General features: G+C 55.1%; 5 protein-coding genes across 10 annotated transcripts; 1 reads left to right on the top strand and 4 right to left on the bottom strand.

The window, feature by feature from the left end:
- Nucleotides 1-442: 442 nt before the first annotated feature.
- Nucleotides 443-25,780, bottom strand: DSTYK (dual serine/threonine and tyrosine protein kinase). Of its 4 annotated transcripts, none has more exons than XR_013958332.1 (14): nt 25,436-25,780; nt 17,570-17,955; nt 11,317-11,980; nt 9,021-9,295; nt 8,585-8,668; nt 7,344-7,520; nt 6,934-7,063; nt 6,534-6,690; nt 5,700-5,832; nt 5,431-5,544; nt 4,846-4,960; nt 3,696-3,830; nt 2,202-2,486; nt 443-677 (listed from the first exon to the last, which is right to left on the bottom strand). XR_013958332.1 is itself a non-coding variant. In XM_080632759.1 (13 exons), the coding sequence occupies exons 1-13, from the start codon at nt 25,659-25,661 to the stop codon at nt 2,299-2,301; spliced, it is 2,784 nt and encodes a 927-aa protein (XP_080488885.1). In that variant the 5' UTR covers nt 25,662-25,718; the 3' UTR covers nt 443-2,298. The 4 variants fall into 4 exon arrangements, 2 of the variants coding, with proteins under 2 accessions (XP_080488885.1, XP_080488884.1); XR_013958333.1 differs by having other exon boundaries at nt 443-1,102; XM_080632759.1 differs by having other exon boundaries at nt 443-2,486; nt 25,436-25,718.
- An 8,135-nt stretch (nt 25,781-33,915) lies between these two features.
- TMCC2 (transmembrane and coiled-coil domain family 2) lies at nt 33,916-47,715 on the top strand. 3 transcript variants are annotated; one of them, XM_080632867.1, is made up of 4 exons: nt 33,916-34,410; nt 45,710-46,644; nt 47,023-47,158; nt 47,281-47,715. In XM_080632867.1, exons 1-4 carry the CDS (start codon nt 33,931-33,933, stop codon nt 47,590-47,592), a joined length of 1,863 nt encoding a protein of 620 aa, XP_080488993.1. In that variant the 5' UTR covers nt 33,916-33,930; the 3' UTR covers nt 47,593-47,715. The 3 variants fall into 3 exon arrangements, with proteins under 3 accessions (XP_080488993.1, XP_080488994.1, XP_080488995.1); XM_080632868.1 differs by lacking the exon at nt 33,916-34,410 and adding an exon at nt 39,504-39,612; XM_080632869.1 differs by lacking the exon at nt 33,916-34,410 and adding an exon at nt 42,702-42,982.
- Nucleotides 47,716-57,131: 9,416 nt separating this feature from the next.
- On the bottom strand, nt 57,132-66,140 carry NUAK2 (NUAK family kinase 2; the record flags this gene model as incomplete). Its single annotated transcript, XM_080632943.1, has 7 exons — nt 57,132-58,264; nt 58,343-58,475; nt 58,684-58,803; nt 59,650-59,715; nt 60,057-60,208; nt 61,447-61,567; nt 65,952-66,140. 7 exons carry the CDS (start codon nt 66,138-66,140, stop codon nt 57,132-57,134), a joined length of 1,914 nt encoding a protein of 637 aa, XP_080489069.1.
- A 7,752-nt stretch (nt 66,141-73,892) lies between these two features.
- On the bottom strand, nt 73,893-78,312 carry KLHDC8A (kelch domain containing 8A; the record flags this gene model as incomplete). The annotated part of the gene is made up of 5 exons (XM_080632957.1): nt 73,893-74,086; nt 74,283-74,384; nt 74,722-74,937; nt 76,479-76,643; nt 77,937-78,312. 5 exons carry the CDS (start codon nt 78,310-78,312, stop codon nt 73,893-73,895), a joined length of 1,053 nt encoding a protein of 350 aa, XP_080489083.1.
- Nucleotides 78,313-99,597: 21,285 nt separating this feature from the next.
- On the bottom strand, nt 99,598-99,699 carry BLACAT1 (BLACAT1 overlapping LEMD1 locus; the record flags this gene model as incomplete). The annotated part of the gene is made up of 1 exon (XM_080632987.1): nt 99,598-99,699. One exon carries the CDS (start codon nt 99,697-99,699, stop codon nt 99,598-99,600), a length of 102 nt encoding a protein of 33 aa, XP_080489113.1.
- Between the last annotated feature and the right edge of the window lie 38,322 nt (nt 99,700-138,021).

Raw genomic sequence — 138,021 nt, forward strand, 5'->3', positions numbered from 1 at the left:
CACCCCATTACATGTAATGTGAATAAAAGGCTTAAAACTGGGCACAGCAAGTCAGTGGCAGTGATTGACCCAGCCTCTCCTCTACCAGACCCAATGAATCTGTTCCCAGCATCGTTTTAGGTTGATCTCTGCTGCCAGGAAGGGAGAGGGAGGTCACCCCTCACTGCTGACAGCCATCAGCCTCTGGGACTTAGCTCATGTGGAAGAGCAGCACTCTCCATATTGGGACAGCTGGCACTGGGTTGGGTCTGTGTACAGGTCAGTCCACCCCTGGTTACATGTGCAATGTGCAGATTAGGTGCTCTTTTACAACGTACTGTAACAAACCTCTTCAGTAGAGTGAATGGCAACAAGGCAGCTACAGCCAAGGATAAAAAGGCATCAGGTGAATGCCTGGAGATGCCACACAGGAAAAGCTCCACACAACAGTTCTGGGATTGCACATACAGAGACTGAGATTTTATTCATACATTTATTATTTACACAAGCTACCTCTAATAACTGCAAGAGACTGACCTTGACTCTCCTAGGTTTAAATAAGGTTACGGACCAGCACACATGGTTGGACAGGGTTAATGCTGTTAGTGGCACTGGTGGCACCAAGGCAGCGGGATGCTGAAGGGTTCATCCTGCGTGTGTGGCTCCGGGTGGCTGCGCTGGGAGCAACTCCTGAGTGTCTGGACAGAACCACACCATTAATGCCACCACAGACCAGAATAATGCCCACACGTGCAGGTAAGTAAAAAAAGTCTTTATATATATATACATAAAAAAGCATTAATTCTGTTTATTGCACAAAGGAAGATTTAAACTAAACTAATACTGCAGGGTTATGTATCCCTTTCCTTTGTTCGAGCTGTTCACCAGGCAGACTATCGGTTGTCATTTTGCTGTATCCTAGCCAATAAATTCCAGCCACAAGGTGCAGTAATTCCACATCCCTCCCCTACTTCGGATGCAGCGCGTCAGCTTTCCTGGGAAACAAAGCCATTGCGTGCTCATCCTCTGCAACTGGAAGGAACAGGAAGCCCAGGGAGAACTTGCCAACTCACTATTTCCTCAGGTCATAAACAAGGTGCCATGTTCTATTTCAGCCTCCACCCTGTAAGTAGGTTACATTAAGATCCATCTTGCCCCAGAAATGCGTAAGGGGCAAGGAGATTATTTGCAGAAGCAGCTCCCCCTGCCCATACCCTTGTTGCAAAGGATCCCTCCCCCCCTTTTTTATTCAATACAGCCAAATTCAGGATCCCGGAGTGCAATGGTCAGATGAATAGACACAGCCACTGAAGAAGAATGAATGACCTGTTTCCCCTCGAGTATGCTCTCACCAAGCATGTGACTTGAAATAAAAAGCTGAAGAAACCCTCCTTAAAACTTATGGCTGTCACAGCACAAGTTAAAACTGCTTCTCCAAACCCCAAATGTCATTAAAAGGAATTGGCATTTCCCCCATGGACAGTCATTAGTTGTAACAACTTGGTTTCGGTATTCCACTGTGTTACCTCTGAGCAGCCTTCCCTTGCACTGGAAGACTGGAAAAGGCCGCTCAGGTTTCTTCAGACATTCAAATAACTCTTATGAAGCAGAATTACCAGAAAGACAGAGCTTGTCTGCAGAAGGAAGAGGTGAAGGGTACAGAAAGGATAAATAGCTTATAACCTGGGGCATTTGCACTGCAGTGGAACAGTAGGTAAACCCCCTTGGTAAAACATGGAAGCTTTGCTCCTGTCAATGTAAACATGTTGAGTGTTTCAAGAAGCTCCTCCAGAGATGCTCTCTTAGCTTCTGAACGCTTCCCAGCCTATAGCCTCTGCTTTCTACTTCCTCTCCAACCACGCTGTAATTGGTGCCAATCGGGAAGTGATTGGGATGTAGTTATGTGTGGACCAAAGGCCACCCAGGACCAGCAGTTAATGGGAAAAGTCTTTACTTTCCCAAGTAAAGACTGTTGTGATCAACTCCTGGCAATGTAGATGCTACCTGCAGCACAAGAGATGTTTCTTTGATTGGTGTTTGTGTGGGATTGGCAAAAATCCCTTTTAGTTCAAGGGCATGGATTTTCTACCTTAGTTGCACAATTCCATAGTAAAAGCTGCAGTGGGATAACTGGCATCAGTGGGGTGTGCTGGGGGAGATATCTCAGGCTGCTATTCAAGATGGAACATCCCCGAGGTCTCACCTCTTCTGGTTGCTATTACCTGTCCCACTCGTGTTAGCCACAAAGAGCTACACCTCAAGAAGCCCTCTGCAGAGCCAGGGCTTCCGAATTCTCCCAGATTCTTCTGTGCTTCCTTTTCAAGTCGAGTCATCCAACCCTTTATTTGGGTGCTCAGAGCTTGACTTGCACAGCCTGTCCATGATCCCCTGCAGCATAGGTTGAACAATGCCCAAGAGAGGGCGCTGGGAGGAGTCTCCGTCCCAGCAGGCTTCCATCAGCTGCCAGCATTCCTCATCAAACACCGGGAGACGCTCCGGGCGAACTCCTGGAAAATGGAGAGTGACCTGGTTACCATCAGCACAGCTCAAACCAGAGAAGACACTGCCTGATGCTCACTGCTCCAGTGCAGGCTGAAGTGACCCAAGCAGACTGGCTGGGGTCTAATGCTCCTGATAAAGGCTTACACTTAGCATTGGTGCTGACATCCTTGGGAGCATTGCTGGGTTTGCTCAGGAGATCATGCACACTTCCAGGGGATGGCCAACTCAGTGATTCTCCTAAAATCCCAGACTCGTTTGGGTTGGAAGGGACCTTAAAGCTCATCCAGTCCCACGGGCAGGGACACTTTCCACTAGAGCAGCTTGCTCCGAGCCCCTGTGTCCAACCTGGCCTTGAACACTGCCAGGGATGGGGCAGCCACAGCTTCTCTGGGCACCCTGGGCCAGCGCCTCAGCACCCTCACAGGGAAGAGCTTCTGCTTAAGAGCTCATCTCAGTCTCCCTTTGGGCAGGTTAAAGCCGTTTTCATTGGAGCTTCCTCTTTGCAACTGTTTGGGAGCAAACTCAGGTCCCCTCCAACTCATAGCGGTGGCTGTGGGAGCCAGTTCAACAGAACAAGCACTGAGTGCAGCCTCCTGACCAAATAAATACAGGACTCACTCATCTGAGTTAAACCTTTTTCACATGAGAAGGGGAGAGTTTATATGGACAGGAACTAAAGAGACAAAGAAGTGAAACATTCCAACCCTATGAGGCAAGCACAAAGGATTAAGCTACCATAAAACACACACTGCACCTACACAAGCATGAGAGTAAGTTCATGTTTTGGGGAAGAACTCTGTGTTTTACTTGACATTCAGCTTCCTCACCATGATGCACACTACAATGTACAGATCACCACAGCATCCAGAAACTGCAGGGGATTAAACATTCCTTAGGGGATCAGGCCTGGCTGGTTCTGGGGCCTGGTTTACTTCCTAAGTGTTGTACTATTCACATGGCTCAAGCAGTGTGCTGGCAGAGTTCTACAACACTATGGCAAAGAGGTGGTTAATTGAAAGCCTGTTTTATCCCTGCTGGTTTTAGTTAGACTTAGAGAGTATCTCCAAGTTTAACTCTTTAGACTGCCAGTAAAGCAACAGAACTTGTATTTCTACCTTTTGGTTACAAGGGCTAAGAATGAATTTCCTCCTCTCCTCCCGTTATACTCAAGCAGCAAAGTACCAACCAAGGGAGTTCAAATAAGCCATTTATACCTCTTCTGACATTGTTCCAAAGGTGATCTTTGCTTGCACATCTCTCGAAAGCCTCTGGTAACTTCACGTGCCCCGAACAGATGTACCAGAACAGAATGCCAAATGCATAAACATCCACTGAGTTATCGTACTTCCCTGTGACAAAACCACATGTGATCAGCAGGACAAACAGCACCTTCATCACTGCAAACCCAGCAGTCTGAAAGCTAATGCCAGTGTTGCACTGCCTCAACTTAAAGCCACAACTTCAACACCTGAAGGCAAGGCTTGTGTGAAGCCAAGGAACCCAGCAGGAGTCATTGCCAAAGGTGGAGGGATAAGAGTTAACACCTTCTGGCTCTCAGAGGATTCATGCACTTAACCTGGACCAGCAGTTCCCAGGCTGAGGCTCACAGATCACTGCAGGTGCTTGGATTTCAGCACCACCATCTGTAAGGCTCAGTTCTGCTGCTGCTGGGGGTCTGTCAGAGCCAACATCAGCCTCAACCCAGAAGCTGGGCAATTTCACCCACTGAATTAGAACAGACTGAGCACACTAAGAGCCAATGCTCACCCCTGTAAGGCCAAGTCTAAGCTGTAGGCATGAGTATTTCACTGTTAAGAACCACCTGAATGATACTGTCTAAACCAAATTGAAGCAACCCTATTTGTGTAATTGTAATCTTGTCCAAGCAGGGCAGCATCTCAGACCAAAAGGATTCTGTATGGACCCGGGCGCTACCCTAAGATGCTTGCTCAGGAGAAATGTTTAGAGAGTGCTTGCTAGAAGCACAACTCGCAGCGAATTTGAACACACTCCACATGTTACTAACAGCCTGGAAATCCCTTCCAGGGGACCCTTTCTGCAGTATTTGCCTATGAAAGCCAAATATTTCCAGCTTCCTAAGAACTAAGAATTTAACTTCCCAATTGCCAAGAGGATTAACAACTTCAGCAAAGCTTATGAATCCCAGAGTTCTCTTTCAAGTAAGCAAAAATGTAAGACTGATTTAAAATACAGGAAAACACAGAGAGCACGCGTTGTAAGCAGGTTTGCTGCTGGGGTTTGGGTTTGGTTTATTACTAAGCAAGTTGGGATCCTAATTCAAAGGAATGGCCCTCAAACCTCAAGGCAGAGCAGGACAGCAGCGGATTCAGTCAATGAGCATACCTGTAAAGAGCTCAGGAGCCATATGAATGGGTGTGCCTACAATACTGCCAGACATCATGGCTTCTGGTTTGCAGAACCCCAAGTCAGTGATTTTGGCTCGATTCTTTTTGTCAAGCTGTAGAAGAATTCATACACAGGCAGCTGATGACCACACTTATCAGGTTCAGGATTGCTTTTCAACCGTTTAACACTGAGGGGTTGGGCCTCTGTCCCTAAATCAGCTTCTCTGATTCCTTGTCTGCTCTTGAACATTTACCTTGCTCAGCTCAGCAACAAGACATGCCTTCACTTGTCTTCTCCATAGGGGGTGTGGTTGGGATTTAACAGAATCGGAACTGGAAGTCCTACTTGTAGCTCAAGCTCTGCACCTTCAAGAGAAGTCACTCTACTGCTCCCTTGCCCCTAGACGTTCTGCCTGAGAAATGAGCTAGGGAACCCTCATTGCAAGGCAAGTTGTGGCTGAGACCACAAGTTAAAAGATCCTGTATGAAGGAAGCTATTATTTCATTTCCATTATGCTTCTCCCTCCCACTAAAAGGACCTTGTAAGATTTCAGGATTAGCCACATACAAAAGTTTTCCTTACCAAGACATTTTTGAGTTTGATATCCCGGTGCACAAGTCCCTGACTGTGAAGATAACGGATTCCTTCCACTACATCCAAGGCGATCTGTAATCGTGTTTCTAATTCTAGCCCAGCCTGAAGAACAAACACAGATTTCATTCCTACAAATGTGCCAAAAAAACACTGAAAACTAAGCAATTCTACCTCTGGTTTACACATTAACAGGTATTTAGATGTGGACTGGTTTAATGTAGGGATATAACACATATATACACAGAGATTGTGGTTACCTTTAGTCCTGTATAGAGGTCTCTGTGCAACCGTTCCATTATCAGGAGGACGGCAATGCTGGAGCCTCCTCCATAGCCATAGTCAATCACAGAGCCATGGAGATGCACAAGCCTCTCGTGTGTCTGCAGAGACCTAGAAGCAGTTCAGCACAGACCCGGTCAATTTTATACCTTCCTCCCCAGGCTAAGCCTCACCTTGTGAAAGACAAATGTGCAGTAGCTGCAGCTTTAGCACAACAGTACAATACACTTACACCATGCAGTAACAGTTCACAGCACCCCACAGCTCTGAGGACCATAGCGATATACATCTGCCCAATCCAATAAAACTCAAGAAAGCCCGTTAGAGGTTATAGCAGCAAAGAAACACTGCAGGATTTCAGCTGTCTGCACTGCAGTACCTGCCTGCAGCTCTTGACTGAAAACAAGCTGGTTTCTGCAGTACAGACCCATCACTTTCCTTTGTGAATTCAGACAGGACAAAGGCAGATTGAATCATCCCTCCTTTCCCAACACCAAAAAGCAGGTGAGAAGAACCATTTGCTGTCATACTCAACTCTAATTTACTTTGCATTTGAACAGCACACACACCAGAGAATCAGATGAAGACAGGAAGGAGCATGCCTGCCTACCATGCTGTGCCTGGTGCATTTCTGCAGTGGCACTGGCAAGCTGTCCTGCCTCTGCTAGAAGGGGCAGCTTCATGAGGTCAAAGTCACTGGTTGCAGCACAGAATTATAATAAGCAAGGTTGTGCCTATGCAAACAGCATCTGTTTGCAGCATTAAAGTTAAGGAGATCCATGTGCAATGAGACAAGTGCTCATGATACACACCTCATATAGTGAAACTCGAGTGCAAGGTCATTCCAGTGCTTCTCATCCGGAGGAACAACAGACTTAAGTGCACATGGGAAATGCCCTCCCCAGCTGTCACACAGATAGACCACACCATACTGTCCCCGGCCCAGCTCACGGCCCAGCTTTGGTTTCCCTGGAAGGCACAACATCCATTTAGTCAGACTTCAAACCATGTTTATTGCTTCCTGTAGACCATCAGGCTGGCAGCCCAGAGCCTGGCACAGGCCAGCAGCTGCACCATCCAACTACGTGTCAGATGGAGGCTCACAGAAGCACTTGAGTGAAAAGCAAAACAGCCCCCCCCCCCCATTACACCCACTGGCTGCTTCAGGAGGGAGCAGGAGATAATCCAGAGAACATCAAGCACAACGTTCACCGTGTAACAGCACATCCTGAAGGGATCTGCTCTCCAGCGAGAGCCGTGCCAGCCGAGGAGCGTGGTCCTTCCGCACCTTCAGCCACAGGTCTTCTGTTCTCTCCAGCCTGCCAGAATGGCCATCTTCTAACTGCAAGAGATAGCCCACATACACTGCAATCCTGCCTGCTTTGAAGCCTCCTGTAAAGAGGTCAATGGTCCTTGTACAACTGAGTAAAGATCCTACTTAAAGCATGCCTAAAAGCAGGACCTTGTATTAGGGCCCTCGAATCAGCTCTGCCACGACTGCCTACAGAATGGCAGCATTAACTGCATGAGCTGCAATTTTAGCTCTCTCTGCAATTAAAAACCCTCTTTCCAGACGTGGCAGGGTACAAAACAAAGCCTCCTCAACAGCTCCACACACTTACCTGACGCAGAGAAGCTGCAAAAGCCTCATGGGAACTGTTTAGCCTAGTCCGGAACTGGCTGCAAATGCTCTTGGCTAACTTGGATGCACTAAGGCTCTCAATAGCATCGTGAGCAACTTTCCTCTTCCAGTCACTGGTGATGGCAGGAGGGCTGACCCATGTAATCCTCTGGATTATCTACTCAAACAGGAGAGAGAATTAAGGTACTAGCACAAAAACCCCACAAAGGGTCAGTCCACTTACTCACACTGCTTAGGTACCTGTGATAATGCTGTCATCTGCACATAGAATTGCAATAAACTACTAACAATTTAGAGTTAACATGTTGTTGTCGTCGTTGTTGTACACACACACTAAGAGATCCGATTCTTCCTCAATACCTGCTCAGTTCATTTCTACATGCCAACCATCCTTTCATGTCTGGCCAAGAACACACTTGGCTGGACAACCACCATTTGGAAAAGCACAGTTGTGGTGCAGCTTCTCAGCTAAGAACAGGCACAGCATGAGCAGTAACCCAGAGAACTGGTCCCAAACTGATGAAAGCATCAGGGAAGCAGCTTTTTGGGGGACAGACGCTGTCAAGGTGTGGAAATCCTTGCTGTGGGCATACACCACATCCCTGAAATTGCTGGCTGATGAAGATGCCCTGCTCCACCCTTTATTAGAAGCCACAGAAATCCAGCTCTGCACAGCCAGGCTGGATCCTTCCCCCAGGCTGAAGGAAGAATCGGAAGGTTTGGTACCACTCCATCTGCACTGCACCTATTCGGGGGAAAAAAGTCATATTCCTTCCAACCACACAAGGAATCTCAAGGGGAGGAAGCAGTAAAGGTCATCAACAGCTCAGAGAAAGAACTTCAGAAAGGTGAATGCTTTAACAGGCAGGAATTTAAAGCAAAGACCTGAGGAAATCTGGGCTGCTCTGGAGAGAGGAGGGTGAACTGACACTGCAAAACAAGCAAAGCACCCACAAGAAACCCCAAAACCCCCACCAGTTACCCAAAACAAACAGCAAGTTCAAAATGCTGACCATCACAACAAAAAGGAAACACCAAAGAGATACTTCCTTCACATCATGTATTAGTATCCCCAGTAGAAAACTATACACACAGCTTTAACGGGAAAGCAACAGCTTTCCAATGCATGGGCCCAGAGCCAAAAGTTAGAGGGCACCTGCTCCAAAAGCACTTCACTGCACAGTGACAGGTACCAGAAATCAATGCTAAAGATGCCCATACCTGTTTGATCTGTTCCCACAACATCCTGGTTACTGTTGAGCCAGAGTGGAAAGTGACTTCAACATGATAGGCTGCATTTAGGATCTGGAAAGCAGGGGAAAGATGAAAGATGGGAACTGGGCAAGCTTTAATCACTATAAAATGTGCCAGACCCTGCAAAAATGAGATGGGATACTCCTTGATTCACTTGGTTCAACTTATTTCCTGTATTAAGCTCATAGGTGTTTCTATCTGGATCCTATATGCAGATACTGGAAAGGTAAGTACTGGGCCTTTACGTGAGTATTCTCCGGTTTTAGAACCTCCCTTGATGCCACCAGACCCACCCAGAGCTCTGTTCCTCTCATTTCAGTGAGCATTTCTCCTCCCACCCCTGCTGGATCAGGATACAGACAATTACTAAGGATACTCTAGAGAGCCATTTAAGCCACCAGACCTGTTTGAGATAATTGCTTGTGATGTGTACAGAAACATCCTTGGACTTCTCCCAGCTTCTTGCAGGATGTACTGAAACCTCCCAGGACTCCTCCAGGCTCTTCAGGCACCTCTCCAGAGTCCCTACAAAGCTCTCTCGCAGGTAGTCCACGGAACTGATCAACTTGTTGGCAACTGCTTGGTTTAACCGAGAAATAATCAGCTCCTGGATTTGCTTAATACAACACTTGATGTCCTTGGAACTCACAGGTTCCCCGTTCTCAGGAATGATGATATCTGCATCAAAGAAAAGAAAGAGGCATCTTCTGTATTCAACACAGCATCAGCGCACCAATGGCTGAGAGCTGCTTGGAGTGGTTTGTAGAGGAGCTCCAGCACAGCCCCAGCTGGTGTCTGAATTCACAGGATACTCACCACCAGCACTCTGTAGCTACTACAGGTTTAAAGCGATGACAAGACAACTATCACCTCAATAATCACACGGCAGAAGCATACAGCTGTATTTCTATCTAAAGAAGTACAGGCCAGGAGATGCTTCCAGGCCATCCATAAGCACTGCTGGATGTTGAATGTTCTGAAGGAAGTGACAGAACAGCCACCCTGCTTCCAGGACACCTTTTTGCTGGTCCCTGGAAAGGTTCATTACCACCTTGGTATTTTTAAACAAACACTGAGCAATCACTGCTCCCACACTGAGTACTACTACGTTACTACCAGGAGATGAAGACCTTGTCTCTGGAGTTTGGCCAACATCAGTCTAGTGCACTTAACACAAACCCAGTGATCGGCAGATGGCATTAGCTCCTTCAAATAACACCTTCCTTCTTTTAGGGTACTACTGCAAATACTGGTATCCAACAAGATGCTACACTCTAAGTGATGCCTGCTGTGCAAATAAATACATACACATATTTACTGCAGGTGGTTTATCTTGTGCTGCCCCTAAATATACTCCTAGATGTAAAGGAACCTGAACTCAGGTACTACAGTGCTCCAGCTCTGGGAAGAGTGAGAGACAGAACACAGGAATTACCTGTCTTGCTAATGGAGCAGTAGCAGCCTACACAGGTAGAATTAACACACTACTGTTAGTGTATACTAGCTCATTGGTGTACTTTATGGCATGCAAATAGGCTAAATTGCAGTTAAAACAAGCTCTTTATGAGGACTACATTTTTGTGGGGGCATTACAAAGCAACCATTTCAAGGAACAGGAAAGATCTCATCCAGCTCCCACCTGCAGAAGCCAAGCCATCAGATCCTAACCTGCAGTATTAAACATAAACCAGTACTCATTATATGCTCCATCTCTGGCAGTGTTCAAGGCCAGGCTGGACAGAGCCTTGGGTGACATTGCCTAGTGTGAAATGTCCCTGCCTATGGCAGGAGACTGGAACTGGATGATCTTAAGGTCCTTTCCAACCCAAACCATTCCATGATTCTATGAAACCTCTACTTGGAAGCAGAGGAGAAAAAGGAGAGCTGTGAAATATCCAACCTACAACTTTACACTGTGATGTTTATGACAGACCCCATATCCCTGCAGACAAACTCTGGGCAGCCTCTCACCCTCTGCAGTTCACACATCCTTGTGTGCACTTCCAGCTCCTGTGCTCCTGGAAGTTGTGCTACAAGAAGATGAAGTGAGAATCCTTCCATTTGCCAGACCCACACACTGAATGCCAAGCAGAGGCCTCAGGAGCACAGTATGTTTTGTAGATTTGGGGGGGGGGGGGGTTTAAAAGGAGAACTTTACCTACCCAGAAGGATTTTATTTTAGGAGGTTTTAAGACCCAAAAGTCTTACGCAAGCCTCTCAAAGGAATCACACAAAGTACAAATCAAACCTTCGCTGCTACATCTCAAAGAGCTGTTTTTTCTTAGGACAGATTTATTCCCAAGTCTCGGCACACCCCCTGGGGCAGAGTAGGGAGAGTTCTTTTCTTCTTCAGCAGAATAAGAAATGAAAGCAGCAAAGTCACATACCCTGAGAACTGTGCAGCAAGCTCTGGGGGGAAAGGCCTGATTTGTAGGAAACTAAGACTGTGTTTAGGGGCAGCACAAGATAAAACACCTGCAGTAAGTATGTGCATGTATTTCTTTGCACACAAGGCTCAGGCCTCATTTAAGGACAGTGCTTTTTACTCACAAGATGCTGTAGGTAAGTTCTCTGTGTTTTACTTCTGAGTTTTCTTGCCTAGGCTGTCATTAACCTTCCCTTAGCAGACAGCAAGGGAAGCCACTCTTCTTCAAAGCCCTCAACCTCTGCATTCCCATTACTCTCCCAGTAGTAGTTACCTTTGAATTCCATATTAGCAGCATCCTCCAAGAGCTCCTCCTTCATATTGCTGAGAGTCTCTACGATCATGTCCTTCATCTCCTCTTGCTTGCGGTTGGCGATGTTCATCAGTGACTCGTAGAGCTCATTCTCCTTCTTGCGGGTGTACTCCAGCCTCTTGGGGGTGATCTGCAGGTCCCGCTGCATGTCAAAGGCCTGGTTGATGAAGATGTTGAGGCAGCGGCAGTGCACCTCATTTAAACTGGTGGCTGCTTCCACCAGGTGCTTCTGAAGGACCTGCCTGGAAAAGGTGCTCAGGAGCCGGAGCTTCTCGAGCTGCTCCACCAGCATGCTTTGAGCATCAGCGTCAGCACCAGGCACCCCGCAGCTGCAGTGGTTGCTACTCAGGTACTCCAAGTCCATCAGTTGGCAGTAAAGGGAGGACTTTTCCTGTTCAGTTTTTTTGGGAGAGATCAGGTCAGCCCCCACCTCGGGCACTTTGAAGAAGAAAATGGGCAAAGAGAATTTCTCTTTGATTTGGCGCAGTTCGTTCTCATCTGATGAGGAAAGTTCTGCCTCGCTGATGGCAAAAACGACCACAGGCAAGACCTGGTTCACGTACTCCCCAAGGGTGGCTTCAGCAGACTGGAATCCACGACATGGTGCTACCACAACGTCCACTTCCTAGCAAGGGAGGAAGTTAAAAACACAGGGTTTTGTACAGAGCCTTTTGGAAACGGATATATCCAAAAATGCACCACAATTCCTTCATGAAGAGCAAAAGGAGAAACGCCCAAACCCTTTCGAGCAGTTATGGAGTCTCACATACAACATCATGCTCTTATCTTGTACTAAGTTATTAGTATTATTGTACTAAGTTATTAGTTATTACTCTGATTTCGAACTAAGCCTTTGAGTTCCAGCTTAGTTCAGATCAAAACTTAGAACAAGATTCCCAAAGTGCTCCATGTCATTCCTCAGCCTACAGCTGCCCCATTTTGCAACCTCTCCCACTGATGTTTACCAAAGCTGCAGCTCTTTGAGGAGATACCCACACCACCAGTTTTCAGGGCAGCTTCCAACAGCAGAAAGCACCACACCAGGCACTACTGCCAAGACAAAGGCAGCACAACAACCGATTCCAAAGAGTAGGCAGCCAAAGGACAGACGGGGGAACAGATGGTTGTAACCAAGCTTTAGTTCTGACTTTCTTCAGATCCAAATGAAAACCAAGAGATGGATTTTATTTACTAGCTTTCTTACCACACATCGTTTCACTGCTTTGGTCATGCACTTGCTGGGATGACATCTTGGTAACCCTACTAAAAAGGGCCGGTTTTGAACCTGCTTCCTTCTCTTCCAAGGGAGGAGATGAGACTCACTTCTGGATGTGCAGGAAGTGTTCAAATTGCATGTATGACCCCAGTAAAACAGAATTCCAGCCTAGTCTGGGTTAGAAGGGACCTTAAAGCTCCTCCAGCTCCAACCCCTGCCACGGGCAGGGACCCCTTCCACTGGAGCAGCTTGCTCCAAGCCCCTGTGTCCAACCTGGCCTTGAACACTGCCAGGGATGGGGCAGCCACAGCTTCTCTGGGCACCCTGGGCCAGCGCCTCAGCACCCTCCCAGGGAAGAGCTTCTGCCTAAGAGCTCATCTCAGTCTCCCCTCTGGCAGGTTCAAGCCATTCCCCTTGGCCTGTCCCTACAGACCCTTGCCCAAAGCCCCTCTCCAGGTTTCCTGCAGCCCCCTAAGGAAAGGAAGTGTCAAAGGCTTTGAACTGAAGCCCGAATCTCTGACCTGTAACAGGGGTGATAACTGAGCAGTCTTCAATCAAGTTTTCTCCTCCAGAAAAATGGGGAGACTTGATGAAAATGTGAACAAAATGAGGAGGCCTGACCCCATCTCCCACTTGCTCTCAGAGCCAGCAGGGAAACCTTATGGCCACGGGCCTCTGCAGTGCTGAACTCAAACCTGAGTGATGCACCGGAGGCTGGAGCAGGATGTGGAGTGCTGCAATGTTCACCAGAAGGGCTGAGTCACCCCAGGCACTGTAAACACAGGAGGAAGCCAGTGCTGTCTCTAGGAGACAGGGAGGAAACCAACACAGCAGCAACTGGGTCTCCTCCTTCCATAGAGGCCACTCAGCCTTTTCCAGAGAGCATCAGTAACATTCCTTGCTCCCCTTCTTTTAAATGGCCTACGGAATTTAAGCACAGGCCGTGCAGCTTCATACGATTAGGGATCAAGTCTTCTATGGGAATACCTCTGACTCACACCGGATTCCTGGAATTTTTAAGGTGGTTCTCACGAGGTCACACTGCTAGAAACACGCTTGGAACACTTCTGACAGAGCTGGAAGCATGAAATTGCTCTTAAGTAACTTCACTCCTCTTTTCCTTAACTAAAAGGCCCTTTTTCAAACATGAAAGCCTCCCACTTAGCAACCCGGACATCAGGAATGCAAAGATCAGTCAGAGCTCTTCCACTTGTGATGCAGAGGTGCCTGTCAACACCAGTACAAAAGGGTCTAAAGAGAAGACCATGCAGACACCATGTACTCATCCCTGGATTCAGAGTTGCGATGCTAGGATGACCGCTGCATCCCATCATCCTAGAATAAAAATTAAGGATCAAGTAGGTCTTGACCTACAGTAAGACAAGTGGAGTCTCCCTGAATGCACTCAGGGACCACTCAAGTGCTGCTTTCCTCAGTCAACATCAGTTAGAAAGCATTTATCTGCTGCATCCCAAGAGGACCTGCTCCTGTTTTGCCAGGCTGGGGGCAGTTCAATCACTGCTTGCTCTGTGAGCTGAGGTGCTGAGAAGCTAAACCCAATTTAGTCCCATTTTTACCCAAACTCCTCCCAAGCAGATCAGGATGGAAGGCCCAGCTCAGGCTTTTGCTAAACCAATTTGAATACTCTGCCTTCCAAGAATAGTCTGTGAATCACTCAAGTCTGACAGTTACTGCATTTATGACATATGGGAGCTAATTCCACTGCCTCCCTATTAATCTGTGGTGTATATTTACCCCCAGATCCTACTTGGGATTTTTGTGTTTGTTTTTATACACACTCCCCCCCAAGTTGGTCGGAAATCTTCCCATTTTATTCTGCTTCCATGAGGATCCAAAGCTGAAGTTCAGGAGCTCTCATCTAGAGAGACTCTAAGAAAGCTGAACACCTCTGGTCTCCAGCAAACACTGCTGATCAGATCAGGGCACATTCTGCCAAGTTTTCCAAACCTGGAAGATTCATTAAAATAATACATTAAAATAATGACCCAATAGGTACTTAACTACATCCTTTGCTGCTTGTAATAACTCCTGATTCATACAACGTGAATCACAGCTGTAGGACCTGAAGAGATGTAACAATAAACCCAAACTACTTCAGTTCTCCTGCCAGAGCTCACAGAACCATCTTGTCTTTCTTCAGCCACCTTCCAGCTTTACCAGAGCAGCTGAAAATGCTTCTTTCCCTACAAGTCCTGGCTAAAACTCTTCAGACTGAGACCCAGAGTCCCATGAGGCACAAAGCAAGACAAATGCACGAAGCAGCAGCTTTCAGCCCTGAGACCCTCCTCCCATTCAGCTGCACCCTCCAGAGGAAAACCAGTCCTTCAGAGAAGTCCCTTTCAGCTTCCAGGCACAACTGATAAGATTTAGGAAAAGAGCCAACTGTTGCCTCCCAGTATAAATCTAACAATCTGTCCATTTAGCTGGATTACTCCCCATGACCTAGATGCATTCCTGTGCAGTGATCCCCAAGGAACAGAGCAGCTTTGCCAACATTTTTCCTTCCCTGAGATTTTAAGTTTAAAAATAACCAAGTTCACCAACCTATTAGCACAAAATGGTGCTCCCATAGCAGCCAAGCCACGCTAATGGAACTTTTTGGCTACCTCTTCACCCCCTTTTCTGTGTAAGACATCCTCTGAGGAAGCACGATCCCACCCTGGATGTCAGACTCAACTGCTCCACTGGCAGTTCAGTACTCAAAAGTGGTGTATTCTGCACTTGCACTGAATTTATCTCCAAGTGACAGAAAGCAGTTTAGTTAATATTTGGATACTGTTAACTTACTAATAACTCAGCCATTCCTTCCTCGGAGCAACGGCTAACCAGCTTTAGCACACAAGTATGTGCACCAAGGAGCCTGACTCAGCAATAGGTGCCTGCACAGGCCAGCAGCGTGTCATGTAGGTGCTCCAGCCAGCTCCAGTTCAGGTTAAATATAAGAAGTTGTTTCCTGTGAGGGTGCTGGCCCAGGGTGCCCAGAGAAGCTGTGGCTGCCCCATCCCTGGCAGTGGTCAAGGCCAGGTTGGACAGAGCCTTGGGTGACATGGTCCAGTGTGAGGTGTCCCTGTCCATAGCAGGGGGTTGGAACTGGATGATCTTAAGGCCCTTTCCAACTCCACCTATTCCATGAGTCTATGAACAGGGGGTTCTAGGTACATGGTGTGGTAAAACTCAGGTTGATTTCCTCCCCCTCTGCCCAAAAGGTGCTGAGCTCCTCGAAATTCTTTGGTCCCTTAAGCTCTGTACTGAATATCATGTTAGCAGCAAGCACGCAACTGTTATTGGGCTCCTGGTTCTGTTTCACAAGTTAAGAAGGTCCTTCGGAGCAGTTCTGCAGACATGACACTTTGGATAGCATCCAAAAACCCTCATCCATTATTGCTCCAGATCCATATTCCACTTATTACAGGAATAGTGCCCACGAGCAGCAGACATTCACTTTAAGAACTGTCATCCTGGGGTGTGTGGGCAGAGCTGGAGAACTCACATTAGCTGGAAGGGTGGAAAAACCCACATGCCTCTCAACAGGAGCTCAGACTCCTGTGATGTAGCAGGAGGTTATCCCTAACCCTGTTACCTGCTAAAACACACTACGTTCTCCCATCAGCTTTAAAACTGTGTTCATCCTTTAGCCCCTTGAATTCATGGAAGGAGACCTTCGCCTCCATGTGAAGCTAGCTGTGATTGACCCTCCCTTCTTCTATTGGAAGAGCTTTATATTTCACCAACCCTTTTCATATCCATCTGAGTAGCTGTTTTCATCTAAGTGGCCTAAATATAACCAAAGGCAGACAGAGGCATCTTTGTCACTCACATGAGAAATCTGAAAGAGGGTTGTAAACTGCCCAAATAAATGCAAAGCTAAATCCTCTTCTCTCATAGCAAGGCAGAAGATCCAGAACAGACATTTGCTTTGCAGCACCAGGAGCTGGGCTGGCGCTCTCTGCGGAAGCACTGGATGCCTCACAGAGTTTATACAAACATGGCTCTTCTGTCCTCTCTCTGTGGATACTGGAAGTCACAGAAGCACCACAACAGAGCATTGATGTGGCTGATCTCATTAGGATAGGCTTAAACGTAGCTACAGACTGGCTTTGTCAACCATATTTCAAACTGATGCATACTGGGTCTTCATTTGCTGCCTATTTCCAATCGCATGTCCAGAAAAAACTTACCTTGCTATTTTATTGTTCAGCTCTGACATTCAGGCTCTCATTCATGTGACAAGAGATCCTATTCACGCAATTTCTATTTAAGAATTCTCTATTCCAGATATTCCCCTTTTTTGCCAAGCACAACGCTCCACAAGTATTCTACTGCAATAGCAAAGGCTCAGTGTAAGATACGAAACGCAATGGATGCTTATGGAAGCTATAAAAAGCTATGAAATACAGCCCCCACCTTTAAAGCTCTTTGCTAAACACCAAACTGCAACATTCAGGACAGGAACGTGTTATACAGACAAGTCAAAGTCACAAAGCAAGATGCAATGTTAGGAACAGCTCTGAGACCAGACTCCCACCTTCTAGTTCTTAACATCCTCAGCTTCCATTGGCACCACAGGGATGTAAAGAGCCATCCTCTCAAAGGAAGTCAGGTCATTTTATCAGATGTTGGATTAAGAAGCTTTTTTCCTTGTATGACAGCTTGTAGCTACTATCAGACAGCAAAGCTAACTCTGAATGACCTGGAAACTGGAGTAAAACTTGAGAAGGCACTTGGAGTTCCATGTGAGTAAGCTTGGCTTCCGAGATGGATGCAAACATTACAGAAGAATGCTAATGCTCAGAGTTGACATGGAAACAGAGCACACAAACAGATGGTGATGTCCAGTTAAAATCCTAACACCAAACTTCCAGCTCCCCTATTAAAATGAATTCCTGTGTTGGAGAGTTTTCACCATTTGCTTTATTATGGCCTATAACTGTTATATCTGAAGTTCATTATGACAATGGTACATGGACACCAAGTTACCTTTAGCAGTGAGTAGGGCAGCATGACCTCCAACTCCGCTATCTGGTGAGCAGGATCTTCACTGTCCCCGTGGATCTCTAGGTCCTCCTCTGGTATGGTGTCCCAGTGCCCACGGTGGGCTGCCATCATCTGGACCAGTTCATACTGCCCAGGCAGGGCCAGGCTAATCCGGGTTTGTGTCCCATGGGTGAAACGGATCCGGCGCCTCTTGCAGTTCTCCTCGTTGGTGATTTTGGTGGTGGGGAGCAGCTTCTCCCCCAGCAGGATGTTGAGTAACTGGCATTTGGCACTGCAGTTCTGGCCAAGGATCAGCAGGCAAGGGTGCCAGCTCACGGTTCGCTGCAGCTGCTCTTCTTCATGGCAAGGGAAGGCGATGAAACTCTGCCCTAGAGTTGAGGACAGGCTGCATTAGGGCAGGTTGGCTGAACAAGAAGTCTCCTATCTCCAAGCCAGATGTTCACACATCACTGTCCCACAGCCTCCTAAGAAATCCACATAGCACCAAGACTTTGCTTATGTCCCTGAAACAAGCGTCAGCAACTCAGCATGTCTACCAACCCAACACAAAGATCCACAGCAGGTTGAGCCTGCAAAGCCATCAAGACAACTTGCTACCTATTCCAGGCAGAATAGGTTCTCCCCACCTATTCCACCCAAAAGCATTTACACAGAGCTCTCTTCAGCAGGTTAATGGGAGGCTCTAAGAGTCAAGAGGCAACTGTTGTCAAGGCTGAAACAACCAAAGGACTAATTTTGCCTTGGGTTGGAACAGTGTTTTGCCTTGCTCCGGAGTTCAAGGAGGCCCAGTGGGTCACCAAGGCTAATTCTTGCCCAGTTTTGATGCCTTGGCTGCACAGAACGTTCCTATTGCATACCAGAAATAAACTCAACTATGAATAGGTGATAGTTCCACCCACACACTTCAAAATGCCAAATACTTTGCATTGACCAAATCCCACGAGTATTACTGCACAAGCTGGTTGACCAAAGGCTAAGATCATTGATATTAAAGCAGCAAAAGCTCCTTTCTAGCCTCAGGAGAAGATTCTTGCTAAATTACTTTTCTCAGGAGGTAGATTACAAGACCCAGTTTGCTGAGACAGGGCAGCAGAACCAACAGCCTCTGTCAGCAAGCACAGTCCCAGCTCATGCATTCACCAGGATAGAGATGAGCCCAAGTCAAACACTCTGCCAGCAGCCAGAAGGTTCCTAGTGCAGCCTAAACACAAGGGAGCTTTGCTCCCTTGAGCACAGCAACAGGACATTCCTCTCCTAACCTACAGAGTTGAAACAGGCACAGTTTGCCAGATATTCTTATGGATTTTAAGAAGATTAAAGCTGTAAAAGGAAACAACGTCTGTATCTTCTTCAGAGTAGCAGGACTCACCTTACCCATCCTCCATCTGCAGCACCACTTGTACCATCCCACTAACCAGGTCCTTTGAATTCTTAGTCCAGGGTGCCACAACTCCTTGCATTTGCCTTACCACACTGATTCAGTCTCAGCCCTGAACTTAGCTTCTGTACTCTTTTACAAGTCCTAAATACAGCTTTTCCCACGCTCAGCCATCGAAGCTGAAGTCTAAGCAGCTTTGTGTTACCTTATGCATAGCAACAGAATAATTCTGGTAGTACAAAGAAAACGGGATACAAATTCCCCATCTGCTGCACTTGAGCACAGTCCCTGCAGCACAGAGCAGCCAGTGTTCCACCACAGGCAGAGAGCTGGCCTGTATTCCCAGGGCTGAAGGCAGATGGAACCCAAGAACAAAATGGCAAATGGTGACAGCAGTCCCAAAAGAGCTGCCAAATCTCACAGCTATAACCCAGTACGACTGCCCTGGTATCACGCAAAGCATCAGGATGCCAGTTTAAAGAAGCACCAGCAGGGACTCTCTAGGGGAAGGTCCTGCTTCCTCAGGGCTATTAAAATTCTTTTAATGAATCATGTTCTGGCATCCAAAATCGTTTCAGCATCTCAAGGCCCAAGATGGATCCTTCCATCCCATACAACACTAAGGGAAACCCCTCTCTGTCTCTCAGCAAGCCCCTCTTCTGGACCTCTGCCCCACACAGCCTCAGATGCTGGACCCATAAACCAACAGCTTGGAAAAAGCTTATGGGGGACATCACTTGAAGTGGGGCTGCTCAGAACCATAAGAAGCCTTTCAAGACCCAGAGCTATAGCAGAGTGGCCACATGAACTGAAGGGCAGAATCTGGGCAGCAGCTCAGAAAGAGAAAATTCAGCAAAAAGCCACAAACAGGACATTGAAGCCTTCATCTACAAGATAAAGAATTTCTTTGATCTGATTCCATCTATTGAAGCTTCAACTGGAATTCAGGCTCGCTCTTCGGCTGTACACACATCGAACCACCTCTGCACAGGCTTTAGAGAAGAAAAGAAGAGGCTGGTTGCACCCTCTCCTCATTCTGGGTGGCCTCTGCTCTTACAGGTATTTACTGTCAGTAGAGAATGACTGAAATACAGCAGCTCCACTCAATTATTGAAGCACAGGATGGATATAGAAATCCTGCATCTTTCACTTTCCATCTTTCCATGCACACAACCTCCCTGTGATGGGTCAACAAGTTTACTACAAGTGGTTATCAGTAACAAAGCCATTACACTTAACATTGTCACAGTGAAATACTCCGAGTGCAAACCTGGAACCAGCACCAGAAGCCAGATTCAGTTGTCTCATAGAATCGTAGAATGGTTTGGGTTAGAAAGGACATTAAGATCATCCAGTTCTAACTCCCTGCCACGGGCAGGGACACCTCACCCTAGACCATGCCACCTAAGGCTTTGCCCAACCTGGTCTTGAACACTGCCAGAGACGAGCATTCACCACTTCACAACTAATCCAGTGCACCATCAAGGCACCCAAATCATGGCAGTGGTTTAACGCTGCACAAATCCATCACTGGGCATCTTACAGCAACCTCAAGCTCTCAAACCCAAAGCAAGGGCACGGTGATGGAGCTATTGCTCACATTCTGCATTGCAGAAAGTGTATCACTATTTCTGCACATCTGAATAAGATACAAGGTGAAAACCCTCATAAAGGGTGATGCCACCACTCGGAACATAAAAGAATTTAAGCACAGAGGAATATGAGCCCCCCGATTACCTAACAAAAACCAGATTTAGATCTTGCTTCCTGAAGAGATGCAGGGATACTCCCATATCTATGGGAACAGCTCCTGTTTGTGACAGAAGTTTTGCCAAAGGTCTTAGTGGCTGGTACGTACCGTGTCAATGTACTGTACCACTGGGAGACATGTGATAAAGACATCAAAACAAATGGCTGCAGGGGGAGTCCTCAAGTGCATGCATCCTGTTAAGCCTCTTTTGATGAAAGGAGGCCTGTCCATAAACAAGGACGCCTCTCACCAAGACTCATTTCATAATTCACTCAAACACTTGACAGATGAATCCTAGGTTGAGTTTATGGAATTTTAGGTTGAGAAGCCATGAGCATTTACTCACTCCCTCTTCAAGAAGGCCAACTACACTCCTGGTCTCACTTGTCTTCCTATTCTATCTTCAATAGTACACACACACACAACAGTGCTTAACTAAGGCTGGACCTTCATACTTATTGCAAATACTGCTACCTTTCACAGGAATCTATCCATTCCTGATGGTTGCCAGAAAGCCAATTGCATCCTGGGCTGCATCAAAAGGAGCATGACCAGCAGGTCAAAGCAGGTGATCATGCCCCTCTCCCCTGCCCTCATGAAACCCCACTTGCAGCATTGTGTGCAGTTCTGGTGTCCCCCACATAAGAAGGACATGGAGCTGTTGGAGTAAGTCCAGAGGAGGCCAAGAGGATGAGCAGGGGCTGGAGCAGCTCCCGTATGAAGACAGGCTGAGAAAGTTGGGGCTGTTCAGACTGGAGAAGAGAAGCTGCGTGGAGACCTCAGAGCAGCTTCCAGTGTCTGAAGGGGGCTACAAGGATGCTGGAGAGGGACTCTTCATCAGGGACTGCAGTGACAGGACAAGGGGTGATGGGTTCCAACTGAAACAGGGGAAGTTCAGGTTGGAGATAAGGAAGAAATTCTTCCCTGGGAGGGTGGAGAGGCGCTGGACCAGAGAAGTGGTAAATGCCCCATCCCTGGCAGTGTTCAAGGCCAGGCTGGACAGAGCCTTGGGCGACACCATCTAGTGTTGGGGCGCCCCAGCCCATGGCAGGGGGTTGGAACTGGATGATCTTAAGGTCCTTTCCAACCCAAACCATTCTATGATTCACAGCATACTTTGACCACTACAAGACTTATTATTAACCCACCCAGTTCTATAAATTAAGCTTTGGTTCCACCACACACCTATCAGCACAGTGGTGTGAATTCCTGCTCAATACCCCAAAATACACAGCTGCTACACCATTAGTATCTCCCATGGGCTGCAGAACCCAGCTTCATCTTCTGCTTATCTTGAAGCTTGTTAGCAAGTGCCTCCTCCCATCTGTTTGAGGACTTCTTTCACAGGTACCCTCCCAGCCACCCCTCAACACATTATCTAGTCTTAAACCCCATCTTCTCATGTTGACACACCTCATAGCACAATAGCAGCCCCAACCTTTTGAGCATCACAGTGATACAGGCAGAGTAGTCACACTTTAACCAGGATATAGACCCTCTGTCAACACAGCAGCAGGATGAGAACTCTTCTAACCCCTCTGGTTAATACATTCACCCCCTATGAAAGGCATTTCTGTAGAGTCATTAGGCTACCAAGCCCATGGCTTTCCACATACACTCATTAAGATAACACCAGAGCTGCTGGCCAGAACTCTGGAGATGTTGTGCTCTGAGTACAAGAGGCTTACTTGTTACACAAGTAAACTCAGTTCACTTGTGACATAAGGCAAAAGAAATACCCAAAATCTCAGGCTCCTTGGCCAAGAGTTCAAATTATTTCAAGCACAGAATGAAGCAAACTACTGTTAGTAGAAAGGGTTGTGCTGGTTTGGGTTTCTTCTTAGTATCTTTACGTATTTGAGTAAAATCTGCTACTGAGTCCCTAAGAATATTGTTTTACAGGAAGGTAGTACACAACACACAGGAATAAAGAGCTGTCAGAGCCGCACAGGCTCAAGCTGCAGATTGTCAGGGTACCTCAACACATCATTCTTCAAAGCCTACTCATGACAAAGCAGACCTGGAGAACACACAACATTTCCTTGAATGCTTCAGAAACAGACAGCGCAAGTAACTCTTCCTCCTCCCCTCATAAACAGTAGCTGGAAGGCAGTTCTTTTTTCCCCTTGAATTTACTACGAAGAGTAACTCCTGGTGCCGAGGCCACAGAGGAGGCATTCGGCCAATGACAATCCTTCAGTGACAAACATTGCCCATCACGCTCCTAAGCAGAGGAGGGTGGGATATAAAAGCAAGCAGATATTTGCTCCTTCGAGTACCCAACCCTGGCTGACCCAGCTTACCTGAAAGGTCAGTGGCTACCACACAGCTTAGCAGATACTCAGGTCTGATTTTAGACACAGTAACTCAGGCTGTGCTTTAGGTTGCTTGAGTTGACTCCAGGGGCAGTTACCTATGTTATCTATGCTGGTACAGCAGCTTACAGGTGTCTCAAGAGCAAACCCCTTCACATTTGGTTTGTTTCCAAGCCATCTGAATTTACTCTCCCAGTTTATTTTTGCACTTCAAGCCCAGCAGTAAGTGTCCTGCCCATTTACCTTCCTGCTCTTTGTGTTGCACAAAAGATCAGCACTCACAGACTAATGCCCACTGCAGAAGGTCTGCAGGATTATTTGGTCACAACTCCTCTCCCTTTGACACCATCTGTAGAGCAGATTCAAGGCAAAAGTGGTTCTGTCAGTGAGAATTGTGCTCCTTAACCCCCTGAGAGTTCAAATGACCTCTCCATATCAGACAGGGGAAAGGAGCTTTATCCCCAGCCATGAACTGTCAGAGAGAAATGTCCAACACAACTAAAACTTTATGGAAACAAGAAGCTTTGTCCAAATACCAAGGCTCTGGGCTATGCATCTTCCCACATCTTACACAAATCCATCATCAATGGCTCCTCATACTCACTGCTTCACAGTTATCATGCAGCCTCCCTATTCCCCCAAGTGCTGCTCTTCATCCTCTCCTCTTCCCGCACTCCCCTCAAAACAACTTCCCACCTTCCAGCAGCTTTATTGGCTTGCGTGTGCCCTGCCTGGAACACGTCACCACTTCACCAGCTTCAAACCTACTGAGTTGAGGTCTCTTTTACAAGAAAGGTCAATGTTAGCCAACCTCTGCCGCCTGAAACCCCGAACCAAGAGGCCACACTGTTATTACTTTGCATGAACAAGCTCTGAAGCAGTCAGAGCCTCTCTTTGGGGCCCTAGCATTTAAGGGCCAGTTGGCAACAGACTGAGCAGAAGTCAAACTGGGTCAAGGGAGGTATTTAAACACAAAAGGTTCTAAGTGCTCTGTATCAGAAACACCAGGTTTGGTGATATCTGTGTCCTGCGTCAGGAATGCTGCATCCCCACCTACAGAGCTCTATGAGCAGACTTGCAAAGATGCCATCTGACCAGCAACAGTAAACCATACAAGAAGTCACCGAGCAGAAGAGGAACTCCAGGGAAGTGCTGCCATTCAAACAGCATTGAGACCCACGGAAAATGAGGGAAAGCAACTAGTTCCTGCTGCTCGGCAGTCAGAGAGATGTAAACAGAGATAGCACACTTGTACATTCCCTTCTGTTCTGACAGTTTCCATGCATGTGCTTGACCTTGGCTGGCCACCACATGCCCCCCAAGCTGCTCTATCACTGCCCTCCTCAGTAAGGGAGGGAGGAGAGAATAGAAGATGGAAAAGAAAGCCCTTGTGGGTCAAGATAAAGGCAGTTTAATAAAGCAAAAGCAAAGGCCCCATGGAGAAGCAAAGGCAAACAACAGATTTATTCTCTGCTTCCCATCAGCAGGCGATGTCCAGCCACTTCCCATGAAGCACAGGTGGCAGTGGCTCCAGAAGACAACTGCCATAAAAACAAATACCCCCTGCTCCTCCTTTCTCTCAGCCTGTGTCGCCAGGCCATGGGCACTATGGGACAGTCCTGGCTATATCCCCTCCCACTGCTCAGCACCAGCCCAGGCCCTGGTGGGTTAACAACACCATTCTAGCTCAATACACACAGCACTGTGGGGCTGCTAGGTGTTAAATTAAGCCCATCTCTGCCAGACCTGACACAGTGGGACAGCCCTGCTTTTACACAGGGTGACAGAAGAGCTCAGCAGCACTTCAGATGAAGGGTAAGCCAGGAATGGACAAGTATTGTGGACAAACAGCCAAGAGAGGTGACGCAGGAGCCATTCAGAAATGAATAAAGGCCTTTATAATGTCTTATGTCACAGTAAACTTCTCACAAGCCAGTCTTACGTACAGAGTCGTGCACACGGGAGGAAGACAGCCTGCAACTGCGACAGACAAGGATGAAGGTGATGAATGAAGCCCAGCACTATCCCTGCTATTATCCACAACCAACACACTGCGATGCACACCAGCCCCATGAGCTGCACACTGAGGCGCTGCATCTTCCTACCCCTCCCCCCGCAGCTCCCAGACCCCATAAGGATCAAGATGATGAGCAGAAGGACCCCCCAAAGCCTCTCACACCACCGAGACAGCTCTCCATAAGCACTCCCACCCCATCGAGCCCCCCATTCCAGACCCAGCAGCTCCCCACAGCCCACCCCCGGCCTTCCCAACCCTCTCAACACCCCTCGGCTCACCCCACAGCACCACGTTTACCCCTACAGCCGGCCTCCATTGCCCACACACACACCCTCGGCACAGGCCTCCCCGCCCGCCCCAGGCCCGGCCTTCCCCGTCCCCCTCTCACCGTCCTGCGGGGCCCCGTCCCCGGGCGCGGGGGGGAGGCCGTCGCCAAGCGACGCCGAGGGGAAGGGGTGCCCCTGGGAGTACTTGACGTCGCGGAAGAACTTCTTGGTCTCGCGGAGGTTGTGCTGCAGGCGCGCCAGGTGCCGGTTGTAGTGGCCGAAGGAGCGACACAGGTCTCGGATCACCCCGCCGGGACCCCGCCATAGAGAGACCCCTTCACACTCCATGTCGTCTAGGTCCGTTCCGCTATCCCCTCCCCACCGCGGGGGACACTCGGCCCCTGCCAGCCTGCCGCCCCAGACGCTCCGCCCGCCCCAAGGGAACGGCGAGGCCCCGGCGGCCGGGCCTTCCTCGCTTCCCCCCACCCACCCCTCCCGCCTCCCCTACCCCCGCCGCCGCCTTCCTCCGCAGGGGCAGCGCCTCGGCAAACCGCGCTGCGCGCTGCGCGGAACCTTTATCGGAGCGCCGCGGGGCAAAGGGGGAGGAGGCCGGGCGGACCCCGGCCAGCGGGGCATGCCGGGAGATGTAGTTCGGGGGAGCAAGGAGCCTGCGCGCCTCGCGGGGCACGCTGGGAGTTGTAGTCTTGCCGTGCTCCCCGGGGGCAGGGCTCACCTCGCCGCGCTCCGGGGAGCGCAGAAGAGATTTCATCATTAATTACAATTAGAACCAATTAATAAACAATTAATAGCAATTAACAACCGTATTGAAAGGGGGCACAAAGCCCGCGCCGCGCCCCAGCTGCTCGCCCCGTCCCCGCGCTGTCGGCCCGGCTCGGCGGGCGCGCCAGCACCGCGCGCCGCAACAGCTCCTCGCCGCCAATCACCGCCAATCACGGCCTCCGGCCCCGCCCCTCGCCCCTCGCCATTGGCCAGCGCAGCCGCCACTCAGGCCCCGGCGGCGGCGGCGGCGGCGGCGATGCCGATGCCGGTGCCGGCGGGCGCGGAGCCGCCGCGGCGCGGAGCCGCCGCCCGGCCCGGGCGCGGCGGGGGGGGCGCGGGCGCGGCGGGGGGGGCGCGCAGCCCGCGGGCCCCGCAGCGGCCGCCCGGGCGCCGCCCGCCGCCGCCGCCGCGGCCGTAAGGCTCCCCCGCCGCCCGGGGGCTCGGCGCGCCGCTATGAAGCGGTGCCGCTCGGACGAGCTGCGGCAGCCCGAGGAGGACCCCGGAGCCGCGGGGGAGCCGCCCGGCCCTGCTGCCATGGAGGCCAAGCCCGGGGAAGCGGCGGCGGCCCCCGAGGCGGGCGCTGTCCCCCCGCCCCGCACCAAGCCCCCCGACCTGAAGGTGAGCACCGGGCTCCTGTGGGCTGGCAGCGGCGCGAGCACCCCGGGGGGTCACCGGAGGGGTGGGGACTCCTTGGGATCAAGAGTCGAGCAAGCACCCCATGGCGTCACCAGTGGGGTTCCCGGTGGGATGGATGCCTTGACGGGGTGCCAGCATCCCCAGACCCTGGTCCGTGCTCTGCTACAGGTGTGACCTTGGAGGATGTGGGATGGGGATGCTCCGGGGATAGGGATGCTCCCAGGATGGGGATGGTCCTAGAATGAGAATGGTCCCAGGATGAGGATGCTCCTGAGATGGGGATGCTTCTGGGATGAAGTGGTCCCAGGATGAGGATGCTCCTGAGATGGGGATGCTTCTGGGATGAAGTGGTCCCACCTTGGGATGCTCCCAGGTGGGGGATGCTCCCAGGGGTGGGAATGCTCCTGGGGTGTGCAGAGCCCGGTGGAGAACAGCCAGAGTCACCCCGGTGCTGAGTACGGCGGAGATGCTCGGGAGCGATGGGATTAGTGCTGCGGCAGCCGGGAAGTGACACTGTGTAAATGGCCCCGAGGCTGCTCCTCCCGGTGCCTTCGGGCTGTGTCCGGTTCATGAGGAAAACAAGTTACGCCGCGGCACTGCAGCACTGTGGGAGGGAAGGGACCCGGTCCCGGCAGCAGGGATGCAGGGGGGCAGGACAGGGCCATCCCATGGGAAATCGGGCAGAAATATGCCATGGGTTGGGAAGCCGAGCAGCTCTGACCCTCGGCTGTTCAACAGGGTCCCACTGGTGTGGATGTGGTGGGGTTTGATGTTGCAGAGATGAATTCCCTGCTTGTAACTTTGGTGTTTCCAGGGGCTGCTCGTGGCAGCGCTGTCAAAGGCGGTGTGATGGTCGCACCGTGGTGGTAATGGAGGTGCTGGGTTTCAAAGAGACCTGGACAAAACTGAGCCTGGCATCCCGGATGGAGACCCTTGTTGTGGGGCACCCTAGCCTGCCGCTTGGCCTAGAAGGTCTCACCAGCATGGTCAAGGTCAGGGAAGCAGAGCTAGCGCTGCCAGGCTGCTGCCGTGCCTGCCTGCATCCCTTCCAGCAAGGCAGCCAGGAAGGAAAAGCTGTGTTCCCGCAGGAGAACTCAGTGCTTTAAGCACAAGAAACCCCATGGTTGGTTGCAGGACACGTGGTACCTTCCCCTCGATGTCCGAGCAGCAGCTCCTGCTCCTGAGGCTGTTTTGGCTTTGCTGACGTGATGTTACAGCTGCTGCTGCCCTAAAAACAGCCGGAGGGGAGAGCCTGGCGCCAGGGGAAGGCACATCCATGGGGATATGCTGCTCAGGGGGCTTGGTGGAGTGGGACACCCTTACCTCGAGGAGGCTCAGCTTGGCTTGACCGGGGTGATGCTTCTCATCCACATCACCCCCAGCCTCTCTCCATCCCATCTGGGCCCTTTTCACAGCAAGTCAGAATGGGGTGGGAGCATGGGGCAAAAGGAGCTGGAGCTTCCAAAGGGGATGGCCACAGAGCCAAGCGTTCCTTGGTTGCACATCCCGCTCGGAGCTGATGCTCAGCCTGGTCTGCAGCCCGGTCCAGCTCGCAGCGAGAGCAGTCCCAAACACCCATTGATTTTATTGATGCCCTAATGCAGGTTTGCTTTGTGCTGTTCACCTTTAACGCATTTGTAGCTCAGCAATTAATTGCCCTCATGGATGGAAGCCTCAGACTTGCCGTGCCAGGCAGGACACATGAAGAATTGCATCTCGGTGCTGCCCACAGGTGCCACAGCGGAGCCGGGCGCGCTGCCTGGCCCCACCACAGCCACCACTGAGTCAGCCTCTACCTCCTGTTGCTACAATTGGTGGCATTGTTAATAGCATCTTAAGGTTTTCCTGCCCCAAACCCCCTCTGGAGCTGCCCCAACATTCACCACCGTGGGGTGGGTTCAGACAAGTGGGGCCCTTTGCTGTCCTCTTGCTGGTGCCTGGTGTCACACACCAAGATCCATTTCCCCGTGGATGGGGAGCAAACACCAGATGTAAGCTGTTGTTTGCTGCCAGCTGAAGATGGATTTGAGCTGGCAACCTGGAGACAACAGCCTGCCTTGCGCTGTCTCCATCCCCTGACCCCGGCACATCCACAGCAGCTCCTGTTCCTCAGCTCTGGCTCCAGCTCCTTTGCCAAGAGTGAGGGTTCCATTAGGGAGGAGAGGAAGGAGCTCCAGCACGGAGCAGAGCGGATGCATGACACAGTCCTGCTCACAAACACATCAGGTGGCGGGGATGTCTGTGCTCGGCAGCACAGTGACTGGAGCCATACAAAGCACTGCGGAAGGAGACATCCAGCCTCTCGCAGCTGACGGGGTCTCCAGAGTGTCCCACCACCACGGTGTTCACCTCTTGGCCCCACTCCCACTTCCAGGCACCTCTGGATGTTTGCCCTGGCTCTCTTTCTGTTTTCCCAAAGGAGCCAAGTGTTGAAAGTTGAAGCCTGGCATCGTTTCCATCTCCAGTTTCACTGTCTTGGTCTTCATGGCTCCCACCTTTTCCTCCTTTGAACCTGAAAGCCAAGAACAGCAGGAGTCCGGAGGCACTGGCTTTTCCCAGGGCCTGATCCAAACCCTACTTCCATGGACATAAAGCTTCCCCTGGGCTTCCTGGAGCTGGGGAACCTCTCTTGGGGAGGAGCGGGATGAAAGACAAGGGAAGTCCCACCATGGGATGTTCAGTGCCCAGCACATATGGGGCTGGGATGGGGTGAAGCACTGACCTCCCATTGCCTCATAGCGGCTCAAACCCAGCTACTTTAATCCTTTCACTACAAGGGGATGGGTCTGGGGTTGGGGACCCCCTGACGCGGTTCACAGACCCCCCCCTTGGTGGTGCCTGTGCAGGCTGCAGGCAGGATGTGAGAACTCTTCCTCTCCATAAAGGTCGCCAGCCCCTGTTCTAAGCCCTCAGGTACATTTCGAGTTAATCCCACGCACATCCAGGCACATTTTGGTGTGGAAAGGACACGGCCAAGGTGAGCCGGCTCCCTGCGGTGAGCGGGATGGAGCTGCTGTTGTCAAGCAGCTCGAGCAGGAGCAGTGCTGTCCCTGGAGCAGACGCATCCATCATCTCCCGGGGCATCACTCATCCAAAGCACTCGGGCTGCTGGCAGGGACCCCAGCAGGCTCCCACTCTCTCAGTGTGGAGCTGCACACCAGGAGTCCCCTGGATCCCGTCCTCCTGTTGGGGTGCATCCAGAGGGACATGAGGTCCCCCGTGGGGTTGTGCCAGGCGCAGCAGAGGGCAAGAGATGAGGCCGGGATGTGCTGCCCTCCCGGGAGCTGTGTGCTGTGTCCCTGCAGGCACACACTCATGTTGGAGTGGGATGCTCCATGCTCACCTGCCCACAGTGCCATCCCCCCAGGGTCCCCATCCTTGCTTCCCACTGCCTTTCAGCACGCAGCATCCCAGCAATCAGTTCGGGAGATGCAGAGGTGACAGCGTGGGAGAAGCAGCCGTGGGCTGCCGCTCGCTGTTATTCCCCCCGGGAGCACATCTGGCTCCTCTGGAATCTGGTAGCAAAGATCTCACCCTGGAAATGCCACCCGAGGCAGGGAGCTCGCGGGGGTCTGCAGCATCCCCATGGCCAGAGCCACATCTGGGCAGTTGTTGCTGGCCCTGCAGATGTTGCTCTGGAGTGGCTGGGGAGCTGCGTGGCACTACGGCGTTTGGGTAGAGCATTCCACAACGTGACTAATGTTTGTCACATGGTTGTGCTCTCATCCTGGCCCCGGGAGGAGAAGCGTGTGTGGGGGAGTGCTCGGGTTTCCATTTTAGAGCATCCATACGTTTCCCTTGGCGTTTGTGGCAGCGGGAGGAGCGGGATGCGCTGTGAGGGGCTGCGGGACACCCGCGGGGACACCCCTGCCCCTGCCCAGGACCCGCAGGAGAAAGCAGCAGGAGGGCTTGTGATAGGATAGGATAGGATAGGATAGGATAGGATAGGATAGGATAGGATGGGGTGAGATGAGACAGGATAGGATGCAATGGGATGGGATGGGATGGGATGGGATGGGACGGGATGAGCTAGTCTTCCACTGCATCTGTGCGATGTCTTTAAAGGGCTGCAGAGCCTTGGCTGGAGCCTCTGGGTGGGCCATGGCTATGAATAATTAATCACACTGGTAATTAAGCAGGATTTGGCAGCGTGTGGCAGTGCCATAAGGTCGTGGCAACCAGATCCTCTCCATGTGCGTCTGAAAGCCGAGTAAGAGGTTTGGATGCCGGGGCAGAGCTGGAAGTTAGTGAGGAACTGGGAGGTTTCAGGCTGTGTGGCTGTTTGGCCCTGAAGATCCCGGGATGGCCCACGCGGGAAGGAGGGATGCGCATCCCTGCACAGTGGGCACAGGCAGCACCATGAGCATTTGGCAATGTCTCCTGTGGGACATTGCCAAAGAGCAGTGTTCCAGACCAAACAGCCACTGTTTGCCTGCAAGATATTGTTGGTTTGGGTTAAAACTGGTGCTTTTCAGCTCTTGGCCAGGCTTGGTTTGTCCCCACAGTGTCCCTAAAGGGCCAGGGCTCTGCTCTGGGTGCAGGCAGGGTAGGATGGGTACAAGGGGATCATGTCCTGTCAGTGATCACGTTCCATCAGTGGGTAAAGACAGAAGAAGGAGGCAGAGGGTGCACACCCCATGTGCCTTGGGCTTGACCCCACAGGCAAGAACTGCTCCACTTACCTGGGACATGAAGCAGGAGCTGCTCCTTTGAAGTCCATGGGAACAATCCCTGCTGCTGAGTGGGAGACCCTGGCTGCAGTAAAGGAAAAGACAACAGAAGTAAAGCTGTCTCCATACCAGTCTCAGTGGTTTACAGCTGTCTGTACTGAGAAATGAGTCTCTGTATCCCCTGCATCGGTTATTAAGCAATGGCTGTTCCAAAATAGCCCGTGCAGATGCTCTGCTCTGAGCCACGAGTGGTTTCGTGCCAGAAAAATGCCACTGCTTTGGAAGTGCAATAAGAACCCTGGAGTAATGTGGGAAAAGAGAGGTTTTCCATCAGCAAATGCTCTGCAATAACACTTGTTTGTGGTGACCATTCCCAACAACCTTTTACTGTAGGAAAGCCTTGAGCTTGACAAGGTGGGGTTCAAGCCCGGAGCAGCAATGCTGGGATTCCTCTTTCTGCTTCCCTCCCTTTTTCCCTGTGCAGATCCCTTCCCATCCCACTGGGAGTCTCACCTGCAGAGCCCATGAAAGGCTCTTTCATTAACACTTGGAAAGGACCCCAGGGGCTTCTTTTAAGAGGTGAATTTCTATGAGATGGGCCCAGAACCCATCTGAGGAGGGAGAGCTCCTCTCCTTTATTTCCTTTGTTATTGGCTTCACCTTCATTTTGGTTACACTCAAGGAAGGAAGTTGGTCATTTCTTTTCATGGAGACCTAACGGGCTAACTGTGCCATCCCCTTGATGGGAGAAATCTGTGGGTTTATAGTTATTACCTACCTAATGCTGCCTCCGTTTCCATAGAGACTCTATAAATAGAATAAAATTTAAATCACTATTTCCCAAAGTAGCACTTCAGCACCGTCGATTTAGTATATATTTCCTAGGAAAAACCAAAAGGTCAGGAATTTTCACTGGGAATGGGTAACAAGAGGATTAAAGTGTTTAGTGACACAGGATCTGATTGCTGATTCCTTGCCAATATTACAGGTGTGATGAGGATTAGGCCCTTATGGATTTGGAACTCCTGGCTTTAATTCTTTGCTATGAGGGTGCTGAGGCGCTGGCCCAGGGTGCCCAGAGAAGCTGTGGCTGCCCCATCCCTGGCAGTGTTCAAGGCCAGGTTGGACACAGGGGCTTGGAGCAAGCTGCTCCAGTGGAAGGGGTCCCTGCCCGTGGAACTGGATGAGCCTTAAAGGTCCCTTCCATTCTTTGATTCCATGATTCTATGCCCAGGATTTTGAGGAGGACTCCCTTATGGCCATGGTCTGCAGCTGCTGGAGGTCACGTCTCAAACGTCGCTGCTTTGCCAAGTAGCTCCCAGTCCTGTGCCCATTTCGCACTGGTTTTCAACCACCAGTAAATGCGGTGCTGCAGTTCCAGGAACCAGCATCCCTGGGGAGAGAGAGTCCCAGGAGCAGTAAATCAGTGCTGAGATGCCCCTGAACGTCAGCAGGGTCAGGACTGGCGTCCTCAAAGGCAGCGTGCTCGGCTTCCCTCCAAATCCCAGGCAGAGCAGCAGGGCAGACTTGTGCCTTGGGATGTGCTGGGTTCCCGGTAGCTGCGAGTGCTTTGAGAGGAGGAGAGGCTCTTTCATTGTCCCAAGATCACTGAATTGCTGCCTGCCAGCTGCCATAGACCTGGGATCCGGGATCCATCCTTTGCAGGTGCTGGAAGTTGCTGCCCGCAGCACAAGGGATTGCACCCAGCCAGGATCTCTTGGGGATGCAAATCTGGGCATTTCAGTGACTGCGAGGAAACCGCTCCGGAGTGGCCCGGCTGTAACGTGAGCAGGATCCATTCCACATCCATATTGCATGACCCGGCTGCGGCCACCCCGCTTCCCAGGAGCCGTCCCGAGGAAAGCTGTGTGGGAAAACGAGCCTGAGCACCCTGGGACAGGAACCCCCAGGGAGCAGCATGCCCCCGGACACCAGCGCTGCCCAGCAGGGACTGCATTTGGTGGCAGTGGGCCATGAGGTGCGGTTTCACCTCCGTAAGCGAGGCCAGCCCGGTCCATGCTGTGCTCAGGAGCCATGGAAAATCCCCCAGGGAAAAGCGCCTGATCCTTCCTGTTCCAGCGAGCGGCTGGCTCCTGGCACTGCGGCCAAGGCTCTGAGGCTGGGAGTAACCTCCATTGCTCTCAAGGGTCTTTCTGCTGCTCTTGCTGCGTTTCAGGGTAGCTGCTGCTCCAGCATGGGGAATGCCATTGGAGACTTCCCGAGCCACCACGCTCAGCCCTGTGTGCCATCAAATGCCCACTAACCCTTAACACTTCTCCACAGGTATCCAGTGAAGTGCTCGAGCAGCATTGTGTTCCCTTCCTCGGGTCCCTTTGGGCTGCTGTGGGGTCACCAGAGCCCCCCAGAAGCTCTTTGAGCCCATGAGCCTTGCGTTTCAGTTCGGTGCCAAGGCAGGCACCATCCACCCGAGCCATGGGTGCTGAGCAGGGCGATGCCGTCCCTTCCCGGCGGTAACCGGGGCTGTTTCCTCTCCTCTCCCACAGAAAATCCAGCAGCTCTCCGAAGGGTCTATGTTCGGCCACGGCCTGAAGCACCTTTTCCACAGCCGCCGGCGCTCGCGGGAGCGGGAGCAGCAGAGCTCGCAGGATGCGGTGCCGCCGCACTGCGCCGCGTCCGACCACGACTCCCCCGACGAGAAGGAGAGGTCCCCCGAGATGCACCGCGTGTCCTACGCCGTGTCCCTGCACGACCTCCCGGCGCGCCCCACCGCCTTCAACCGGGTGCTGCAGCAGATCCGCTCGCGCCCCTCCATCAAGCGCGGCACCAGCCTGCACAGCGGCAGCCGGCGCGCCAAGAGCGGCTCGTTGGAGCCGCAGAAGGGGAGCCCCCATCTCATCCGCAAGGCCCCCCAGGACAGCAGCCTCACGGCCATCCTGCATCAGCACCAGGGCCGCCCCAGGTCCTCCTCCACCACCGACACTGCCATCCTCCTGGCCGAGAGCGGGGCCGTCTACCTGCTCACCGAAGACACCGAGTGCCTGGCCGATAAGGTACCGTGGGGGCATGAGCACACACTGGGGGCTGTGGTGGCAGGACGGGGTGCAGAGCACCCCAAGATGCTGTCGGGAGGAGATTGTCCCTCGGGGCAGCGCTGGTGGCCCTGGGTGTGCACGACAACAGTGGCAGCCCCTGACTGAGAGTGAGTCAAGTCCTGAAGCTGCCGGAGCTGGTGCTCCTCTTGCAGAGAAGTGAAGGCAGGGACATGCCCAGCTCCGATTCCCAGAGTGGGATTTGGGGGAGAGAGGAAGGGATCTGTCAGGAGCTCTGGGCCCAGTGGGACCCCAGCACGGGGTTGGAGGGGAGCCCAGGCAGCCCAGAGCTGGGTGTCTGCAAGGGTTTGGCCAAGCGGCTGCAAATGGGTCGTGTCCAGAGTGGGTTTTTAAAGCAGCCTCGTGCAGAGCTGGCAGAGAGGGCGGTGCTTCCATCCAGCCCTTGTTTTCCTTTGGTTTTCTTCATTTACCTGAAAATACAGCAGTGACTTGGCAGAGCTGTAGGGCTCGGGGTGCGGAGATGGCCAGGCAGGCCCTGACACCCATCAGGGGGCTCTTGGCTCGGTGACTGGGTGGCTGTTACAGGAGTAGCTGTGCATTAGGGTGGCAGAGCTGCTCGGGCTGGGTAGCAGCAGGGCGATGAGGTCCCTGTGCTGCCCCCAAGCAGTGGGACCCAGCGGGTGCAGGGACTGTGAGTGATGCTTCCCACATGTTCCCCTTCCCCAGCCGCTTGTCTCTCCTTGACACCGAGGGGGAAATCTGACCTGGAGACTCCTGCTGCCCTCTGAGCTAATGGAAAGAGGATCAAACAGATCCTTTTCCTTTCTGTTTTCGCTCGGGGGGTTCAGTGCTGCAGCTGATGCTCAGAGCTCACAGATGGTGCCAATGCTGCTCCTCTGCCACAGCCACGTGGGGACGGGGCCACTGCCAGGATGTGGGAATCTGGTCCCGGAGGATAAACACATCATTGTCATCAGTAGCTTTGCTGCCCAGGTCCCTCTATTCCCCTTTATCATGTGCAGATCAGGACAGCCTGACCCTTCCCTGGCAGTCCCTGCTTCTCCCCACTGGCACACGGCACCCGGACCAGGCACTTGAGCAGGGCCGGGAGCCATCCGGGTTGGTAATTTGGGTACCAGCAGCCAAAATTCCATCCCTCTGGGCTGTGGCATTGGCCTCGCAAGGAGCTGGGTGCCTCTGAGCCCCTGGGGTTATGGCTGATGCTGAGAGCTAAAGCAGCTCGCACCGGGACAGAAGCTCCCTGGTCCGTGTCTGCTCCCAGAGCAGCACAAAGGGGATGAATAATTAACTGCATATGACACAAAGAGTAATAAGGAGAGAGGCGATACTGGGGCCTTTGTGAGGCAGTGGAAAAATAACCTATTTAGAGAAACAAGAGCTGGGTGATATTGTCAGGCTGTATTATTTTCCTGTAGCCCTCGGGAAACCCATCCTCCTGCCTTCTTCCTCGGGGCTGGATGGTGCTGCCAGGCTTGAGCACATGTTGCCCTGCTCTGTCAGCCCACCGCACCAAGTCTGCACCCAGTTTCCCCCCAGAAATGCCATGCTGTTTTCTCCACCTGTTGCATAAGGGCCTGAGCACACGCTGAGTTAATCCCTTGTGGGATCGCTCAGCCTCAGCAAGTGCTTTTTGAGCAGCTACTGATTCCTATTGCCTTTTAGTTTGTAATTGGCTTCTTGCAGTTTTCCCTTCCCTACCTTCACTGCTCTGTTCCTCACCGGCACGGGGCCACCTTCTGCCTTGTTGAGGCCAGGCACACACGGTTCGTCTCCCTTAAGCCCCCCCAGGAGGCAGCTTCTGGGGAGCAGATGGGGCAGCTGGAGGAGGCAGGTGGGAATATGGCCCGGACTGAGCCTTCTCCAGGGCCGCGGGTACCATGGGACTTCCAGCATCCACCCTCCTGTGTCCCATCGTGCATGGCTGGTTCTCAGCCAAAGCAGGGTGGCACATTTGAGGTGTACCCTGGTGCTGGTGCATCCAAGGGAGGGCATGGTGGTGGTGATGGTTCACATGAGGACGTGCTGGCTTGCGGACACGGCGGTGGCAGCGGCACGGCTGGGGCAGGGACCGCGCATGGTGATGGGAGCGCGCTCAGAGCTCTCTCCTTACCTCACTAATCTCCTCCTGGTGACCCGCCAGGCCTCGCTGGAGCCGCACGCAGGCGGTTGTGGGGCGTCCCCGCAGCCCCCGGCCCCTGCAGCGCTGGGGTCAGCCGAGCACCGGGGCTGGCGGGGCAAAGCCCCCCGGAGGGGACCCTCCCATCCCCGCTGGGGCGGCCGGAGCTGGATCGCGGCGGCCGCGGGGTCCTGTGCCTGGTGCTGCCCGGGAGCTGCACGGAGGCCTGCGGGGACTGCGGCATGGTCCACGCACAGGTGAGACCCGCGATGGGACGGCCTGGAGGGGGTCCCTCCGAGCCCCCCGCACCCAGCGCTGGGCAGCGCGGGGGGAGCCCGTGGGGCCGGGCTGGAGCGGGGCCGGCCGGCGGCCGTTAGAGGGCAGCGTTACCGCACCGGTGAGCGCTGCGCCCACCCCGTCCGGGCCGGCTTCCCCCCGGCTCCCCAGCGGGATCCGCTCACACGGGTCACGAGTGGGAGGTTCTCAGCCCCGCCGAGCAGCTCCCCAGGGATGCAAGGGACCGGACCTGGCCCCTGCCCCTCTGCTCTCGGTGTCCCTCACAAGTGACAGCACCAGCTGCAGCTGCACCCCCGGGTCCTCCCCGTGCCGCCTTGACCGGGATGCTTCTCTTGTGAGACACAGGGGAGGAAAGCGGGTTCTAAAGGGGGTTCATGCCACGTCTCCGCTTTGGGCTCACGGGCTGGTCTGGCTGCTGCAAGGCTGTGAGCTGAGCTCATGGCTTGAGTGCCCCATCTCCCTGCTCCCATCTCCTCCATCCACACCCCTGCCGCCTGCCCAGCCTGTGGGAGGTGGTCCAAGGGTCCTGGACCTGTTCTTATGGCCCCATCCCCACTGTCCTGCTGCCACAGGGCAGGACTCATCCTGCTAAATTTAGCTGCCCAGCGGGTCAGTGGCTATATCAGGGTGAGGTGGATTAGAGTTGGCAGCGAGAAACCCACAGTCCCTGAGCATCACCCCAGGTGGCTGTGGCCATCAGTGGCTAAGAGGCTGTGGGACAGCTCAGGGCCATCAGACAGAGCTCATCTGCCCTGCTCAGGCCTTTCCTTTCTGGCTACAGTGTGTCCAGCTCATCCTTGCTCCCTCTGGCTCCACCGGCATCCGATTGCCTTTGATTTCAGGGCAGGGAAGTGGTTTCTCATTTCCTACAGCTCTGGTTACCCAGAGCGGGTTGCAGGCAGCCTGCTTTCTGGAGGTGCTGAGCACCCCGAGGCTCTGGCCCAGTTAAAGGGACACGAGACCTTCAACTCTTACTGCTTTTGGCTGCGGTCTCCACATTAACCCATGCAGGAGGCTTGCAGCAGTGGTTTTCCCTCACTCCAGCTGGGAACCAGAGCCAGCACTTCCATGTGTTTGGGGAAGTCCCTTGCATCTCTTCAGGAGGATTTGCTGACAGAGGCAACGCGCATCCTCCCCTCCCACCCAAACTCCAGGCGAGTTCTGGTGTTAAAATTCCAGGGGAAGGAGCTAAAATAGGCCAGTGGTGGCTGCAATCGTGAATAGAGGGAATGGTGGTGGTAAAGCTGTGCTGCCTGCAGCCCTCTGACCCCACATCCCCTCAGCAGCATCCCAAGGGGATGAGTCGGGAGCATCCCTACCAGTGCCCCAAGGGTTTTGGGGGGTAAGAACTGACCTTGGCTGCGTCGCGGATCTGGAGGTGTGAGAGCATCGTGTCCAGGTCAGCTCCCACTTCTCCACCTCCCCACGTGTCACAGGGGAATGAGAGCGTGAGCGAAGGGTGGTGGTGGGAACTCATTCCCTCACTCCCGTTGGGATGATGTGTTGAGGAGCACTTTTGGAGAAGCAGATAATAGCTGTGAAGACAAAGATACCCGAGATTGCTGCTTAATTAATTCAGCTGAAGAAGAATATCAGGCTCTCGTACTGATTCACCCCCTAGCAAAAGACAGCGTGTTCCTCAGCCTTCGTTGACATATGGCTGTTGTTTCCAGCCCACCAGCAGCTCCCGCTCCATGGCAGGCAGGCACTGGGAATGCCGCCTGTCCCGGGTGATTTAGACGGAGCAGGCAGCAGGGGTTCAGCATGGATGGACAAGGTGGGTAGGGCAGGATTGAGGAGTGAGTGCCCGTGACTTTGCTGTGTTCCATTCTGCTCATCCCCTGCCACCCCAGGGTTATCACTGAGAGCAGGATTTGGCTCCTGAGTCAGGATGAGCAAAGCAGGGTCCTGCCTTGTGACTGCTCTCCTCTCCTCGCCTCGCTGCGCTCTGCCTCTCCCTGCTTCCCCCTCAAGCACACAAAACCTGCCAAAAAGCCTCCCAAACACCCTGATAGAGGTGCCAGAACCCGGACACAGCAGGGGCTGGGGGTGCTGCTGGTGGGTCCAATTCTGTCCCCCAGCAAGAGAAGGGGCAGTGCCATTACCTGTACAGCAGTGGGGGTTTGTCCAGATGCTCCAAGTGTTGGCAGGGCCCTGAACAGCCTCACCCGTGAGCAATGGTCCTTGAGCCCTCCCCGCAGAGGTGTCCCTCCTGGTGACCTGCAAGCACAAGGGACAGTCCCCAGCCTGGAGGATGCGGTGTTAGATGAGGGAACACTGGGTAGGGGTGGGCACAGCCAGGATGGGGCACTAAGCCCAAGGGATGGATCCCGGGATCTGCCCATCTGGATCCGCTCCCCTCCTGCTGCCCCGAGGGCCCCATGGGACGGTGGCACCGTCCCAGCTCAGCCCGGGCAGGCAGCGCTTGGCGGTGCTGTTGTTCTCCCAGCGCACTGTGGAGGAGCAGGACCGGCCCCTGTGGCACCCAGCCTGTTCCTGCTCCCCCGGGCTCCCTCCCCGCTCGCCAGCCTCTGCTGCTTGTTCTTGGCTGCCTCAGAGCCTCGGCTGCCTCCTCTGCAAGCACACCCCGGGCGATCCTCGGCCCCTTCACCGCAGCCATGGCAGAGGGAGAGGATGCGGCTGCCTCCCGGAGCAGCGGCCAGGCGCTTTGCAGGAGTGACCAGGGCATCCTCATGGCAGAGCTGCATCCTCCCGAGCCCTGCCCCGGCAAAAGGATATTGCTCCTAAATTCGCTGCTGGGTGTCTTTGTGAGTATTCCCCTCTGCTCTCCTTCCTGCTCCTTAGGCAAGGCAAGGACTCGGGGTGCCCAGGAATACGGGGTGAGGAGCTGCAGGCGATGGTCAGGCTGCTGCTGGGCTCTATGCAGCTGCCCACTTGCAAGGGTTGAGATCTTGGCCAAGAAGCCACTTGTTTTGGACACCAAATGCACTCAGGAACGTGAGGCTCAGGAGCAGTGGACTTTGCAGATCTTCACCTTGACCAGTGTCCTGGCTCCCAATAATCCATGTGCAGCTTTCCCAGCCCGGCTGAGAGCACTGTAGTGCAGCTCAGCCAGAATTCCTCCTTGCTTCTCCGTGCTAAGCCCATCCGCAGCTGCCACCCCATAAAGGCAAAGCCCAAGCCTACCATTTGCTGTGCATGTTGTGTGGCATCACCAGGTGACCCGTCTCGTGGCTGAGATGCTCGGACCAGGGCTTTGTAGGTGCTCAGGGCTGGATTCTGCACCACCCAGCACCAGCACACACTGAACGTGCTGTGATTTTGTGGCCATCCAGAGATTTTCTTTGCCATCCCAGCAGGGGTTTTGCATGTGAAAGGGAGGGAAGATGCTGCACTGCCGCTTTGCTGGGGCATCAACAGGCACTGTTCTTGCTTCTGCAGTTATTTGCTGCTCCTAAAGTCCTGCTTGTGCTGGGGAGCTGAGAACAGGCAGTTTCCCCTGGATGCAGCTGCCTAAGGAATAACAAAGTCTCATCCCCAGCATCCTGGCATTTATCAAGTCCGTTATCAGTAAGCAGGGCTGTGCCTGGCAGCCCCAAAAGGCTGTGAGGGAAGCAGATGGGCTTTGGGGCAGCCCCAAAAGGGGGAGCTGGGAAGCAGAAGGTGTTTTCCAGAGTGTCTTGTGCAGCTGGGGATTTTTCCCACCCTGCTGAGAGCGATGGGAAGTGACCTCTGGCTCCTGAGCTAAAACGAGAAGTGATGCTATGAGAGGCGTTAACCCAAAGATGATGTCCCTCAGTAACCTGCCCACAGGCATCCACGGCCCCGGGATCGGCCACGCTGCAAAACCCACCCTGGCTGCAGTGTCCCTGCGGCCCCAGGACGATCCCTGCTCTTTCTCACCCTTCTCTGTCGAGGCTGAGCACCACATGGTAGGCACGGCTGGTTCCTGCTGGGGGCTGTAACTTCCTTAGGGAATCTGCTCTTCTCTGTGCTTTGGGTACAGACGGTACCACAGCCGGTGCTGATGGGCGAGCGTACGGGAAAGGGGCTCAGCACTGACGTGCACAAAGGTTGCTCACACAGATGGGGAAAGGAGGCTTTTGTCTACAAGATCCTGTCCTCCTGGGAGGACAGACTGAGAAACACAGGGTGCTTGGTGCAGTCTGTCCCTTGCTCCCAAACACTCATCCAAACCCCTGCCAGGCATGGCTGGGGATACCCTGAGCAGGAAGCTGGGGCCACAGCATCCAGAGCTTGGGCTAAAGGCATCCAACGATTTTAGTTCCTGCTGTTGAACTGTGCTGTGGCAGCTTCACGTCACGGATGGTCCATGACAGCCTGCTCCAGCTCTGCCTCCTCCCTGCTCCTTGTATCCAGGGCTGCAAGCACAGGCTGGGAGGGCTAAAGGTGATCCAAGGAAATGCCTTCCCGGCTCCGAGCAGCCCCGGCGAGGCTGCTGCTGCTGTGCTGGTTTCCTCCTGTCACATCACTGAGGTTATCTGAGCAGCACAGGCAGCCCTGCTCCGGAGCTGTCAGAGCCCAGCAAGGGAAGCATTCCCGCAGGGAAGCTCTGCCAGCATTGCAAGGGTGTTTGGTGGCTGTGGTGAGGTTTAGGGAGGCTCCATTCGCAGGATAAGAAGGGACCAAAGGGATGGTGCTTTTGTGGAGCTGTGGAACCAAACCTTCCCAAGCCATCCCTGCCAGGGCAGGGTGATTTGTGTGGCAGGGCCAGCTCCAGCGCGGGCAGCGCTGAGCACCGTCACTCAGAGGTGCAGCATTGCACCCAGAGCCTCTCCAAGGCAGCAGGTTCCTCTCCCAGGGCATGGATGGATGTAGGGGCAGCCCGAGAGGTGATGGGAAGCAGGAGGCTGAGCAGTGCTGGGCTCGGCTCAGCGGTGGGAGCAGCACAGTCTTCCCCATTAAACATGCATCTAGGTCACGATCAGCTCATCGGTCCGGCCTGCACAATTCACTGTGTGCCTGGAAATGCTTCCTAAGCTGCTGTTGTCTCGACGTTTGGTTGGGGTTTTAATGAGAAACAGCTCAAACCAGAGCTGCAAATGACCCTTCCTCGTGTAGCCCCTGGTCTGGGGCTGCGCTGATGCTTTGATCTCTGGCTGTTCCAAACAGCCCCAGCATCGCTTTTGTGCGCTGAGGGCTTTGGTGTGGCACAGTGCAAGTCTGGGCTTGAATTCTGCTTCCCTCCGTCGCTCTTATCCAGGCTCGATCCTGCAGCAGTGGCCACATCACCCTGCTCTGTGTGACCCCATCAGTTTGGGCTCAGATCCACAGCTCTGTGTCTCCTTTCCCACCCAAGAATCTCACTTTAGCCCATCACCAGCTCCACTGGCCCCAGCAATAATGCAATGCCTGGAGGGTGACTCAAAACTGCCACCAGCTCCTGCAGACCCAGAGCTCGCTGCTTGCTTTTTGGCTGTCCCATTTAACATCTCCAGCACTTGGATCTGCTCAGCCGCCTGGATGTGTTCCCTGTGCATTGCCTGTTCTCCCATCGGCTCAGTGCAACCTTCCCCATCACTCTCCATGGTGGGAGTGGGCTGGATCCGGGTCCATTCCACCGCATGGCCAAGACACCACCAGGTCCTGGCACAAGTGGCTTTTAGCTCCTTCAGGCTTCCCAATCCCTGCTTGACGACTGCATTTGCCCTGTGTGTCGGTCCCAGCCGGGGCTGTGCTTTCTGCCTCTCCCGAGCTCCATGCCCTGGTACGTGACACAGCAGATGACAACAGCCCGTCCCGACCCCCTGCGTCAGGGCACAGGCAGCGTATGGGGCTGGAGGCGTGTGAATATCCCGCCACAGGGACGAGGGGGGGGTTGCGTTACAGCTCTGAGAGCTCCAGTCGCTGGGAGCTGTAAACAGCTCTGGCACGATTCCCGGCTCGGCAATCCCGCCGCAGCCATCGGCTCCATCCCGGCGCGCTCGGGAAGCGCTCGGGGACACGGGGCCAGCCCTGACGGGGGCTGCACCGGGGTTTTCCTCTTCCCCCGTCGCTGCTACCCCCAAACTTTGCTGCCGGAGCTGCCGCCGTGCCCCGGCCATGGCCGCCAGCGCTGCCCGTGCATCAGTGCCCGGCTCCGGGATGCAGCGGGGACACGGCCGAGCTGCCCACACCGAGTAGCCCTGGGGGACCCGAGCGCTGCCGGCAATGGAGGTAGGTGCTGGAGCCGCTTGGAGTGGGGAGGATGGTGATGGGCAGGGAGAGCCGCGGGGGCTTTACCTACCTCCGCTGCTGGCGCTCGGTGAATGAAACCCACCGGCACGGTCCGTGCCGGCGCAGGGGTGGGAGCTCCGCTGCGAGCTGAAACCCTTCACGTTGCTCCCTGTATTATGTAAGAAAAAGCATTCCCAAGCTGGTAAATGAGCAGAGGCAGCTGCTGGCCGGTTGTGTCCATGCAGGGCTGGCAGGGGAGCACACAGGGGACGCAGGGCTGCCTGCTCGGGTCCCTGCTGCAGGCTTGAGGAGGGTGGGAAGTGTGAATCAGGGCTCCTGCTTCTATTTTCAACCCCTGGGATGGGTAATGCGGTCGGGGGGGAATGAGAGCTCTGCTCCGGCTGTGTACGCACGTGGGGACACCCAGAGCCCCTGTCGCGTTGGCTTTGATTTGCAGTCATCAAGCCATGGGGTGGATACTGTCCCACATTGTGCCCATAAAGTGCTCTGGGGAAGAGGGGCCAGCTCAGAGCAGCAGCTCCGGGGTCTGCCCAGCATCACCTGGCAGCTCGGTGGGACTTGTGTTCTCCACGCTTGAAGGTGCTCACGGTGCTTGGTGCAGCTTCATCCCCACGTTGTACTTCAGCTTGGAACCACGGTCACACCTCACAGGGAAAGTCCTTGCTCGGGGTGGGTATGGAGCCGGAGCCACGGCATTAGCTCATCCACTGCGCTTCCCAGTAGGCTGAAGGGGATGGAAACTGGAATAGTTCAGGGCATGAGGGAGCGTCCTGGGAGTTTTGTGCTGAGCTCTGCAGTTATTGTGCAATTTCTTAGCAATGGGTTTCAACCCCTTCCAGGCCTGGGTGTGCAGGGACACCACAGCCCTGTGCTGGGGCCACGGCCACAACCCAGGCCCCAAGCTCCTCACCTACCACCAGGCTTTGTTCCATCAAAGAAACCAGCATTGCATAGTTGTGCCCAGCCGTGGCCCTCCAGGTCCTGTTTGCTCAGCTCCTTAGCTTGAGCCTTTCGCATATCTCAGCTTTCCTGGGTTGAATTCTGTTGATAAGAACGATTTCTCTCCCTGCGTCCTGCATTCCTCCCGCATCCCACATCAGCCCCTGCTCTCCTGCCTGGAAAACAAGCGCTAGGAAACAGCCCTTTCATTTCAATGTGCCGAAGCAGCAGGTTTTCTGCATGTAAGGAAAGTGTGCCTTCTATTAATCCCCCTGCTAAATCCACTGCACAGTCATTGAGGCTTGCTGGGATTTAGCAGGCAGTGGCTGGTAATGCTGCAGAGATCGGTATTGTCTCTTTTGGGGGGTTGCTTTCAAAGCAATAACCTGATGGGGCTTTCCCATGGTGTGTTTGAGGGCAAGCAGAGCTTTCAGTGGGGCTCAGGTGAAGGTTTTACCCCAGGCACATCAGCATGGGTCAGCAGCATTGGATCCATGCCATTCCCCACCCCTCCTACCCTCCCAAATATGCTCCAATGAATAAACCCCAGAGATCAGCTTTGCAGGGGCAAAGGTTTGGGTGATTCCCAAACCTTTCCTCTCTTTGGAAACAAAGCTTGAGGAACTTCTCCCCTTCAGTGCCTCTGTTGGGCTTTCCCCTTTCAGCACCTCCGGGGCTGCCTTTTCCTTCTGTCTGGTTTGTGCCTGTACAGAGAATTGCAGATCTGAGCAAAAAAGTCTGTTTTCTGCTTCTGATTTCTGCCCTTTGATAAGAAACCCAAGTGAAACCCTCTGTCTCCATGCTGAGACCTGGGCATGAAGCCCATGGGCTCCCAGCAGGAGAGCAGCACCAAGGAAGGAGCTGATGCAAGGAAACACTGGTGTTTGTTCTTCCTTTTCCCAGCCCCATGCAGGACCTGCTGCAGACCAGAGTGTTCATAAGCAGCATCTTGAGAACAGTCCTCCCTCCTGCACAAGGCATTTCCTGGTGATAACACACTCCTAAGTAATGGTCTCGCAGCATTATCCCTATTAAAGGGTCATTCGGGGAAAGCGTGATGGAAATTAGACATTATTCGGGTCTGCCAACAGTATTTAACTCTCAAGCAGCCCTTAATTAGATGCCAGGAGCCATTTATACAGCCGCTGAGATTTGCATGGGAACCCCAGGAACTGGGAAGATTCAGGGATTTACCGTTCTGAGCAGCGTGGCCAGGTCGGAGCGTGGGGGGCAGGACCTGGCTTTCAATCCAGGCTCTGCCGGTGTTTCCCAGCGTGGCCTCAGGCGAGGAGCTCTCCCAAAGCTCCACTTTTTCTATCTGTAAGATGGGAACGGGTTTGTGCCTGAGCTTCCAGGCGGCAGCTCGTGTTTGCAGGAGGAGTCTGGCCTTGCCGGGTGAGAAACCTCGGAAAAGCACGCAGAGGAGCCCCTGCTCCTGCAGCCTGCTGCTCCCTGGGGACAGGAGACACCCACAAACCAGGCTGGGGCAGTTCCTCTGCTGCTGCGTGCAGAGGCTAAAGGCAAAGCCTGAAAACGAGACTAAAACCCCTGCAGGTTGCTCAGTTCCTGCGCTCTCCACTGGTTTGGTGGAGATTTGACACTGGACTGCAGAGGGGGAGGATCCCCCCCATGACCTGCTGGTGATGCAGCCATCGCTCTGGTCTACTGCTCTCCTGCCCAGCTCCTGCCTCCCATTCCCCTCCTACCCTCTCCCCAGAGCGTTACCTCTCTCCCTTGAGCATCCTCCTCCTCTCTCTTTGCCCGTAGCTGGACAAGGGCGATGTGACCGCGCTGAGCCTGCCCTCCGCCACAGGCCACGGCGACACCGATGGCACCATCTGCCTGGACGTCCCCGAGGGCACCCCCGACCCGCACAGGACGAAAGCTGCCATCGAGCACCTGCACCAGAAGATCCTCAAGATCACGGAGCAGATCAAGATCGAGCAGGAGGCCCGGGATGACAACGTGGCCGAGTACCTGAAGCTGGCCAACAACGCGGACAAGCAGCAGGCGTCCCGCATCAAGCAGGTCTTTGAGAAGAAGAACCAGAAGTCGGCTCAGACCATCGCGCAGCTCCACAAGAAGCTGGAGCACTACCACAAGAAGCTGAAGGAGATCGAGCAGAACGGCCCTTCCCGGCAGCCCAAGGATGTTTTCCGGGACATGCACCAGGGTCTCAAGGACGTGGGTGCCAACGTTCGCTCCAGCATCAGCGGCTTCAGCGGCGGCGTGGTGGAAGGCGTCAAGGGGGGGCTCTCGGGTCTGTCGCAGGCCACGCACACCGCCGTGGTCTCCAAGCCGCGGGAGTTTGCCAGCCTCATCCGGAACAAGTTCGGTAGCGCGGACAACATCGCGCACCTGAAGGACACGTTGGACGATGGGCACCCCGAGGAGGCCTCGCGCGCGCTCAGCGGCAGCGCCACGTTGGTCTCCAGCCCCAAGTACGGCAGCGATGATGAGTGCTCCAGTGCCACCTCCGGCTCGGCTGGAGGCAGCAACTCCGGGGCAGGACCCGGAGGGCTGGGGAGCCCCAAGTCCAACACGCTGGACAGCCATCACAATAACTTCGACACCATCCTGGAGGAGCTCCGGGAGATCAAAGACAGCCAGTCGCATCTGGAGGACTCCATGGAGGACCTCAAGGCGCAGCTGCAACGGGATTACACCTACATGACGCAGTGCTTGCAGGAGGAGCGGTACAGGTAGGGATGGGGGGGTGCCAGGGTGGAAGCGCATCACCCAGGTTGGACACAGGGGCTTGGAGCAAGCTGCTCTAGTGGAAGGTGTCCCTGCCCGTGGCAGGGGGATGGAACTGGAGGAGCTTTAAGCTCCCTTCCAACCCGAACCATTCCAAGACTCTTTGGGAACCACAGGGCTTGTCTGGCTAAGCCAGGGACATGGGGAGCTGCCATCCCCACTGCCCTCCTTCCTGCCAGACCCATCCCTTTGGCCGTCATAACCAGCTACAACCAGGAGTTAGGTGAGTCTAGAGGGGCTCCCCAGTGCCAGAGGAAGGAGGGCAGGGGGGTGTCTATGGGGAGACCTGCCTGCCCCAGCACCCCTCCACCCCCTGTGTGCAGGTACGAGCGCCTGGAGGAGCAGCTCAACGACCTCACCGAGCTGCACCAGAACGAAATGACCAACCTGAAGCAGGAGCTGGCCAGCATGGAGGAGAAGGTGGCCTACCAGTCCTACGAGAGGGCACGGGACATCCAGGTAGGGGAGCGTGATGGTTTGGAGCCCTTTGCCCCCTCCATCCATGGGACGAGGGAGAGACCCTGGGTTGGGATAGCGGGTGGGCAGATGAGGTCCATCTGCTGACGTGCTGTCCCTTGCAGGAGGCGGTGGAGTCCTGCCTGACGCGGGTGACCAAGCTGGAACTGCAGCAGCAGCAGCAGCAAGTGGTGCAGCTGGAAGGGGTGGAGAACGCCAACGCCCGGGCGCTGCTCGGCAAGTTCATCAACGTCATCCTGGCCCTGATGGCCGTGCTGCTCGTCTTCGTCTCCACCATCGCCAACTTCATCACCCCGCTCATGAAGACCCGCATGCGCATCCTCAGCACCGCCCTGCTCGTCCTCTTCCTCTTCTTCCTCTGGAAGCACTGGGACTCCATCAGCTACTTCCTGGAGCACGTCCTGCTCCCGAGCTGATCCACAGCCAGGCTGCTGCAGCCCCGGGGGGCTTTCCATTTCCTGCAGAGGAGAGGGCTGGGGGGACCATGGTCCAAAGCCTTCAGGTTGCTTCTTCACACACTCAGTTCAGTTGCTTTCCCATTTCCATCCTCGCTGCAGCCAGCGATGAGCACTTGGAGCGTGTTGAAGCTGGGACCCATTGGTCCCCTGGGATGTTTAAGGAGGGTGGGATGGGGAATGAAGAGGAGTTTTGGGAGAAACTGGTTATTTATGGGGCACAGGGGTTTTCTAGGGTTTTGGGGGTGTTTTCTAAGTGTAATTGTGTTCTGAAGGTCTGTGGGGAGGTCTGCTGAGGTTTTCGGTGGTGGGAAGGGTTGAGCTGGACCAAACCCAGCTCCACGCAAACTCTGCAGAGAGAAGCACAGGGTTGGTTGGGGCTGGAGTTTCCCTTTCGTCCTTGACAACCAAGCCAGCAAAATCTCGGTCCTGGGATAGAGCAAGAGCGAAAGCAAAGCAGGTGCTGAAGGAGAACGCGGGTCCAAGGCGAACACAGCAAAACATGCGCATCCCACAGCCTCTCCCAACCCCAGCACAGCCCAGGCAGCACAGAGCAGGGCTGTGACACTGTCCCTGTGTGCCCACAGGGCCTGGGCAGACACAGGGGACCTGATGCTGGAGTGGGCTCCGGCGCAAGTGAGATCCCCTCCACTGCTTCCCCCTCTGTTATTTATTTCCCCTTCCCTTGGCTGCAGCTGATCCGATCTCTTCAGGGACCCCTGGACTTGCATCCCACCGCTGTTTGGCAGCCCCTGCACCGTGTCCTCTGTGTGTGTGTGTGTGTGTGTGTGTGTGTGAGCTCCCATTGAACCCAAGACTCTGTTCCCATTTGTGAACCGAAGCTGGGGGAGCAGGAGGAGGCGAGCAGCCGCCTTGCCAGCCCCTGCGGCCCTGCGCCAGAGCACAGCATGCTGGCTCCAATGGGTCCGAGATGATTTCATACATATATATTTATGTAATATATCTATACACACACATATATAAATATATATATATAAATATGCAGAGTCACAGCCTCCTCTGGGACAAATGGTGCCACTCCAGTGACTTTAGAACCAGTTTGCCTTAGCTGAGAATTTAGCCCTTCACCTCTTTGGTGGCACTTCACAGCCCGATGCGCAGGACATGGGGTGCTCTGAGGTCCCACAGGAGGGGCAGAGGCAGTTCCAGTGTGTGGAGGGAAGGTGCACATCTCCCACCTCCTCCGCGCTCCCAGGACCAAGCAGGGACAATACAGACCTTTGTGGATGCTCTGTGAAGCTGGGCACATCCTTTCTGTGAACTGCACTTGTTCGAGGTGGGTTTGCTCAGAGCTGCACTGGGTTTGGGGAACCTGCCCCATCCTCATGTTCCAGCCCAGCTCTCTCAGCCTGGCTCCAGAGCAGAGCTGCTCCAGCCCTCGCAGCATCTCCATGGCCTCCTCTGCCCTCGCTCCAGCAGCTCCACGTCCCTCTTGTGCTGCTGCCCCAGAGCTGGATCAGGGCTGCAGGGGGGGTCTCCCCAGAGCGCAGCAGAGGGGCAGGATCCCCTCCCTGAGCTGCTGCTCACGCTCTGGGGGTGCAGCCCAGCACACGAGGGGGTTCTGGGCTCAAGCCGAGTCATGGGGAGCTTCTCATTGACCCCCAAGTCCTCCCCTTCAGCACTGCTCCATCCAGTGTCCACCCAGCCTAAAGCTGTGCTTGGGATTGCCCGGCCCAAGTCTCTTTACACCATTAAGTACCTGTGGGAGCAAAGCCGTGAGCAAGCAATCAATCACATCTCCGAGGCTGAGCTCCCTAAACCCAGCTCCCTGCGTTCTGCCCGAGCCCAGACCCCGAAGGAAGGAAGAGGACGGGGAAAAGCCTCTTTGCTACCGGTCTTACCGAGCGAGCAGGGACCGGGGCGTTGCGCGCTCTCGGCCGCGGGGGGGCCCTCGGCCTCCACCAGGGACGGGAACGGACCGAGCAGCAACCCCGCAGCCGCTCGGGAGCATCCTCCCTAAGTGCCGCATGGGGCAGGGCGGGTGCCTCGCCTCAATTAACGCTTTAACCCTTCCCTGCCCGCAGCAGCCCCGTCCCCCTGCCCGGGGGTCTGCAGGGGGTGCCTGGGACCCGCAATCACTGCATCCCCTGCAAAGGGCAGGGTGGGAGCACAGGGCATGGGCCCCGACACCTCCCCTTGTCCCATCAGCAAAGGGACCTGTGGCACTTCGGGGCATTCACACCAAGTAATTCGTGTCCTGGTACCCACAGCCCCTGGGACCTCCTCGGCAGTGGTTGGAGGAGGCCCCGGTGCTGGAGCAGCTCCTGCAGCCTGCTGGGTCACTGCCATCCATCCCAGCGGGAATCTCGGGACCTCTGATACCTGCCTGCACCCCTGCCCGGCTGCCTGGACCCGTTCCCACTTCCACTCCATCCTGCCCTGGGCAGCAGTGCTTCCTATGGGCTGGGTTGTGCCATCCCGCCAGGATCAACATTCCCAATGCATCCAGCGTCCTCCTGCTCCCTGTGCAGCCGAGTGCCCATCTCCCGGGCCAGCGGCTGGCACACGGGGCCTGATGGCACCTTCCCATGCGCAGGGGGAGGCGGGAGCTGCCGGTGACAGGGACAATTCCCGCACGGGGCTCCCTGAGGACTCGCGTTCTCCCAGCGGGGGCTCATAACGTGCCCCTTTGTGCCGGTGGCGGGAGGAGAGGGGAGGCTTTGACGTCAGCCCAGGAGGAATTCCTTAATGCCATTGAGGCCTCCCTCGCCCTCGCTGCTAATTGCACTTTATGTAATAGCTGCAGCTGGGCTCTCTATTGAGAGCAGGCTAAGGCAGAGGGACAGCGCCAGCGGGGACCCAGGCAGCGCTGGTGGCTCTGGGGCACACGGCCCTGGTGCCATTGGCAGCTGGGACCCTCGTCACCCCATGGCTCAGCCACCCCTTCCCAGCGTGTATCCACCGTGAGCTGCATCCCACGGGTACACACAGAGCCTGGTGCCCCCTGAGTGCTAGGGGTCAGGCTGGGAGCTCAACTGGGGAAGTCAAAGACAGGTTGGAGGGTTCCTGCACCCTGGGGTGCTCGGGGTGAGGGGTGGCCCCCTTCCCCTGCCTTGCTTGCGTGACGGTCGGCCACCAGAGGGGCTTGGAAGCAGTAATAATGATGGATGGGGTTGGTGTCTAAGGGGTAATTGCACTTATTGGAGATGAGCGAGGCAGTGATTTATCCTAGATTCGGTATTTGTTCTCTGTTCTGCTGGTGGATCTCCCAAAACACCCTCGCAGCATCCTTGGTGCCCAAGGAGAGCAGCACCAAGAGCTGGCTGCTGCTCCCTCATGCAGGCACCCAGAGGTGCTCACCTCCTTTTTGGGGTGCTACTGGCAATGCCTCAGCCCTGGTTCACACCCCCTTCACCTCTCTGCAAACCCTGGCATGGAGACCCTCACCCAGGCACCCATCGGGACACCCGACCCAGGCACACTGTGGGGTGCAGTGAAGGGGGGGGGGGGTCCCAAGGAAGAGGAGGAGGAAGATGAGGAGGAAAGGGGGGATGTTGGCACTAATCAATGGGAAAGCCGGCCGGACCCCAGGCGTTCCCGCCCCCCCGCCCAAGCTTAGGCCCTCTAAAGAAAGAGCTGGTACGGGGATAAAATGCTTCGCATTCCTGCGCTGTCTCCGGGGGAATTTCGACTGCTCTGCATGAGAAATGCGCCTGCCCCCGGGGGCAGCGCGTCTGGAGGACAAAGATCCGAGCGGAAGAGCTTAAAGCGGAGCAGAGGCAGAGCCGGCGGCAGCTCCGGGGCGCTGGGGCTCACCTGGGTGCCGGCAGGGACTGCATCAGTGATGGGACAAGGGGTGATGCGCTCAGGCTGGAACAGGAGGAGTTCAGGCTGGAGACAAGGCAGAAGCTTTCCCTGTGACGGTGCGGACAGGCAGGGGCAGGCAGGCTGGCACGGGCAGACCAGAGCATCCCTCTGCAGCCGCCAAAGGCACTTGAGCAGCACTGTGGAGCAGCTTGTGATGACACCGGGCTTTAGGAAGGGCAGTGTCTGTGGGTGCTGTGCTAGGGCCATGCTTCCTCTGCTCCCTGCTCCTGCCAGCCTCTGAGCCCCATACACCCATGGGGCAGCCCCTCAAGCTCCTATGAACCCGTCAGCCCCCATCTCAGCTCCACAGGGAGGGGAAAGCCTCAAGGTTACCCCTGAACTCCATCTTGATCCCCGTGGATCCGGCTGCTCGTGGCCAATCTCATAACCTAATTGCACATTTGAAAACAAATACTTGTCTGGGGCTGGGGTAAAGGGAGGCTTTAAGGAGGAAAATGAAGAGGAATTTAATTAAGGGCAGTGCTGGGAATGTCTCTACCACAATAAAGATAAGGAGAATCAATTGCCTCTTTCCTAGGATCAAAGGGAAGGGCTGGAGGGGGAAGTGAGGCTGTCGGGCAGCTACAAAGCGCAGGGGAGGGAGGGGAAGGCGAGGGGAGAAAGGCACAAGAGAAACCAGGAGGAAGAGAGAGATGAGACAGAACCGATGGTGGTGTCCCCAGGGCTGCCGGGACCTGCGGGTCCAATGGAGAATGGCAGAGGTTGGGGGGCCCCCGCTGTGGCCAAGGCCACCAAGGAGGAGCAGGGGATGGGGCAGCATCGTCCCTCCCCTTCCAACGGCCTCATCTCACCCAGCCAGGCACCAGCTCCGGCCATGGCTCGGTTGTACCTGTACGAGGATGTGTACATCAGATGCAGCATTTGATGCCTCGCAGCAGGCTCCAAATGGCCAAAGGCATTGGCCAAAGGCTCAGAACCCTGCTGCTGCCCCAGCTCAGCACAGGGCCGCCGTTATCTTGTGGGGAGCAGAAGGCTCTAAAACACTTCTGCCAAGAGCCTTTTGTGCATCAGGAGGGAGGTTCTGTCCCGCAGCCCAACGCCATGGGGGAGCTCATCCCGTGTCTCACATGGGAACGGAGCACAGGACCGCTGGGAGCTGCAGGGGAGGGCGATTTCCCAGCAAATCTGGGTGCTGTGAATGCGAAGAAGCACCCAGACAGGTTTCCTGGGAGGGCTGGACCTGGCTGGTCCTGAACCCGGGAGGTGGTACCCAGCCAAGCGAGGCAGCCCTGATGAACCAGCGAGGCTGCGCTTTGCATCTCCGGGCACCCGAGTAACTGTGTGAGCTACTGATTCCAGTTCCTCCAGGTGAAATGGGAACACCAATACCCACAGGACCTGCCAGGGAGTTTGCCACGGGGCCTGCTTCTTGCTCTCGTGGTGTTTGCATAGGTGGGGACATCATTGCCATGCGGGGAGCAGGTTTGCATCCCCAGCTGGGAACCTCTGCCCCACGTGTGAGCCGCTGCCTGCAGAATGGGCTCGTCTCTTGCCTCACCTGCTTGTGCAAGGAGCCAAACCCACACCCGGAGGAAGCGGTTGAGCCGGCTCCGGTGGCAGCCTGGCACCGAGACAGCATCGGGGTGTGCCAGGGCCCCACTGCGCTCGCTGGGTGATGCACAGCGGGGCTGGTTCAGTGTCCCCATCAGTGCCTCCCGTGCCTGCTTTGCACATGGGGGAAGGCCTTGAGGAGCACACAGAGGGTTTATTGCTGGATGGAGCTCTGCAAGCCGTGCCCGGAGGATGGGGCTGTGCTGGGCAGGATGCTGAGGCAAAGGGTGAGAGCATTCGCGTGGCTTTCACATCCCACCAGCTCATGGAGGGGTGGAAGCCAGGGCAGGTTTGAGGGGAGACTGAGCTGAGCTCTTAGGCAGAAGCTCTTCCCTGTGAGGGTGCTGAGGTGCTGGCCCAGGGTGCCCAGAGAAGCTGTGGCTGCCCCATCCCTGGCAGTGTTCAAGGCCAGGTTGGACACAGGGGCTTGGAGCAAGCTGCTCCAGTGGAAGGTGTCCCTGCCCGTGGCAGGGGTTGGAGCTGGATGGGCTTTAAGTCCCTTCAACCCAAACCAGGCTGGGATTCTGCGATTCTATGACAGGAGATGGTCCCTTAGGTGAAATCCCTGCTCCATGCTCTGCCCCCTCCTGCTGCAGCCCCAGTGCTGCAGGCTCAGGTCTGGAGACATGGGCAGAGTCATCCTCCTTGGAGAAATCCTGGGAGCTGCCCCCTGAGCAGCACCACCGGGGTCCAGAGGGCCCCAGCACTCGGTTACCTTCACCCCGTGTGAGGTCCAGGATCCTGTGTGTAGGTCTCAGATGTGACGCAGCCATTCCTCATGCTCCAAGGAACAGGATCAAAAGTTCCCTGGTGCTGCTTTTTCCCCTTCCTTGGGCTGCTCCGGCCCGCAGCACAGTGCCATTGAAGATGGGAGCGCTTTCATGTGGGGATTTCTCTCCTTCAGATCTTCAAAGACCTGCAGCAATCAAACAGGTCCCTGTGCAGGCATCCTAAGACAGAAAAAAGCCTCACTTTGAAAGCATCACAGGCAAAAGCAGCAGCGGGACTTTGTTGTGTTAATTGTTCTGGCTCCACGTTAGGACAAAACGCCTTAGAACTGGTGCTGGCTCCGGGCCCACGGGCAGAAAAGTGCTCCAGAAGGAAAGCTGAGGGAAAGAAAACCACCAAGAGGAGATTCCCACCGGAAGGAATGGCCGGAGGTGGCTGCTGGGGAGATGACAGCCAGCGGGCAGCTGATAGCGAAACCCCAGAGTACCTGCGCGTCATTGAGCTGCTCCGTGCACTGTGCATCAGTAGGAGCTGGCTGCTATGAGAACGAACGTGGCTTTGCCACCACCTCCTTTCCAGCATGCCCATGGCAGGGGTTGGAACCACATGATCTTAGGGTCCTTTCCAACCCAACCCATTCTGCGCTTCTCTGAGAGGGGTTCTATGCACAGCTGTTAAAGAATCACAGACTGGGTGGAAATGACCCTCATCCAGTTCCACCCCTGCCGTGAGCAGGGGCAAGATGCAATGGAGAGCAGAGCCCCATGATGTGCTTTGGGTCACAGGACACGGCTCCCTTCCCAAGCCGCGTCCCCCCAGTCCTGCTCCGAGCCCCAAATATGGGCCCGGCACATCCGTGCTCCGGCACAAGCCCGGGCAGGAGCGGGCCCGCGGGGTGACTCAGCTCCCGGTGCGGGGAAACCAGCCCGGCCGGGCAGGACCTGCTGGGAGCGGTGCTGGAGCCGCTCCTGTTCCCCAGCCCTGACCCAAAGCACCCCTTTTGTCCCCCAGTTCCGGGCACTGGGGCTGCTCGGGGATGGTGTATGGGGACCCCCGGGTGACCAGCACCCATCACAGGGGAGCAAGGGACCCACCAAGCCAGCCCTGCAGGAGCACAGCTCCGCTCCCACACACAGAGGCAGCAAACACAGCGAGGCCAAATGCCCCAAAGATGGCATTTTCTCAGCAGAAATGCTGCTGAGGTCATTGTCACCCACTTCAAACCCCACCCCCCCAAGTGGGATGGATGGAGCTGAGCAGCCTCCGGGAGCTCGGGAAGCAGGGGGGAAGCAAAGAGCTTGTGAATCCTTGGGATGAAAGGGCTGGATAAAAGAGAGCCCTTAATAATAGTGGTGGTCTGAAAGGGGGGCTGAGCCCCCGGCTGGGGGGGGGGGGGGGCAGCTGCAATACGGGGGCAGCGGAAACCAGGGCTGGGATGAAAGGAGCGTTGCCAAGGGCTGGTGCGGGAATGCCGGGAACACGGGCACGGTGCGGAGGGGGAGTCTCAGGGGTGCCTTTGAGCTGAGGCTCCTTCACCCGCTCCTCCAGCCTGGAGGTTCCGTTTGCTCCTCACCCCTGCGCATCGCCCCAGCTCAGCACGAGGGGAGGTTTTCTTGCATCATTGATGAAACCAGACCACAGCACCCCGGGATGCTCCAGAATCAAACCAAGCAGGAGGCTCTGCCTCTCAGTTCAAACCTCAGCCAAGCCTTGGGATGCTCCATGTCCTGGAGCCAAGGGTGCTGCAGCCCCCACTTCACCCTCAGCACCCACAGCGCACCGGGACTTTGCCCTGGCTTAGCTGGATGCCCTCGGAGCAGCTTGGAGTTTCCCAATAGCACGGGAAGCACGCGGGGAATGCACAGTGGGGGGCAGAGCGTATGGGCCCCCCACGGCTTCAGCCGTGGGCAGAAGGGCAGCATTCCTGGCTGGCAGCCCTGCCTCCGTGCCACAGCCTCTCCATGGTGGAGACCTGGAGCATCTCCTGTTAACTCGACTGGAAATCGCTCCAGTGCTTTACAGAGCCATAAAACTGGTTTTGATGGCACAGGAGGAGGAGAGGGAAAAGGAACGAGGGGGAAAGGGCGGGAGAAGAGGCAGCCCCTGGTACCTGTCTCAGTCACGCTCCTGCTCACTCATTGCCCTCTGGGTCAGGGGCTCAGCGCTGGCACCATCACTGTGCTGGGGTACCCCAACAGCAGATCCTGCCTTCACCCATCACCCTCCCACGGGTGCTGAGCCCCCAGCAAAGGGATGAACCACATCACAGCTCAGCACCGCACAGCACAGAGACACCAATTTAAACCCCCACAGTGCATGGAGATTTTACATGCACAGAACACGTGTCCAGAGCCACATGGAGGTTTTACACCCCATAGGACACATGTTCAGGGCTAACTCACACTCAGTTGTAATGGAGTGAGATCCAGCCTCATCCCACAAGATGCTGAGACAGGCACCCGCACCCATCTCACTGGATGCTGAGACAGGCACCAGCACCCATCCCACCTCCCTGTCCCCCCCGGACTGTACAGCAATCACAAGAACAACTTAGATCTACCCTTTGCTTTGAATTTAATGGTTTTTCTCAAGACCACTTTGTAGGGAGGAGGGAAAACCACACCCTGGAGAAGGGAAAGGGCCAGCAGATACGTGGCAATAGTGCAACGGAGCTTCCACGTGTGGCACATGAGACAACAGCACAGACATCTCCACCCCTCCCTAGAGAACCTGCGGGAGGCTGTTACGGAGCCAGACACATCCCGTGCTGCTGCAGCTCTGCACCAAGGTGGGCAAAGGCAATAAATAAAGTGGTGCCTCCCCAAAGGCACTTTTGTTTTCCTCCTTTCACCATTAAAAAGCAACAAAACGCCCCCCAAACCCCCACGTTGGCATCCGAGCTTTCTCAGACTGGGGTTTCGGCCAGATCCAGTTGTGTTTCTCAGTGCAGGGGAGGGAAGAGAGCCAGGGTCGGGGCAGTTTGGACCCGTTGCCAGCACATCCCAAGAGCCCTGAGCCCTGCAGCAGCTTCCAGCCCTCCCCAGTACCCTGCTACATGTCCAGCTTGTTTGAGGTATATCACCTGCCCCACCGTTACCTTGTGCAGCCAAAATACAGTGCAAAGACAAAACCACCCACCCAGCCCCCTGGTTTCACCCTCCCCCCCATGAGATAAGCCTGCTTGCGAGAGGAGGATGGAGCAAGGAGCCCCCGGGCCCCGCAGGGGATCACTCGGGGCTTTGGTCCATTTAATGTCCTGGGGCATCCCCCTCCAATGCCCCCCAGCCCCGCGGGACACAAGGCTGCAAGGTGAATGTGTGGGACGCGGCTCCGCACCCCCAGGCACGCACAGCACCGCGGTGGGAGTGCCCTCAGCTCAGCTTCATGCCAACGGTCACGGCCCGGCTGTAGAGCTCGGTGACGCTGCCGCATCCAGCCAGGGCCGCGCTGCTCTCTGCCAGCGGGCTCCGGCAGTGGGTGACGGTCCAGCGGCGCAGCCTGCGCCCTTCCTCCGTCCCCTCCTCCTCCTCCAGGCGGAGCAGGCTGTCGGCAGAGATGCAGCCCCGCATGCCCCTGCTGCCGGCGGGGATGCGGGCGGGCAGGTCCAGCTGCTCGAAGGACTCCGTGGACAGGATGCTGTCCTCGCTGACGGCGCTGGACGGGCGGGCGCGGGGCGCCTGGGGCAGGGGCACCTCATTGAACCCCCCAAAGCCCTGCCCGGGGGGGCCCTCAGCCTCGGTGCTGCCAGAGGAGAACTTGCCATTGTGCTTGAGGATGCCTTTCCTGCGGGCAGGGAGACCCTGGGCGCCCGGCTCCGGGGAGGGGGTGTCAGCAAACACGCTCCCATCGAGGTCCAAGCTGGCTGCATCCAGGACATCCCCAGACTCGCAGCACTCCAGGGATGAGTAATACCCCGACTCCCTCGTCGACGGCTTCTTCAGTATTCCCTTCCTGGGCACGGCTGCGGGCACTGCTCCGGCGGCCGCGCTGCCAGGCAGCATTCCCGAGGGCAGGACACGGGTGAGACCCGCAGCAGCCGCCTCGTCATCCTCACCCCTCACCTCTCCCATGGGCGCTGCTGCCGGGGGGCCGGGGCCGGGCACCTTCTGCTCGCAGGAGTTTCTCTTCTTCAGGATGCCCTTGGGCCGCTTGAGGATGGACTTGCAGGGGTTCTCCGGGGCCGGGGCCACCTCCTGCAGCGCGTGGGAGACGTCGTTCTCCTTCTTGGACTTCTTGAGGGAGCGCTGCCGCTCCAGGGCCGCGCCGGGCATGTGCTGCTTCAGGAAGCATCGCACCTTGGAGCTGTTCTCCAGGAGGGGCCGCGAGGAGCGGCGAAGCCACTCTGCCACCGTGGCCAGGGGGGAATCGCTCTCCCGCAGCAGCTCCTGCTCCCCAACGGGCACTTTGTAGCCCCAGTTCACCCACCAGTGCGTGGCAATGTCCTCGATGGTGGCGCGGCGCTCCGGGTTCACCATCAGCATCCAGCGGATCAACCCGCAGGCATCTGCGGAAGGGGCAGGTCAGGGGCTGAGGAGAGCACATTGAAGGGAACACACACACAGAGTGATGGGGATCTGCCTACCTGAGAGCTTGGTGGGCTCCCGGTAGTCTCCACTCGTGATCTGCTTGACCAGAGTCTTGTAGTCGTGGCCATCGAACGGCATCGTGCCATGGACCAGGATGTAGAGGAGGACACCCAGGGACCAGCTATCCACCTGCCGGGGGGACAGATGAGCCTGGAGAGGGGGCACAGCAGGACCAGACTGCTCCGGCCCCCACCCTGGCTGCAGGACCCCCCCCCCTCAAGCAGCCCCAAGGGGGGGGGCTGTCACCAGTCTGTGGTTCTGTGAACCAGTGACTTCCCCAAGTCCAAGCAAAGAGAAGACAAGAGGTCCCTGCACACAGGGGTAAGGCACCACCTACCTCCGGGCCCTTGTACGGTCTCCCATTGATGATCTCAGGGGACGCATAGAGGGGGCTGCCGCAGTACGTCTGCAGGAGCTTGTCCTGCTGGTAAACGTTGGACAGGCCAAAGTCTGCAATCTAAAGAGATGATTTAGAGCCGTTATCCAGCAGCATTGCCCCTGAAGCTCTCCAGCTCCAAGCCTGGATGAATCCAGCGCTGTGCTTAGCACCCCAGTGTGCTCAGGCAGCAGCAGGAGCCTGGCTTCCCACCCCTGAGGCTGCTCCATCCCACCCATGGCAGCTCTGTGGCTCCTTCACCAGCACACTGGGAGCAGAGGCAAAGGTGTGGTTATAGAGAGAGCCTCCAGCTCCTTCACAGCCACACGAGGCTGCTTCAGTCCCTGTCAGCTCCACTTAGACACAGCTTTCATCATCCCCCTCGCACCAGCACCTCGCGGTCAGCAGAAGCTCCCAATTCCCAAATCACCCCTTGCAGAGATAGAGCCCTGCAGCCTGCTCATCACCATTTCCAAGCCCAGGCAGTGTCCTTCCTCCCTGTGAGGCTGCAGGCAAAAAAGCATCGCCCAGGGCCAGTGGAGCTGGGAATTTCCCCGGGAGAGCCCTTCCTTATCCAGCCGGTTGGGTTTTGACCTCAGTGTTCAGACTTTGCCCTCTTATCAGCAAGCACATATATACATTCTGGTGTTACTGGGCAGCACTGGGGCTCTGCAGCCTCTCTGGCTCTGCTGCCAGGCACAGACAGCAGGGGCAGGGACCAGCACCCTCCTGGCTCCCTATCCCCTGGGTAAAGAGCATTGCAGGCTAATGGCAGCAGGCCCAGAGCTGACAGATGGTTCTCCACAGCTCCGGGAAGCATGCGTCCTAAGGGAATGGGGTGTTGCGGTCACCCCCTGTCCATCCCCAATGAGCAGCATCCCTTAGGCCCCTGCACTGGGTGACACCAAAGCATGGCCAGGCTCTCACCTTGATGTTCCCATTGGCATCGAGAAGGATGTTCTCCAGCTTCAGGTCCCTGTGGACAATCCCATTCTGCACAAGGGAAGGGGGAGCAGAGGTTACTTTACAGCACATTTGAGGAAGGGAAAGTCAGGCAGCACGGGGAGGTCACGCAACCAGGACGCAGTGACAGCAATCAGAGGAGCAGTAAATGCCCCTGGGTGCACCATGAGGACGAGCTGTAAACCACGTCCCAACACGGGTGCTACCAGCTCCCGGTGCTGTCGGGAGCAGGGTGGCACCCCAGGAACCATCAGCACCGCATCCCAACCCGCCTGCTGCAGCCCTGCCCAGAGCCAGCCCTGCTGGGCACACGGGCGCTGATCCTGCCACCCTCCCGGTGGGAATGCGGTGGGAATGCGGTGCTCACCCACCTTGTGGCAGTAGTAGACAGCTGACACGACCTGGCGGAAGAAGTGGCGCGCCTCATGCTCCGTGAGCCGCTGCCGCTCGCTGATGTAATCGTAGAGGTCGCCCTTGCTGGCGTACTCCATCACGATGACGATCTTGCTGCTGTTCTCAAACACTGCCAGATACAGGGATTGATCTGTTAGAGGGATGCTCTGAGCTCCCAGCACAGGCCTGGAATGAGCGCTGCAACCCTGGGTGGCTCCAACACTTCCCACCCCACTGCCTGTCCCTCGATCTGCTTTGCGGAGCAGAAGGTGTTGGGGTGTCTGCAGGAGGGGATGGCCGGAGCTGTCATCCTCATCCCACAGTGCCACTGGGGCTGCTGCAGCCATAGGAGAAAGGGCCAGAAGGGGACCAAGAGCCGTGGTTCGTCACTAGATAGAGCCCTGCCAAGGGGAAAGGTGATGGAGCTCCTGGTGGGCACAGCCATGGGGCCCTCCTGTTCGTTCCCATTGCTCCCACACGTTCAAGCCAAGAGCTGTTTGCAGAAAGCTCCCTCCGTATTTTCAGCTCCAGCAATCAGTGACTCAGGCCCTGCAAACACAGCGCAGGAGCTGCCAAGCCACTCGCTTTTGTTTGGAGTACAGAAGGACTTTGGATACCTCACATACACCAGTGAGGTGGCACTGGCCACATGCCGGCCCAGCACAATGAACCTGGGCAGATCCAGCCCCATAAAGAGCACGGGCCATGAGGGGTTTAAGCAAAGACTGATCCAGTTGGGATTTGCTCCAAGTCTGGTCCTATTTATAGCTTGAGAAGTTCCCCTTTGGCTGGTGTTGCCCCACACCTCAGGAATGGGGCAGCCCTGGCTATAAAGCCAAGCTCAGCAGCACCAAGAGCTCTCCCAGCACCCTGTGGGTTGGTTTTCCTATGCTCTGGGGAGGAAATGAGGATTCCAGCACTGAGATCAGCTCCTGCCTAAGGCTGAAAGCGTAGCTGCAGATTCCCACTGCTCCAGTGCCATGGTTGGGATGAGCATCCAGCACAACCGGAGCCACGCACAGCACTGGGGTTCATGGGAACCACCTCCCCACCACGGCACATCCTCTCACCAGCTTCCTGACTCAAAAGGCCACGTCATTGTCTGGAATCAGCTTCCCTCTCCAGGCAGGACAGGATGGGAAATGGCTATTTCTGGAGCAGGTATTTCCCCTCGAAGCTGCAGGAAAGTGCAGGGGGGACACCGGCAGCACTGAGTCACTGGACACAGCCAACGGCTTTGGCTCTGGACGAGCAGCGGGAGGAGAGCATGAGTGTGAACCCCACTGCAGATCCTGCTCTGGTACCCAGCCCTGGGATGCCTGCGGATGCTGCTGGAAAGGGGAGGAGAGGGAAGAGGAGGGCTCTCACCTTCATGGACAGCGATGATGTGGGGGTGGTTGAGGGAGGACATGATCTCAATCTCTCTCCGGATATGGACAAGGTCCTGCTCATCCTTGATTTTGTCTTTCCGGATTGACTTGATCGCCACCTGTGGATGGGAACACGCACACAGGGTCACCCATCTGCCAGAGCCAGGAATGTTGTGGCTTCCCAAAGCCTGGTGCTAAGGAAGAAACCCACCCTCTTCTTTCAGGAAGGGGCTCACAAGCAGGACATCAATGGCTCCGCTTCTCCATCAACTCCAATAAACATGAACTTCGGCAAATAGGGTTTTAGACTTCTCAAGTCCTACTTCCCAAGGGAAACCTGCTGCCCGCTCCTCCTAGAGGAGCTCCCAAGCCTCCTCCCGCAGGTAGCGAGGCCCCTGCTCCTCATTTATGTGCCGTGGCTCACAGGAATTGTGTCCCAGGCTCCAGCCGCCGCTGGACCGCAGCCAGCCAAAGGAATGTGACCTGCACACATGACTTGGAAGATAACAGCAACAACAACAACGTCTTCCCGGGGTCAGGAAAGTGAAAAGGAACAAACCAGGTTTTGCTTTCCCTGTAAATGCTTATTTCAAGGAGCTGATTATGGAGAGGTAGGAAAGTTGGGGATAAAGAGCAGTTCCCTCCCAGGCACAGGACTAGGGGAGACCCAGCACTGAGGATGCAGCCCTTTTCCAAGCTTTTCAAGTTGTCCTCTACAAGGAAATTGAAAGAGGAGGAGAAAGAAGAGTAAAGGCTGGAGAATAGACGCCTTCTAATCCTCTTTCAAAGGAGCTGAGGAGAGACAATGTGCTCCTAGGGTTGAATTTACAACTGAATCCAGCAGAACCTCTTTTATTTCTATCAGGCAAGAATGCAGAACAGCATTAATCCTGCAAAGAGACCCCCACGCTGGTCTCCCAGCAACGGGGAGAGGGGCCATGGGCACCCATCAGCCCCCACAGCAGTGATGCTCATGGCTTCACTGCACAGGGACCTCCTCCAGCTTTGGCTGTGCAGGATGGGTGCTCAGCTGTGATTCCCTCTGATTTAGGGGGGTTGGAAACCTCACTCCTTGAGGCCCACTAAGCAACAAAAGGCTCAGAGCAAGGTTGCATCCCTTGCTAAGCCAAGCCCATTGTACCCACAGCAGGTCTCCAGATGCTAAAGCAGAAAGAACTCATCAGTGTCCTCATGGGAGAAGGACGTGCCCAGATAGGCACGGGAGAGGTGACCATGGGATCCCTTTGGCCTCAGAGCACATCTCTGCTGCACTGGCCAGGGCAGGGGGTACCCCCTCTGCATCATAAGAGCATGGTGCCTGCACCAGCCTTATGGCTTGAAGTACCAAAGCGGGATGGACTCTGGCCAAGGGAAGTTCAATAACCCCGGCCCAGGTTTCTGTACAAAGCAATACTGAAAGTGCTTAATAGCTTCTCGAAAGCCAGCTATTCTTTTCCATGACCTTTGCGCTAAGTGAACAGGTTAAAGTTTAACAAGCTTTTTGCTCCTGACCCCCACTAGAAGGCAGACAAAGCCTTTATGCAGCAAATCAGCCTCTCCTGCCCTCCCAAATTCCTCTTGGCTCACTCTATTCACCTCCCTGCTAGGGCTCAGCATCCAGCCCAACACATTTGCTTGCTGATCAAGGTGCTCCTGCACATCCGCTGAGGAGCCAGGGCTCAGGACAAGATCCACAGCCCATAAAAACCCCGGCGGCTCCAGGCTGCCTGCGCTGGGAGCCTCAGGAGATGCCATCGGCTGCATCCAGCAGTGCTGGAGAACGCCCTCGCCTCTGAGCCTGCAGTTAGTGACCTCGGAGGCAGCCAGAGCAAGGCTGCAGCAGCAGGGAGCAGGTTTAGGGCACTGTTAGAGCCCAGGGCTACCCTTGCTGCGTGCTGCCTGTGTAACGGGCACAGCACACAGCGCGGGCACGGCACCATCAGGGTTCGCATCTACAACAGACACTGAAGCAGCCGCTCAGGGGGGGATGATGCATCCACGCAGGCAGGGTGGTCCCTGCCAACCCTTCCCTCCCCAGGGATGCTGAGAAGCAGCTTTGCTCCAAAACGTCCCCTACCCAAGAGGGTTGATGGCAGAGGTTCTCCCCTTGGGACAGAAGAGGCCAAGCCTGCCCATCCTGGAGATAGGGACCAGCAGCTTCAGGGACAGACACTGCCCCAGCCTACACAGTGCCTTCACCACCAATGCTATGAGAAGAATCTCCTGCAGGAAACAGCCCCAAGAAATCCCATTGTAGGAGCCTGGAGAACTTGAAAGTACTTTCCAAGTCAAAGAGGCTTTAATTAAAGTTTTGGGGGCAGAACAGGTATTTTCAGCAGCTGCTGAAAGATGCATTAAGCTACAACCCCAGGCAGCACTTCAGAAGTTGTTCCAGATTGCAAAGTGCCGCATTTCATGCTCCATGAAATATGGATTACAACCCACTACGGAAGAGACCGGGGTTCACCCCTCACTGGAGATCAAAAGAGGCTTTGCTGCTTGGGAATATTCCAGGTGCTGCCTTCCCCTTGACACCACACAAGCCCACAGACTCTGCAAGTGAGTCCCACAGGGCCCGGATGCTGCCATGCAAACAGGTACACAGGGCAGTTTGCACCACCACGGCACACGATGCTGAGCCTTCAGCCCAGAAGATGTGGGGGGAAAAGAAGAGGAAAAAGGAAAGGGAAACAATCTGCTTGATGCTTCAGGGACACAATAATTTTCTAAGGGCACACATCAAAAGGCATGAGCATCATTTCACCTAAAGGCTTTCTAACCACAAAACATGGCGTTTTCAGACAAAGGATGTTCATGGAAACCCCCCAGAATCAGCTGCAGGAGCCTGGTCTTTCCTGCAGTTGACCAATTGATCAGACACATCTTACTCTAGGCTAAGTCCTGGCGGGTTGGTGCAAATTGAGAGGGAAAGAAGCAAGCTGGGCAGTACAAAGATGGTTCAATATTCAGTGCATCTGACAGAGGCAGTTTCTGAGCAGCCAGAGGCAAACCCCATGGATGGAGCAGCTCCAGCTTTACAACCTCAGCCGGTACCATGGGATCCCGCGAGGGGTAACCTGCGGACGTGGCACTACCTGCTCTCACACCTCGGTGTTTGGGAAGTGAAAGCCACTTAAAGCAGGAGCAAACAAGCACCGCGCTCCGGATAAACTGCAGATTAACCAGGTCCGGAAACGCCGAGTGCTCCAAGAAGGAATTTGTGGGAAGAGGAGAGATCTGCGGTTAAACCTCCTGCTCCTATCCGGCCAGCCCGATGAGGCCCTCGTTAGTCAAAGCTGTGACTATCTCCTACTGAGGAGTCACTGGTCTGCCTGTTCAGTTTGCATTACAATAGCCCAATGCTGCTGGTCAAAGGAAGCCCTGTCCTGAGGGACTCCCACACATAGGCAGGTTTTCCTGCAGTTCAGATTCCCTGCTCCAGCTTTGTGAGGTGCAGGCAGGGAAAGCCAAGATTTCTCACCCATCCCGAGGGGAGGGATCCTTCTAGGGCTGTGGGTGGAAGCTGCATTTCAAGGCCCTGATTATGCAGCAAAGCAGCAGCTTCTTCCGAATCAGATCAGCTGCTGGAAGTGGTGGATATGACTTAATGACGAGCTGTCGCCTTACACAGGAAAACCTCTCAGATTCAAGTTGTTTCCCTTGCCATGCCTCTGCAGTGTGTTAGTGACCTGATCTCACACCCTGCTCTGCCCATCTGAGCCTGGCTGGAGCAGTCTCACTGCTCACAGCGAACCTCCTTGCTCATCCATGGCCTCAAGGCTGGTGGATGTGCAAGTGCCTTTCCTGGGGTCCATCCCACACGCTGCGTGCTGGGGATGGAACAGAGGCAGGGAAATCTCAGTCATTTTCCCCTTGTGCCCTTGCAGATTCCCCAAGGATGGGGCTGCGTAGCTTCAAGGCCAGGTTGGACGGGGCTTGGCGCAACCTGGGCTAGTGAAAGGGTGTCCCTGCCCGTGGCCGTGGATGAGCTTTAAGGTCCCTTCCATCCCAAACCATGCTATGACAGCAGCACCCACTTCCCTGGGGCGTCCCTCCACGCTCCCAGCACTGCACCACTTTGCTCTGGGTTGAGCCACACATCACACAGAGCCGTTTGATTCAGAGGGGTCGGGTGCTGCTGGTGTGTGCCAAATCCAGCCACGAACCGGGGCGAGAGGAAGGGGAAAGCCCTTCAGACTCGAGAGCTGTGTTTGCTCTGGGCTGCCGGATGTCTGCGGGCTCCTTTCACCAGGAAGCCCGGCGCGGTCAAGTGGGCGAGAGGAGCTGCAGCCCCCGGAGGTGCTGGGTCTCTCCGCACCGCTGCCTCCCCGCACATTGCGCCGGGGGGAGCGGGGCCGGGACCGGCTGCGGGGCCGCACTGGGGCTAGGGAATGGGGTGGAGGCACCGCGGCCGCGCTGCTCAGCGCGAGGGGATGCTCAGGAAGCCCGCACCGGCCCCACAGGAGGATGCGCGGAGGCTGCAAGGGAATAAAGGCTCCTCACCAGCTTTCCGGAGCGCTCCCGGGCTTTCTTCACCTTCCCGTACGTTCCCTTCCCCAGCGTCTCCAGGAACTCGTAGCGGTGCTTGAGGTTGTGCTTGTGGTGGTGCCGCTTCACCGCCTGCTTCTTCATCAGCGGCCGCGGGGACTTGGTGAGCTCCGCTGCCAGCGCTGCCCCCGCCGCCCGCTCCATGCCCCGCTCCGCGCCCGGCTCCAGCTCCGGTGCCGGCTGCGCCGCCCGCCCCGGCCGCTAAAAGCAGCGGCGGCCGCGCCCCCCCGCGCCCATTGGCCGCAAGGCGGCGGCCGCCCCGCCCGGGAGCCGGTGCGAGGAGAAGGGGGGGGCCGGGCTGCGGGGAGACCCCACGGAGGGGGGGACCCATGGGCCGAAAGGGAGAGCGCAGAGTGCGGGAAGAAGGGGGAGCCGCAGCCCGGGGTGCGGGGGGGCACCCACAAGCTGGGTGCGCGGAAGTGAGGGGGCAGAAGCAGCGCAGGCACAAAGGGGAAGCAGCGGCTGTGAAAGAGTCCCACAGATTACGGGGAGCTGAGGAGGTTCCGGATGATGCAGGGAGGGACTCGGACCCAAAGGCTGAGAAGAGGCTGTGATTTCATTACGGGGTGCCCAGAGAAGCTGTGGCAGCCCCATCCCTGGCAGTGCTCAAGGCCAGGCTGGACACAGGGGCTTGGAGCAACCTGCTCTAGTGGAAGGTGCCCCTGCCCATGGATGAGCTTTAAGGTCCTTTCCATCCCAAACCAGTCTGGGATTCTATGATTCTAAGAAGCGCAGGACCAGAGCACTGGGAGGATGCAGAGCAAAGCGCGCCTGGGTGTCTGACCCCAGGAGAGATGCAGGGACACAAGGCAGGCAGATGCACAGCCAGCCGGGACACACACACAAGCTGCAAGGGGCCACAGCACCAGGGACTCAGAATAAAACATTTCTTGAGGGCAAAATCAGCGAGAGTCCCGGGCAAGCACAGCCGGACCACGCTCATCCCAGGACCATGCTTTCCCTCCTGGCTGCCCGGCTTGTGGGGGTAGCACTGGGGGAGCATATCTGTGGCTGCTCCGGTGCTCCCACACAAAGGCTTCTCCCAGACGCTTCTGTTCGGTTCCGCAGCACCTCCCGTGTGGTCTCTTTTGCCCCTGTGGTAAATCTTTGTTTTGAGATATTAAAAGAATGTAATTACTTCCCCAGAGCAGCCAAAACAAGAGGTCTTGCCCAGCTCTGGCATGTGTGAGGACACACCGTATTGATTGAAGAAAGAGATAGCTGCAGCATTACTCATCCCCGCGCTCAGAGCTGGATTTTCCCACCACTTCCAGCAGCTCAGGGGTTTGAAAGCGTCTGAAAGGGATGATTTAATCCAGCACCGGCCCCTCTCTGCGGGCTTTATGTTCTTGAGGTGGCTCAGGATGGAGCTGTGCCGTGTCTCAGCACCAGCATACTGCAGCCGCATCAGGATGAGACCCAGACAAGTGTCACCGTGCCCTGAGTGGTTTTGCTATCTGGGTAGTGGAGGACAGAGATGATAAAATCACCCATTGAGGACATTTGCCCTACAGGGTATAGCTGCAGGGTCCAGGTCCTGGATTCAGCCACGCACCGGAACACTGCTCATCCATCACTGTGTCTGTCTCAGTGCTGGACAAACTACAGATGAAATACCGTTTCGATGCAGTAAAGACACAGATATCTTGTACTGCCACTGCTCCTAATTCTGATTGCCCGTGGCCATGTGGCACCTCTATTCCTCACAAGATGCCAGGGATGAACACCTTGGCAGCTCCAGCCTGCTCCTGCATCTTTTCCAACCTCCCCAGGCACACCGCGACCCAGGGGTAAACCTCTCCCGCTGGTTTAACACGAGCCCGTCCGAGGAAGACACTGAAGCAGAGCTGTGATAATGAATTATTTACTGTGCAGTAACAGGAGCTGTGCTTCCCTCTGCGAACGAACGGGCAGCAGGGCCCATAGGGAAGATAAACAAGGCGTAGATGAGATTAACTCAACTGCTGCAATTTCAATGTCAAAGTAAACAGATAGGATCCTGTTCAGGCACAGCCCAGAGATTGCAGGAGAAGGGGGAAGGTCCAAACCTCCCTTATTATTGCAATAAACAAAGTGATTTCACTCTCCTAAGTTACAGACGCGTGCGTGCCCCAAACACTGGGAGCCCGGCAGAGCTATCAGCAGCTCCTGGGTTAGCCCACCGGGCCAAGAAAGCACTTTAAGCACGTTTAATAACCCCGCTGGTTTATAAGGATGCTTCCCGGAGGCTTTCCCGGTGATGAAAGGAAGCCTTGGGTAGCTTCTCATTCTGTTTCTAGCAGATAAATTATCCTCTGCAGTTTGCTGCGCTGTTGCTGATACACAGGCTTAGGCATGCTTTTGTTCTAGAACGGCTCAGGAAGCCTATTTTAATGGAAATGTCAAGGGACACAGATCTAAGTCCGCTGGAATCCACTGATAAGGATCCTCTATTGTAACAGCACCGCGGCAGTGGGGAAATCCACTGAAATTCCCCAGCTGCAGCTTTAGGAATCCCAAACTGGGCTGCACCACAGCCCTCAGTGAGTGTCCACTAAACCAACATGAAAGTCAACGGGGAATTTGGCTCCATGTCAGGGAAACCAGCTTAACGCTCCTCTAATCACCTCGCTGCTCTGTCCTAACGGAAGCTCTATTCACTTGCAGGCTCCTCACTTGGTGTTGTTTTGGCTGTTTGTGACTAAATGCTCCAGCACGGCCTCTAGTGCTAAAACCAGCCACGTCCTGGGCAAAACCTAGGACTCTGCCTTTGGGTTTGGTGGCAGCAAGGCTCTGCGCACCTCTGCTTGTGGATAAGCTGGCAGCAGCGAGCCCTCCAACGGGGAAAGAGCCCCAGTAGGCACTGAAGTGCCAGGTTTAATGATCACCGCTGTTAGCGGTATTCCAAGCTGGCAGCATTCCTCAGTAGTGCTCAGGCAGGTGTGAAAGCCATTCCTCCTCTGAGGAAGCTGGGTTTGCTCTGATCCGCCCAGTCGGGTGCCCCATCCATCAGCAGAAGGAGGGAAACACATTAGCACCAATAGGGGTCTTTTGAAAAGTCATTTATTGCCTATCACATCTAATGATTACAGCAGAGGGCACTTCCACTGCAGATGTGGATTACACCACATCCATCCATCCATCCATCCATCCATCCATCCATCACATCCACCTGCCCTGGATAAAGCCAAGCTCATGTTTCCCAGCTTGGGAACCACTTGATGGGCAGATTCTGTGCCCAGACTCCTCATTTGTAAGGAGCATTTTGCAAAAGCCCGTTAACCTGATAACGTTTGCATTGTGGTGCTGTGAAGCCAGGTCCTGCCATATCTCCTTAGGCGTGGTGAGGAGAGCAGAAGGGAGGAGAAGGACAGACTCTGGCATTGGTGTCCTTGTTCTGCAGCTGAACCAGCCACAGAAGGGCTCAGGACCTCATTTCCCAGCCACTGTAACAGACACATCCCATTGTTTCCCAGTGTCACTGCAGCTCTGGCAGCACGGAGGAGCTCTATTCCCAGCTATCCAAAGATAAACTCCTCGCTGAAGCTGTGCAAGAGCGTTCAAACCAGGATGGGTCCCTTTCGGGGAGCGTTGGCCAACTGAGAACCAAAGGGCAGCACTGATCTTAAAGAGCATCCCCTCCTCCTCGCCAGGACCAGCCGAACAGAGCAGCGCTCTGTGTTCTGGGCCATGGGAAGCTCCAGGAGGCATTCGTGCTCCACAGCCCCATCTGCCAGAGACTGTCCTAAGGAACTTTGCTGTTTATGCAGACGCGGTCTGCTTGGGGACAAAGAGAAGTGATGCCTTTGGGCAGGAGAGCCCCCGGCATCACCGCGTGCGGAGCAGCCACCGGCGCTGGCAGTGGGAATCCTGGCTCCCAGCAAACACAGCCTCCAGGAGCGGGAGTTCAGGCGAGGACACGGCCACTGCCAGCGCCGGGATTTGCGGAGCCCCATTAAGGGAGCTGGAAAACTACAGGAGCTCGGCCGGGCTGCAGATAAAGGGCACAGAGAACAGGCGGCCGCTGATGAGGAGGTGAAACCCGGGCAGAGGGACCAGCCCGGGGCCTCCCGCAGCTCCGCAGGGGCAGGAGGAACTGGCTGATGTACGCAGTGAGGATCAGGAAGGAAGAGCGCCACAATGCACTGGTCAGAGCACTGGGTGTACTGAAATGTGATCCCGTTTCAATGCAAGGCTGAGCTAATACAGGTACTAAACAAGAAGAAAAGATAGTACAGAACATTGGCAATCCCTTCTCAGGGTTGCTGGTGACCACTCTCCAATGCAGGTCATATTTACTGTGTATTTTGGAAGGCAAGTTGGGTTGAAACCCAGTTATTTTCTATTTGCTTTATTTTCTAACAGATTCCCTTTGCACCAGCATCCACAACTGAAAGGTTCAGCAAATATGCTTTGAGATCAACAGGTCTTCTATGCTAAGACACCCCTTAAACACGCACCTGAATTGGCATCAGTGTTGGACAACAGCCACCAGTGATGCTCACAGTGGGAGATGAGGGTGGCAGCTCACTGAGCTCCCTGCCTTGAGGAGCGAACACCGTGGGTTGTTTTCAGGTGGCTTTGGGGAACACTGCCCAGTGTCCCAGGACATTGTTTGGACAAGGGCCTGTAGGTACAGGACAAGGGGAATGGCTTTAACCTGCCACAGGAGAGACTGAGGTGAGCTCTTAGGCAGAAGCTCTTCCCTGTGAGGGTTCCCGGGGGACTGAGAGCAGATTCAGCTCTGCCGTAGCTACTGCAAGGTGTTTGGAGTCAGAGGCGATGCCTGTTTGTGGGAATGAAAAGCTGGAGAAGATGCACAACATCCTCACCTCAAACTATTTGCTGGATCTTTATTAGCCAGATCCCTGCACAGCCCCAACGACACTTGGGAGCCAGCACCGCCATCCCCCTGCCCGTCGGGAGGCGCTGGTCCGGCCTGGGCTCAGCCCATGGGTGCCATCTGCCGTTCAGAGCACTGAGAGGAGAACAGGAGCCCATCCAGTGCTGCTCGGCCCAGCCCAGCTGGAAAACAACCCCCAGGACACATACACAGAGACAAGGTGCGACTGAATCTGCTCCCCAGCCTTGGCTCAGGGTCCTCCATCACCTGGAGGGCAGCACAGAGCCGCTGGTTCTCAGAGGAGGCTGCGTGGCTGTTGCTGGAGTCCCACAGCATCTCCTTCCAGTCTTTGATGAGCCCAGAAAGGACTTTCAATAACCTGGTGCTCAAGAGCTGGGCACTCATCATTCCCATGGGAAATGCCTTTGCTCCAGAGGAGTCTGTGGATGAACCACCAGAGAAGTCCAGCAACAGCAAGGAAGTCCAAGAGAGGCTGGGGGTCACGAACAGCAATGACCAAGCCAGTTTGGTTGTGCAATGCGAGTGCTGTAGATGGGACACACACCTCCAAGTCCTGGCAATCCAATTCCTTTTACTTTGGGTCATTCACACTGGTTATGTGGATTCACACAGCCTGTTCCAGGGCAAGAGTGGGCTCCCACAAGCAGAGCCCAGCGCACGGACGGAGCAAACAGGTAGGTCTCAGACGGGTGTTAACTGGAAGCACAGGGGTGTGCTGGAAGTGTATGGAGCCTCTGCCTTTCCCCGCAGGATCTGGGGAGAAGGCAGCAGATGGAGCAGGACACGGCTGCAGAGCACGGTGCCCAGGAAGCCCCCAGCCCTGGACTTGGGATAGACGTGGACACAAACTCCTGGGAGAGTTTTACAGCAAGGGAAAACTTGGCTGTGCAGAGGGAAAAGCACCCCCAGGCAGGAGCACCCAGCACCACAGCATCTGCTGGTTGGGCCACACCAGGCATCCTGCTTGGTGATGGGAGCTTGAGTTCCACTACAAAGGCAGCTGACCTGGATCTGCCCCTCACTGCAGAGCTGCTCTGTCTCTCCCTCTCTAAATGCTGGGCACATCCCCAGCTTTGATTACCAACCGTCTCCCCCCAAGCCTGGTCCCCAGCCCCTGACATCCCTTCATTAAGCCCTGGAGCGGGTTTATTCCCATGACACTGCTTTGTCTGTCACTCTCTCCAGCCTTTCTGCAGGCAGAAAGCAAAGGATCAGCCTCCAGCTGTGCTGCAGCCAGACAAAGGGAGCGGATTCCTCCTCCCCTTGCTCCAGCTTAACAAAGCCAGCACAGCAGCCCTGAACCCTGAGCCCTGGCCAGCGGCCTCGCCGCAATAACAAGGCTTAGTGCTGATGAGAAAGGAGAGCAGAGCAGCACCAGGCTGTGCTGTGTGTGGGAAAGGTTCCTTAAGGACAAAGGAAAACCCTTCATTAATAGCCAGAGACTCTCATTGTGCAGAGGCAGCCGGAATGGAGGTTCGCTGTGCTGGGAGACATGGGCTTGTTCTGGCAGAGAAGGCTCCCTCTTCCCCTCCATCCTCCTCCAGTTCCTACAGTTCAAAGGGATGCTTCATGAAGGTCAGGGAGGCAGCACCCCCAGGGCTGCACACGAGGAGAGGGATGCTCTCAGCACCTTCCACCCCCAAGGGATGCTCTCAGACCCAAACGCCGGGTCCCGGCGCCCCGTTCCCTGCAGCCTCACCCTAGAGCCCTCCGTTGGGCTCCGTGATCCTCACCGGGGCCTGGAGCACGAACACCCCCCCTAACCGGTGCCGTTGCCGCGGCCGCCGCACGGTGTCCTCGGTGCTCCGCAGCAGCGGGAGCGGGGCCGGCACCGGCGGGGCCCCGCAGCTTCCACCTGCACCGGGATCCTGCTCCCGCGGCCAGGAACGGCTTTAAAGGGAGGATCAGAGTCAGGGACGGTTTGGGTTGAAGGGACCTTAAAGCTCCTCCAGCTCCAACCCCTGCCACGGGCAGGGACCCCTTCCACTGGAGCAGCTTGCTCCAAGCCCCTGTGTCCAACCTGGCCTTGAGCACTGCCAGGGATGGGGCAGCCACAGCTTCTCTGGGCACCCTGGGCCAGCGCCTCAGCACCCTCACAGGGAAGAACTTGGCCCTCGCAATGGGACAGCACCCAGAGCATGGGGGACATCACTGGCTACAGCCACCTGCACTGCCCCCTCTCCCCCTTTTCAGTCTGGGTCCCACATTTTGAAGCAATCGTAACCCCGATGGAGCCCATAGCACAGACAGGGCTTCTCCAAGGGCGTTTCTGAAGACAGACAGCTTTTAATGGTGCAAGAGCTATGAGCTAGAACTGGTACCCAACAGTTCAGACATCCCTCCTGCAAAGTGCCTGGGAAGCAGGAAATCAAAGAGGAGGCGATAGCCAGGGAATTCTGGCTTTGCTGAGCAAACCATCACCTCCTTTCTCCCAGGGCTGACAAGAGGATCCCAAATCACTAAAGGAGCTATAAACCAATTTGGAACATTAGAGGTTGAGGCCACATTTGCATGACACCCACCAAAGGCAGTACTTGTGCTAGTCCTGTGCCAAAAGGAAGGTCTTCTCTCTGGCCAAAACAGTCACTTGTGCATCCATCCCTCCCAGGAGCATTGGCAGCTCCAGCTGTCAGTCAAATGCTACAGGTTTGCAGGAAAAGCCTTGCTATGAAGGCAAAAGAATGATCCCCAGAATGTGGCTGCAAGGTAGGGGTTTCCCTGGTTGCAAGCCAAGAGGATCTGTGCCGGGAAGCACACAACAATCCCAGGATGCTCCAAGAGGACAACATCCCACCAGTTCTCCCTGAACCACCACTGACCTGTCCGGATACTCCCAACGCAGTTGTGAGCAGTTCCTTCCCCTGGGATTGCCCATAGAGCTCCAAAGACAACTGGAGGGGCCAACGTGCTCCTCCCCTCCATGGGGCTGGAATGGCAGCAGCCGGGAAGGGGAGGACCAGGCGCCCCGGCTGCCGGCTCCCGGGGTGCTGCCCAGCATCACCTCCACTGCTGGAGGCAGCGAGGGGCAGGGTCCTGCTGCGGGCAGGACGTGGTCAGGGGTCGGAGATGCACAGAGCCTCCACGGCACTGCTCAGGCCCTGGCTCACCCCCCCAACGGCCAGCAGGCAGTTGTGGAGCACGATGCTGGAGCAGGCGCAGCGCGGGGTGGGCATGGGGGGGAGGCTCTCCCACTTGTTCTTCTCGGGGTGGAAGGCTTCCGTGGACTCCAGGACGGTCGGTTGGTTTCCTGGAAGCACACAGTGAGGGATGGGGTCAGCAGGAAGCATCCTCTGTCTGCTCTGGGACAGGGTCTGTGCTCTGGACACCATCCCCTATGGGGTCTGTTCTCCCTGCTCCCTCAAGCTAGCATCTCTCCCCTCTGTAATGATAACACATGACCCACATGCACTATTGAAGCATCACCACCGTGCCCACAGCCTCACCGAGTCCCCCGGCCACAACAACTCTGCCTTTCAGGTAGCCAGCCACGAAGTCTGCTCGCCTCTTCTTCAGGTAGGAGGAGCGCTCCATCTTCATCCAGCCACCTGGAAGGGATGGGACAGGGCGTTACAGGAGCATCTGCTCCTGGGACACCATCGGCCTCTCTGACCCACGTGCTTGTGGAAGTGCCGTTTGCTGCTGCACCCTGGGGCAATGAAACCCCGGGACATAGGGCTCAGCTTCCTCACTGCCACACCAGGATACCCAGGATCGTGGGGCTCTCCTCTGCTGCCCTGATGCTGGGCTCAAAGCACCAGCTCAAAGCAAGCAGGTGACAGAACCCAGCGGATGAGCGCTCTATGGCCTGCAGAGACAGCAAAGCCCCATTGTGTGCCATCCATAATGCTCCTTCGGACAGGATGGAGATGGGACAGCCCCCACCTTGCTCCATGTCAAACATGTCCACGGTCCTCATGAACTTGGGCTGCCGGTAGAGCCGCCCCTGGCGCAGGCCACCGAGGCTGAAGAGTTTGTCTTCAGTGGGCACGAAGCTGGAGAAGGCCCTTTTGTTGGGGATGTTGGGAAACTTGGTCCATGACCGGGTCTCAGTGTCAAAGACCTCGAAGGCATTGATGGCGTACTTGGACTGCCTTCCACCTGCGGGACAGGGAGAGGGAAGGGTCAGCTTGGCTGACAGCACCGAGGCAACAGCAGCAGGAACCAAAGGAGCCTCCCGGGGCAGGCAGAGAGCAAGAGAGCTGCTGAAATGGGATCCTCAGGTGCCCAAGTCCTGCAGCAGGGAACGCTGAGCCAGGCAACCTCTCATTGAGTGGCTTGGGTTAGAAGGAAAGCACTGGAGCTGCTCTCAGGTCTCCCCTTCAGGAGCCTTCTCTTCTCCAGGCTGCCCCAGCCCAGCTCTCTCAGCCTGGCTCCAGAGCAGAGCTGCTCCAGCCCTCGCAGCATCTCCATGGCCTCCTCTGGCCTCGCTCCAACAGCTCCAGGTCCCTCCGGTGCTGCTGCCCCAGAGCTGGGGCAGGGCTGCAGGGGGGGTCTCCTTTAACTGCAGGTTCACGCCATGGAAACGCTTCATTTCTCGGTGCATGAACCCTCCCCGCTAGCAGCAGTGGTCACGTTAACCCAGACACATCCACAGGGAGCAGCGCTGGGGGAGCCTTTGCAATTCAGATGCACCCAGCACCAGCACAATCCAGCCCTGCTGCCAAGCTCCCAGTGGGGCAGCAGAGCCAGAGCAGCTGCTGCTACCATGGCTGGGGATGGGCACACTATCCTTCCCTCCATCACAGCAGATGGATGCAGCCATTTGCAGCTCGGATGCCTTTGAAGGCAGAGCGTGGGCTTGCCCCGGCCCCACAGGCTGGTTGCCAGCAGCAAGCAAAGTGCAAAATACATCAAAGAGTCCTTTCTGGTAACCCCTAAGGAAAGGCAGGGCTGTGGAGGCTTGGAGCAATCAGGGCTTGTGCATCTTGATCCTGAGCCATGAGCAAACAGCAGTGGTCCCCTGCCTTGGCTTCCCTTTCTAATGAACGTCACCGGCACAGGGTGCCCAAAGACAGGGTAAATGCTCCATCCCTGGCAGTGTTCAAGGCCAGGTTGTGCAGAGCCTTGGGTGACACGGTCTGGTGTGAGGTGTCCCTGCCCATGGCAGGGGGTTGGAACTGGATGATTTAAGGTCCTTTCCAACCCAAATCATTCTATGGTCGTCCCCTGCGAAAGGCTTGGTCTGACATTGCCCACCTATAGCAGCCTCCAAAGCAGCTACAAAGGCAGAGCCTCTCTGAAGCTGGGTGGTGCTTTGCTGATGCATAATGTATGGAAGTATTTTAACACCCTGATTGAGCCCAAGGGCTTCTGGTGCAGTCGCAGGACTGAGAATGGAGCAGAGACCAACTGCACCTTTGGCTGCCAGCACCCATGGATGGATGGGACAGGAGAGGTCCCTCACCCAGCACGGCGAGTTCTGAGGGTGTTCAAGGGCGCAGGGGCTCTCATGGGTGCTTGCTGTGGAGCTGTGAACCCAAACCCAGCACCAGCCCCTCCATCTGCAAAGCTCGGGGTGTCTGAATGCACGAGAGAGCAGGCAGAGATGGAGGAGAACGTCCCCAAAAGCCTCTTCCCAGTGCCCAGAGCAAAGGAGCTGCTCCCTGAGGAGGAGGAGGGGAGGCAGGACTGCTTCTTACCCAGCACGTAGATCTTGGTGCCTCGCAGGAAGGACGTGGCAGCGTACCTGGGTGTGGGCATGGCCGCCAGGGACACCCAGATGTCCTTCAGCATGTCATAGTGCTGCAGGTAGTTGTGTGGCCGCAGGTCGGATCCCATCCCACCGGCTGCATAGACCCTGTAGTCTGGACAGGGCCAAGAAGTAAAGAGCATCCCACAAAGTTATTATAGGGAAGCATCAGAAATACCCCCCATGACACAGAACTGGTCACTCCTTGGAATCCCAGCCGGGGTTGGGTTGAAGGGGCCTTAAAGCTCCTCCAGTTCCCACGGGCAGGGACCCCTTCCACTGGAGCAGCTTGCTCCAAGCCCCTGTGTCCAACCTGGCCTTGAGCACTGCCAGGGATGGGGCAGCCACAACCGAGCTCCCAGCCCTGGGGCACAAGAGGATGATGCTGGTCCTGCAGCAACGTGGATGCTCTTCCCCGACCCCACTCCCTCATCCAGGGCTGCTGCTCCCATGCTCATCTCCTGCTTCACCCCAGCAAGGTCTGGCACAGGAGGCAGCTCTGCAAGCTGGGACAGGGGGCTCGGAGCCAACACAAGGTGCTGGGGCTCCTTGTTCCCCATCACCTCCATCCACCAATGGCAAACCTGGCCCTCCAAATCAACCCCTACCTGCACAGCACCCACATCATCTCCTCCAACGAGCATCCCATGCTGCAGACAAGATGCAGGAGAGCAGTGAGAGCAGCCTTGGCCTTGCAGCTCTAAAAGCAGAGACCAGCCCGCACACTGCAAGGATTTGGGCAGCTCTCTCTGTTCCTGGCCTCTCACAGCACATTGACCCTGCTCTATCAGTCAGGCAAGCTCATACCCAGAGAGAAATCCATCTCCAGGATGGTAAATATTATCTTTAAGCATTCCTTGACGGGAGCTTTTAAATCCATTTAAGCAGAGAAGCCAAGCAGCTCTCTGAGATGCTGCCTGCAGATTAGAGTCCTAATCCCAGGCAGGGTGGGAAGCTGCCTGAGCTCAGCTCCAGGCTCAAAGCAGGGCAGAGCGTGCTAAAGGAAATCCACATCCACATCTCTGCTCTGCAATGGAATAAATGGGATGGGCTGGTACGGCAGGGCCCGGCAGGGATGTAACCAGCCCTGTTTGAGGCAGGAGTTGAGCCACGAGGGCAGCCCCTTCCCCTCCTTCTACAATGATTTGAGCCCATGTGAAGCTGACTCTCTCCTGGCTGGGTCTGGGTTCAGAGCAGAGATGTCTCTCTTCTGAGAGCTGTTCTGTGGCTCCCATTCAGCCAGCAGCATCATTCCTGTTCTCCCAGCACCTGCGGCACACAAGCTGCAGCAAGCAAGAAAGCTTTAGTGCCTGATGCACCAACCGATGGGATCCCTTCTCCATCTCACCACCCACAGGCACCCCTGCCTGGCCAGGAAGGACACAGCAGGAATTGGGATGCTCCTTGCCTTTTGCCGTCACAGAGATGCCCATGGCCGCCTCCCTCAGCGAGTTCCTCTTCTTCCACTTGCCCTCATCGGTGTTGTACATCTCCACTATCTTCACCGGCAGCTGATTCACTCCGACCCCTCCAATCACCATGATCCTCTTGCCCAAGGTGGCCACGGCCACCCCAGCCCTGGCCGTGGGCATGGGGGGCAGCGATGTCCACTGGTCAGCCTCAGGGGAATAGACCTCGAAGCAGTCCATGGGGACCCCGTTGTCATCGCAGCCCCCGATGGCAAACACTTGCCCCCCAGCTTCCACCAGCGTGGAGTAGACCCTGCGGCTCGGGAGCGGGGCCAGGGTTTTCCATTGGAAGTCTTTGCTGTTAGCGAGCTCCATGGAGGCTGGGGGGGACACAGAGCAGCGGTGCCTGCCCGCGGGATGGGGCTGCCTATGCTGTGAAACAGAGCGGGGAAAAGCAATGGAGAAACGTGAGGTGCAAACAGTGACTGTGGCAGGAGCATCCCTGGCAGCAGCCTCCGGTCCCTTCTGCCACCCCCCGACACACAGCAGCAGCGGCCGGTACCTTTCATTGTGTCTCCATGAATCCTGCAGCTCCGGATCTGCTTCAGAAGCTTGTGCAGAGCCTGGTCCTAGAAATGAAACAAAACAAAGGATGGGGATAACAAGGAAAAGGCAGGAGAGGCTGGAGCCGGTTTGTTCCCGAGCATCCCCACCCCTAGGCGACATTCCCAGTGAGGGGGCTGCAAGCGTCTGCTCACTTCCCTGCCTGTTTCCCTGCCTGCTGGGGACCTTTCCCTTACTTCTTCCTTCTCTGTCCTGGTTATTCCCCCTGACCCTGTGCCCATCCTGGGGAGAAGCCGCTCCAGCAAACCCTGCCTGGGGAAGGCAAGAGCCAGCCCTCACTTCTGCAGCCCAAGCACGGAGCCGGAAGGGACCAGAGCAGTGCAGGGAGGGGAGGCAGAGGCTCCGCTGGGAACCCATGGTGTTCCATTGACCTCCTCTCTCGGGAGCACGCAGATGAGGTTCATTAGAGCAGGAGGACAGAGAGAGGGCAAACAGAAAGGAACAAAGGCAGCAGCTTGCTCCCTCACCCAGCATGGAATGAGATGTGTTTTGCACTGAGCATCTCCACCTTCATTGTGTAACTCGGTGCCCTTAAAACCAAGTGGGGTTCATTCTATCCCTGGCAGAGGCAGCAGCCTCTCCAGCATGGGAATGTTTGACACAGGACTGCAGGACAGAGCCAGCGCTTGCCATAAAAGCCCCAAAGGCAGCAGACTCCTGTGTGAGCGCAGCCCCGGGCTAGGGCAGCATCGCCCCCGCTTCTCCCCATGCAGACCCCTTGCCGTGGGCTCTGCAAGACTCCCTGACCCAGGAACAGGCCTTGTCCCCCCCCAGGCATCCCTTGCCCTGTCACAGCCCTGCAGCTCCCCGAGCCCTGACAGCCAGAGCAGGCACCGCCTGTAGCTTAGCAACAGCCACCTACAGCCGCCTGCCATCACCCGTCACACTTGGGATGATCCCAGCCGGAATCCTGCTGCTGTCACAGGCCACAGCACAGAGCAATGGGGCAGGTCCAGCCCAGGGATGCACACACACACACACACGGGCTGTTGCACCCCAGACTCACCCTGTGTGTAGCGCACTGGGGGTGCCTGTTGGGTTTATCAGGTAAGCTGGGAGACAGAGGCATCCCTCAGAGCAGGGTGTTCGCTGTTATCTCAGGTACAAAATGTCACCCCCCCGACTCATCTCCTCCGTGGGGCTCAGCCTGCAGGGCCCATCTGAAGGGGACATCATTTTCCACGGTCATGTTAGTTCCTACATCTCCTCTGAGAGTGTGATGGGAGGAGGGCGATGGAAAAGCATCACTGAAACAGGTCTCAGACCATTGGGCTGAGATCCTTCAAACCCATTTCCCACATGATCGGGGGAAACCCAATCCATCCGAGCAGGGCTTTTTATTGTCATTTATTCTCCCAAATAGTCAGCTGAACACCATTTATTGCATCAAGAAGGTGGTTAATAAATAACACCTCCATGGGCCGCATCCCCCCAGCAGCAGGCACATGCGCACAGCATAAAGGAACACAAAGCAATGATAAAGAGGAGAAGAAAGGGGCAGACAATGGCTCAGGTCACCAGCTGCCGGGCTCCTCTCCCTTCAATCCCTTCTCATCTGATGTGCATCACTGCCCGCAGCTGGATCAGCTCAGGGAGCCTGGGCAGCTTAAGCCGCTCTGGAGCGGGGCTTTCATGAATCACTGATGCTCTGTCAGGTGAGTTCTCATCCACGACCACTGGCACATCCACAGAGGAGACGAGCGGAGCTGGCTCCTGCTTCCAGACACCACAGAATTCATCTTCCTGCCCTTGCCTCAACTTCTCCAGCTATAACGCACAGCCCTGGGATGAGACCCCACCAAGCATCAATGTCTGACAGAGGCACAGAGCTCGCTGCTGGTGCCAGTGTCTCTGCTGTCATTAAGGTTACCCAAAGCTTAAGCAGAACTGTCTCAAATTGCCTGAAAAGGTCTGTTCTCAGCATGCAGCTCACAGCAAGTGACTCAGAGCACCTGGAGAGGGCTGGAGTGTTTCTGTGGGTCCTTCATGGGAGCAGGCAGAGCCCAGACCTGCCCATGCAGCCCAGTATGGTCCCAGAGAGCAGAACCAGGAGACCCACCCTCAGCAGCAGCAATGCAAATATCTTGCTATTCTTGGCTTTCACGCTGTTTAAAGACAATGAAATCAGTGTGAAGCCCTCGACCCACACACTTGGTCTCCCTCCCCTTCAGCATCACCTGAATCCCACTGGGAAGCGATGCTGCAGGAGCCAGGAGCTGCCCCACGGTGCTGCCCAAGCACCCCCTTCCCTGCAGCCGTGGTCTCCTCCCAGGCAGAGGGAATCATCACTTCATTATCCCAAACACACTGGAAGCATTCAGTTTTCCTCCCTTAAATGGCTACATTAAACTCAAAATGAATGGTAATTGCTTCTCTATCAGAGGAGATGGCAGCACAGTGCTGAACCCCTTCGAGGCACAGAAACCCTGGCAGTAAGGGCTCAGCACGCAGCTCAGCACCCCCAGCACCCCCCTAAAGGTCTTTGCCAAGTGGCTGTGGAGCATTTATTACCTGCAGTGATTTGTGATTTATAAGAGATGCACTGGTGGGTATTAGAGTGCTCTATGGGCTGAACCAGGGAGAGCAATCTCAGCTCTGGTCACTGCTTTCCCTTTCCTTCCTATCTCACCCCACAGAGGTTTTGCCATTCCAGGTTTGGAATTCCCTCAGGAGCCAGCACACAACCCAGCTGCAGCAGAAGCCTGTCCCCTCCAGCCATCAGGATGTCCTTTAGGCTCTACTCTAAAGAATGCATTGCAATGAGCACAGTGAAGAGGGATCCTGTTGGCACCTCTCCTAATGGAAGGCAATGCAAAAAGGCCCCAGAAGATGAAAAGCCACAGAGATATTCCCAAATGCTCCATGTTTAATGCTCAGACTGAGGATATCCACCCTGAGACATCACCGTACACCCGCAGCCACGCTCGCACAGGCACCCTCCATCCAGGGAGGACCTCAGGCCAATTTATCCAACACATATGAAACTATGCATGCTAGAAACACAAAGAGACCCCTAAATTCTCCCTCAGACCAAGGCAGATCCAACCCAATACAAACTGATGCTGTCCCACTTGCTCTGAAAAGCCTCCAGCACTCACAGAACCGCCTCAAACCCTCACTCAGGACCGGTGTTCACATCAGGGACACCCCAAGGATCCAGGAGATCACAGCACTTCCTCCTGGCATCTCATCCCAAGTTCACCTGAGCCACAACAGCTCACCCTCAGCTGTGCTCACTTGAGCAGCCTGGGTCCAGGTTTCCATCATGGGTCAGACCCAGGGCACCCATCACATCCCCCTCAGGAGCTGTGCTCCCAACATCCCTGCATCATCTGCCAAACATCCACACGTCCCTTGCTGTCACCAGGAGCAGGTTAAAGCAGATCCAGACGCCAGCCTGACAGAAACCTGCTAAAGAAGCTGCTGCCTTCAGAGCTCTTGTACTCACCTAAACATCAGGGTCAGATGAGCACGGGGCAGCCCTGCCGTGTGCCGGCCCCCAGGAGCACAGGGGCTGCAAGGCTGAGCTGGGAGCAGGCTGCCACCCAGGCAGCACCCCCAGCCGCAGCAGCAGCAGCGATTCCCGCTGCTCCCGGCGTCACAGGAGAGGCAGGAACAGGGACAACAATGTGCTGGAAATAGCACACAAACCCCGAGATGAAATCACAGCTCCTCGGCACCGGCAGGAGCCAGCAGCTTCAGTTCAGCTCTGTCTTGGCTGCCTGCGCTCTATCAAGCAAAGAGCAGGGAGAGATGACACAGCACAGACAAAGGCAGCTGAAAAGAGGCTCAGTGCAGGGGACCTGTGTCTGTCCCGAGGAGCATCCATGGTACAAGGCCAGGAGTAGGCACACAAAGAGATTCCCAGGAGCCAAGGAGGGGTGTGAGGCACAGCCCAGCTCCCCCTGCCTGCTCCTGGTTCTCTTCCCAGTACAATTCCAGTTTTCAGCAGCACTCCGGTGCTTTCCTGACTTCCAGACACAGAATCCAACACCGTCTGGAGAAGGCAAAGAAGCCTCAATCCCTGTGGCTCAGCTCTTCTGCTCGCAAGTGTGCCCCCGACTACTCAATGCCCATCACTTGCTTCAAAGGGCAGAGATGGAGGTGGTGAGAGGTGCCAGGTATGGGATGCTACTGCACAGCCCAAACACACCTGGCATGGGCAGGGACCTTGGTCCCGCCTGGGTAGCACATGCCATATTGGCTAAAATCAGGGATTTCACCCAAATATAAAGGATAAGTGATGGGAAAGGACGGGAAACAGGGAAAATGCTCTTTGTGCTGCCTTCACCTTCACTGGAAGCTGGCAGGACATGGTGCACCTTGGATAACACAGCTTCCAATGTGGGAGCAGCACCTAAACCTCCCCATTAATCACTGCGACTGAAGTGAGCTGCTTTTTCTCCTAGAAGCACATAAATGTCACCTTTGCAGTGCAGGATAAACACCAGCACGGTGTGAAGAGGCCCCGAGGGCTCAGGTACCAACCTCTGCTGTAAAGAAACGCTTATCTCAGCAAAGACACAGCCAAACAGGACACTGGGGAGGGCAGAGCTTCCAGGAAGCTCCAAGTCCACGTTTCTCCCTGCTCAGCACCCAGAAGAGACCCCTAAATCCCCCCCAACAAGCCATAGACACCCTTTCTGCAGGCTTTGGCTATTCCACAACATCTGTAGCACCACAGCTGGATTGCCAAAAGCCTCCAACTTTCAAGCAGAAAAGGCTTTAAAGAAACCCTCTGAAACGCAGGGGCTCCTTTTGCTGCTCCCTGCTCACACCCTGGCAGCTGAGGCTTTAAACAGAACAGGCATGAAATGTTGAGCCTGGTATTTCTGACCTCCCCTCGCACTGAATCGAGTTTCCTCGCCATAGTAACAGCTCCCCAGAACAACAACAACAAAATCCACTGGCTCCTCTGCAAATACCCACTTGGCAAGAAGAGAGAGGCAGAAGGGAAGAGCAAAAGCATGAATTCATTGTGGCAAGCGAAGGAAAAGCAGTAGCTCACAAGCAGCTCGTTCCACTCCTTCTGTTCCCCAGCATCTCCCCTTGCAGACATAAGTAGGTGCAGTTTGAAGGTGAAGAGGCTGCAACCGAGCTGATCTCCCCCCAGCTTCACTCCTGTCCCCCCAACACCAGTCCCTTGGGATCATTTCCATGCCAAATGCAACTCCCAGTGGTTGCTAATAGGAGGAAGGCAGCGAGGTTGTGGAAGGAAATATTCCACAGCAGGAGGGTGCCAGGAGCTTTAGCAGCCTCCAGGACAGCAAGAAAAGCTGCTTTATCTGTTGGCTCCCATGAGCACAGGGAAGATCCCAGCCCATCCTTCCTCCTGGATGGGCTGAAGAATCAGCAGAACAAGATGCACATCCCAGTTTGTCTCCAGGCAGAGCTGTAATTCCATCAAGAGGAAAGATAACCCACCTGCGAGACTAAGGATGCCCCTTCCCTGGTCCAGCCCCCAGCAGCATCCTGCATCTCCTCCCCTTGCTCCAGCTGCTGCCTCTGCTCTCCCCACAAGCAGCTTCTCTTTGACACGGGTCAAATGCAGAAGGTCCTTTTCAAGCCCTGGAGCCTCGCTGGCGATGCTCATAAAGCTCCTGTTACTCTGTACTTAGGCTGCATCCCTCCGCAGAGAATGGAAAGAGCTTGGGTCAGCTCTCAGCTGGGGGCAGCTCAAGGCAAACACCATCACTGCTGTGACAGGGCCTGGCCTGGGAGAAGGGCTGAAAATGTGGGATTTGAGACTATGGGGCTGGGAGGAGAACACCCTTCCTTAACCCACTTTTAGCACAGTCTCAAAGCTTTGTTTCTGGTTGCTTATTAAAAGCCTGGCCTGACAGCGGGAGAAAGCAGCTCCTGCTTTAAAGCATCCCACTCCCTTCCCCATCACCCACTGACCTCCAGCAGAAACTCCCTCCCTCCTGCCAGGAGAGCTTGGGAAGCACAGGGATGTACTCACAGCGCTGAGTCCAGGTGGAGCATGGCTCTGCTTAGAGACGCTCTTCAATGCCTGAATCCTCAGTGCCTGTAGAGCATCCTCCTCCTCCTCCCTTCCCGCGCTGGTGGCAGGGATGCGAGCAGCACCGGGAGCAGCCGGGGCTGGGATTGCTGTGTGGGAGGGATGCAAGGAAAGAAAGGAATCAGCATCAATCCAGCAGCCCTGATCCTCACCCGCCTGAGATGTAGGACAATGAACAGGGAGCGCGTTTCCCCATCTGCTCTCCTCCTCGGCGCTGCAGCCGGGCTGTGCGTGCCTGTGTGTACCCGTTGCATCGCCAGCCCCATAGTTAAGCCTTTTATGGCTCCCTGTGCTCGCACAGGATGTTCTGTACCAGCAGCTCTCCCTCAGCCCGCCCTCCCCGCCTGCGAGCACACAGCTCCGAGGCAAAGGACGGAGATGGGCAAAGGGAGAGGAGCAAGAAAAGCAGGAGATGCCTCCAAGAGCAGCCCCTGGCTCTGTCCCAGTGGTGGCTGGGAGCTGGGGGACCCCACGCTGCACAGAGGTAGGGCCCCTTGGATCTCCGTTCCCAGCCTAAGAGTCATCCCAGGCTTTCCCTTCCCTGCCTTGCTTCTCCACTCTTCTCCTCGAAGCGCTGCAGAATAACTTTGCAGAACAAATCACTTCTAAGCCAAAGCCAAAAGAGAAAGATCTTTTCAACACACCTTCCATCGAGCTCACGGCTCCTCCCCAGAGGTGCGCTTGCAGTGGAGCCCTGCAGACATTCCCAATCCTTTGGGAAGTGCCCTCAACACCCTCAGGGATTCCCGCTCCTTTCAGCATTGTGCTGAGCTCTTCCCACCAGCCCAGACCCCCCCCAGCTCGGGGCATGGCTGGTACCCGCGCAGCAGCATCGAGTGCTTGAGAGCCCAACAGCCCCTGAACCTGCATCTTCCAGAGTCCCATTTCCATGTCCTGGTTCCCTTCCCTGAACCAGGGACAGGCTCCAGAGGTGCTCAGAGGAGTTTCCAGGTTGAGCCCTGACAAAGAGCCCCTCGGTGTTGACCCCAAGCTCAGCCCCGTAGTGATGCAGACTGGGTTTACCCTTCCCCATAGCTCATAGTTGAGGTAGGGAACTATTTGAAAGCAGCTCTGGCCATAAAAGAAGAAAGATGAGGAAATCAACAAGAAGTGGAGTCAAATGACTCCCCATAAAGCACATTCTCATCCCCTGGCAGCTATTTAAGTCTCCTGTTAGCTTTCCAGTGGGAGGATTCAATTTGCATTCAAATAAAAACCTCAAGCACGGGGGCAATCCAACCCGAAGATGTTCATTACAAAGGCATTCACTTAAGAGCTTCGAAAAGACCCCATCAAGCTAGATTTTAACAGGGGCTGTGAGCACTGGGGCATTACTGGACACTTGGTATTGGGAAGCTGTTGTATTTACCAGCCTGGTCACAGCTTTGAACAAAGGCTTCCAATGAGCTCCCTGCTTACAACCAGGGTAAATCACAGGAGGTTGTCCCAAACCTCCTGGCTGCAGAACGCTGGTTCCTGGGGGTAGGGTTCTTGGGGCAGAAAAGGGGCAGCTGCAGGACAGGGTTGGCACCTCCTCTCCATCCCCACATCAAACCATGGAGCCCCGTGATGGGCACCATAGAACGGTTTGGGTTGGAAAGGACCTTACAGCTCATCCAGTTCCAACCCTGCCATGGGCAGGGACACCTCACACTGGACCAGCTCAATGCTGCCTGGTACTTGGGTGACCTTTATGGATAAAATAGAAGCAGAAGCCTCGATACCCCTCATCCTCACAGTCCTACACATCGATGCTAATAACTTATTAAATACTCTTTCATTTTCATAAGTATTTCATTTACGCTATTGAAAACCAACCAAGGTACCTCCAAACCCCCCTGCATCACTTCTTAGCTCAGCACAGGCAGCTCCACCTTCCCACGAGGAACAGTCTGCACCACGTCAACACCTGCAGGAGACAGGAGAAGTGGAAGATGAAGGCGAAAAGGGTGAGTTTAAATGGGACAACAGCCATGAGACAGGGACCGCAGCTCAGCCATGAAGCCCCAGCCACTGCCCGACCTGCGCAGTGCCTGAGCCAGACCTGACAGGCTGGAAAGCAACTGGGAAGGAGGGAGCTTGCGCAGTGCCCTATAGAGACCCAAACAAAGGCAGCGTTGGCTTCGCTCAGCAGACGCTGTTTGAGCAGTGGGAATGGCACAGGACCGGAATACCTTGGAAGACAAGGAAGGTTGAGGGACACTCGGATTTGTGCTCAAAAGGAAGAACTTTTCCAGGCTGCTTGGAACTTATAAAGGTGTCACTTAAAGAATAACGTAATAGTGCTGGAAACCTGTAGCAGCTTCCTGCAATTCCACATCTGTTTCCATGGGAACAGTAGGAGAGGTGCAGGAACTCCTGCAAATGCCACAAGCCAAATGTGGGGAATAAACATCTTCCAGCAGCAGGGTAAGGGGCAACAAGCACAAACTGAAACACACAAAGTTCCATCCGAGTATGGGGAAGAACTTCTTTAAGGGTGGCAGAGCACTGGAACAGGCTGCCCAGGGATGGGGGGATGCTCTGGAGACATTGAACCTGCTGTAGCAGGGGGTTGGTCTGGATGCTCTCCAGCCATCCCTTCCAATCCCAGCTGTTCTGTGTGATTCTGGGATTTCATTTCCCTTCTTCTTACCTGCATCCCTGCAGGTTGAGCCAACTCAATCCAGTGAGCACTCAGGCAAGTGCATGGGAAAAGCACATTGAATTGCAGTGAGCAGGCCAGGAGCTAAGAAAATAGGGAGAAAGGATTTAAAAGCACACTGAAGCTTTTAAGTAAAAGGCTTTTCCTTTAGAAGAGCTCAGGATCTTGCAGATAAAGGGGGGAAACCCTGCAAGAGGGCCAAGGCCTGCCCATGCATCTCTGTTCCAAGAGAGGGTCGAGCACACAGCTCCCCTGGCACTGCTGATGATGGAAGAGAGCAATGCAGGGGAAGCAGAGCCAGCACTCGGGCCTCTCCCCTGTCATCCCTTGCAGAGATCTGGCAATCTGACAGTTCATTAAGTAGTTAATTCATTAATTCCCCCTCCTGCAGGCCCTGAGCTGGTTACAGCACAGACAGAGACCGTAATGTGTGGAGACAGGAGCCGAGAGCTTCAGGAGCTCTCAGGCAGCGTTTAACCCAGGGGGAGAAGCGCACCAGCTGTGTCTGCCCATTTGACAGGCACAGCGACGCCAGCTCAGGACATTGGGGCACTCTGAAGAGACAGTTGCTGGGGAATATGAAATCCCAACCAAAAGCCAAGCCCCCCTCATGCACGGTAACACTCACATCGGCTACAGCGAGCAGAACAGCAGCAGCAGCATGGAAGAGCTTTGGGCTCTGTGACAGTGAGGGCATGGATGCGTCTGCCTTCGCAGGCTTCTATAGCAGCAAAACATAAGTCCATGGTGATGCACAAAGAGCTGCTTTTTCCCAGGAGGAGGGTTTATACAAGATACAGCAGGGCTGGGAACAGCTCCTGGCCATGCAGGGACAAGGCAGAGGTCTGCGGGCATCCCAGGCTGCATCTCTTCAGTGTCCACAAAGAGAGGGTCTGTTGCGGTGGAAGATCACATCCTCCTCCCCGACTGGTCCAACAAGAGTCAACACATTCCGGTGCAGGGCCCAGAGTGCTTTGGGTTCTCCACAGACTGTGTCCAGCCCTGAGGAGGAGCCGATGCAGGAGCAGGGACCTGGAAGGGTGGCGTTTCGTTCTCTGGTCTTCAAAGGAGGCGAGGGTTGAGCATTCCTGGAGCAGGCAGTGATGAGAGCCAAGGGCAGCCTGCGTGGAGAAAGGGTTTGAAAGGGGCATTGGGTAAAACACCTCGGTGCAGCTTTGTGGGTTTCCTATGTAAGCACTAATGAGATTGTGGTGAATTCACTCTTGGTCTGTCCAAAACCATTCCCATGAACTGCAGACAACATCGGGGTTCTTCCCTTTGGGGTGGGACGGTGGAGCATCCCCTGCTTCACAAAGACCACGTTGAAAGTGAACTATTTCACAAGTCAGATGCTTTGTTCCCAAGGCTGCCACAATGAAACGGGTCCATTCCTCAGCATTTTCACCTTTGTTTTGCTGATCCCCAAAGCTAAGTTCATGGGCAAACATTAATCTGTTCACAACGGCCTTTTGCCCAACTCTCCCTGGATTAAGAAGTTCTGTTCTTGGCTTCTAGTCTTTTGTGACAAGCCATCAAAACCCCTCCATGTGTCCATCCACAGCAATTCATTTCCAGCTTGGCTGGACCGTGACAGCCTGGCAGGCACCTCTGGCCAGCTTCTCCTTTATACATTCCTTCCAATCCTTATAGATTGGCTGCAAAATTGCTTCTGCACCTGCAAGATCTTAAGCACAGTTGGATGGAGCTAAAGGCCAGAAGAGCCAAGTGATGAGTAGATCCTGATCCAGCCAAACCATCCCCAGGAAGAACAAGGCAGACGCAGAAGGAAGAGGATGCCTCACCCATGTCTTCTGTAGCTTCCACTCTCCAGCCATCTCTGGTCCCAGCTGCTGCCCATCCTGGGGTGCCTCTGGGATGTGTTATAGTGAAGTCGATTCTAACTGACCTCACTACTCCAGCACTTCTCCTATTCCCTATTTAGCGCCCATTTTGCTGTCATTACTCTCCCACCACTGTTTCTGCCAAGCACAGATCCCTGCTGACAGGACTCTGTGGGGAAGGCTGCAGTGCCTAAAATTAGAGGCATGGCTCCTCACAGGGACCTGGGGATGGTGCTGGGTGCCCTGCTGCACCCGAGGCACCGGGGTCGGTGCTCAGCGGGAGGAGGTGGGTGCTGATGGATGTCAGTTTGTCATTAATCCTACCCACGCTTGCAAGGGAACTTCACAAAGCAGGGTAAGAGGAGCTGGAGGCAAGAAGTGAGACAGCTCAGGCAACGAGAGGAAAAGCAGTGCAGAACAGCAACCAGAACAAGTGTTTTCTCTGCTGGTACCCAAAGCGGTTGCTTTTCTGCAGATATCAGGGAAACCCCGAGTCCCCATCTCCTTCGGGAAGTACTTAAAATCACCAAGGGATTAGGTTAAAGGCTGGTTGCCTGCAGCCTACTCCGCTAACATGGATGCCTCTGGAACATCAATTGCTATTCAGCAGATCATTGTACTCTTGTCCATCATTTTCTCATCCTGCTGGAAAAAGAAATACCACTTTAAACTCATTTAGTGCATAAGTCAGTGAGTAATGCACAATAAACAGCAGTTTGCCTCTGGATACATCATCTAATCACAGCAGCTCAAACTCATCTGCATGTGAGGAAAACAGTGCTATAATCAACATCCCTGGTACAAGCTCCAAGGCCTCACTTAACACTGGAGTCCCTTTGTGCTGGGTGCCACCAAGAGGCAGGAATCTTGTGCCAGAGAGATTGATGGCCATACCCTGCAAAGATTTAGCATCATGCAACGAGGCCCATTTCCAGGGCTGAAGACTAAATACTAGACTTTTCAACAGCTTACATTGCACATTACACAGGCAAGTGCTTGGGCTAAAAGATCCACTTGGAATTGCCTGTTTGGAGATGATCTCTGGCTGAATTTTAAACGTTAAATGGAATTTATCCCACAACTACATCAGAAAGTTCTCCTAAATCATTCTCTTCAAAAGGGAGCACCACCTTCTTCATGGTCACCACCTTCTTCATGGTCACCACCTTCAGGTTAGGGCCATGCTGAGAAGGAAGTGGAATGCCTTGAGGGGAACCCTGCCAGAACTCCTTGGAATGAGCAAGCTCCTTTGCTCAGGGCTGACTCGGGAGCACAGTGAAGTGCATGTTAGATAAATACAGATAAGATGGAAGATTTCTAAGCTTAAGACTAAGAGACCCAGGTCAGTGCTTCTGTACTGCTATACTAGCAAGTCAAATGAGATGCCATAACTCATGGCCTCATCTGGATGGGGCAGCAGTCTGAGGGTTGTGCCTTGGAGGTGTTCTGTTCCCAGAAGAGTGCAGGGAGCTGCCTACAGTAAGTTAATGCCATGGTACCTTTATCCTACAGAAAGCCTTGGGAGTGCCATGGGCTCTGCTGCCAGCTGGTGCCTGCATCCGGTCCATCAGCAGCTCATCCCCTGGCAATGTCTGTGCTACCTGGTAATGGTTCAGGACAGAGCCATCAGTGCAGGCTGTGGGCAGGTAATGAAAGCCTCTCATTGAGTGGCCAAAGGCCTCAGTGCCACAGGACACAGCCCATGTCCTCGTTACTCAGACTGATTTAACCAAGACACTTCCCCTGTGAGGAGCCCACACACACAGTGACAACGCAAAGCTGATTTAAAGGTATGCAACCGAAAGCCTCATACAATTCACATTCAGGAAGTGAGGAGTAAAGCAATCCTCAAGATAGCTTGTACTTTATCACTCAGTCATCCAATGTGTACCCTATTCTTTATCAACCCTTTATCTAACTCTTTTCTATTTAAAACCCTAATGAGAAATGGCCCATCACAAAGTGGCACCGATTTTCACTTGTTAGCTACTATTCAGTTATCCTTATGAATGTATTGAAAGCTACTACATCAGCTTAGGAAATGGAGTACAAGGAGGCGGTTTAGTTCTATTGCCACAAATTAACCTGGCTTCCTTTAATAGTCATTAGGCAGAATGCAGACAGCAAACAGTGCTGGAAGCCCCATAGAAGTTCACTTCACTAGGGATTGCCAGCTGCAAAGACAACAAAATGAATGTGGAACAAGTACAGATACTTCCCTCTATTTCCTCCTTGCTATTATCTTGATTAACCTGAATCAGGCAACAGAAGCCTCATTGGATGCTCAGGCATTTGCAGGTGTGAAGGCAACAAAAGAGAGCAGCCAGATGGACTGAGAACACCCCAATGACTTTCACTGTGGCATTAAAGGGCAATGTGTTTTCTAATAGCATAACAAGGAAGCACTTCCTCAGTGAAGCAGCCAGAGAAGAGCTCCGAGTGGAACAGCTTCTCACTGCTCTTACAAAAGAGAGCTCAAGCAACTGGAAGGCAGGCCACAGAAGGATGCTGTAATTAACTGATTAGAGGTAATTGCTGCCTTTGTCAGGAGCTCATACAAAGAACATCAGTTGATATCAACTCGCAATTTCCTTCAGTTAGCTGTAGAGACATCAAATATTCATGCATTAGCAGCTTACTTACTTCACTATCGCCAGAGGCACAGGCTGCTGTCACTTTGAAGTCTTTTGTTCCAAAGGTTACTCCAGGAGCTCTGAGTGAGGAGAAAGGGAAAAAACATCCCTCAAAATACACGTGAATTCACCTGAAACTTCTACACCAGTTGCACAATGTGATTCTTAACAAAGCTACAGTTTATCAGCCACACAGAGCTCCTCTTGTGCAGCCACTGGAGCACCCGGTGATCCCAGATGTGCTTTGTGAGGGTGCTGGTTTGCCACCAACCGAGCAGCATCCAGGCAGGCACCTACAGACCATGGCTGCAGGATCACAGAGGGGCTGCAAACAAAGCCAACGGGGAGCAGCCACATTGGAGCCTGAAGATCCCACTCATGTGTTGGGGATCTCCCAGCAAACAGCGACAGATCCAGCCCCACAGCTCAACGCAGCCCAAGCGGCAAAGCACCTTTTCCTTTAACTCATTCCCAATCCCTGCCCGAAGAAGCTGTGTTTGAACCAGCTCTGCCTTGGTGATGACAGCTGCTGCACTGTCACATTAGCCCCATGCACAGCTGGTGGCTCAGGGGGGTTCACAACGTGTCTAAACCCTTCAGGAAGCTGAAACTTCTCCCTTTGAAAGCGGCAACAAAACCCACCCCATTCAAGTAATTGCTGAAACAAAGCTGGATCCTCATTACAGGCTCCAGCAGAAAGGGGAAGTTTGGCTTCATCTTTGAAGGGAACTTCAAAGGACATCACAAGAAAGAGAAGGTAGGGGCAAAGCAGCTTTGAGGGGAAGGACCTCCCCAAAAGGCTTTTGGAGATTAAACCTCAATGTTCTACTCGAGTACGAACCCCTTTCAGCTCTGATTTTTCAGGTTAGGTGACCCCCAGAATGGTCTCCCTGCTTCATCCTCTTTATTCTGCCTTTATCTGTGCAGCCACAGTGCCTCTGCAGCAGGTTTTGTTTGCTTTCCATACAACTCCCTGCTGTAGCCTTCATTTAGTCGATGCTTTCTGTGCTGAAGGTATCGCTCTGTCAGTCTGAAAGCAGCACACACATATAGATGAAGCACAGCCAAGTAATGCTGCCTGCCTGTAAAGGTAGATTGCCCGTGTTTATTTGCCATACTGAGAAGGGAAAAGCCACATCAAGTCCACAAATCAAAGAGCAGCACTGTCAGGGCTCTAGGAATACAACGGGTGGGTTCCAGCGATGCTCCTGCAGCACATTTCCATATATATGACACAGACCAAATGAATCACAGAAACTCTGTGCACAGCCGCATGCAACAGCTGCTCCTCCATGCCTTGGTCTCTGGTGGCCTGATTTGGATTATCACATTTGCCAGCCCCATGAGGGGGGAGAAATCAACACCAGAGATCAGAGGCTGCTTGCTCTAAAGGGCAAAACTGCCTCAAGCTGCTCCTCTTCTGCCTCCCCTCAACAGGATGGAGGCTTCAGATCTGCTCTTGAATGTCTCTCTGGGTTGTTTGCTGGAGCAATGCTCTTGCCTTTCTCTGCACTAGAAAGCAAAGCAATTGGGGAAAGACAAAATGAGGTGACCTCAGCGACATTCCCGTAGCCTTTGTTTCCGTTCCTGCGTGGCAATGACAGGTACCTGTCTCACAAGCCATAAAATCCAAGTCATAGCTACAGACAAACGTCTATAGCGATAGACAAACATCTACAGCAAGCACTCAGGTGAAAGGGGTTTGGAAAGAGGAGTCCATGTTCACTGAGAGTAAAGGAACATAAAGATCACATAAGAGAACCTTTGACTTCCATGAGTTCTGTCCCACTGGTGTCCTTCTCTCACACAGTATTTAGACCTTACCCACTGCTGGGTGTTAGCAGCTATGCAGTAACTTCAGTGGTGAAGTCAACTGGAAAGGAATTTCACTTTGATGTAGAAAAACCCTCCTGGAAGAGCGAAAGCTGGAAGTGTCCCAGGAGCTGGAATAGAAAAATGAGATCTCCTGTTATTTAAACAAGTTTATCCAAGAAAAACCTGATTCTCACCTTTTATGGGAGCAAAATCAGAAAGACAGCACCAAGCATTGCTGGGACAAGCCCAAGGTAATGCATCATCAGACAGAAGTGACTAATGGGGCTTTGCCAGAGCCTGCCAGGGAAGAAAACACTGAACAGCACCTTGGAGGGCTTCTTTTAAATCATAATAATGATAATGATGGTAATAATAATAATGGCTTAACCATTTAATAGTAACAGACTGAGATGAGAGAAGATGCTCAGGTTCTAGGTGTTGTCCTTTCAAATGTTCCAGTCACTTGCATTAAGCCACCCCATCCCTCCCCACAGCACAGTTAAACACCAACCCAATTGCGCACCACATAGCAAACACATGGGAAGTATTTATTCAGGCTTCCAGAGGGAGGTTTGGACACATCCTGCTGTCACCTTACAACTGGCTTTGGTACTGCCCATGCCATGGAGCTCAGTGCTCAGGATCTGTGCTTCCAGATAGGAGCTTGTTTTTTCCCAGCCTTAATTAGAACTGGAGCAGTGAAAGCAGGGCAGGGATTCAATTCCTCTTTCTTTCAGCCTAGTGCTATTTTCAAACACAAAGGTAATCTTTGTGGCAGCAGAAGCTCAAGGCATCATTCCTATGTGCTGTTATAAAGCAATGAGGTTCAAAAGAAAAGCTAGTCAAGACAAAAGGCATTTAATGGGAAGAGATCAGGACAGCAGGAGCTCAGGTGTACACAGCCCATCAGCTGCTGGACAGGTTAAAGCAGTTTGAGTTAATGAGCACTTAGAGCTTTCTCCATCCTGCAGATTAGACTTGGCCTCCATCTTTCCTTCCAGAATAGCTTAAAGTACACGCCTGAGTCAAAGCTAGAGCTGCTTCTGCTGCTGTAAAGGCAGGAGAAGAGCTCTGTGTGGAGCACTGTGTGTTGCGTTTCATTCCAAGTAATAGCTTAGCAAGAAGAAAGGCACCACTTACTTCCCACAGCACCAGAGGAGACGAGCGCCAGCACAAGCTCCAGCTCCTGGTGGTTCCGTGTGGTTCATCCTCTCCAGCCTTGTTGCCAAAGTTCTCTCTGAGGCTGCACAAGTGCCTGAAGACAAAAACATCCCTAAACCATTACTTACATCACTGAGATCCCGGCCGGTGCCATCGCTCCCACCACAGGGTTGCCCAGCATCCCCAGGACCAAACACCACTCAATCCCCAAGCCCTTTGAGGTCACAGCTGTCTATGATCAGTGCATTGAGAGTTGCTGGTGCACAGAGGCACGGGGGGAACCCAAATCCTGCGATTTGGCGTTTCCAAACCTTCCAGAATCATGGAATGGTTTGTGTTGGAAGGGACCTTAAAGCTGATCCAGTTCCAACCCCTGCCACGGGCAGGGACACCTTCCATTAGGTGAGAGGCTGCTTCATTTATGTGGGGTGAAGCATGATTGTTCCCCAGGTCCATCAGCTCTGGCTGTGGGTCCACAAGCCCCTTCGTTTGACTGCAGCACCCAGGGGACCACTGAGGCATCGCATGCCATCCACAGCAAGAATTAACAGCAGAGGAGAGCCCACCCTGCACCCCATCCACGCAGCTCCCCGCGGTACCCCCGAGGCCAGCCCCGGCTCTTTGCACCCGCACGCGGCGAAAAAGAGAACCCCGAAGGGAACAGTGACCCCGACGTGATTCGAACACGCAGCCTTCTGATCTGGAGTCAGACGCGCTACCGTTGCGCCACGAGGTCTCGGCAGCCGCAGCTTCCGTGTGCCGACAAGAACCCGCGTAGCGCTCCGCGCATGCGCGCACAGACGGGACTACCCGGTGCCGGTGCCCGGTTCCGGTCCTCCGGTCCCCCCCCCGCTTCGCTTTGAAGCCGCCCCCTGGGTCAGCCACGCCCCCATGGGCTGTACCACAGCGGGGGGAGGGGCTCACCCTCACCCCTTGCGTCGGGGGTGGGACCTTCCCCCTCCGCCCCCCTCCCTCCCTCTCTGGGCTGTCCCAGCCCCGGCCCCTCCGGACTTAAAGGGCCCGGCCCCGAGAGCGGCGGCCGCGTTCGATGCTCTGAGCTGGGGCGGGCGGCAGTGCTCAGCGGCAGCGCTGGCGGTGCCCGGCAGCCATGAGCCGATGTGAAGGGTTCAGGTGCTTTCTGCTGCCTGTTCCAGGGCGCCTCTGTTAAAGTGCACACAACTTCGGCTGCCTTTGTGGGTGCCACCCTTGTTTGTATTCACAGACACCTCGGGGCTCGGGACCTGACAGCGCTTCCGTACCCATCACTGGGTTGTGCTGCAGCCCCTGCTCTGCACCCGCTCTGTGCATGTGTAAAGGGGTGACCCTGCAGCAGGGCTCGGTGGGAAGACACAGGCTGGGAAGTGATGGGACCTGCCCGTCTCCTGCCACAGCATCCCCAATCCCGCCTCCCTGCCCTCCTGCTCCCACCCGGCTCAGGACCACAAGCAGCACACAAGAAACCAAACCCATGTCTCTGAGGGGTATCATCGAGCCGGTTTATTGCAACAGCTCCGTAGCTGCTTCCCTGCGTGCTCGGACAGGGAACGTGCTTGGTCCGAGTGCAGATGCACAGACGTACAAGTGACCCTCTGCAGCCCGCTGCTTGCATGCGCAGGGCTGCGGTGGTCCCAACAGTAACCAGCAGGAGACAGATCAATAGCCGAGTCTCTGGGTGCAACCCGCAGCCGTGATTTGCATCTATAATTTATAGGACAACCTTGTAAACGAGACCCGTGCCGGCAGAAGCCATCGGATCAGGGTGTTTACAGCTCCAGCGTACCCGGCAGGCATCAAAAGGACACGGTCTCCGTCATTTCTGCTGGATTGCTGGTCCCAGAGGATACAGGGATGCTCCTGCATCCCCAGCATTGATACCCCTGAGGAGGGCAGCAGAAATGTCCCCATGGGCTTTGGGAAGGGGAACATCCCGGGAGACGATGGTTTGAGAGAACACTCCAGGGCAACGCTGCTCTGCCCCAGCTCCCGTCCTGCTGCATTACCCGCGTTGCTCGTTAGTGTGTACCGAATTATTCCCCAGACAAATGAGCTTTTCCACCTTTGGCTGCGAGTTTTGCAGCTATCCCAGAGTAAAGGCATTGCTGTGGGGCTCAGTTATGCCCCTAGTATTGCTCTTACCCTCATTGATCCCATTGCCAACCATAGGTAATTTGGAATTAGGGGCTCTTTTGAAGAAGAGGCTGAGGAAAGGAGGAAGCTCGTTGTGTACCTAAAAAACCCTCATCTCCGAATGTGTGTAAAATCCATGCTCTAAAAACCCTTACAGGTACCTGCTCTGGCATGGGAAATACTGGAGGAAGCAACGCCCTGTGCGTAGATAGAGGTGCTTATTTACAGCTGCCACATTCAGTGGCTGTGCATGGGAGAGGACGCCCGCCTTGCTGGAGATGCTCATTTACCACAGGAGCCTGACGGGGTCTTCTCTCTGTCCAAAGTAGAGGAAAGCCATTTACTGGCATCGTGAAAACAGGCTAAAAATAGGCTGTTTCTATGGCTACTGGGGCTGGGAGACTCCTGAGGAACACGTCTGGGTAGGTCCCTCCGTGATGAAATCCAGACAGAGGGATGAAAGGGAAGGGACAATAAAAAGAGGTTTAATGCTTTGCTCCTCGTTCAGCAGCACGAGGGAGATGCTGCAGGGATGGTTCTGTGCTTCCCCTCTGCTTGGTGCTGCGCGCTTCAGCAGGGCTCAATGGGGGTTTATTATGGGGGGAATGAGGCGGATTTAGTGGATGGAGCAAAGCCCCAGAGCAAACACTTTGAGCTGAAGCAGGGCTCCCTCAGCCTGTCCTCGCCTGCTTGTGCTTGCGGTTGATGCGCTTTTGCATAGGGATGGGGCTGAGCCACACTTAGGAGCAATCTGAGCGCTGGGGTCCAGTCCAGGCTCATTCCTGTGCAGCTGATACCTCTGCAGACATCTCAGTCTCCCTGGATTTCTACTGCCATAAAACAAAGCTCCAACCTGACCCGGATCTTTACACTTGTAATAACTCCAGAGCAGTGATTCATTCATCCTTAGGCTCCTGTGTTCCCCGTTGGTCACCACACGTTACAGTGCAGAGCTAAAGCTACATTTGAGCACTACAGTTTGTGTTTCACCACCTTCCTCTTTGGCCTAAAGATAAATCCCAAGGTCCTTGCCAAGGACAGCCCTGGGGCTGCAAACCCTGGGTCCTGCAGTCTGTGCTGATGTGCAAAACCAGGAACAGAACAAGGTCAGCATCTTTCCTAAACACCATAGAGCTTGCCCGTGCCCACCTGGAGCTGCCTGTTCTTCGTCCTCTGAGTAACAGCAGCCTGACAAACCTGGTGTTCTGGGGCAGCGGTTGTGTTCTGAGCTGTGGGAAGGCAGATGCACAGGGAGGATCGAGCCCAGCCATGGACTGAAGGCTTTATGAGGCTGCCCGAGATACTTCTCCATGCAGCGGGTCAGCACGGGAACATGGAGCAGCTGGAAGAGCATCCTGCCCGCGGGAGGGAGGAAGGAGGCTTTGTCTTGTTCTCTTCTCTCGGGTACCACCTGGGATGCAGAAATAGCCCTGCCTGTGCAGACACAGCACTTAAACCCAAGCTGATGCTTGCGGGGTGTTTGGTGGAAGCTGCCCATCCTGCTGCAGTGCCTGCATCAAGATAGCCTGGGTTATTCCATAGGATCATAGAAGCACAGACTGGCTTTTGGGTTGAAGCGACCTTACAGCCAGGGGGGTGTGAATGTGGGGAGAGAGAAGACGACAGAGTGTTTGCACTGTGACAAGAGCTGTCACATCCCAGCCTTTGGGAGCAGACGCTGCCCTGTTCAAATGCTGGCATTGGAAAGAGAGGAAAAACCCCATTTGACCACTGCAGATCCATGGAAGTGAGCAGAATGGGGTTGGCTCCAGGCAGGTTTGCTACAGAAAAGGCTGGAGGCTGGTGGGAAGCAATATGGAGATGAAAGGAGCCTCAGCCATCAATCCAGAGGTCAACTCATTATGATGGGGGAATCAGAAAGCACCGCAAGCCGTTTATGAACACAATAGAGGTCAACCCAGGAGCAAAGCGTTTTGCTCGGAGCCATGGTAGAAAACATATTGCTGCTGGAGAGCTGCATCCATCCGGGAGCTGGGAAAATAACTGCAGCTCCAGTGCTTGAACGTGCACATGGGGTGCGTTCCATGCACATGGAACGGGTGTGGGTGAGTGGTGCCTGTCTCAGGTTTACATGACAGGAATATCTGGGACACAGGGAAAACCTGAGCAGGGCAGGACACGGAGATCGGCTTCCTGGAGTCCCAGGCACTTGCTTTAAAGCACAAACCAACCCCAAACCAGCTCCGTTCTGATGTTCAGCCACTCCTCACCAGCCAGGGCCAGGCTCTGCAGCAATAGGACCCCAGGAAGGACAAGATTTGGCTCTGGCTTTGGAGACCCCTCCATGTCTGTGTGTTGGGACTTGCTGGAGCAAGGGCAGGTTCGGTTGCTCAGGAGGGAGTCTCTACCCCGCTCAGGGCCCCTCCATCACTGCCTGCTCAGGTGCCGAGGGCGCAGCACAAGGATAACGTCCACAGCATCAGCTTCTGCCTCTTGGCAAGGTCGTCCCCATGCTTTTGGCCACACAAGAATCTGGGAAGAGGGAGGGGAGAGAAGAAGAGAGAAGCTGCAGGATAAATGTGTTGGAGCAGATCAACGGCCGCAGAACCATTGCTCAGCCCCAGGCTCCCCTTCCCCTGCCCAGCACCATCCCCGAGCCCCCAGCCCCTGTGACCCCTCCATGCAGTGCAGGCAGAGGGTGATGCTTGGGGGGGAACTGGTCCTTGGAGAGGGGAGAAAAAAGGAGGCATCAAATGCCCCTCGCAGCGTACCAAGGGGAAGGGGATGGGTCCCAAGGCACGGCTCGGTGGGATGCACACAGGAGCCTGCTCCTCACACTGCGGTCTCCTGCTCCGCACTGGACTCTTCTTTCTTCCTCTTCATCTTGCAGAAGCCATGGAGCCCACAGAAGCAAGCAAAGGTGAACTGGGGCATCACCTGGAGCAGGAAGAGAGGGTTGGAAGCACCCCTGAGAGACCTGGATGGGGACAGGGAGAGGAGTCAGGGCAGCTCCTGAGTGATGGTACTGGTTTGACTTGATCTTCAAGATCTGTTCCAGCCTGGTTGGTTCTGTGATTCCATGCACAGGCAGGATGGAGGGTGTGGGACAGACCCCCCCATCACCAGAGCATCACCCTGCACGGGCGCACATCCCATTGTCCAGCCCCATGGCTGCGCACTCCCAATTCCCCACCCAGTGAAAGACAAGGAGGTCAAACCCCCTCTCCTCGGCAGTGAACAACCAGGACAGACGTGGGGACAGCTTGCAGGGCCTGGTGCCTGTCCGAGGGCTGGGGGGGAGGTCCCTGGGAGCCCCCGGCACCAGCGGTTATGGCACAAAGAGGCAGAGCCAAGAGCAGGGTTCACTCCCTTTGTGTGCGCTGGTGCCCCAGAGCACGGCCCATGTCATGGCCCCACAGCTGCAGTGTGATGGTGCAAGTGAAAGGCTGGGTTTACATAGAAATAAATATGAAACGTGCAGAAATCGTATCTGAATGAGCCCTGCATCCTCTCCTGGCTCCATTCTTAGCTTCTGTACAGTTTGCTGGTGATCACCTCTGATTATGATGCTCGATGCCCAGCGAGTGACATCCTTAGCACCAGGACCGTGCCATCCGCCAGCCATGCAGAGGAAGCACAGCATCCACAGCTCCCTGCAGCGCCTGGACTCAGCGTCTGCTCCCCATGAACAGGGAACATCTCGTAGTCTCTGTTTACCCCTCTATGCAATGAGGGTGATGCTGCCTGGGGACCAAGTGGCAACCTCAGTGTATGAGGCACTGTCACCTCCCGAGGCTCATGGACATTGGCAGTAGCGAGCAGAGAGTGACCTCCATCACCAGCCAGGCACTGCTGGGAGCCCCCAGCCTGCTGCCTGCAGCCCCCAGCCCCAGCAGGGCCAACCAGGAGAACATTAACCATGGGGGAAAGAAGCCAAAGCAAGTGGGGTCTATGGACCCCCATCTCTCCACACTCTCCACCAGTGGTGATGATGAAGGGGGTGATCCCACATCCCTGCCTTTCCTCTTTCCCCCTTTCCAAGGGGCCCAGCTGCAGCACAAAGCCAATAACAGCATCCCATTTAATTCACTCGTGCTGCTGCCCCTGCTCCCCAGCCATCTGGGTACCTGTCTCCAGCACCCATGTTGTACCAGGCTACCTCAGGAGCTCACCCACAGTGACCACAGGCCCTTTCATGTGCCTCCTGTTCTGAATGGCTCCTCAGCACATGCAGGTCTCCCTTTGTGCTGCTGCTGCTTTGTGTTACCAGGCTGGGAATGGGACATTGGAGGGAATGGCTGGATGGGGGCAGCCCATTGGGGTGGGAACCACTCACCTGCAAGCCCGGCATCCTCTTGGCTTTGCACAGCTTCAGCTGGGGAAGGGATGATGGGAAGGGAGAAGCATTGAAACCTATGGGAGCTGGCACCCTGATCTGGCACAACCAGCTCTGAGCCAGCACTGCCAAAACCAGGTTGGGCAAACACCTTCCTTGCCTATGCAGGGCTCTCACCCAGTATTTGACACCCTTCATATCAACCAGGCAAACACGTCTGCACCAGACCCCCAGGTCCCCATGGGGACCAGTCCCCACTGCCACCCCCTGTACCCCTATGGCCCTCCCAGCCACCCCCCCTTGCAGAGCCCCCCATGAGAGCCTGGGCGGTGGGGCTGGGACCCCGGCTTCCATTAGGAGCTATTGATATATTTAGAGGAGCTTGTAGCACGGAGGCTTTTCAGGCTGAGCCTCTGCCTCCCATTCAGGCAGCAGACAATGATGAATGAGCCCGGGGAGCAGAGGCAGCCCAGCTGAGGCCAGTGCCCCCGTTCTTCTTGAAAAGGTAGAAAAAGGGGCCTGAAGGAGCAAGGACTGCTTGAAAATAGGAATGAACTGGCTTGGGCAGCGCTGATTTGCAAGGGCTGGGCCTGCTCCACAGCCCGGTGCTGCCCTTCCTATGCAGGGGAGATCAATTTGGCTGAAGCTCCACTGCAAACATGAGGAGCAATAAGAATGTGAAGCTGGACAATTCCCTTTAGTCAAGTGCATCACCCCGGGCCGTGTTTGTCACTGTCACAGTGATGAATTGGGAGCTGTCTGGAATCAGCACGCTCGCTTTAGCAATGGCATTTCTCCCTCAGCCCTAAGAAACGTCTTTCTGAACCAGCTGGGCACAGTCTATTCCTTGAGCCAGCAATTACCCATTTCCCTGGGCAGGCAGCAGGCTGAGACAGGGCAGTGTCAGCAGGGAGGTGCAGGCAGGGATGCAGGCAGGGATACAGGCAGTGGATGTCAGTGGGGAAGGGGTGCTCGGCTGATTTTCTTCCCGTGCCCCAGCGTTTCCATTGCTGAGCAAGGGCGTTGAATCCACTTTTAGCTACTTGGTTGGAAGAAAACCCACATGAAGTTTTGCATTTGAAACCCCACATTTCAAAGCTGCCTTTTGCCACGTTGGGGTTTGTTTTCCTGGGAAATGAGCTCATTTGCAATGGAAATTGCTCCCATGGTTTTGCCGGGAACCGAATGGGATGAAATAAATTGTAGTGAAATGTAGAAACGTTCCCAGAAATTCATCACAAATGGATTTCGTGATAGCGAGTCAGCATCATCCACCTCTGCAGCCGGGATGCTCAGGAGGGTCTGGGGATCACCAGCCTGGCTCTCTAAGATCCACTTAGGAGACACCCTTGGAGAAGCTCAGAGCTCATGGGACTTTCTTCCCATAATATAGCATCAAATCACAACCTGGCTTTGGATGCAGGGACCTGAAAGCTCCTCCAGCTCCAACCCCTGCCACGGGCAGGGACCCCTTCCACTGGAGCAGCTTGCTCCAAGCCCCTGTGTCCAACCTGGCCTTGAACACTGCCAGGGATGGGGCAGCCACAGCTTCTGTGGGCACCCTGGGCCAGCGCCTCAGCACCCTCACAGGGAAGAGCTTCTGCCTAAGAGCTCATCTCAGTCTCCCCCCGGGCAGGTTAAAGCCGTTCTGCAGGAGGGTGGATGGAGCCCTGTAGCTGTATTTCAGTTTACTGCCAGTATCGCTGGTGTTCAGCCAAGCTTTCGGAATCATTATTTCCTTTATTTCCCCCCCTTTTCCTCCCACAAACCTTGGCCATCTCGCTGCTTACAACCAGCCCTACGAGAAAACCGCCTTCAAAGCACTTTCTATAATGAGCAGCACCACATTAGAAACCCAACAACGACGAGGCCGGGCTAAAACTAACCTGCAAAGCAGCAGCATCCCTTTAAAGGGAGATAATGAAGGGCGAAGATGCTGCCTGGCGTGTTTGCAGAGCAGCAGCGCTAATTAAAACACGGCTCCTCTAAAGTCTGCTGAGCTCATTGGTTCTTCCCCCCCCCCCCAGTTCATTTGCTGGAGGATGGCAGAGTCGCCAGGGTCCTCATTAGAGGGATTTCACTGGCTGCAGTTAATGGTTGTAATTAATAGGTGCAATAAATTTCCAATGGGCAGCCGGGGTGTTCATTAGCCCTGGGCTGACTCAGCAGCGGTGGCCTCCCTGCTTACTAAAGAACCCATTTCCAAGCAGGAGGAAGGAGGAAGGTGCTCCATGGCACAGCCGGCACAGGCGGCATTCCCTGCCCGGAGCAGAGCGGGATAAATCATTCCCATCAAATCCCACATTTGTCTCCATTCCGTCCCGGCGGTGACTTGTCCATGCAAACCTCCCCCAGTGACCCGTGTTCCGAGTGGGATCAGTGCTCGAGGAACTGAACCCTTTGGTGCAAAGGGGGGGTAAATACCCAGGGATAATATCACGGATCAAAGCCTGGGGAAGCTGTTCATGCATGCAAAGCACAGCCCCACACAGGGATGGCTCTGCCCGCTGGGGATGTGGGGTCCACTGTGATTTCTAGTGCCCTCTGGGCATCCTGTGCCTTCAGATCTCCCCAGGCTCCCACTGAGCATCATTCCCTCCATAGGGGACCCCGGTGCTGCTGGCGAGGTGCTGGAAGTCCCACTGTGTCCCATTAGGGCTTGGTGCTGTCACAGCTTTGATTAAGGCTCCAGCTTTTCAGTTCATTGTCATCTGGCTGTAATTAAACTATTAATAATTGGCCCTTATCTCCTGGGACCAGCATCCATGGGGCTGGGTGACCCAGTGCTGCTCCTGCTTCTCTTCCAACGCACAGAGGCAAACCCCATCCCAATCCCCACGCGGGTTAGCAGCAGGCAGTGATCCCAGTGGGATGAGAGCCCTGCTCACCCCAGCGCTATGTGAGAGCAGTGCACAAGCCTCTTGGTTCTCACATTCCTGTTGCCACGAGGGATGCCCGGGATGCGGATACAGGATGGGGGCTCTGTGTCGGGGCATGTGGCTGTGATTTCCCCTCCCTGCAAGGCAGCACAGGACAAGCCCATGCCTCTTCCACCGGCAGCTCTGGGATACGGTGGATGCCTCGCTCATACAGAGCAGTTATTATCTGTAATTAGCAGCTTGTCCCGCTCTGCACGTTTGCTCCTGGGATTTCAGGAAGGACCAGGGACTGCTGGAGGGGTCCATCTGCTCCAGCACCTTCCTTTATGGGTGCCTTTGGAGATGGAGCTGGCCAGGAGCCACTTTTGCAGTGGCTCTTCCTCAAGCTCACTCCTCTGAACCCAGGATGGGATTTCAATCACTGCATTTTAATAATAGGTGTGTGCCCAAGTTCTCGAAGATGCTTTGGGAACGGCAGCCTCATCTCCTGCTTTAGTTAATGCCCCGAATGCTGTGTAAGCAGAGCAGCCAAGGGGTTCTGCTTTGCCCAGTAATCGCAGCCGCAGGTAGAGCCTGTGCTAATTGAAAGGTGCTGGAGCTGCTGCTGGGAGGTGGATGCCAAACAAGCCGAGAGCTCACCTGGTGCTGGCAACACCTCCTCTTGGCCATGGACCTTTTCCAGCGATCCCTGCCAATGCCTTCTGCATGGCTCCCATCAGAACACTTGTCCCATGCATGGCTTCCCCCCTACCCTGGGTCAAACACTGAACACCACAAATCAAACCCTCGTGCATTGCTGGGGGGAACTGGAGCTCAGCAAGGAATGGTGAGAAAGAGATTGGGTCCCCTGGCTCCTGAGCACAGCCACCCCATCCAATGGGCCCATTCAGTTCATCCCATCCTGACTGCTCCCAATCACAGCCCTGTGCAAACAGTCATGGTCCCTCCATCTCTTCCCTGCTTAAAGCCTGTCTTGCTAGAAGAAGAATCAATGGTGCACAAGGCAGTGAGAGCAAGTCTCAGGGGCGCAGCATCTCGCCGGCACAGTGCAGACAGGCTGCCCATAGCCCTATCGGTTGGTATCTGCCCAACAGCCACCGAAACACTGATGGGTGTTTGCATCCCTCCGTGCTCTCCTCATCATGGGAAACCACCACTGGAGATGGGTTCTGAACCCCTGCACCAGGATCCCCAAGAACTCTTCCCCCAGTGTTTGCAGGAACCTTGCTGGGGGGCTTGAGGCTGGCCTGGGGTTTTATTGCTCCCACTGACCCACCAGGACCACCCAGAGAGGGGTTTGCTCATTGCTTCCCCAGTGAAACGTTTTGGGTTGCAAAATGAATGGCAAACCCCGGTATTTCTGGTTAATTTGCCCTGTTTTCCCTGTCTTGGGGGTTAATGGCACCCTCACACCAGGATCCCCATCCCGGGATGGGAGCAGCAGGACCAAGCCATGCGTGTCCACCAGTGTCAAATGGCTCTGGGCAGCCATTGTCAGGGGTGAATTTTCTGAATGAGCAAATCCTCATTAAGAAATAATTAAACCAGGCTGGGGAGGTTGGCTCCATCCCTTTCGCTTTGACGGATGCTGCTGGGTTTTGCTGCTTTCTGGGCCCCAGCCTTGCCAGCTCCGCTGCTTTCATTGTTGGAACTCGGGGGATTTCACGATTCTCTTCCTTCCACACCTCCCTGAGTCATGGGATTGCAGCTGAGCCTCAGCTCCGGGCTCTTTTCAATCACTGCTCTTTTTAAAGGTGCATTCCAGGCTGGTGAAATAAACGTGGAAGCCTGACACCAGGTGACCCAAGGTGCGGGGGGGGGAGAGGAGAGGAAAAGAGAAATCGCTCCTTCCTGCTTGGCAAAGGTGGTTTGGGCCCCCCACCAGTGCTCGGGTGCTGACAGAGGCAGCAGAGGCTGTGGTGATGGGGTCTGCAGTGGTGGGGTCTGTGGTAATGGGATCTGCAATGATGGGATCTGTGGGGATAGGATCTGTGGGGATAGGATCTGCAGTGATTTGGTCAGTGGTGATGGGATCTGCAGTGATGGGGTCTATGGTGATGGGATCTGTGCTGATGAGGTCTGCAGTGATTTGGTCTGCAGTGATTGTGTCTGCGGTAATGGGATCTGTGGTGATGGGATCTGCAGTGATGGGGTCTATGGTGATGGGATCTGTGCTGATGAGGTCTGCAGTGATTTGGTCTGCAGTGATGGGATCTGTGGTGATGGGGTCTGCGGTGATTTGGTCTGCAGTGATTGTGTCTGCAGTGATGGGATCTGTGGTGATGGGATCTGTGGTGATGGGATCTGTGGTGATGGGGTCTCTTCCTGCCCCATCCACCCTGCCCTCCAGGCTGCTGTGCTCGCAGACATTGATCTGTGTTTAACAAGTGCACGCTACTCAAGTCCTGCTCTCTAGTTAAACCTGTCCTTCCCAACGCTCCCGGGCACTCATCCTTGGTCCATGGGCTGGCTGCGGCCTCATGGTCACCGCAGGGATGGATCCTGCCCCGTCTGCAGCACCCCTGGAAGGGTCACGATTGGTGGGAAGATGGGGCTGGAGGTGCTGGGCTGTTCTCAGCCCCCCAGGACACCCAACAACAGCAGGAAGGGCTCCTGCCATCACCTGCAGGTGTTTCGGTGCTGGGTGAGGCAGCGGCCGCAGCTCTTGGCCATGCCCTTGGTCTCTGCCTGATGCTTTTGTTCCGTGGGGCTGCAGGTGGGAACGCTTTGAACTGTGTGAGAAAAGCTCTCGCTGCCAAAGAAAAGCAGCTCTGAATGGGGACGATGGCGCCTGAAAGGCCGAGCCCCCCCCATCCCCGTCCCCCTTTGTCTGTCCCTGTGCTCTGCAAGGCTTCAATGCCCCCTTTCTCTTGTTATTTGTTACCAAATAAATATGGGTGATTAAAAAGGGATCAGGAGTCCGGGTGGGGGGCGGAGGTGCCTGGAAGGTGGAGTCCCTCCTCTGTGTAGCCCATGGCTTTTCGCCCTACATGAGTTAGGCAAAGCAATCACATAGGAATAAAAAGCCATAGACCACAGCAGAGGGCTTAGCCAGGATAAGCCAGCGGTCTTTGGGGAAAGAAAAGGAAGAAAGGGGTAAAGGAGGAGGGGGGGAAAGCAGTCCTTCCATCTATGTTGTCCTTCCTCCATGCTTAAAAGACAACATGCCATAGCCTGGATCGGTGACAGCATGGCCGAGGAGCAGGCAAGGAAATGGTTTAGCTTCACTCTGCAGTGTCCTGGCCACAGCTACACCTTATCTCTGCCCGTCCATTCCCCATCACACCTTTTTGTGCTGCTTTTCAGTATCCCAATGAACCTGCTAAACCCTGAGCCACAAACCAGAGTCACCCTGGCTGCCAATGGAGCAGCACAGGTGTACGCAATGTGTTCCATGGGGCGCTTCCATCTCCACACCGCCAGAAGAGGCATCCCAGGACAAGGTGATGTCCATGGGGAAAACACATCTCCAGCAGCTCCTCCAAGAGCCGGACACAGACCTTACCCTTAGCAGCAGCCTCTCCACCTCCCTGCACTCGGTGGCACCAGAACTGCCTGGGTTGTCCCTGGGAAAGCACCAGCCTTTGCCTTCCTCCTTTTCCCTCCCCGGACTCACCCATTCAGCAGCAGTGACTGCTAATTGCCAGGAGCTGATGAGGTCAGCTCTGCTATTGAGGGTAGGAAACTCCCTTTCTTGTTGTCCTAGCAAGAATCCTTGGGAAATTCGATGTTTCTAAAGCTATACAGCAGCTGGGTTTGGAAGGAGGAAGGAATTTGCCCACTGCGGTTCGTAATAGCAGCGAACATGACTTTGACCGACAAACCGAACTTCTGAAGCACACGGGTAGCTCTGAACTGCCGTTTCCCAAGGTTTTTCCTCTTTTAACTCCCATATGTGAATGGGAAGGGGAAAAAAAGCCACTTTCTGACACAGCCGCGCTCCTGTCCCTGCCCCTGCACCCTGCAGCACCCATGTGCAGCCCCATGGCACGAGCATCGTTTGGCCTTGGGGTTGTGTCCTTGGGTGCTCTGGGGAGCTCCTCCAGCAAATATCCTGGGGTGCTGTGTGCATGCAGGAGCCTCACCTATGGATCTGGCCCCCAGCTCTGGCACTAACCCAACCCCTTGGTCCCCAGGGGTACACTAAGGACACAGCCCCAATTTCATTGCACATCGAGGGGTAGATCTGAACTTAATAACTCCTTGGGTATTGCCCTCTCTGCTTTGTGGCTCTGCTTTGGCACCCAAGACCTTCCCAGGGAGGTTGCACCCAGCACAGGGCAGTTCCAGTCCCAGCATCAGAGCACAAGGATACGTCCCCATCCCAAAACCCCAGCCGCACACCACAGGGACCCGAGGACAGCCCAGAGGCTTTGGCGAAGCACAGCTGAGCTCACCTTTGGCAGTGTGGCATCCTCTCCATGGGAAGACACCAGGATACCCAGCATTGGCCTTGGGATGGCATCACCTGCACCATCCTCTCCTGGCCCGGCCAGCGAACTCCAGCACGCAGGGATGAGCAGCGATGCTCAGGGATGCGCAGGGATGCTCTGGGATGGGGGGCACCTGCATCCCATCACCTCCAAGCCCCGGGTGGCTACAGGGGGTCCCGTTTGTGGATCCCAGGCTCCTGCTGCCACCCCCATGGTTCTGCGGAGCCTCGCTGTGTGTTGCATACTTGAAATGGTTGAGCACCGAGGGGCTGGAGGGAGGGAGGGAGCAGGGGGTCAGGTATTTCTCCATCCCCAGCTCCGCAGAGCTGGTAACAAAGGCGCTATTGAACTGCAGCCTCTCTGGTCTGTGAAGCAGAAACCTCTTGTATCTACTTCACTGCCTTTGATCTAACTCCCCCAGTGGGATGGATATTACCCATGTCCTGCTGCTCGGGTACTGCTGCCAGCATGGGATGGGGGGGAACAAGCCCCCTCTTGTCACCTTGGGCTTGGGAAGCATCCTGCTCACACCAGGCAGGGGCGCCCAGCGCCCACCTCCGCTGCTGTCCTTCCCTATGGCCCCTCTTCATCCCCTCTCCATCCGCCACCATCACAGACCCCAGACTTCAGGGTCTATGTGCGAGCACCGGAGCGTAGAGGCAGGAGGAGCAGGGCTCTGCACTCGCATTCCTCTTCTGTAATTAAAGCCGGTGCGCTGGGTGGAGGGGGAAATTCCCAAAGGGTTTTGCTGGCATCTGGACAAGGGTCAGACAATGAGAACATTTGACAGGGAGCCCAAATCCGCTCTATCTTGGATCAATGCTCAAAGCCTCCCCCGTGCGCTCCATCCTGGATTGGGGAAAGTGGGGGGCTCTTTGGTGGGGAAGGGGGGTGGGAGCTTGGGGACTCTTTCACAATGCACACCCCCCCCCCCCAAGCCTTTATCCCAGCCAGGCTGCCCAAAATCACAGCATCCGCCGGGATCCCCAGGAGAATCCCAAGTAAAGGCACCAATAGCAGACCTTGGTCTTACCAGTCCTGGGGGCACCGGGATGCTCTGACAGCCTGGTGCAACCACCCCAGGTACCCAAAAGCACTTGAGTGCCTTTGGAAATCTCATTCTCCGGTTTGCAGGAATCCTGCTCCCAGCAGCTCCTATCAGCACCGGAGAGGCAGGAGAGGGCATCACCTCTGGGGGTACCTGCATGACAGCACCCGAAGTGAGAGCACCCAAAATCACAGCACCAGAGGAAGCCTCCCAGGAGCCAATGGCTCTTAGCTCTGCTTTGCCTTTCCCAGGGCTCATCCCTTCCTTCCCCAGCTCCCTGCCCATGTCTCAGGAGTGGGAAAAGCCTCTCCAGGGCTGCCTCCATCCCCACTGCAAGGTGGAGAGAAATAACACATACCTTACAAGTGGGAAGGATGGGTGGACAGATGGACGGACAGATGGACGGATACTCAAGAACAGAGACCGACCGAGCCGGGCACACCTAAAGGATATTGTTTTCCATGGAAATCCATACTAGTTGCATCCCTATCAGCCTTTCTTTTAGGGAATCATCTGCAGTCCCCCCTCCCCATCCCCTCTCTGGATCATGCCCCAGGGCAGGGAGTGCAGGACCCAACTTTTGCTTCGATTTCAAACATTAACTGTTAGAACTTGGGGATCAGCTGAAGTCAGAGTTGGGCAATGATCCATTTTCAAGCTGTCTTGACAACTGGCTCCAGCACAGCAAGATTAGATCTGCTAATCACATTTATAAGGCGCCCAGGATCATGAATTGGGTATTTGGAGAGTATTTGTCATTGTAACAATGTCATTTCCCAGCCTTCAGTGGGCATTACCTTGTCCTCCAAGCCATTATGGGTGGACTTTTTTGGCTTTATAGAAACATTTGCATGGGACAGAGGAGGCTCCAAAGCAGCTCTGGTCGCAGTGCTCTGTACAGCTGAAGGTGCACGTTGTCTGTTACTCGCATGTCCCATGGATAGGGTGATCCTGAGGTTCTTCATGGATTTTAACCAGCTTTCTCATCACCTGATTTTGTATTGTAACAGAATGGATATAACCCAAATCTTTGCCGGATGCTCTATAAACCCCCTCTTACAGGCAATACAAGGGAGGGCAGGTGAGCTGAGCAGCATCCCGGATCACACAGAGCATCCTTAGTGCTGAGCTTGGGAAAGCCACACGGATCTGCTTCCCTGTCGCGCCTGAGGACGAGACCACACTGCCTGCAGCACCCTGTCCAAGACATGCCAGAGACGTGCTCAACAAGCCCTGCTTGCAGCAGCAGCAACCATCACAGCCTGTGCACAGCCGCTGCCGCCGGTGCTGCAGCAGCGCATGGAGCAGAGACCAGACACCATGGGGTGTTCTGGCAGCCACAGCAAAGGAAAAGGCCAAAATAGCCCCGGTTCTGCAGGTGCCACCACACGCTCCTTCAGGACACAGCTTAAAACTGATCTGCTTGAGAGAGGGAAGAGGAGGAGCCCTGCACCCAGCTCCGGGGCAGCAGCACCGGAGGGACCTGGAGCTGCTGGAGCGGGTCCAGGCCACGGAGATGCTGCGAGGGCTGGAGCAGCTCTGCCCTGGAGCCAGGCTGAGAGAGCTGGGCTGGGGCAGCCTGGAGAAGAGAAGGCTCCTGAAGGGGAGACCTGAGAGCAGCTCCAGTGCCTAAAGGGGCTGCAGGAAACCTGGAGAGGGGCAGGATGAGCATCACCTCTGCACCTTCAGCTCCCTTGGGGAGACACTTCCCTGAGCTCAAACCTGCCTCTGGTGACTCCAGTGACTCGAGAGACATCCCCTGGGCACGGCCTTGGGAACATCACAAATCAGGGCTGAATCCACTTAACCAGACCCCAAACCCCCTTTGCACGTGGCTTCACCATCACAGGCACAAGCTCAAACAGCACCTCTAAAGCCCCAGACCCAGCTCCCTCCTGGGACAGGAGCAGAGACTGGAATTCGCACCAGAGCTTCACAGCGGGTTTGAAGAGGGTTTAAGCACCCCTATCCATGGAGTCTCCTTTTCCTTGCTGGATTTGCACTGGCACAAACAAGAGAAACTGCAGCCTCCTTTACAAACACCACTGCCCCACGCTGCGATCCCTGCGCTCACCAACCTGCACATGCAATAGAGCGTTCCTGGCAGGTATTCCCATCCAGGCTGTGGTTAAGCCTCACGCAAGCTTCCACCAAACCCTCCCAGGGGTGGGTGAACCAAGCCAAGGCACCAAGAGGTGAAGCTGGCTCTTGCCTCGGGCTCTGCAGGGTCTCTGTGTGGTTGTGTTGAGCTGGCAGCCCCAGAGGGACCATCTCCTGCCAGCCAAACTCAGGCTCACCCAGCTCATGGGCGCTCCTTGTCCCCTGCTGTCAGCAGCAGCTCAGTGCAACAGGCAGCGTGCAGGGACAGCAGCACTGAGGGGAGGAGATGTGGGGCTGGAATAAGAGACAGCACAGGTTCACCCTGGAGAAGGGACCAACAGGTTTGTATGGGCTGAGTGGTGAGGTCTGGGGAGCGTCGTGGGTGCATCCTCTGCGTCAGAGGTATTTGTGATGTGAGGTATTTGTGTTTCGTCTCCTGCTGGCCCTGTTGTTCGCTGCTGCCAGTGATTTCTCACATTCTGCTGACAAGTCATCAGGGACACAATGTGATACCCATTAGCATGAGGCGAGATTCTGGTGGAGAAAGTGTCTCTGTTGCACTTTGAAGACCTTCCTTCCATCGCTCCCCATGCTGGGCAGGGCACCAGGGTCCCATTGCTCCCTCCCAAGGGAGGAGAGAAGACCCCATGGGGAGACCCATAAGCACAGTGTGAAGGTGGTCCCAAGCCCATACCTGAGCCTGGAGCCGTCCCAGCCCTGGTCCCACCTGACCCTGCTGCTGCATCCCACTGCTCCCCGGGGATGCACAGACACAAACCAGGAGGGGACATCCCTTGGGTCCCTGATTCTCTAATAATCACAGGCTATCACTGCACGGACCCAGGGGTGCACCCAGGCTCGTGGGTACACACACAGAGCACCCAAATCTCTGCACATGCCAACAGGAACTGTTTGGTGTCCCCAGACAGCGCCAGCCCTCAGGTCCCTTTGGTTTCACCACCCCGGCACATCTGAGATAACGGCAGCAACCAAATGACACCAAAACCAAGGCAATTCCTATCTCCAAGTCATTAATTTCCTCTCCCCTCACTGACATCACCACTCAGGTTAATACATGCAGCACTTCCCTTATCTTTCCTTGGGATTACCTCATCGGAGAGCACCCGGAGAGCCTCCCTCTGTGTGCCAAATGCCAGCACTGGTGTCGGAGCTGCAAGTTTGCAGCCGGAGGAAGGATTGCTCAAATGCAGCTCCAGCAATCCCGACCACACCAGCCCCTCGTGCTGTTCTCCTGCAGGATTCAGTGGTACTCAGCAAGGCACAGGCACCAACAAATCTGTTCTTTGCCCTTCAGTTCCCACTCATCGCAAAGCAAAACACGCTCTGCACCAGGCAGAGTTCCTCCTTCTCTGCAATTGGGGCTGGTGCAAGGGCTTTATATCCATTGCCATCAATGCAAAAGTGTTCGTGCACACACACCCCCCCCCAGTCCTACAGAACTCCCCCACTTCGTGTGTGTGGTACTTGAGTAAGACAAAAACTTAGCATATGCACACGAGCATGTATTCATGTACAGGACCACTCATACAAGTGCACGCTTCACCCTGAAATCCAGCACTTCAGGAGCTCACGTGTAATTTAGCTGGTGAGTACATTAACATGTGTTGCATGTAATTGTGTGTCAGCATAAGTAACATGATTACACGTGAATGTGTATATACATATATACACACGTATATACACACATATACACATATATACACACACATATACGCACACATATACACATATATACACACATATACACACATATATACACACATATACACACATATATACACACATCCCCACAAACATTCATATAGCGATGGATTTTGACCAGTTGGTGATTATTCTCACCTAAACCAAAGAGGATCCAATTTGTTTCAGCTAATTACATTTATACCCACAAGAACATAACTTCATCTAACAAGAATATATGCAAGCAAATGCCACACATTAGCTACAGCACCGCGTGAGCAGCTGTTAATGTACATCCTCACATCCACACACAGAACACACTCTCAACACACACAATGAGCAGATGAAGGACCTGACTTGCTTTGGGGTGCCCATAGGCATGGCCTGGGGCGGGGAGCAGCGCAGGTAACACACAGTGGCTGCGTGTGGTTCACATGTGCTCATGAGATGCCCATCGCACACGGAGCGTGCACACACTCCTATTGACTGCCCCGCTCCCCGCATGCACACACACAACTCCTCAGGCAAGACTTGAGACAAAGAAAGGAGACAAACGCTGCCTTACTTCGCTTTCCTCCTCCTTTTGCTCTCCTCTGTCTCTCCTCCCGCCGCCTCCACCGCGGGACGTCAGCGGGACGGCGATTCTCTGCTGGGGATCATGGCAAGCAACTTAACGCAGCCGGCGCGGAGGGAAGGCGCAGCTCGGGCAGCACGGGAGGAGGAGGAACAAAAGCCCCAGCAATGCCAGAGCGGTGCTCAATAGGTGTCTTCCCAATTGCGGAGGGGGTTGTGAGGCTGTGTGTGGCTGCAGGGCGGGAGGAGGCGGGTGGAAGGGGCGATGGGAAGAGGCCTCCCCGCAACCCCGAGCTGAGGTTAGTGCATAAATTACCTCCCCATTGAGCCGCGCACACGGCTGCATTCCCGCTGCTCCGCTTCCCGTTCCCGGCACAGCCCACCGCCGAGGCACCCGGTCCCCCCGGCGCGGGGATGCCGGCTCGCCCCATCCCGCCTCTCTCCCGCTTTCTCCCTTTCTGCTTTGTCTTCAGCCCCGTCTCCCAGCCAGGCAGACACAAAAGAGCCTCTGACCTGGGAGGAGAAATGCCCATTTCCAGGAGAGAACCCAACTCCCGAGCGCTCCGGTGCGTGCTTTCGGCAGGCAGGGGGATGAAAAGGAGCTGGTAGGGCTCGCAATCGGAGGCAGCATTCCTTCCCTAATGAGTGTAATTAGCAGAGTGAGGATAGGAGCGTGTTTCCCTGGCTGTTCCCCGCATCTTTCCATGTCTGCGAGCGCCAGCCTCCCTGTGCTCTTCCACAGGCTTTTGGGAAACGGCGTTTTTCCACTTCCAGGAGCTGCCGGGGCAGGAGCTGTCCTTGGATGCAGCTACCAACACGCACTCCAGCTGCCTGAAGCTCCCCCTCCACCTCCACCTCCGTCTCAAAATAGAGGGGTTCAGACAGGATTAAATCCCAAAACACACATCCTGAGTCTTCCGGAGCTGCCGAGGGGAAGACAAGTCGGATCTGGGACTTGGCTTTTTCACTTGCTCATTGCCATCCATCCACTTCAGCCCTCATAAATCCCAAGCTGTCAGTGGAACAACGGGTGATTCAGTGGGGATTTAGCCAAGCTCCAGACCCGTGGAGCGAGCCAGATCCTCCTCCCGCGGCAGTGCCTGACCCAACATGAGCATGGCATTACCTCACCCCGCGCTGTGTTGGGATGCTCTCCCTGGCGGGTCCCATAGAGGGGGCAAGGACCCTCTTCATCTCTGCCCTGTGGATACCCCCTCAGCGATCCCAGCAACCCAAATTCTGCCTGGGGTTAGCCTAAGCATTGATTTGACTGCATCAGTCCAGGTGAGCACAGCGAGTGCCTGTGATGTGAATGAGGATGCAGCAGGCATCCTGTGCATCCTTCTCCCAAACAGGGAGAAACGGCAGCAAACATCCCATGCATCCTTCTCCCAAACAGGGAAGGGGCAGCAGATGCAGCCCCACAGCAAAGCAGCAGGCTGGGAGATGTGTGGGGCCCATGGGTCTAATGACCTGCTTGGTGGGGTTGACCGCACAAGCTGGAGGAGAAGCAGGAGCATCCGGATGCAACGCTGGGGGCTGCGTCAGGCCAGGAGCGGCCAGGGAGGGCTGTGCTGTCTCTCAGCATCTGCTCGGCTCTGACATTGTGCTCACTTGGGCTTTCTTTTAATTGCCTTGATGTCCCTGATTTGCATAATCCCCAGAATGCAGCAGGACTTTTGCTCTGAGCTAATAAATAGATGACAAAAATAAATGTGTCATGTAAGATTTGCTTCCATTCCTTCCCCCTGCGATCAGCGAGAAATGATGCTCGCGGCGTCGAGCTCACAGGAGCTGTCAGCCTGGCCTGCCATAAGCACTGATGTTCGCTCTGCCCCTGGTGCACAACTTGCCCAGATGCCAAGCTGAAGCCACGAGCTGGGAGCAGGAGGAAAAGGTGGCTGTGGAAGGAGAGGATGTGCTTCTCACCCTCATTGTCCCTCCAAAGCCCTTCCCACCAAAGTCACCCTAAAGCAGGCTGGCGAAGTGGTGGTGGAAGGACTGCGGAGCACACAATGGTCCATCGTTGTGTTCCCAGTGTATTTGCAGCCAGTAGCAGCCAGGCAGGTACCTGTGGTGCCTTATTTTTAGATGTATTTCCTTCAAAATGACAGGGCACTGTGGTTTCCTCTCCTCCCTATCACAGCAGCCAGCCCGCTGCTCGCAGCAGAGCTCCACTACTCATGGAATTAGTTCCCTTAGCTGGGAAAAAGAGCAGTTGCTCTGCTGTGAGTATCCATGAGGCTGGGAAAAGCACCATGTGTTTGCTGCGGGATGATTTTCCCCTTGGTTTTATAAGGGCTTGGCTGGATGCACGGAGCATCAATGGGAATGCCAAAGTTCCCACCCCAAAACAGGCTTAACAGACTCAAAGGTTTAAAGCAGAGGTTGCTGTTATCCCTGGACATCTTTGCTCCGGTGTGGGGCACCTCGCTGGGCTGGAGCTACTGAGCATCACACCTGCATCAGGTCAGAGCAGAGGATCCCTTCTGAGCATCAGGGTTTGGATGTGATGGAAGGCAGTAGTGAGGCTCTTAAGGTCATCATCTGAAGGTGTAGTAGAGATGGGCACTGTACAGAGGGTGTCAGCAGCATCTGGAGATCCCACCTCGTGCATCCAGCAGTTGGGATTGGTTTTTCCTTCCTGCAGCCCTGTGATTCTGGAGGATTCTCAGCTCTTCTATAAAAACTCCTTGACATTTCCAACTGTGTTTGTTGGGAAAAGCCTGAAAACAGGAATCCAAAAGGGTAACAACCAGAAGAGAAATAAAGACCTGGTAATATATGAGCTTCCTTCCTTTTTCTTCTTCGGAAACTCTGACCAATCGTAAGTCATTTTTATGACTGTACATAACTGCCTCCTGCATGTGAATGCTGGAGCTTGGGTTTATGGTAAATATGGATTCCCAGCTGCTGGGCAGTGGAGGGAAAAGCACTGCCTGTGGCTTCCAAAAGGCTCAGATCAGGCTGTGGAAGGAGCTCATCATAGAGCTGCACTTAGTTGATGTTTAAGGGGTCCTGGGATGAGCCTTTCGGCTAAGCACAGGTTTCTCAGTGGAAGTCTCCCCATGCTGGAGGTGGGATGTGTTCGCAGTAAGCAGGGCTGGCAGCCGGGATGCTTGGGGCTGCAGATGCAGATGGGCAGGGGGTGAAGAACAAGAGACAGGGAACAACAGCAGAGGAGGGAGAGATGAGCTGTGGTAAGGCTGGATCATGGCTCTGGCTGCGGGGAGAGCTCTCCACTAAGCCTGCAACAAGTCCTCTCTCAGTCCATCCCAGTGCTGCAGTCTGCACTCCTGATGGTCTGGACCAGGCTCGGCTGCCTCCCAGCCTGAGCACCAGATCCATGTGGTGGGGTGAGACAGAGAGTGCTGGGATGAGGGAGGGCAGAGAGCCATGAAGATGGAAAGAAGAGAAAACCAGCCAGAGAGGTGGAAATAAGATGAAGTACAAGAGCTAGGCGCGATGGACCGCGAAGCATCCTTCTAGGATGCAGGGAATGATTTTCCCCTTCCCCAAAGCACCAGGGCGAGGGGATGGGATCATCCATCTTCATTAAATCCCCAGAATAGGCTCTGTCAGGTTACACTGTAAAACTAATCAATACCCCCTGTGGCATTGCTGGCTGCGGCTCCCAGCACAGGAGCAGCCGGGCACCGGGACACGCCGGTTGTGTGCCACACACCATTCCTGGGCACTGCAACAACACCCCACAGAAGTGCATGGATTCAGGGAGCAAAACTCCCCACCAAGCCTCATTTACCTCATTGCAATCACACAACCCCACTTACACTGCAAACCAGACTCACACACAGTGACCCTGAGCTCATGCACACAGCAAGGCACTTCCCTCCACAGGGATATTCTGGAGCAAAGGGAAGGGCTGTGCTATGGACATTGCCTGGCTCCTCAGTGCAGTCTGGACCAGTTTGGTACCCAGCACCTTGTGCCCAGTGCATCCAGCACTGCTTTTCCCTGATGCTCCTTGTCTCTGCTCAGCCCTGCTCAATCCACATGTACAGGGCCACGGAGTTAACAAAGCTGGGAAATAAAGGTCAAGATTCAATCATGGGATGCTGCTGGATTGCTCCTGAGAAGCACCAGCAGGAAGCCAGACCCCTGGGATGATGAGAGACCCTCAGGGCAGACACAACCTGGTACCACAGGTCTTTGGGTTTTCACTGGGGGATGCTGCAAGCAAACTGGGCTGGGGGGCCGCCATTGGAGGTAACTGCCCAGCAGCAGGCACCTCATATGGTCCATGCCCACCCTATGGCCTGGTCCCAGGGCAGGAGCGAGCTCCAGGGAGCTTCACCCCATCTGTTTCCAAGGCAGCTTCCAAAGCAATCACTGCTGCGCCGTGCCCGGGCTCCTGCTGGCAGCACAAGGCTCTCCAAGACAAGCCCCATCCATCTTGCTTTGAGCCTGGCTAAAAATAAGCCAATAAAGCAGCAATCACCTCGGAGCAGCAGCGGCTCCATCAGCGCGGGGCGAGAGGCGGCACCTGAGCCCCGGCTCTGCTGGGTGAGCTACAACCACTGCCTGCTCCCTCCACTATGGCACAACATGGAGAGAGCCATCATGGATGCACATGGGGCTGCCCCATGCTCCTGCCAGCCCTGGCTCTGCCTCACTGGGCTTCTCCTGATACAGAACCATAAAATCAGTTGGGTTGGAAAAGCCCTATAAGATCAAGTCCAACCCTTACCCCAGCACTGCCAAGGCCACCCCTAACCCATGGCACTGAGGGCCTGGTCTCCACGGTGTGTGAACACTCGCAGGGACGGTGCCTGCAGCCCTGCCCTGGGCAGCCTGTTCCAATGCCTGAGCACCCTCTGGGGCAGGAATTGTTCCTCAGCTCCATCTAAACCTGCCCTGGTGCAGCCTGAGGCCAGTTCCTCTTGTCCCATCTCTTGTTCCTTGGGAGCAGAGCCCAGCCCCTCCTGGCTCCATCCTCCTCTCAGGCACTTGTAGGGAGCCATCAGGTCCCCCCTGAGCCTTCTCTTCTCCACACTGAACCCCCCAGGTCCCTCAGCCCTTCCCCATCACACTGTGCTCCAGGCCCTGCTCTAGCCCCATTGCCCTTCTCTGACCCCTCTCCAGCCCCTCAATGTCTCTCTTGTAGTGAGGGGCCCAGAGCTGAGCACAGAATTTGAGGTGCAGCCTCACCAGTGCCTGGCACAAGAGGACAAACCCTGCGCTGGCCCTGCTGCCAGACTGTTGCTGACATAGGCTGGGATGCTGCTGAAGATGCTCCTCAAGGCCCCATGGCACACGTGCTGGCATGGGATGCAGGATCTGAGCTCTGGCACTGCTGGGAGGAGCAGAGGAGATGTGTTTATTGCAGCATCGATCGCTTTGCCCCTCTCCCCTGTCCCAGCAGCTCCTATAACCCAAATCTGGGTCTCCTCCACACTGCTCGTGTGTCTCTGCCCATGCAGATGCTGGCCAAGGGGCAGCTCCACCCTGCTCCGATGCACTGGATGTTTCTGTTGCAAACACTCATTTGTCATGTACATCTCCTGGCATCTCTGTAAAGGGTAGATTAATTTCGGGGAGCTCTCAGATCCAATTTCCTCTGGCAATGGCTCTATTAGGCTGTGCACAGCAGAGATACAGGCTCCCGTCCTCCTGCTGCTCCTGATGGAATTTGATTCCGCGCTGCCAAATCTGCAGGGCTGCAAACACATTCTCACTCTTGATTAATGTGAGTAATTTCTGCTTGAAAGGAGGTTGAAATGAGCAGCCGAGGGGAAGCGAGCGGTGAGGGTTCCCCCAGCCCTCCTCCTCCTCCTCCCCATCCCTCGCTGCTCTTCGCTTTGCATGGGCTGGCAGAGAAACGCGACCACTGGCCCCGGTTCAAGAGCAGCAGAAGGTGCTGGGGCGGGGGGGGGACGACCTCGGTGCAGGTGGGATGCGGGATGTGGGATGCGGGATGTGGCTGGGACACGGCTGCGGCCGGGTGAGAGGCGATGGATTCGCCCCCCCCCCCCCCCGGGTCGGGATCGGGGGTTACACGGGTGGAGCACAAGGGGGCGCACGCGAGGGGGGGGTGAGGGAAGAGAGAATCCGGTGGTGAGGGAAGATGGACGGGAAAGGTGAGGGAAGGGGAAGGGGAAAGGGAAGGGGAAAGGGGAAGGGGTGAGGGGAAAAGGGAAGGAGAACACAAGAGGGATCCCCCTCACCCGGCGGGGGACGCCCTGCCCCCAGCCTGGCTCCAGCCGCTCCCGCTGTGAGAGGCGATGCCATCAGCGGGCATCGATCCCAGCTTCCCATCCCCACCCTCGGGTCCCCCAGGCCCAACCTGCCCCTGCAGGCCAAGGACACCCAGCTCCCAGCACAGCACCCGCACCCAGCGCTTCTCGTTCCCTCAGGCACATCCCCTGGGGCTGCTGCGGGGACCGGAGCTGCTGCGGGCCCTTCCGCGTGGCTCTGCATGGGGAGAGCCCATTGCCCCATCGTCCCATGGTGAGTACCCCCTGCCTCAACACTGACCACACCACAGCCTGCCCCTCAGCCAGGGTCTTTGTAGGACATCACTGGGGGTCCTTCCCCAGAGAAACCCTGTCCCTGAGGAGCAGCCGTGGCTTCGTGCCTCCTTCCCGATGTATTTTCATAAGGAAGGAGGGCGCCGCATCCTAATCTGGCAAAATGTCAGCAGTGATTCAGAGACGAGGCGAGCAGCAGGGAGGGGCGGCCCACACGCGAGGGATGCTTCTGATTTCCAAATGTCAGCATGTCCTTTAATTAAACGCTGATTAAGAGGGGACGTGCTCCCTCGCGCTGGGACCGAAGCGGCTCCTGCTACCAACACGCTCCACAGAGAGCCCAGGCGCTGCCGCCAGCCTGCCCGTTCCCATGGGATGCTGCCAGAGGGCTGGAATGACCCTGCCCGAGCCATGGTTTGCAGCACACTGAGGGCACCAAAAGGTGCTGCGCGGCTTGGAGGTGGCATTCAAGCTTCCCACACCCAGATCCCTGCTGTCTTGTCTGAGCTGGGACTGTGCCGCTGAGGTTGTGTCTCCAAGTGGAAGTTGCCTTGGATCTGGTTTAGTGGTGCCGTGGATGCTTACTTTAGTTTGAGCATTTTTTTGCTCCTCGGCTCCCCAGGCTGCACAGAGCCCTGTGTCACACTGCATGCACAGAGCTTCTCACCCAAGCAGAGCCTGCCAAGGAGGTGGCAGGGCTGAGGTCACATGCCAGACAAAGAAGAAATAGCCCATAATTACAATCACACCTTTCAGTGCCACAGCTCAGAGAAGCAGCGTTCCATGCTCATCCTCCCATCTCCACACTGTGCACATCCCTGCCAGCACCCACAGAGGGTCTGTGCTCCCTTTCTGTGCCGCCTCCCCGCAGCTGTAGGGCTGGAGATGTGGGTTTGGGTGGCCAGCAGCTCCGGGGGCCACCGTTCCCCATTCCCCATTGCGATGTGCAGCAAGTGCCCCGCAGCCACGCTGCCTATTCCCAAGCGCCACCTGATGGCATCATCTTCAGAAAGGCTTTGTTCGACAGCGCTCCCCCCAGCACAGCCGCAGGACCCGGCGCTGGCACCAGGGAGGGTGGGAATGGGACATGGAACCATTTGTGAGCTGTCCCGGTCCCAGCACCCAGCCCGGGATGGGGCAGACCAAAGCCCCAGTGAACGCAGCATCAGCTCTGCTCAGGACCACAGAGGTTCTTCCAGGCTCCCTGGATCCTGCTGGCCCTGCCTGGGACATCCCAACAACTCCTCTCCCCCCTCTTTAATTGCCCTTGACGTGCCTGGGAAGCAGCTCTGTGTTGCTAAACACGAGCGTGAACTGCACAGGAATCCCGGGGGCAGCAAGCCCTGAGCACCTCCCACACGGCAGCGGGAGGAAAGTCACTGTCTCCTGCTGCCAGACAAGGGGTTTTCCACCCTGCAGTCACCTCCACCACCCTTTGCTTCCCCAGAGACCTTTGTGGGGTCCCTTCAGCAGCTCAGGTCCCCTCCCAGGCAAGAGGAGAGGGTCCCCCCAGCACAGCAAACAGCCCTGTAACAGTGCATCAGAGGCATCCTTCATCCAGGCCTCCCCTCTCCCCAAACCAGTGCCTTTCAGGTGAGGGGCCTTAGGTGAGTGATGGCAGCGCTGGCTCAGGGTCCTCTTTGAGTGGGTGCTATCCCTGCTCACTGCCTCCCGCTGCCCCTTCCCTTCTTTTCCCTGGGAGCCAGGGGAAAGGCACCCATTTAGGTGAGCCCCCATTGAATCCCAAGCACCTGTGTGCTAAGCAGGGCAGTGCCTGACTCCCCAAGGACGGTGCTTTCCAGCTGGGATCCCTGCTCTGCATCTGGCACAAGCCAACCGCGCATCCAGAGCCCATCAGCTCAGAGATGCCACCCTCTGTCCTGCTGCACTCCCACGTCATGCTTTGGCCTCTGCTCCCCATTTAGGCACACACGGGCACACCAAGACACCCAGATGGAGAGATGCAGCAAAGTGTTTTGTGCTGGGAGGGATGGGGACAGGATGCAGGGGAAGGGAGGTGGTGGTGGTGGTAGGAAGAGGGGATGAATCATTTGGAGGGAGCCAGATTTCCATATTCCCCCTGCTGGAAAATTAAAGTCTGCTCTGAGTTTGCATCCCAAATGTGATTGCTTTCTGATCCCTGCCTTGGAAGGCACGTACCTCTCTCAGCAGCCAGCTCTGCCAGGATCAGTGTCCATGCTGCCTACCTGTCAGCAGGCTCTTCCTTCTGTTCACGCTGAGCATCCTATTTTCTTTGAACACCGAGGTAGTTAAAAGCTGCAACTTAAGGACTCAAAGGAGGGGTAGAGGTGGACTGAGCACGAGAAGCACCTATTGTCTCTGCCTCTCCAGCTACTCTGCCACTGGGCTGGGCTGAACATGTGTCATCCTTCCCCTTGCTTCCCCTCTTTCCCCATCACTGTTCTTCCCCGCTCAGTGCTGGGAAGGAGGTGAGTTGGTGCTGGGTTATGGTCCATGCAGGCAGATGCTGCTGGAGCTGCCCTGCTCCCTGCCTGTGCCATGGCATATGGTGCCTGAGGGCTCATTTCCTAGGGCTCATATGGTGACTGGCAGGTTCCTCACTATGCTTTAGCAGGCCCTTGGTTAACCCCCAGTCTTTCCTTAGTGCCAAGTGTCCGTATGGGCTGAGCAAAGCACTTCCCAATCCTTACTTCTTCCTTATTAAGGGGAGCTCTTCCTTTGATCCCCAGCCGGGACAGGGAGATCCATGTCCTGCCTTTAAAGATGCCTCTTCTCTCGTTACAGCAGGTGAGATGTGTTGCTGGGATAAGGCGCTGGGCTCTAATCTTTGTTCAGATCCTGCCTACCTGTTACTTGTTAGCCCCATGTGGCATGGCCCTGCTGAGTGAAGTAGCTGAATGTTTAAATCAGTGTCAACGTGAGGATCCAGCTCCTCTGCAGGGCTGCACACAGAGGTGGAGTTGCTGAGTTCCCTTTAGGTCCTGCTGGGAAAGCTGCTCCTGCAACCACAGCCCCTTGCCTTGCAAAACCTGAGGTCCTGAATAAGATGAGAAATCAGTGCCCCCCCCTTTGACAAATCCCTGCCTGGTGACAAGATCCGCACTGTGCCTCTTGGGTGACAGGCACCATTTCCAACAGCATACATTGTGCTTGCAGATCAGTTTGTTCACTCTTCTGCATTCATTACTGATTCCTCACGGGAATAGCTTGGAGCCTGCAGGCTGTTCCGACTAAGCCTGGGTCGGGAACTGTGTGTTTGAGCACAAACAGGCTTCTAGCAGGAATGTCACCGCTTTAACTCCATCTCCTACCAGGCAGGCCCTGCTGCTGCTGCTGCTGTGGGTGGTCCTCGGGGCAGGGGCAGCACAGGGAGCAGGCAGCCCCTCGCCTGGTGGCTTGTGGTCAATGAATGATGGTGGAGAAGCAGCTGCTGGAGGATGGGAACACGCTTCCCACCTCAAATCCAGCTCCGCATCTCGCTGCAGCATCGCCATGGCATTCCGGTCCTCTGGCTGGCATCGGAAGGAACAATCACGCTGCGCTGCGCACATAAGGAGCATGGCGAATGGATTTGCCATCTTCATGGACTTTGTTTCTTAACAAAAGGCAAAAGTACTGAAGATGTAATCACTTTACATCGCTGCTGTTACCAAACAAAGCTGAGCCTCGCTCAGGCCTAGCAAACACTCCATCATTCACCTTTGTTCGGGCAGAGAGGGGATCCTTAGGGCAGCAGATGCCATCAGGGAAATCCTTCCGTTTGTTTTGTCCTTCAGCAAAGAGCATCCCATTCGCTGTGCAGGAACTAAACACTCGGCTATTCATTTGATCACAGGATGAAGATTCTGGCAGCACCTCTGGACCTGGGACACTGCTTCCTACAGATCCTGGCTAGAGGAAACCTCCAAGAAAAGAACAGGTAAAGCTGCTGACAAACAGACACTGGTGCTGGTGAGGGGCTGATCCCATCAGCACAGCACTTGGGTGAGCAGGATGGTGAGTGTAGTGCAAGGAATCTGCTGCTCGCAGATGGGTGTTTGCATCCCTTGCAAGCCACAGGAGAGCTGCGTCTAAGTTGTAGTTAATGTTGAGAGTTAATTGTAAAAGAGCAATTACATCCTCAAAGATGCACATATTGAGCTGGATTTCTATAGTATTTGCTGAGGGCACCCAGGGCAGAAATGACGAGTAGCTGTCCATCCCTGGGAATACTTCAGGGAGATAGAGCTGCCCTGCACCACAGTGTTCTCACAAAGCCCCCCATGGTTCCTGTAGCAGCGTGGGGGGGAGTCAGTGCTTGGTCTCGGAGTGCTTCACCAGAATCCACCCGCTAGCGGGCAGCAGGACGAGCGGCTGCGCATGCGAGCAGGGAGGTGTTGCCTCGCTGGGAGAAGGATCGGTTGTCTGAAACCCGTTTAATGTGCAGTGACCCTGTGCAACAACCAGCCAAAACCTCTGTGTCCCAGCAGCAAACCTGATGGGTTTTCTTTAGAGCATTAAAGCCCAGGCGGCTCCCACAACGGAGCTGAAGTGAAGGGCCCACATTTGAGATGCTGTTGGTGGCAGAAGCAGGATGGGGACCCACACAGGGATCTGACCGCCCTGCCCTGCAGCGCTTCCCATGGACCACCACGGGCACACCGCCGTGTGCTCAAGGCTCTTCCCCCCCTTCCCCACCCTGCGGCCCGCACAGGCACACAGCGGAGGGGTGATGCTGTCCTCCAGCAGAACAGGTTCAGCAGCTTCAGCGCCCCAGGTTGAGCTTTTGCCGGCACTTGTGTACCTGTGTGTGTGCACACGTGGGCTGGAGGACCGTGTTTTAACACACCAGGGGCTGCTTTACCTGCCCAGCTCTGCAGCAGCTCCAGTCCATGCCCCATCCCTGGCAGTGTTCAAGGCCAGGTTGGACACAGGGCCTTGGAGCAAGCTGCTCCAGTGGAAGGTGTCCGTGCCCGTGGTAGGGGTTGGAGCTGAATGAGCTTTAAGGTCCCTTCTAACCCAGACCATTCCATGATTCTATGCTCGTCCTATGGGATACACCAGCGCTGGTCCCTGCATCCTGGGAAGCCTGTGCTCCGCTGCCTGCTGTGTGCATTGGTGACAGGATGCTCTGCGCCGCCCCAGCACCCAGGCAGCACCAGGGCTGAGCAGAGGCACTGGGTTCCCCGGTCCAGCCCGGCTGAAGGCAATGGAGCAAGCAGAAAGGGTGGCCTGGCCCTGATTGTGTCTGTCTCATCCGTGTCGCGGGGGTGCAGGCTCTGGAGTCATTTCTCCAGAGGACCACGAGGTGGAAGCATTTTCCATCAACTCCTGAGATGATCTCGGATCTTGGGAGAAACCAGGGTCTGACTTGGGAACAGTGAGGGACAGGACAGGAGCTGGGGGATGGCTGTGTCGTGGGGGTCAAGCAGGGGCACAGGCACAAGGGTAAAATCCCCTTCTCCAGGAAAAGGCTCCTGTAACCATCCCTGATGCTCGCTGCTTGCTATGCAGAATGCACCTCAGAGGCAGGAACGCAGAGGGAGGCACGCACTGCACAGGCCATGCACCATGCTCCGGAGCATTGCTCCATGCAGTAGTAACCTCTGGACCCCAGATGCTGAGCCCCGACGTCCCGCGTTCCTCCTTCCCTTCCTCTAAGCAGAACCTCAGATGTGCGGATGTGTGGCAGCTCTGTGCAGCCCATTCCCCTGTCACAGGAGGGCCAGCACAGACAACCCCATGCTTGTCCATCTGCCTCCCTGTGCACCATGTCCTGCTGCTCATGGGGCTATGGGCCTGGTGGGACTTGCCTCTGCTTGCCTGGGAGGCTTTCCCTGGGGGCATGGCAGTGGCCAGGTAAGAGGCAGAAGCAGGGTGTGGAGCTCAGCCCTTGTTCCTCGTGCCTGCCATGGGGTGCTGAGTCATGGCCCATCAGCTGTGCCTTATCTAGGCAGCAGCAGGGATCACTGGAGCCAGGCACCGGCCTGCAGAGAGGTTCCCAGCTCATGGGAGATGTCTGATGGTGCTTTCCCAGCCCAAGAGCCCAGCTGCTGTCAGCCAGGGTCTGCCCCACAGTACGGTGGGAACAGAGCCACCGTGATGCCATTCCTCACAGCCATCAGCCTATGCAGTGGTACTGTGCTCTGTGGCAAAGCCTCGGTGCCTGTGAAAGCACTCATCTCCCTGAAGTACTTTATAAATGAGGCACAGAGAGGATAAAGCACTTGGCAGCAGTGAAACGTCACTGGGATTCACCTGTGTGTGATGAGGGCTCTGCTCAGTGCTCCGCTCCACCACACCATCCCATCGACCTTCACCTCTTCTCCACTTGTGGCTCTGGACTTGGGCATTTCCTTGTTAGCTGCAGGTGTGGAAAACTTAAACATGGTGAAACCAGGGAGGAGATCATATATAGGACTAGCCAAATAGAGATATACAGTGGGTAATCCCACAGCCAGGAGGTGCTTGGCTTCCAAGCAGCACCAGCCTCTAGCCAGGACCCACACTCCTTGCCTGGCTCCAGAGCCAGTTTGGCCCAGCATCCCTGTATGTGACAGGATAAATGTGCAGAGCCCAGCTCGGTATGCAAAACTGCCTTGACATTTCGCTTCCCTTGTGTTTGTTTAATAAGTAAACAGCTAAAAATAAGCTGATTTTACCCAAGGGGCTTTCGAGTAGCACTAAACCAAGAGAGTGAAGGCTATATGTTGTGTAACAAAGCTGCATGCTGGGGAATAGAACTGGTATTTCCCTCTCCCTTTCAGTTTTACATCAGAGTAGTTTGATGGAAGGTGGAGGCAGAAGTGTTGTATTCAAGCTCAGGTTTCCATAGGGCCTGTTGGGATGAAGATAGGAGCTGACACTGAGGAGCACAGACCTCAGGAGCTCACACACAGCCCCATCAGGGGCACCCCATGCCCTGGGTGTTGGTGGCTGCCGCCCCCAGCAGCCCCACTGGGAGCTTTTAGGGGATGCTGTTGCTGCAGCAACAGACTTGTCAGTGGATGGTGTGGGGTGAACATCAGCTCCATTCCATTCATGTGGGGTGAACATCAGCTCCCTGTTCACCCATCAGACCCATGGGGCCTGCAAGGGCTCCAGCTTGGCTGGCACAAGCATCAGCATATCCAGGAAGGTGGGATTGCACCCTCTCCACTTCCAGCTATCCAAGCATCCTTCTTGGGCATATCCCCACCATTCCTGCCCTCTCCAGGACACTTTGCTCTGTGCTCCACCATGCATGTGTCTGGCACTGCAGTTCAAGCCCTTTCTTCTCTCTCTTCTTGGTCTTGCATTTATCCTCTCTCTAATACCTGCTGAAGTTTCTGCCTGCATCAATGTTTTGGGCTGAAAATAGCTACAGACTGAGGCAAGCAGCAGATCCTGGCTTAGCATCCTGAGGCTGTCATAGCCAGCAGGGAGGGAGTCCCTTTCTGGTGCCACTCAAGCTGTTCTTGCTGAGCAGCACCAGCGCTGCCAGGGCTCCTCCTCTTCCATCCATCCATCCAACCCTGTGGCCAAAGGCTCAGTAGAGTCCTTACCATTCTTTAGCCAGACCTGCACTGCCTACACTGAAGGATTGCATCCTGCTAATAGGGGGTCTTACAGGTTTGGGTTGGAAAACCCCATCTGATGCTGTTTTTAATCACTGGTCCCAGTCCAAGCAGGGAGTCCCACTTCCCGTCAGCAGGAAAGCACCAGACACTTTGCTGATGTTTCTGGTGTACACTGGTGCAGAGAAGCATCTGGGCTGTTAGGTTTGCCCAGGCACGCTGCCCTACAGTACTTTAACCCCAGTGCTCCTTGCTCCCAAGAGGAAGCAGAGATTTAAGCCCCTGTGCATTTGCTCACCTCTTCCCAGCAGAGAGGACTGTGCTCAGCTGCAGCTCACCCTTGCAAAGGGGAAGCTTTGTCACTGAGTCAGTGGGAGAGATGGATTGTCCTGTGACAAAAATAGACTCTCCCTGCCCTTGCTTCACAGGGGGTGAGGAGGACAAGGTCCACTCCCAGGAGCAAACTCCTTTGGGGATGGTGTTCGGCTGCTTTTGAACCACAGTGCTGGCTCCTGGGCTCCTCTCTGCAGAGCCAAGGGGCTTTAACCCCTGCAGACAACACCTGAACCCCATCTGAACCCATCACCCCTTGTCCTATCGCTACAGCCCCTGATGAAGATCAGTGCTGTCGGGAGGTGCCAGCCCTGGCTCTATGCGCCAGCCCTACCTTGGCACTGAGGCTTCCTCTCTCTGCTCTGGAACATGGACAGGACGCACACAGCCCAAAGTGAAGCACCAACGACAGAGGCCAAACTCCCCTTCCAGCCACATCACTGGCAGGGCAATGGATGCTTTTGGTCCAGAGCTACTCGCTGGGAGAGAAGTTCTGGTGTCTGTTGCACTCTGTGCATGTCTCTGGCTTTGCCCAAGGTGCTGCTGGGTTCTGCTCACTGACAGGAGCATCCTGCAGGAAACACTTGGGGCACAGTTTGGACTTTTCTCCCTCATTTGGCAGCTCCTGGTTGCTACGTGCGTGTATCTCTGGTGTGGATTGGTGGATCTGTTGTTATGGTGATGCTCCATAGAGATCCGCTGCTGGATTCACCAGTTTGCTGTTGGCCTGATGGCTGCCAGGGTCAGCCGTGCTTCAGCCAACTGTACTGCGTGAAGGTGTCACACAGCATGGCAACTACACAGTGCTTTACACTGAGTTTAGTTTCAGGGTGGCTGGTGCTCACAGGGAGCTCTTGTGTGGGCCAAGAGCAGACTGCCGTTCCTCTGGGCTCAGTTACGAATCCCAGCCTGGTTTGGGTTGGAAGGGACCTTAAAGCTCCTCCAGCTCCAACCCCTGCCATGGCAGGGGCACCTTCCACTAGAGCAGGGTGCTCCAAGCCCCTGTGTCCAACCTGCAGGGACAGCATTGGGTGCCTTTGGCCATGAGCAGACACGGACACTCCGGGCTGGCCTGGAGTTACGCAAGGGCTCATATCCCAGTTTTCCTTGACTTAGCAGCCAGCCTTTAAACTGAAGCAGCCTGCTTGCTGCTGAAATGCAGTGCTCGTCTCCAGGCAATGATTTCCACATGCCTGCCTGTGCACAAGAGAGAGGGCCATGGGCAGGGGAGGCATTGAACACATTCTCTTTCCATGACTCGGTGCCTATGTTGCTATTGAATGGCAGGGCAGCGGGAAGGGAGCTGCTGCCTGGATGCAGTCACTGTAAAACATCCCCTGCAGACCTACACACAGCAGCACACATGCATGTCCATGTGAGGTTGGTAGGGGAAAAACGTGCTTGTGAGCTGCTGGAGATCTGGAGGGATCTGCAGACCCTGCTCTGTGGCCTGCAGAATGAGGATGGAGGAGCAGGACGAAAGCAGGTGAAACCCGTGGGAGCTGAGCTGTGATTCCAAGTCAAGCACATTCCTGTTGCTGCTGTTTCTCTATTGCTGCAGTCTAAGCTGTCAGGTTCAATATACTTCTGTATTTCCTGGACTCTCATGTGAGAGAACTGGGTTGCAGATTGGAGCTCCCGGACCTCTCTCAAGGGAGACAGTGATGCCCACTGGGTACACACTGTTCGGAGGCTGTATCTTCATTAACTGTCTCTTACTGGGCCTGGCACAGCATTGCTCAGTTCCTTTTGACATCTTCCTTCCAGTCAGCTCCCTTCTAAGCACATCCCACTTAGGCTTTGATTCCAGCCTGGAAATGGTGTAGGGGAGCTCCTGCCTCTCACAGGATGCTACACAAGGCACCTGCAGTGGGACAAGCATGCAGGGTGGCCCCAGTCTGGGCACTGGGATTAAATTACAGCAGAAACTGTGTAAGAGGACAGGCTGCTCCCTTGCACCTTTATGCACTTAGAGCCTTGATATCACCTCTGCTCAGCTCTTTGCCCCTGCATTGGCCATAGGTCTGAGGTGCTCTTCCCATCACTCCAAGACTGTGCTGGCCCCTCAGCACCCACGGTCCCACTCTCACATCTCTGCAGTGGTGTTTGCTGACAAGGAGGGTTCTGGAGATGAGCAGCCCTGGCAAACCCCTTGGGTCTGGGACTGAAATGCTGCTCAGGATGCTGCAGCCTTCCCTGCTGCTCCTGGAAACCACTGCAGCCTGCTTGGTGCCTGCAGCCTGTGGAGCAAGGCACCGTTGCCCCTGGCTTAGCACCTCTGGCTGCTGTGTTTCTGGTGGTGGCTTTTCAGGAGGAGTGAAAAGGGATGTGGTGAACAGCAGAGGTGGGGTTGCTTCTACCTGGAGGATGCCCTCACACTGTGCCAGTGGCATGAGCAGCTCAGAGCCATCATCCTGGGTTACAGACATCACAGCTCTGTGAGGTTCCAGTCTCCATCAGGCCTGACCCCTGCTTGCTGCAGCTTTCCCTCTTCTCTCCCCTCTGCAAGCAAAGGCACAGCTGGGCAGAGGTGCTGTTTGCAAGGAGGTGACAGCAGATGGGCCCCGGGGGGAGGAGGATCTTCAAAAGATGCAATTCCTATCAAGAGGAAGAGCAGGAAGGGATCCCAAGGCAAGGGATGCTCTGGGAACTGCATAACTGGGAGCAGGAGAAGGATTTGCTGAGCGAAATCTCCCCCAGCATGAGCTGAGGCAATCACAACCACAGACTTACACAAAGTCTGCTCTTAGACTGGAGATCAGGAACAATTCCTTCTTCTCTGCCCCTCTGTTGAGAACCTCCCTGCAGGCACTGCCTTGCAGACACTGCTCAGCACTGCAGAGGCATCCGCTGCTGGGTGCCAAGTCCAACACCAGCGACCTCAGCCCGCGTTGCCTTTCACAGAGCACACGTTAAGGGACAGTTTCCTTTGGGCTGTTCCTGGTGGAACAGACCCAGCCCCATTACCCAGGGCAGAGTCTCGTTGGTGCCGCAGCAGTCTGGCAGGGGGATGCTCTATGCTCCTGTTCCATGTGCTGGGGAGCATCAGGCTGTAACGCAGCTCCCTCCCACCACTCTCTAACGTGCATGTTCAGGGGTCTCTGCTGGGGGCTTCCCTTCTCCACACCCTCCTCCCAAAGCCCCCCTGCCAGGCTTACAGCAACCCCTTCCTGCTGGTTATCGTCAGTTGTGTCTGTGAGGGATGTTATGCACCAATAACAGCCACTGAGCTCCTGTCTCTGTCCACTAATGGCTTGTAATGTTCTTGCCCCTTGCACATCGCTTTCTCTTGGAGCTGGTTTCTCTGTCCATCTCCAGCTGGGGGCTTCCTCTCCTTCATCAGCCACAGCTTTTGCTGGGGATCTCACAGTATCACAGTATCACAGTATGTTAGAGATTGGAAGGGACCTCAAAAGATCATCTAGTCCAATCCCCCTGCCAGAGCAGGAACACCTAGATAAGGTTACATAGGAATGTGTCCAGGCGGGTTTTGAATGTCTCCAGAGAAGGAGACTCCTTTGCTTTTTGATTTAAAATGGACTCAGTGGTCTCATAGCTGTGGCATGGAGCGTGCGGCAGCAGTTGTTTCGTTGAGGGCTGTGCTGTGCTGGGAAAGGCACATCAGTGCTTGAGATACCTCCCTCCTGGAGACATCTCCCCTTTAACTGGAGGAGATGGGCAAGGATGGAAGCCAGAGCCTGCGGGAAACCTGCTGGTTCCTGCAGCCAGTGGCATGAAGGGAGCATGATGGTAACGTCACCCCGGGCTGTGCTGACTCTGCAGCACACATGACCAGGTACTCATTGACCAGGGTTAGGGGAGGGCCTCTGGGTCTCCCCCTTTGCTGCTCCTCCCTGCGCCCTGCCGCGGTGCAGGGCACAAACAAGCTGCTCGCTCTGTGTCACAGAGGATGGGCCTCACCCCTGCTGCAGTCATCGTGCCCCAGCCAGGGCAATGTGCCTCAAGCCCGAGCTCTGCAGGGGCAGTTCCAGCCCACTGAGCCCTGTGAGCTCAGCTGGGTCCTTGCTCATGTGCTCCCTGATTGCGTTGACTGAAGAGCTGGTGTCAGATGCTTGACCCCAGGCACAGGGCAGACGAGCATTGCTCAGGGCTTCAGGTCCAGGCTCGGTGTTGCCATGGGCCAGGCTAAAGTGAACAAACAAAACGGATCCTGGAAAAACATCCCTTTCCTCCACGGGGGCTCAGATTTTGCACTTCGGCAACGCCATCTGTGAAGCACTTCCCTGTTCTTCCAAGTGTCTCCCAGCAAGCTTGATGGTTCCAATATAAGAAACGAGAGTCAGCAAGTCCAATGAGACTCCCACATGCTAAGAGGAAAAGGGAAAAAGGAGTTCTGTCAGCAGCAGAACCAAGGAAGCCCAAATATACGTCTTCTGGACAACCTTCCTTGTGGAATCTATCTGGGAAGGAGAAAATCCTGTATGAGAAGCTTCTATATGCTTCCCTGCAATAGGATTTCCTGCAGAGCTTGTGCCCCCTTTCCTCTTCCTCACCAGCTCTGTGTTCTCCAGCTTCCCACTCTCCATACTCTGTGGAGATGGATTTTGTTCCTTCTTTGCGAGGTGTCCTGGGGGCATCTCTCTGCCTTCCCCCTCCCCATGAAACCTCCTGCACATGCCCCAGATTTAGGCATAATACCCGCTAATTACAAACACTCTCCTGACAGACAGGATGCTCTGTAGGGGGAAGGTGAGGATTCATAGAGCTGGGGATAGAAGAAACTAATTAGCTTCAGCCAGGCAGCGTTGGCACCTCCAGTCAGCCTCTTTCCATGGCTGCTCTATTTTTGGCAAGCTGAGACTGTTTGGCTAAATATAAGACAACAAATCGCTGGGATGGATGGCGAAGCTACTGCTAAATACATAACCCCACCGGAGTGACGGAGCCCGGCGTTCCCGTTCCCCGCCGTGCCCAGAGCTGCGAGGACGAGGAGGAAGAGCTGCGGGAGGGAGCTCACTGAGTGGGGCGCTGAGGTTGGAGCCGTGGGCGCGCGTGTCCGCGGCTCCTGCGCGCACCGCTCCCGGCCCGGCTGCAGGGGCACAGCGCGGCCGAGCTCATCCCGGGGCTGCGCCGGGGAGGAGCCAGCGCCGCACAGAGCCAAGCGCCGGGTCCCGCACCGCACCCGCACCGCTCCAACCCCTTCCGGCTCCGGCACCGCTCCAGCCGCGCTCCGGCACCGCCGCCGTCCCCGCTCTCGCCCCGTCGCCGGAGCGGCCCCGCAGCGCCCGTTGCGCCGCCCCTGCCCTTCCCCGGGACCCGGCGTGGCGGAGGCAGGAAGGAGGAAGGAGGGAGAGCGACCTGCTCGGCGATCGGTGAGTGCCGGTGACCCCTGCCCATCGTTGCCCGCAGCCCCGCCGGCCGCGGAGCGCTGGGTCGGGGAATGTCGCTGCCTTCGGGACTCTTTGGGCAGAAAGTGTTCGGGGAGGGGGTGGCTGAACTTGGAGATGCAGCTCTGGACAAGCGCAGCAGGGATTTATACCTGGCTGTGCCGTAGTGGGGGAGAGCCCTGCGCGTGTTTTCGTCCTAAACACGGTTTAGGAAGCCCTTGGTGAGCCCTGCGCGTGTTTTCGTCCTAAACACGGTTTAGGAAGCCCTTGGTCAGCCCTGCGCTCTCTATCGACTTCAGCACGCACCGGTCGGTGGAAACCCATGGCACGGGTCCCTCTGGGAAGGACCTGGGGGGCCTCCGGTGTGAAAGGTTCCAGAGGAGCTGGTGGAGACTGTGGTAGGTTCCCAGGCTGGAATCCTGCCGCCGGTGGGTTCCCAGGCTGGAATGCTGCCCCAGCTGGCTTCCCGGGCTGCAGTCCTGCCCCTGGCCGGCAGCTTGGCATTCTCATTGTGCTGCATTGGTTTGTGGTTGTCAGTCTCAGCTGCATCTCTTCAATGCGCCTGTTGCTCTGACAAGTTGCCAGGGGTGTGCAGAACTTGCTCCCTGGATGCTGTCCCCCTCCTCGCTGGCAAGATGCTCCCCTGGATAAGCCTGGTCCCTGCCATGCCAGCACTAGCTCCTGTAAAGTCAGGCTTTAATACACTGGTTCTTCCCTCTGTGAAAATAAGCTGGAATGAGCGTGCTGGCTGGTGGGCACAATGGTGGCGTTAGCTCTGAAAAGAAGAAAGCATCAGGGTCCAGCCTGGAGCTGCTGGGGTTGGGTTTTAGTGCTCTGCATGAACTGAATGAATGGTGTGATGTGTGCTGGGGTTGGAAAGAGGAAGTGCTTTGAACAAGCGGCAGGCAAAAAGTTAGTGCCTCTGGATGAGATCTGTGAAGGGGCAAGTGCCTTCCGACAGGACCCTCTTCCTGCAAGGAAATGGGATTAATTTCCTCCTTAGTGGTAATGGGGCAGCATGTGCTAACACACAGAGCTGAGAGGTGGGAAATGCAAACAGAGTCTTGTTGTGCAGTCTCACGAGGCATTGCCATGGAATCGGGTCACCCCTTCTGTGGATAGCCATGAAAACCAGTTCCCATGATCCTTAAAAGATTCCCTTGATGCAAACACCAGGCCATGAGCTAACCGGTCAGTTCATGTCAGTGGGAGCACATCGGTAGTGGCATGCAGAGATTTCCAAGTGCATTTGTAGTCTAGAGCATCCTTTCCTCCCTGCAGAAGGCACAAGTACATTGATGGGACATGATATGTCCAAGAGCCTGATCAAAGAGGGAACAGAGGCAAGAATAAAAGGAAGGCACCTGGTTCACCCCATCCACGAAGCTTTATTTGTGTGTGTAGGTGTGAGGCATTTAGCCCATGGTTTCCTCATGTTTAGGTGCCATGTCCAGTGAGGGCAGTTCCTAAACAAGTATTGGAACAACCTCCCCAGCAATGGTTGGGGGTTCTTCCTCTCTTCTGCTTGGAAAAGGGGAGATTTTGTGACCAAAGATGAGGACTCTGCAGGTGTGACCCTGACCCTGGCCTTGCTGAGGATTCTGTCAGACCTTGGACACGTCAGTGTATCCCTATGCCTGAGTTCCCCCATCTGCTAACACTTGACCTTGCTTTGTTCCCTGAGCTTTGCTCCCTGAATTCTATAGAGCTTTGGGATGCTGGCAGAGATAGGCATGGAAGCACTAAAATACTTGTCTCAGTGCTGCAAAGGCCCCTTTCACTACACAAGCACTCTTTGTGGGCCCCTGAATGGACCCTTCAGACAGGCTTGGAGTGACAAAGAGCAAAGTGATGCTGTCACACATTCCTCCGTTACAGGTGACTGAGATGCAGCTGAAGGAACGTGCTGGCTGCTTTCCACTGCCTTCCAAAGGAGCTGCTTTCAACCTCAGTGCATCTATTGCCATTGGTGCTGCCTGGTTTAGCACAGTTGGGCTGGGGACAGCCAAGAGCACGGGTGCAGGAGGAGACAGCTTTTGCCTTCTGTCGCTGGCACTGAAACCAGACAAGATAGATGAAGGCAACTTCATTTTGCATACAGGAAAGTGGAGAGAGAAAATGGCTTGCTCAGGGTGCTGCAGGGAGCCTGTGCTAGCGCGGGGAATTGAGATTTGACCTCCCAAGTGCATGAGGAACCTCCATCCTCCTGTTCCATGTGCTGTGCTCTGCCACTCAGTGAGACAGAAACCTGTGTATGTGCTGTCTACACATCCTGTATGCATTCAGGTATCCACGTTGCGGATTCCACTGAGCCCATGCCCTTGGGCTGGCCCTTCTGGAGAGAAATGAGTGTTTGTCAATGCTTGTAAAGCCTGCGACATTCCTCTGGCTTCCACACAGACCTGAGGTCTGGGCCAGGAGCTCTGAGAAGCTCCAGAGAATCTGGGACACGTGTTTGGAGTCGTGTCCAAGTCATAGCAAGAGTTTCCAGGAGGGAAGAGCCTCCTGAATTCCCCTTCCACGCTCAGGGAAATTGAGGCAAACATAAAGCAGCTTCTCCAGGGTCTTGGCTACAGAGCTCAGAGAGATCCCAACCCAGGCTCTGCACAATGAGGGGGTTGGAAGCCTCAAAGGTCAGCTCTGGCTTATGGCGCGGTCTTGGTTTACATCTTTGCAGGTAGAACACCAGGAAAAGGTCTCTATTCCCCAAAGGCCCTTGAAGTGCTTTCAGCAAACTCTGTCCAGGCAGAGGGTTGACCTCCTGGCTTTGCTTTCCTCTAAATTCCCTTGCTTCTGCTGTTTGTCAAGGGCAATCTGATAGCAGAAAGCAACCTGTTGATGGATGTAGATGTGAAAGCCCCGATTGCAATCTGGTGCACAATTAACTCTGCAGAATCGCTCTGTAATCAGAGGGAGCATCTTTTGCTCTCTTCACATTTCTAAGCAAGGGGGGGGGGTATTTTCCAGGTAGCATTTTGCCTGCAGCTCATCTGCTTCTTGTTTGCTCTCACAATCTCAGCTCCTATCTTTGGCTGGAAAAGGAGCTGCTGTGAGATGGTTTTCCAGCCCCGGAGCAGAGCCAGCAAGGCTGCAGAGGTGGCTGGGGTTCATCTGTGTTGCCAGCACCGCTGCAGTCTCTCATCAGTCTTGATCTTTCTTTGCCTCCCTCCTTTTGTGTGCTTATTCTTGCTGTAGCTCCCATCACAACCTGAGCTCTGTGTTCTCTTGCCTTCGGGGTTTCCCCACTCTTTAAGGGATGAGCTCCAAGCCACCACAATTAAGGCCAGGTTTCTGCAGGTAGGCTGGGCACGCCGCCTTCCCGCTGGGAAATGGCCACAGATCTCCAGCCCACTGGGCTGAGGATCTCTGCTGAGGATCTGACCCTTCCTTTGCACACCTGAGCAGCTCTTGTTGGAATTCTCACTCGTGCTGAATGCAGAATGCTCCAACGTGGAGGCAGGACCTGCAGGGATGCCATCTGGAGCTGGATGATCTGAAGGTCCTTTCCAGCCCAAACCATTCTGTGACTCTGTGGATGCTCACTGCTTTTTGGGAACAAGGTCTCCCAGAGCAGCTCAAGTGGAGCCATTTCAGAGCATCTCAGGCTGTGCTGCGCCTCTCTTCTGCTTCCCTTTTAGCTTCCTCTGTGCATTTCAATCAGGGGCATTTCGAAGCAGGGATGATTGCTGCACAGCAAGCCCTCAAGCTCAGGGGCCAGTGGGCACAACCATAACACAACCAATACATTATCCAAGCAGCACATCCCTGGTGCAGCGCTGTTGGTGCCCGGCGCTGTCACCTCTGACAGCCGCAGGAGCCCATGGTATCATCGGAGCTGTTGCTGCTGTGGTCGGGGTGACAGAGATTCTGTTTGTCCTTTGGGCACCCTTTGCTCCCGCTGTCATGTTTATATCACTGAAGGCCTTCACGTGAACCCTTCCCCTCCTTCTCTTTCTTCCCCATCCCCAAATGCTCAGCTGTAGCCTTTAAAACAAGCCAGGTTTCCCGAGCCGGGGAGTGGGAATGGGGCTGGGTTGGACCAGCTTCATGAGGTGCTGCTGTGGTGACTTCTAATTGAATTGCTAAGTGAAAAAGGAGAGGCTGTTTGAGCTCACCATAAACATGGGAACATCCGAAGAGATCAAAATGTGCCTTTTTTTGGGGAAGCGCAAACATTCCAAGCGTTCCGGTTATTTCTGCTCCTTCTCCATTTTGATTTAAATACTTTCTTTTTACTGGCTCTATTGAATTAACTTGGGAAGTGTCAGGATGCTGCTCCCTCAGGGGCTAGGATTCAAGATCCCACTTCGATTTAGCTGCAAACCCCCTCCCCCCCCCCCCCGCTGTCTCACTGCCCACTCTTGGAGCTGTGTCTTTTTTTAGCTGCTAAATATGTCAAGGTTTATGAACGGGAGCCTTAACTCTGTGCTTGTGAACACGCACATGCGTTTAAATTCATCAGTGTTGGGGCTTCTGTCTGTGTTCCAGCATGGAACATCA

This window comes from Psittacula echo (genome assembly GCF_963264785.1).
Source record: "Psittacula echo genome assembly, chromosome: 22".
NCBI classification, from domain to species: Eukaryota; Metazoa; Chordata; class Aves; order Psittaciformes; family Psittacidae; genus Psittacula; species Psittacula echo.

Coding starts and splice junctions, on each gene's coding strand:
- DSTYK (XM_080632759.1), bottom strand. CDS start 25,661: ATGGAGTGTGAAGGGGTCTCTCTATGGCGGGGTCCCGGCGGGGTGATC. Junction 17,956..25,435: donor GGACGGGGCCCCGCAGGACG/GTGAGAGGGGGA, acceptor CCTCAACTCTAG/GGCAGAGTTTCATCGCCTTC. Junction 8,669..9,020: donor CAAGCAATTATCTCAAACAG/GTCTGGTGGCTT, acceptor CCTGCTTTCCAG/ATCCTAAATGCAGCCTATCA.
- TMCC2 (XM_080632867.1), top strand. CDS start 33,931: ATGTTCGGCCACGGCCTGAAGCACCTTTTCCACAGCCGCCGGCGCTCG. Junction 34,411..45,709: donor CCGAGTGCCTGGCCGATAAG/GTACCGTGGGGG, acceptor CTTTGCCCGTAG/CTGGACAAGGGCGATGTGAC. Junction 47,159..47,280: donor AGAGGGCACGGGACATCCAG/GTAGGGGAGCGT, acceptor TGTCCCTTGCAG/GAGGCGGTGGAGTCCTGCCT.